Below are 103,032 nucleotides of genomic sequence, written 5' to 3'. Positions count from 1 at the left end.
TCAACAAAACACTTCCTCACTAACCACTAATATTGCCAGAAATGACACACAAGCCCAGGCAGGACTTTCTATTATCTCCCGTTAACCAGCAAATAGCTGCAATGGAGGGGTGGCCCGAGTAGTAGAGTTCCAGCATTTAATGTGAAGGCTCTGAGGAAACTAGGAAGAAGGATTATACTGTAACATAATAAAGGCTATGTATGAAAACCTACAGTCAACATTATTCTAAATAGGAAAAATGGAAACTCTTTTTCTAAAATTGGGAACAAGATTCTCACTCTCAGGCTGGGAAGGTGGCTCAGTGGTAGAGCACTTGCCTTGCATGCATGAGGCCCTGGGTTCAATTCCTCAGCACCACATAAGCAAAAAAGAAAAAAGCCGGAAGTGGTGCTGTGGCTCAAGTGGTAGAGCGCTAGCCTTGAGCTGAAGAGCTGAGGGATAGTGCCCAGGCCCAGAGTTCAGTCCCCACGACAGGACCCCCCCCCACACACACACAAAAAAAGATTCTCATTCTCTCTATTCTTCTTCAATTAGTACTAGAATTTCTAGCCAAAGCAAAAAGGCAAGAGAAAAAGAGAGACGTGATCCAAATAGAAAGGATAAGAGTAAAAATATCATTCCTCACAGGTGATAGGATGTTATACATAGGACTATAAAGATTCAACCTCCAAACTCTCAGAACTGATAAAGAGAAACACATTTGTAATGCACCAGGATATAAAATCATTCTCCCAATAACAAGTTGCTTTTCTGTGTACCCATAGTATGCAAATGCAGAGTGAAATTAGGAGAAAAATGTCATTTGCAGTTTAAAACCTAGCAATAAACCAATCAAGGAGGTAAAGACTTCTACAATGAAAGCTATAAAACCCTATAGAGAGAAATTGAAGACACCAGAAGATAGAATTCCCTCATTTCTGGTTTGGCAGAGTTATAATTGGGACAATGAGAACAAGGCTAAAAGTATTGCAGATTCAATGCAATACCCACCCAACTCCCAATGTCATTCTTCTGAGAAATAGAGAAACAACCTTCAATTTTAGAAGCTAAGGTGCATTACAGTAATGTAAGCTGGGCCCACCTGGCCTGTTTGGTTCTAGATGAAGGTCTGACACCCACCTTGATTTCGCATATCACTAGGGTCACAACAGTATCTGTTATCATTTTGTAATTATATACAAAATTATATATAAAATTTCCCACAACCTCTGAAACTCCTGGTTGAAAAATTTAGGCAGCTGAAGAGGTAACTCAGTGCTTGAGGTGTTTGCTTTTTTGTACAACTCTTGCACTGACTACATGAGCCACATCACCACATCTTCAGGCTGATTAGAGATGAGAGTCTCATGGATTTGTTCTGCTTGGTTCAGATAGGCTCTTGAGTTAGGATTGCAGTCTGAGCCACCAGCATGGGACTGTAGAGTGGTTTGACTCTGGATTTGACTTTTTCTTAGCCCTGCTGGAATTCCTGGAACTGTGAAGAAATATAAGTTCCCTCCTAGGTAAAAGGTGCTAGTAGCCAAAGCAATAGTTACTGGACTGAAACTATAGTTGTGAGCATATTTAAGAATCTATTCCCCTTACTGGACTTCAGCATGGTATTACTCAATCCCTATGAGAGTTAGATACATTTGCCAAAAATGCAGGCACTACTTCAAAACATTATACCCACGTGATGGTAGCCACACAGAAGGGCTGCATTTCTTCATTGAAAAAAAAAACATAATTACTTGATGCTGCTGGAAGGCATCTAAGAATTCTTTGTAATTACTGTTTTATTTTTTTTTACTAGTATCAGTATTTTGAAATCAAGACCTCAAATTTGCTATGCTTGATAAGCTAGTCATCTGCTTCAGATATGCTTTTTACCCTCCTGTATGCTGAAATTTTTTCTGTGGATGTGTGTCTCTCCTGGGGCTTAAACTTGGATCCTAGGTGCTGTCCCTTAGCTCTTTTTGCTCAAGGCTAGAGCTTTACCACTTGAACCATAGTATTAAACATTGCTATGAATGAGGAGCTGTTGTAAGTATGGAGCATATATTATTTACCTAAATATGAAATAAGTACTTCTATCATTTCAGTTTTACAGATGAGAAAACTGAGTTGCACAAAAGGTTGAGTGATTTTTCTTTTTTTTTTTGTGGGCTGTAGGGCTTGAACTCTGGGCCTGGGCGCTGTCCCTCAGCTCTTCAGCTCAAGTCGAGCGCTCTACCACTTGAGCTACAGCGCCACTTCCGGTTTTCCGGTTTTCTGGTGGTTTATTGGAAATAGGAGTCTCATGGTCTCTCCTGCCCGGGCTGGCTTTGATCCACGATCCTCAGATCTCAGCCTCCTGAGTAGCTAGGATTACAGGCGTGAGCCACCAGCACCCGGCTGGTTGAGTGATTTTTCTAATGCACAAAAAAGTGTTAAAGACAAGGTTTTTTTGTGGGTTTTGTTTTGTCAGTCGTGGGGCTTGAACTCTGGGCTTAGGTACTATTCCTTGGCTCTTCAGCTCAAGGCTAGCACTCTACCACTTGAGCTACAGTGCTACTTCTGGTTTTCTGGTGATTTATTGGAGATAAGAGTCTCATGGACTTTCCTGCCCAGGCTGGCTTTGAACCGTGATCCTCAGATCTCAGCCTCCTGAGTAGCTAGGATTACAGGTGTGAGCCACAGGCATCTTGGTGAGCTACTTTATTTTTAATGGAGCAGAAATTGGAAAGTTTTGGTAGATGTAGCTATTTCTTTTACAATACATGTCATTACAATATACTACATTGATTGTAACTTTATTTATTAAAGAACCAGAAGAGTAATCTGCTAGCTGTAAAAAGTAGACACTGAACATAAAATAATCTGTAACAATGGTACAATATTTGGATTCATTTTATTACAAAGAAACAAGCATATAAATGATTTGTCTAATTTATCATAATAGGCCACAAGTCAGTAGGAACTGAATTTTATGTAGTTTATATTCTAAGCATAATGTTCAGTGGATCCATATTCATAAATTAATAAATTTAGTTACTTAGCATTGTACATCTCCTTAGTAAAGCCATAGTTAGGAAGGAATAAAAGTCCATTACTTCTCTCCTGTGCCCAAGGAGATATCCATAGGTAAATACAACTGTTTCATTATAACATGAAAATAACAGCTCTGGGGACGTACAAAAGGCTTTCCAAATAAGTCAATATCTAATTTTGGGAATAAAGGGAAGCAGATATATAGGGTGTTGACTTATGCTATAACACAATCTCATGCTGTGGCATGTTTCTCATTGCTAGATTTTAAAATTAGAAATAAACAAGGCTTCATATTTGAAAGTGGAAAATTATCCAGAAGCCTTATACTAAAGACAACCTGTTTCTTCCCAATAACTTACCAGACACAAATGAATACCTTAATAACACTATATTCTTTAAATAACATCAGAAAAATGAGATAAAAAAATTAAAAACCAAAAGCAAGAACATGGTTTTTAACCATGTTCTGTTCTTGCTTTTTGTTTTAAAAGAGGACTACCTTCACTTTAAAGATAGATGGTATAGGGCTGGGAAGGTGGCTCAATGGTAGAGTGTTTGTTTTGCATTCATGAGGCCCTGGATTCAATTCCTCAGCACCACATAAACAGAAGAAGCCAGAAGTGGTCCTGTGGCTCGAGTGGTAGAGTGCTAGCCTTGAGCTGAAGAGCTGAGGGACAGCACCCAGGCCCAGAGTGCAGGCCCCACAACTGACAAAAAAAAAAAAAAAAGATAGATGGTATATAAAGTTGGAAATTATGCTGCTATAATTCATCATGTTTATATGTAAATTCTCTGGCAGATATAAATCCATCTTTGTCTTCATCTTCTTTATCAAAGATATCCTCCACCAAAACATCGTGATGACTTTCATTCACTACTGCACCATGCTTTTCAAACTCCTTCTTTAAGTAAACTTTAACCTACAATGTAATGGATCTCATTAATAACTGTGATTCATAAGTTACCCACACTGACAGTAATAGTTCATCATTCATTTTACTATATACAATAACTACCAACTCCTTAATGACCCTTTTTAATGAAAGTGAAATAATTACAAAGATCTTTATTCCACTAAAAACTGTTGCAATACTGCTATAGTGGAGACATAAAATATTGTTGAGAGACAAAACTTAAATCAAGTCTACAATCCTTACATCAAATATAATAAATCCACTTTATTCATGGTTTTGACCAAGAGTAGAAATCAACCTTTCATTTGAGACCACTGAAAATTTCTCTACTTGGAATCCCCAAAACAGGAGTGAGTATCTTTAATAGTAGTTTGGTACTCTACTACTAAAGCCATAGCTACATTTCCAGTTTTTGCTGATTAACTGGAGATAAACATCTTAAGGACTTTTCTTCCGGCTGACTTCTAACTGTGATCCTCAGATCTAAGTCTGCTGGTTATCTAGGATGACAGGTTTGAGCCACTGGTGCCTAACCCTACCTGTGGCTTTTAAATCACAATATAGGTTTCTTGAAACAATTATTTCTTACGAAAAAGACAACTTTCAAAGTATATGGGTTTTTTTGCAAAGAAATTTGTACAAAAATGAGTTTCTGAGCTGGGAAGGTGGTTCAGTGGTAGAGTGCTTGCCTTGCATGCATGAGGCCCTGGGTTCGATTCCTCAGCATCACATAAGCAGAAAAAGTCAGAAGTGGTACTGTGGCTCAAGTGGTAGAGCACTAGCCTAGAAGGAGCTGAGGGACAGTGCCCAGGCCCAGAGTTCAGACCCCCACAGCCAACCAAAAAAAAAAATTAGTTTTCTTACATAAAAATAAATTTTCTTTGAAAATATTTCTAAAAAAGTAAGCTATAAGCTACACAAAAAGAAGTATGAGAAAAAGAAAAACAGAAGCATAGGCAGAAGAGAATGTCACCTCCTGTTTAGAGAGTTTCCAGTCATCATTGAGCTCCATTTCTTGGAATGACTCATGGGATCGTGGTCCATTTCGAATTTCCAGGAGATCAATGTTGAATATCAGTGTACTCTCTGGGGGGATTTTGCCTATATTAAAGGAGAAGGAGAAATTATTATTTAAAAGATCCACAAGTTTTAAAACAGAAAAGTTATGCTATTAAACAAATATTTCTAAACTGAATTAAATGAAGACTGTCATATAGTAGAAATTAACTTATATTAAATTATATTTTACTCAGAAAAGTAGAATAAAGTAAAAGAAGGAATAATCCAAACTAGCAAAGCAAAAGAATTTTGCTTTACCTTAGCAATAACACACACATATTCATGTGCACATGTGTGTGTATGTACCTAAGAGTCTAGATGCTAAATTTCAAATATAATTGGGATATTACATATTGTACATTAAGGATAATATAAAGGACCTTGAGCAAATAAGAATTAATTACAAGTGATGTACTAACTTGGAATAGAAAGTCCTGGACTGAGATGTACAAAACACTATGTTGAAAATGAACTTTACAACTTTGGCAGGGGTAGGGGGGTAGTTGTGGAGGTAGGAGGGAAGGGATGGTAGGAGGTAAAAAAGGAGGAGGCAACAATGCTCAATTGGAAATGTACTCATTATCTTGCTCATGTAACTGTAACCCGTCTGTACAGCATTTTTACAATGAAAAACGTAAAAAGAAAAGAAAAGAAAAAAGTACACAATAAGAATACACAATAAGAATACACAATAAGAAAAAATAAGTACACAATATGATGCTGCAGCTCTACCACTGGGAGGCAGCATATAATTAAATGAGCTTTGGTATCATATTGTCTAAATAGAAGTTCACACCTGACAATATCTAAGTCTCAGTTTCCTCATCTTTAAATGTACATCTAATATCTTCTATATTAGGATTGGCAATGAAGGAAGAAAACCTATTCAAAAATAAGATACTTAGCATTATGTTTGATAAATAGTAATTTCTCAATGCATATTACTGAGATAAAAATTTCCTAAAGGCTTAAAAAGTAATGCAAGGAAGCTCAAAAATGTATTTTAAAATATCCCCTCTGGTATATGACATTATGCATATGTGGAAGACAATTCATGAGAGGGATCAAATAATTTTATAGATGCATAAAATATTTAATAAAAATAACAATGAAGTTGACACGGTATGTGTTGTTTACGTTTATTTATATGTTTATTAATTTTTGTTTGTCATTTTAGCATTTCAAGGCTTATTCACTGTTTTTTTAAAATTTATTCTTATTTTTTTTGAGTTCACAAACATTTGTAATCTGAGGAAGTTTCATTGAGATATTTTCATACATATACACAAGTGTAGTTTGAACAATTCACCCCTCTACCATTTCCCATTTCTCCTCTTTTTCAAACAACATTTGGTAGTCTTCATTATGCTGTATTCATCTATACTTAAGTACATATATACCTTATCCATAGATACATTCATATGCATATACATTTTCATTCCTTTTCACCTCTCAGTATCTGGGAGAGAAAAATTCATAAAGAACTTCTGAAATGGGAGATAACAAACCTTTAAAAGTTAAAGGAGCTTTGTTGAAGTCTCAGAGTAGTAAAATCAACAAGTATAAACAAAAATGAACATAAAAAATTAAACCCTTAGGAAATTATGGGCAATTTAAAAAAATGTTGTTTGCTTATAACTCTATTTAATATAAATGTCTGGGAAGACTTGTTAAGTATTTCCTAGATACCCTCCCATTCCCTATATCTCCATGAAAGATCATCGGTATGTTTCAAAGAGAACATTAATTCACACTGTGAGCCCAAGCTTACCAGTCCAGATGGAGACAGAGAGGGGACAGTCACTAGATCGACGGGAAAGCTGGTATCTTTCCAAGGAGGCATGCAAGCATGTACTAGAAGACTATGAAATTAGTGTTAAGTACATATTAGGAAAATTAGTTTCATGGCATTTGGTTCCTATATGTTATAAAGTTGAGTTAAATACAGAATAGAGAAAGAGTAACAGACTAATACTACGTGTCTAAATACTAATGTTGAGGTAATAGAGATATAAGAAAGTGGGAGAATTCTTTTAAGCCTTAGAGAAACATTTCCTAGAAACTAGATATGCTTCTATAAAGAAGATTATAATTGGGGCTGGAAAGTTGGCTCAGTGGTAGAGCGCTTGCCTTGCATGCATGAGGCCCTGGATTCCATTCCTTAGCACCACACAAGCAGAAAAAAGCCGGAAGTGGCGCTGTGGCTTAAGTGGTAGGGTGATAGCCTGAGCTGAAGAGCTGAGAGACAGCACCCAGGCTGAGTTCAGCCCCCACAACAGACAAAAATAAATAATAAATAAATAAATAAATAATTGAAAATTGAATTTGGATAGTAAATCCTAATCTATGCATAGGACTTATAAAGACAGCTCTAGTTTAAAATTTGTCCTGCTTCACACACAGTACCTAGCTTTCTTGTTAGGAAACAGGCTAGGATTTCTGACCCTTACTTTGTTGATGATTACATTTAGGCCTATACAATGTGACGTATATATGCAGAACACCTGAGAATGGTTCCCTGTCTGACACCCATGTCTACTTAACTTTTTTTCTTCATTACATAAGCAATACATGCTTGTTGTAGAGAATTTGGAAGATAAAACCAGAAATAGATTTTTAACATTTTTACTTATTTCTTTGCGATTCACTTCTATATATACATACATACATTTATCTATACTTGCTATCATAGTATATACATGATTGCTATATTTCCCACCTTTTATTTTATTTATATTTTTGTGCCAATATTGGGGCTTGAACTCAAGGCCTAGGTACTGCCCTTGAGCTTGCTTGCTTGCTCAAGGCTAATACTCTGGGCCTGGGCACTGTCCCTCAGCTCTTCAGCTCAAGGCTAGCACTCTACTATTTGAGCCATAGAGCCACTTCCGGCTTTATTCTTTTTGCTTATGGGGTGCTGAGGAATCAAACCCAGGGCCTCGAGCATGCAAGGCAAGCGCTCCACCACTGAGCCACCTTCCCAGCCCCATAATTTTACAAATCTTTAGAGGTATTATTTTTAATAACTGGAATATATTCCGCTAAACTCATTCTCTTATAGAGTGTTCCAGTTTCTTGCTTTTAGAAACAACATAGCAATAGTAATCTTTCTCATTATTTCCTTAGATTAGATTCCAGTAAGAATATCACAGGATTAATGCTTATATACATCTCAAGATCTTTTGTTACAGATTACCAAATAACACTCTGGCAAGTTTCAAGAGTTAGCATGTGAACCTCAGATGTGTGAAGAAGTTCCAGAGATGCCTAAGGATGATTATTACACCACAGCATGCCACTGGCTCAAATATAAAATACTACGTTTTGCATGGTATTGTATTACAGTTTTTAAAATGTAAGCACCACATTGAATGTTATGAATAGTATGCACAGTTCTAGACCTTATTTTATTGTTGGTTCAGTTGCTCATTTGGATATGAAAGCCTTAAGTGAAAATAATTATAATTCCTATAGGAATACTAGTCTTTGTTTATTTCTAGTTGGAAAAAGTACATAATAGTTACTTTACTTCTGTCTCCTAATCCAGAGAAGAAGCCAATGCTACAATCAAAATATAGTAGTGCTATTACCTTTTCCTTCTTTTCCATAGCCCAGGGCTGGAGGAATGATGAGCTTTCTCTTCTCTCCTACACACATTCCCTTTAAGCCTTGGTCCCAGCCTTTGAGTGCCTCCAGGATGCCCAGGGTAAACCAAATGGGCTGGCCATTGTTATGTTTGTGGCTATGATAGAAAGAAAAACCATTAGAAATTTATTGTGTTTGTTTTGGTGTGTGTGTGTGTGTGTCTGTGTATGTGCATGTGCACGCACACACATGTGCTGGTGTTTTAAGCCAAGGCCTCATGCATGCAAGGTTAGTCTTCTACTCATCAGCACCTTTAAATATTTACTTAGATTTTTTAATTGTGGAGGCATACTTTTTCCATTCATAAGTGGTGAAGTTTATTAGCCTGAAAATAATTAAACAGTGTCTTTCACATACACACCAAGTCAACTTCATAGCAATCCAACTCACTGTACATTTTTCTCAATGTAAATTTCATATATTTGACGCAGTATGAAAAGGACAGTGGAAATAATATAAATTAAAAACTGAACATATGTTGTATGTCAGCTATTATAATAAATTGGCCTCTTTAACACTAATGGTGATACTATAATTAGTAGTTATCCTGGAGGGACTGATTTCACAACCTAGTCCTATATAAATAGTCATTATACTATATATTGTTAGGAGATAGTAATAAGAAAAATGTCTCTAAATATTCTATATATGGAGGTACTGGGGTTCGATCTCAGGAATTTGAGCTTGCCAGACTGGCATTCTACCACTTGAGTCATGCCTCCAGACCTTTAACTATTTTTGACCCACAATTGGTTGAATCTAGGGATGTAGAACCTGCATCCAGAGAGTAATTGTACCATTATTACTACTTGAGATGACAAAATGGTCGTTAAATGTGCTAATACTTGACTTCAAATCTTTAATTAAGACCTTCAACTTTGAAGGCCATAATCACAAAGTTATGCTATCCTAAGAAGGCCGCAATGTTATAGATCAGGAAGAAAATAATGGGAAATAGCTGAATATGAGAATAAAGATGAAAAGCTAAGGAGAATTTACTGGCAACACATGAGGGTCTGTATGCACATGGGTAAGACTACATAGCATCTTATATCCTGTCTACAAACCTTTCTGATATACAGCCTGTGGATGGCTGTGTTGGCAGGAAAGGCTGCTTTTTACCCCTCAATCTCCACTTACATTCAGTCCCAATTCTCCTCCCAGGTAGAGAGGATTGGAGGACACCCTCAAAAGCTCTAGGGAGAAAGGAATCAGTCAAGATGTCCTGACACATGAACTGATGAGGCACCAGTCTAAGACAACCTGCCAAACTGCTAGGGGCATGGTCAGGGCAACAGCAGGGAGAGTAAGGGATGGTTGAGGGCTGAGTATGTCTTAGCCTCAGATAGTTTCCTTTTATTACAGGATATCTCATGAAATAGAATAAAAAGTCATTCTGCTAGGTTTATGGCTACCATGGCTACTGAATCTAGGTAAATGTCATTTTTCATTTCCCACTATGATCAAAGGAATAAACTGCAAATCTTAAAAAGTTGGTGAGACTAGAAAATAATATGAAGAAACAATCTATATCCTAGCAGTAATTGCTTTAATATATTTTTAATTATGGCTAAGCTATGAACCATGCAGACTATGGCTTCAGAAACAGAAACAGTCACAAAGCAAGAAAACCAGGATTGAAAGATGGATATGTCTTACAAGCCAGGCACCAGTGGCTCACACCTGTAATCCTAGCTACTCAGGAGGCTGAGATCTGAGGATTGCAGTTCAAAGCCAGCCCCGGCAGGAAACTCTGTGAGACTCTTATCTCCAATAAACCACTCAGAAAACCGGAAGTGGCTCAAGTGGTAGAGCGCTAGCCTGGAGCTGAAGAGCTGAGGGACAGCGTTCAGGCCCAGTTTCAAGCCCCATGACCAGCACATACACACACACACACGATACTAGGAAATTAACTCATTACCTAAATTATTTTTTAAAAGATATTTTATCAAAATATGGGATCTAGAGTGAATAACATAGCTTTACTATTTTAGTTCATGTTGCTCTTTCTGCCTTAAGAGTCCTCCTCCTTCCATTCTTTCCAAAACCTTCCAGCTATCTTTCAAGGTACATGTCAATTAAGGTCTCTTGAAAGTCTTTTCTCTTTCCATATTTCCTAGTGCATTTGAGGTTCCTCTATGCTTGGCTAGTGCCCTGAATACTTTGTACTTTCTAAATCTGAGTCATTACTTGTCCTCTCCCCTGTAAATGGTATACTACAAGAGAGCAAGAACTTGATTCCAGTGGTCTTCCCATTTCTTGGACTTGAATTGTAGCTATTTAGTATAAGTTTGATAGCTAGTTTAAATAATGGATGAAGATGAAAAAAGCCCAAGTTTCTTAATCTTACTAGGCCCCAACATATAAAGCCTAACATGAAGAGTTAGCTGAGTGCTTTGAGAATGGAATGAATAGAAGCAATACCTAATTGGAAATCATTACACTTGTCAACCTAGACCATGTTTATAAAACAGAAATAGTAGTATAAGCGCCTGCAAATCCTTCAAGTCAGACTTGTATAATCACATTCATCCCTATCTGACTTCTGAAAAGAAGCACATGACTATGAAAAACATGGCATTGTGCCTGTATCAAAACGAATCTGTCTGAATGAAAGTTTAATAGGTGAAAGACATAGTGTATATATGTATATATATATATATATAGTTATCAGGTAAATAAATGTGTATTTTGCTCTTAAAGTGGCTGTGGAAAGCTTTAAGTAATTAATTCCTACATCCAATTAAAAATGGGATCCAGTCGTTTTCCCTAAGGAATGATATTTGACACATGAAAATTATTTTTAGGCTTTTCTAATTACTGACAATTATGCACTTAGACTCTATTTCGGCATCGTTTCAAATATTCGAGTTCCGATTTTTATAATGAAAAATTAACAGTTTCTATCAAGACCACATCTTTTCAGTAAGTTTTTTCAAAGATCTAATGGCACAGAGTTGGGCTTTGACGATTTTATTTCCCTAAAGAAGAGAACCAGATTTTTTTTTTCCTAAGAGGTAAAACACTACCCTTCCTGACAGGAAGCCAGTATAGGTAAGGAGGGAGGGGTCTATTATTTTATCTGCAAGGCTTAATTACTTACGTAGAGTGAAAGAGAGAGCCATCCTGTTCTAAGTAGCCCTCATAGTGGACCAACATCAAATCCCCTCCTTTAGTCTTGCGATGGCAGATGAACGGTTTCTGAAGGACTTCGATTTTTACTTCTGGCTCCGGGATCAGAGCCCCACTCAGAGAGTTAACAAACAGCATCAAGATCGCGTTCCACAAGATAGCTCTCATGTTGCTGAGGCTGGAAAGAAGTTCCCACAAAAACAGGGAAAAGACTCCCGACTTCACAGAGTTAAAAATGTATATGAAGGCTTGGGGACTTTGGCCTCTGGCAAATTCAGGACACCTTCTAAGCCGACGTGGCACTTTCACTACCAACTCTCCCACCCTCCGGAGGACTCACTTTTAAAGAGTTAAACACCAGCCTAGACCTGATTGGCTCTTCTATCACAGCCTCACGAGAAAGCTGGCTTTCCATTGGCTGGAGGAATTGTCGATCAGATGCCGCTCAAGCCAATGCCTCTGCAGCAATGTAATTTACCAGGGTGCTTACCCTGCAGCCACCAAAGCAAGGTCCTAGATCCTGTAGGATCAAACAACTCCTCTTAGCTGGGAGTTAGGGAAAGGGGTTTTCCAGCAATAACCTGGAAACTCCTTGGGTGGATTTACCTCTTTAGCACTCTTGATCAGCTGGGTTGAAAGATTCTGGGGTAGGTGACAATGTTGGAGTTTCAGGAAAGGCTAATTCACTTTAGCTTTCGGAGAGGGTCCCCCACAAAATGCCAGGATCCAAGGCTCCTGTTACTATTTATTCAGAGTATTAATTTTAAGGACTTAGAAAGTGCTTTATAGCGTGCAAAGTGCATTCTCAGTGTATCAACCTCCCTGCGACCATTTAAGAAAGTATTTTTTTCTTCCCTATTTGAGAGAGAAGTAAATTGATGACTTGACCTCGGAGCATTTAAGCTGTCTTCAAAGCAGATCTGATTCATTCCACAACACTGGTAACGTTATATTTACGTTATTTTATCTTGTATATGACCTTAGAGGGTAAATAATGGAAGAGAATGCGTCGAAACCCTTTAAAAAGCAATGGTAGTAATAATCATGGTTGTCAATTATATGGCTTTAGCTTCCATCTTCCATTTCTATAAGTGATGCCTAATTACAAATGCAACAAATGTTCATTGCAGCCTGTGTAGAAGAAATTTGAAAGCACCAAGGTAGAATTTCCAGATAAAATACAGGACACAAATTTTAACAGCTGCGTTTCAGATATATAAAAAAAAAAACACGCCAACAATTGCAGGTAGTTTTGTTTACTAAATCTGGCACTCTCACATTAAGGAAAATGAAAGACTCACTTCAAAATATCATTTTGACATTTTAGTGCATTCTTCCTTGACGTTACTTAATTTGTAGCCTTACTCAACCTACTTAATCACAATCAGCATTTTTCTTGATCAAATACCTTCTGAACAGAGCATTTCCACACTTTATGCATAGGAATTCCCCTGTAGATCTTGTTAAAAATGCAGATTTTTTTCTAGGCTTGGTGCTAGATTCTGATTTCTAAGGAGCTCCTGGGTGATGTCAATGCCACTGCTTCCCAAACCACACGTGCAGTGGCGAGGTCTCCAAATTTGGATAACACGTGTTTACACAGTCTTACAACATTCCATGACGAATTCCCCATATCCCTGTCCAGAGGACGGGACCACTACGCCCTTGATATTTAGAATTGGACGATAGAGACAGGAATCCGAGTGGATAACCTGATAGGTCAAGTCGACCCTCAGTCAGGCCTGGGGAATCGGTACCCCACCTTTTTGCGCCTCCCAGGTACAGTCCAACTCCCATCTTGTCTTCATAGGCCTCCGGCTTCATGCGCCCTGGTCTCAGGACCACCCTCCTCTTTCCTCCTCCATCTGCTAACCTCAGACCAGCATCCCAGGACTCAATTTCCCTGCCAGCCTCTCTCCCAGCCGCAGGCTGCATCCTTAAAATTCCGGAGTGGATTGTTAAAGAGGATGCACTGGCGCGGTGCACTGAGCATGCGCGGGCGCGCTCCGGGCCTGGTGGGTCCCGGGCTCAGGTAGCGCGCTGTGGCTCCGCCCACAACCGCTGCCTCCGTCCCCGCACTTTGGAAGCCTGTGGCACCTCGGCGGGCCAGTCCGGCGCCTTGGCTTCCTCGTGGGCAGCGGGCACGGCCCAGCCGCGCTGGCTGACGGCCGGTCGCGGCCACAGCCGCCCAGGCCATCGCGGTGACCCCGCCCCCGGGCCAAGGATGTGAGGCGGGCCGGGCGTCCCCGCACCGGGCCCGGGCGCCGGACGTGGGCGTCTGGGCCTCGCCGGGCGATGATCCTGAAGTCGGAGCTGGTCGCCTCCCGGGCCCAGGGCCAGTGAGGAGGCCGGCGGGTGTGGGCGAGCGGCCCGCCGGGCGGGGAGCAGGCCCAGGGCCCGCGGGCGCCATGGAGGGGGTGCTGTACAAGTGGACCAACTACCTGAGCGGTGAGTGGCCGCGCCGGCGGGCGTGGAGGGGGACGCGGGGGGCCGGGCCTTTGTCTGAGCGGCCGGGGCGGCGTCTGGACGCGACCTCTGCGGACTGGAGCTGCGGTGAGCACCCAGCCCGCAGAGGCTGGCGCCCACTGCGATTCCCGCGGCCTTCTCTTGGGGCTGGGTAGAGAGCATCAAGGAAAGCTACCCAAGAGGGAGATGTGGCATGGCCTGGAAAACACGTTGCCCGGATGATGCCACCCGAGATACGGCTCTGTGGGGCCCGTGGGGGGGGGGCAGGCTGGCCAGGTCCTCGGCCGGGCCGGAGGGTTTCAACTGAACGCCCGCAGCCACCCGAAACTGCAGAGGTGAAAGGTCCTTTATACAGAGTTCCCTGCGTGTAACCAACACTATGGCAATCTGTGGGGGATCCAGATGTCAGAGTTCAACTGTTTGAAAAGCTCCAGAGTTACTGATTGGTCTTCCCTAGCAGTGTGTGTGTGTGTGTGTGTGTGTGTGTGTGTGTGTGTGTGTGTGTGTGTGTGTGTGTGTGTGTGTGTGTGTGTGTGTGTGTGTGTGTGTGTGTGTGTGGTGAACGGACAGAAAGGAGAGGAGTGTGTGTGTGTGTGTGTGTGTGTGTGTGTGGTGAAAGGACAGAAAGGAGAGGAGTCTGTGTGTGTGTGTGTGTGTGTGTGTGTGTGTGTGTGTGTGTGTGTGTGTGTGTGTGTGTGTGTGTGTGTGTGTGTGTGTGTGTGTGTGTAGAGTGAAAGGACAGAAAGGAGAGGAGATGAACAACCAGCAATTAGATTTGACTTAAGGACATAAGATGAACACGTCCGGGAGTTGACTGAGACTTTAGAAAGATCAAGCCTCTTGTAAATTGAGCAAAGCGCTGGTCAGCGCCTGACATTTCCCAAACACGCCCACCTTTGAGCTATTCACATCTAACCTATCCTAATTGTTGACATCTTGGAAGGTTCTTGAAGCAGAGGTTTCAAGAAATCACCAAAACAATTAACACAAGTCTTTAAAAAAAATCATTTTCTTTTCAGGCCGAGTAGAATGGTTACAGAAAACGCTCTCCTGCACCATATCCGATTTCTCCAAATATCTTGAGAAATAACGATATTTCAGCTGTGAAGATGATTCCCAATGACCTTTTTAAAAATCATTTGTACATATATTCAAATAAAACAAGCTTTATGCTGGAAACCATGCTAGGCACATTTTTTGTAACTTTTTTTTAAAATTATGGAAAATGGGCTAAACATTTACTTTATTTATGTATTTATTTGTCGGTCAGGGGGCTTGAACCCCAGGGCCTGGGTACTGTCCCAGAGCTCTTTTTGCTCAAGGCTAATGCTCTACCACTTTAAGCCACAATGCCACTTCCATTTTCTGGTGGTTAATTGGAGGTTAAGAGTCTTATAGAATTTCCTGCCCAAGCTGGTTTTGAACCTCCATCTTTAGATCTCAGCCTCTTGAGTAGCTAGAATTACAGGCATGAGCAACCAATGCCTATCTGACATTTACATTTTTAATGATAATGTATCCCTGTGCTTGTTGAAGTTTAGAAAAGAGATTGTCCCACCCTTTCTTAGGTATAATAATTGTGTAAGCATATTGTAGTTTAAAGTTAACCATATGGTTCTCTGGTGTGGTAAGAATCGGTGTGCCAAGCAGGATTCCTTGGCAAAATTAATTTGAGGAAGTGTCTGCTGACAGCCCAGACAGAATGCACCTGTTGGGTGTATCTAGAATATCTTCCTTTTGCCTAGAGTGATTAGCCCTGAGTTGTTTATTTTTCCTGTAATCATAGAAGACAGAAAGTGAGATTTTTTTTTTTCAGAACATTTGTCCTCTTTTTCAAGAATCTGCCATGATATCAATAATTAGAGTAGGTTAGAGGTGAATAGCTCAAAGGTGAGTCTGTTTGGGAAACGTCAGGTGCTAACAAGCACTTTGCTCATTTAGAAGAGGAGGCTTCATCAGGACACTATCTTTCTAGTCTCTGTAATAAACTCTCACATGTGTTCATCTTATGCCCTTAAATCAAATGTAGTTGCTGGTTATTCATCTCCTTTCCTTTATTTCCTTTCACTCTTACTAACCCCTTCCCCCCTCGCCTGCCCTCAACTTGTTTTTGTTTTTGTTTTTTCCTCCTTCTATATGGACAGTTAGGGCTATTAGTGTATATCTGTTTCCGGGTGAGACACATCTTTCTCTCTCTCTCCCTTTCTCCCACTTCCCACTCCTCCCACTTCCCACTTCTCTTTCTTCCCTTTCTCACTCTTTTCCTCCCCTCTTTTCTCTTCTCTTTCTCCTTCCCTTCTTCCTCTCTCTCTCCATTGTCTTGTGTATTCATCAATAAAGCAAAATTGCTTTAGAAGGCTGTTTTGGGATCTTTTTGATGTGATGCCCATACTGTCTGTTCTGTTGGAAAAGAACAGACAAAATGGGCATCACTGAGCCCAGTGCCAGTGGCTCACGCCTGTAATCCTAGCTACTCAGGAAGCTGAGATCTGAGGATTGGGGTTCAAAACCAGTCTGGGCAGGCAAGTCCATGAGACTCCAGTAAACTACCAGAAAACCAGAAGTGGCACTGTGGCTCAAGTGGTAGAGTACTAGCTTTGAGCTAAAGAGCTGAGGGACAGCGCCCAGGCCCAGAGGTCAAGTCCCATGACCCACCAAAAAAAAGAGGCATCACATGAGAACACTTTTTTCCTCCCAAGTAAGAAAAAGTTCACACTCTTGAGTGGTCTCAGAGCCTACAAGCCTCTTCCTTGTGGGCACCTGATCCTAGAAGCCCATCACAACACTGGCTACTTTTCTGGATATACTTAGAATTATGGTTCAGCACTTTCTCTTTCATCAAGAGATAAATCTACTTTGGAAAAGAATGGTAATTATCTGTGAGGATTACATGCATTCTTGTTTCTTCCACTTTGCTATTTGGCCTGCCGCAAATAGCATGTTTGTGTATGAAGCTGTGATAGCAACATTTCTACTTTTTTCTTCTGATACTTTAAAAATAGCTTGGTATGGTTTTGCACAGTTACTTTAAAACATATATAACCCCAATCCAAAGTCTTGTTTATTCTGAAATTTTCTCCAAGTTGAATTCATAACCTATGCAACTTTTTATGGAATATATATATATATATATATATATATATATATATATATGTCATGTGGACAGCTTGATTTGGAATACTTTGACAAATTTGAGTGGAGGAATTAAATCAGTTTATCACTGATCCTTTGAATTCTTGGAGGATATCAATGCCTCCCTCTCTCTCTTTCCTCATTCTTCCTTTTTTGTTCTCTTTTTCTTTCTTTTTGGTTCTGGGGATCAACTCAGGTCTTTGTGCAGCTGAGACCAAAGAGCTACATCTTTAACCTTTGATGTTGTTAATTGTATTTGACTTCTGCTATTTGGTAGGCTTTGTGGTGTTGAACAAGGTAGACAGCTCCTTCCCTCCTTGACCTGTAGTCTGTGGGTCAGAAAGATAAAGTGGTAAGACACACGTTCCAAGTGAGAGAGAAATAAAGAGATTAGATGGAGGGAGGAAGGAAGGAGAGAGGGAAGGGGGAAAAAGGGAAGGAGGGGGAAAAGAGGGAAGGAGGGAAGAAGAGAAAGATAGGGTGTGTTTAGGTTGTTGAAAAGGGCTGTTTTAAGTCAGCAGAACCTGAAGAACAAAGCAAGCTAACTAACTGGCTGGGTGGACCAAGACCACAGTGCCGCTGGAGGCTACTTTGGAGAGCTTTTCAGGAACTGGAAATGCTGGGGTGTGAAAGGCTGGAGACAGAGTTTGAAGGAAAGAAAGGTGGCCCACTTGGCTGGAGACATCTTGTATCATTCTTTCCACATTTATTACATTGTGCAAAATACTAGTGTTATTTTGTGAGTCTCTTTAGTTAAATTTATAGGTATTAGTTACTAGTTAGAAAAATCAGTCCCTGAGAATAATACAAAATTTGTATGAATGTGTTCTATTTTCACTCACTGACTAAACATAGTTATGTACCCATTGCTCCTTTAATAAACCTTGAAAGCAAAGGCAAAGAAAACCTAAGCCATTTCAAATACTCTGGGGTTTAGTGTTTAAATCTCTCTCAGATGGTAACACATTAAATTTATATGAAAAGAATTGATTAAACACGTGTAGTGAAATACACACTATACTATGGATTGGCACTGTTGCTTGTTATTTGAATCTTTTACATCTTAAAGGAGGGCTATATACTAATGCTCTAGCACACTGACCCAGGAACCAGAGAATTAAAGTTAATAATATCTCCATCATTTTGAACCTTAATGTTTTCCTCATTTATAAACAAAAGGGCTGGGCACTGGTGACACACACCTATAACCCTAGCTACTCAGGAGGCTGAGATCTGAGGATCCTGTAATCCTAGCTACTCAGGAAGCTGAGTTCTAAGGATTGAGGTTCAAAGCCAGCCCAAGCAGGAAAGTCTGTGAGACCTATCTCCAATTAACCACCAGAAAACCAGAAGTAGTGCTGTGGCTCAAAGCGGTGTGGCTAGAGCTCAATCCTTGAGTGAAAAAGCTCTGGGACAGCACTCAGGTCATGAGTTCAAGCCCTGTGACTGACCCCCTCCCCCCCCCCAAAAAAAAAAGATTTACCAGTTTATAAGAATAGAAAAATAAAATCTAGCACTTAAAATTTATCAGCTACTATTCTAAACATTTCACCTGTATTCATTTGCTCTTTGTAGCAATTTTAAAAAGCAATTGCCTTTATTACCTTCATTTTCCAGATAAAAACACTGGTATCAGAATGCTACTGTAGTCACACAATGAATGAATGACTCTGGAATCAGTGCTCCATTGCATAATGCTTTTAAAAGTCCTTCCTGCTTGTCATATAATTCTATCTAATTCATTATATACCTATGTCTGAAGTATGCTTGAGCTAGAATACAGTAGCTTGGGTAGGAGATGGGGAGGAGTTCAGAAATGAAGAAAGCTTTGCATGCACATATTGTATATATGTTTTATGACAAAAAGATTTTTAAGCTGTGCTTTCCACTGAAGTTTAAGGTCATTTTTGTGCCCATTCAGTGGAAGGAGAGCTGCTGCTGTGAGTTCCAAGGTAGTCTTCTTGGACCTGTCCATCAGGTTAGGATAATAACACATTGTAGTACTGTACTCCAAAAATAACAAAAGCCTGCTTCATGCTGTCACTATAATTTTGCTCCCCTCCAAAGGAAGGTAGCTCTTCCCTTATGTTTGTATGATGTAAAAAATACCAGGAGGATACCTAGAATATGTTGACCCAAAGTAGAATTCATGGTCTCACAGCCAAAGGTCAGCATTTTTGGGACGTTGGGATTTTAACATCTTTATTGAGATAATAATTTAGGTACCATAAAATGAATGTATTTACAATGTACAGGTCAGTGGGCTGTCGTATAAGTAAATGCACAATCAATTTTAGAAGCTTTTCTTTGACCTAAGAGGAAACCATAGTAGCAGTCACTCCTACACCTGCCCTTTGCAGTCAATAATCTGTATGCATAGATTTGCAGAGTATAGACATTTCATGTAAATAGGATCATAACATATATGTTCTTTTGTGTTTGGTTTGTTTTCCATATCTCTATTTCTATCTTCATATCTGTTTATAGCTGTCTTGACCCATATCAGTAATTCATTCATTTTTATTGTCAAATACTATTCTATTTGTATGGATATACCACATTTTGCTTAGACATTCTTTAGTTGATGGATTTTATCCCATTTGGGAGCTGTTCTGAATAATGTTTTGGTGAATGTGTTTTGGTGAATGTGTGCACTTTTTTTTGTGTGTGTAGAGGCATTTTCATTTCTCTTGGGGTTTCTGTCTAAGCGGAATGATGGGTCTTATGATAACTTTTTTTTTTTTTTGGTCGTGGGGCTTGAACTCTGGGCCTGGGCGCTGTCCTTTAGCTCTTCAGCTCAAGGCTAGCCCTCTACCACTTCCTAACTTTTTAATTTAACAATTTGAAGAACTGTGAATTGTTTTTCAAAGTAGCTATAGCATTTTATAGTCTCATTAGCAAGAAGGGTCAGTTTCTTCACATTCCTGCCCACATTTGTTACTGAATGTTTTTTGTTAGCTTATCCTTGTGGGTATAAAATGGCATTTTGTGGTTTTGATTAGCTTTCCCTGACTAATGATGTTACTGATCTTGTTGTGTACAGGTCATTGTTATGTTTCTTTTTAATTTTCTCTGGAGAAATGTCTTCTTACTTCCTTTGTCCACTTGCTACTTTAGTTATTTTTTCATTACAGAATTGCAAGCTTTCTTTATTGTGGATATAAGTTCTTTATTGGACATGTGACTCGCAAATATTTTTTTTTTTTTTTGTCGGTCGTGGGGCTTGAACTCTGGGCCTGGGCGCTGTCCCTCAGCTCTTCAGCTCAAGGTGAGCACTCTACCACTTGAGCTACAGCGCCACTTCCGGTTTTCTGGTGGTTTATTGGAGATAGGAGTCTCACGGTCTCTCCTGCCCGGGCTGGCTTTGAACCGCGATCCTCAGATCTCAGCCTCCTGAGTAGCTAGGAATACAGGCGTAAGCCATCAGCGCCCGGCTTTTAAACTTGAGCCACAGCACCACTTCCGGCTTTTTTTTTCTTTTTGCTTATGTGGTGCTGGGGAATTGAACCCAGGGCCTCATGCATGCAAGGCAAGCAGTCTACCACTGAGCCACTTTCCCAGCCCCTCGCAAATATTTTATCTGTTGTTTTCTTCATTTTCTTGATGAGTATCATAACATAAAACTTTTAAATTTTAGCGTAGTAAAGTTTTATCAGATTTTTTCTTTTATTGCTTATGCTTTTAGTTTTGTACTTTTAAGAAATCATTACCTACTCCAAGCTCATGAATATTTAGTTTTATTTTCTTTCTTTCATTGTTTTAGTTCTTACATTTAGGTCTCTGATTCATTTTGAATTAATTTTTGTATATGAAGTAAAATAGAGCTACAACTTCATTCTTGTTTAGCTGATGATTAACTTTTACTCACATAATTCAGTAACAGTGTTAGTTTTCTGATACTGTGAGGAAATTTTTTTATATAGTTAACTTATAAAGAGATTTCTTTTACTGTGGAAGGCTTTTGTCCGTGATTGTTTAGTCCTACTGCTTTGGGCTTGGAAGTACATGGCAAGTAAATCACTTACCTCATATAGCCAGGAAGAAAAATAGAGTAAGGAGGAGGTCTAGATTTTCACAGTCCCCTTCAAGGGCATTCTCTCAAAGGCCTTAAGATTTCCAAGTAGATCTGACTTCTTAAATGTTTCCACAATTTCCCAGTAATAGCATTCTGAGGACCAAATATTTAAGAGCTAGGCCTTTGGGGAAAAATTCAAAATTTAAATGATAACAGATTCACAAGCCAGTATGTGTGAATGATGAAGCACAAAAAAATTGAAGTTCGAAAGCCCTAAATTTGAATTTCTGTTCCACTACTTACTAGTGATGATCCCTTAAGGAAGTTAGTCTCCTTGAGTCTTAGCTTTTAAATGACAACAGGAATAATAGCCATGCTTAGGCTTCTTAAGAAGATGAAATAGAGACAGGCACCTATGGCTTGTGCCTGTAATCCTAGTTATTTAAGAGACTAAAATGAGAAGATTGAAGTTTGAAGCCAGCCCAAGCAGAAAAGTGTGTGACTCCATCTCCAAACTAACAAGCCAGACTAATCCCAGACTGACGGTGTGGCTCAGGTTCCAGCCATGAGCAGCAAGGTAAGCAAGAGCATTAAGATCAGAGTTCAAGCTATAGTATTGGCATACACATACATGTATTACACACATGCACACACATATGCACACACATACACATAAAAAAGATGAAATGAATAATATATTCAGTGTACCTGGTGCACAGTTGTGTAAGACTAATTGAGTAGCTGATTTGATAAACAATGCCTGCAAAATTTATCCAGTCTCTTTATATTCACCCTTTATGGGGAATTGTGGTTCCTTATAACTTCTAAGAATATATGTATTTTTCTTAAATATTCTCTTTGACAGTCAGGGGTATAAATGATAAAGGAAAACATCTAAATAAATCATCAAGATTTAGAATTGACTTTACTGTCCTATGACCCCTTTTGGATGAATAGTATTTATAGGTCACTAAACTACTGATTGAAAAAAAATTAATTTGTTAAGAGATGTTTTACAGTTGGCTCACTGGCATCCCATGAAAAAAAAGTTCCTGCTGATTCTCATGTGTTATATGATTGAAGATGTTGGATGTGATGTGTTAGAGTCTTGGATATGATTGAAATGGTCTGATGGAAGTGGTCTGTGAACTGAAAAAGGCTGGGGAATATTGGGGACTGCCCTTTTAATGTTTAATTCTTACCACTTCCTGTTAAAATTACTTTTGTTTAGATTAAGTAAAAGCCAGTTAAATTTCATTAAGCTTAGGATTTGAAACAGACAATAAATAGGCTGTGGAACTACTGTTGTACACAAAACAAATGAATGCTACAGTAGGGAGAGAGGATATCCCAAAACTACCATGATGCTTGGCATTTCTCTCCCTAGATTCAGGCTCATGTTGACTTGTAGAGTGGGTGGCAACACCAGAAGAGATGGAAAAGTCTACTATATTTAAGAGAGTACTTGCAATTACAGAGAAAGCTGACTTTTCTCAGTATTTTCTCATATCTAAGCAAGCAAAATACTTGCTGGACCACTTTCTGCATTTCCATCAGATAGAATTGTTGCTGTGTAGTCTAAGACAAGGATGGATTGTTCTTAATATATAAGAACTCTACAACTTTGGGGGGCGGGGCGGAGGGCAGGGATGGTAAGGGGAAACAGGAGGAGGCAACAATGCTTGATAAGAAATGTACTCATTTTCTTGCTCATGTAATTGTAACCCCTCTGTATGGTATTTCACAATAAAAAACTTATTAATATAACAAAATTAAAAAAAAGAATTAGAGACATGGGTTCACCAGTTTGCTTTTAACACTATCTAATGGTCCTTTTCATTTGTTTATTCAAGAAAAACTCTTTGAGTATTAACATCTCATATTAGTAGAGCCTAAGAAGTTTTAGGGGATACTGCTTTGCCTGTGTTGTGATTTATATGCTCACCACAAAAATGAATTTCCAGTTAAATTGGTGATTTTTGATATTTAAGATTCAAGTGTAACTTGACAAGACCTGGGCATACATTAAATATCCTGTCCCTAGAGGAAATTAGGTGCTAACCTTTCATTCTGGTGTTTTTACTGGGATTTTAGAGGCAAATTTGAGGTACCTTTAATGTGCTCGAATATTAGTCTTTGGTTATCTAGATTGACATTGCTTTTCTCCCTCTACTGGCCAATAATACTGAACTTGAATAGAGATCAGCCTGTTAACATTTGAGGGTATTTATTTATTTATTTATTTATTTTGTTGTTTTTGTCAGTCGTTTGGCTTGAACACTGGGTCTGTGTTATATCCCTCAGCTCTTCATCTCAAGGTGAGCGCTTCACCACTTGAGCATTAGCTCCACTTCTGGTTTTCTGAGTGGCTAATTGGAGATAAGTCTCATGGACTTTCCTGCTCAGACTGGCTTTGAACCATAATCCTCAGATCTCAGCCTCCTAAGCAGCTAGGATTACAGGCATGAGCCACCAGTGCCCAGCTCATTTGAGGGCATATGAGAGAGACATTGCCTCCATTTCTCAGATGAATAAGCTGTAAGTTCACATGATAAATAAGTACCTTGGAGTTACATAGCTTATGAGTCTTGAGACACGTCTGCATGATGCTGTCTTTTCCATGGCTTCACAATGTTAAAGCTGTGAGTAGAAATAGGGTGATTGAGAATGACACTCAGTGATCAACCTGGAGGGATGGGCAGAGGAATTAGACTAGGAATTAATGCCCAGAAGAATTAGAAAGCATGCTTGAGATGACACATCTAGACGTTATAAATTTGAACTTGGACCAAAGTGTCTTTATTAAGTGAAGTATTGTTGGGATATACAAGAAGTACTATCTGGAACAAATAAATATGTACTTTAGTTACCCAAAGTATACAATAGAGGAATTTACAACAGACTCTTAACAAAAGCTTTCTAAGGAGAGTGTTATGTAGTAATTACAGCTAGTTGCCTAGTTGCCTGAATTATCACTTTTTGTTTTCTTTTTGCCAATACCAGGTTTCAACTCACTTGTTTGCTGAACTGGTTAGTCACACCTCTAGCCTGACATTTTGCTAATTGTTTTGGAGATGGAGTCTTGAAGATTTTTTTTTTTTTTGCCTGGGCTAACCTTAAACTGTGCTCTTCTAGATTTCAGCTTCCTTGGTAGCTAGGATTGCAGACATTAACTTCTGGTGCATGGCTAAACTGCCACTTCTTAAGGACTGTGATCTTCTTCTCTCTGAATCTACAAGCCTAGCAAATTATAACAGATCAAAAATGCTCTGTGGAATTAATTACTGTAAATTATGAATCCTATAATTTAGCTAGTGCTAGATTACTATCTGTTTCCATCAGTAGTGTTTCTTCTCTTTTTCCCCCTCCCCCTTAGCTGCAGCAAAAATCTTATTGACTGACCTAGCAGAAAAATAAATATAAATCTGTCTTAGTTACTGTTCTCTCTGTAGCTCCACTATGGAAGCTGAAATATAGAATCGTATCTGAGAGGATCTTGGGTTAGAGCACCCAGGTGAACAGTGGAAACCACCAAAGTGATGGGGATTGGTGGATGAACTATGATGAGCTTATAGACTGAACAATAGGATGTATTCTAGCATGAGCATATGTTGTGGTTTGATATGAAATGTCCAAAAACTCATACATTTGAGTGTTTGTGACATACTTTGAAGACATTAGGAGGTAGGACCTAGTTGGAAGAAGTAGCTCACTGGAGGCATGTCTTTGATTGATATACCTGGCCCCTGGCCCCTTCTTCAATCTCTCTAATTCCTAGTTCTTATGGTGTGAGCTCCCCTCCTCACGATGATAGATTTATACTTCTGAAACTATGAGACCCCCCCCCACAAATAGTTCTTCCTCTTTTGTTATTCTCAGGTATTTTGGTCACATTGAGGAAAAAAGCTAACTAACACTAATTACTTATTTAAGAGGGTGATTATTGGACTAAGATGGAGTGACCCTTTATTACCTATCTTTCCCATGATTACAAAGAAAAGCTAAACAAAATACAGTGAAGTAATGAATTTCCCCCCAAATCTACACCGGATATTTACCAAGATAGGCCACACACATACTGGGCCATATTAATCTTATCAAAAGAATGATTTATGTCTTTACTATTTTCTTACTCTATTGTCTCTAGTACAAATAGTGTACCAACAACAAAAATCTGGAAATTTCTAAATATAAGGACATTTAACTGAACATTTCAAAGTAATACATAAGTCAAAGAAGTCTGGGAGAAAATTGGAACATACTTTGTACTTAAAAGGAAAACACTACAGTGGTTGTCCAGGGGTCAAGAGTGAGGAGAGCGGTAGATTATGAAGGAGTAACACAAGGGAATATTTTGGGGAAAATAGTGGCTGTTTTCCTATATATTGACTATTTTGGCCATATTGAAACTCAGAACGCTCTCTCGAAGATTGAATTTTATTTCATGGAAGTTTAAGTGGCTATTTCATGGAGTGTTGTACACCTGCATCCTCTATATTGATATGTTTGGATGAGTTGCTTGTTACAAGGCTGTTGGGGAAAAAGGAAGAGAAGCTGCTGTATTTTTTAGTTGTAAGTAGGTTTTACTCACAAAACAAGTGGTTTGAATCTGTAAAGAAAAACATTTCTGTTTAGACATTTTGATTTATTTTTATTTTATTTTATTTTACTTTATTTTCTTGGTCGGTTGTGGGGCCTGAACTCTGGGCCTGGGCACTGTCCCTCAGCTCTTCAGCTCAAGGCGAGTACTCTACCACTTGAGCCACAGCTCCACTTCCGGCTTTTTCTGCTTATGTGGTACTGAGGAATTGAACCCAGGGTCTCATGCATGCAAGGCAAGCACTCTACCACTGAGCCACCTTTCTAGCCCCAGACATTTTGATTTATGAAAGGAGATTGTAAGAGAATTTTAAAAAGCAATACATTTTTATACAGTATTAACATGAGTAATATCTATATGGATCCAAATATGTATTTTTGAAGAAAGCTATGCTCGTTGAAATACATATTATATATGTTTTATATATGTATATTGTATATATTGATAGGCACTTTAGTCAAAGATAAAAAAATTTAGTTGGATGTAGTTACAAGAACCTGTAGTTCCAGTTAGTCTAGAAGTTGAGGTAGATCATTTGAGCCAACAAATTGAAGGCCAATATTAGGGAGACCCTGTCTCACACACACACACACACACACACAAAAACAGAGAAGAAAACTCATGAAATTTGCAAATAGTTTCTTATTGATTATGTGTAGAAAAGCATTTAGATTATGTGAGGGAAAAAAATCTTGTAGCAGTTTTACAAGAATGATATTCAGATCTTTTAAAGTTTCAGTAATGATCTTTTCTCTAGGATATGTTTTCTTCATTAGTTAATTTTTTTTACAGTATTTCCTTTGGTGTTAATGTAAATGTTTTATTTTCTTAAATATTTTTTCAGATTGTTCATTGCCACTGTATAGAAAAACATTTGAATTCTCATTTTGCTGAATTCACTCTGTATTTTTTAATTACATGAGCATATCTGTGAATAAAGCTAAATTTGTTATTTCCCTTTGGATTTGAGTGTCTTCCATTTTACTTTCTTGCCCAACTGCCCTAGGAATCTTCACTATAATGTTGAATAGAAGTGGTAAGAGCAAATAACCTGTCTTCTCCAATGATGCACATATGTTGTGGGTTTTTGTAGAGATGCCTTTATCAGGATGAGGAAGTTCCCTTCTAGTTCTAGTTTGGCTTTATCAGAAAGAGGCATTGTCAAGTGCTTTTTATGTATTTAATGAGATGATTATATTTAGTGAGAACTCTGCCAGCCTTGAAATAAGAAAGGGACACTGGCTGTCTCATTTAGTTGAAAAGTCCATGAGGCATGCAGATCTGATTGAGAGGCTCAGTACTATCATCTAGATTTGCTTTCTTCTTCCTTTGCCCCTCAAATCCTCTTAACTCTTCCTTCCCCTTATGTGACTTAGCATGCTTATGTCTTTGTTTTAGCAAAATGGCTGCCAGAAGCTCCAGAAAAATATCTTTAGACCAAAATAAAACAAGAAGCAGACTTTATGTTTGCCCCCATCTCAGCAAAAATACTAGCTTTATCTCTGGTTGAGACACTTGTCCTTTCTGGAACTATCATTGAGAACAGGGTTATACGAATCACCAGTGAGGCCTAAATTACATAGTTGTATGGAAAAAGGGGTTTTCTGAGTGGAAATATATAATACTAAATTGCCCAAACCAGTTATTGAGTGTATTTCTGTGGTGAAATAGTTCTAGATTATATAAAGTATATGAAACTGGCATTTACATGTTCTTGTTTCCCTCTTCCTCTCTCCATCTTCTGGCAGTGGTAGATGATGAGAACTAAAATTATTTTTTGCTCATTGACATTTCCTGTATAATCTGTATTTCCAGCCAAAGAAGGAGTTTGATACCACATTCCATCTTAGTAGAGGATAGCACAAAGGAGTTGTGAGCTGATTAGGGGGAAGATTAGTCTAATAGAAATCCGAGAGAACAAGGACTGGTACAGACCCACAGTTTTCATCTGTACTTTTGATACTTTGAATATTTTGTTATTTCCAAGGTCACTCCAGGGTAATTTACAAGAAGAAATTCATTAATGGCCTACAATCCCCTACAATTCATTCCTGGGCTCTATCCCAGTTTCTCAGAGGGATATCATAAAAAAGCTATGTGTTCTAGTACTAATCTAGATTGTCACTGCATTTCAGTCTTATCTAAGGGGAATGAGAATTGGCTGGTCTCTGGTCTCTAGCATGCCTTTTGAAAAATCCAGGAACTTTATGTTTGCAAAAAACAAGTTTTGTTATTAGCATATGCCAGCTACTAAATTAAGGACCTCATGATCATATTTTCATAAACACAAATAAAATGAGAAGAAGAAAAAAAGTAAAACAGGATAAAATAGTGACATATTAAACTTCCTCTTGTGTAACTACAACTTCTGTATAAATACAGAGCCCTTTTTAAAGAAAGTATTTTTTTTAGTTACCATTACCTTTACCTATTTATTTATTATTTTTTATTGTGAGGGGTTACAATTACATGAGCAAAGTAATGAGTACATTCCTTATCAAGCATTGTTGCTCCTACCTAGCAATTTTTAAATTTTCTTACAGATATATTTTGTGGAGGAGGGAAGCTGTTTAACATTGTTCAACTTCCTAAGATAAAACTAGTACAATTTTTCACTTTTAAGACTGATTTCAACTCCAAAATGCTAATCATGTTTCATGTCATTGTTTAATTGGCAGTTTTTTTCTTATGTTACATAAAATAGTGGTTTATCTTGAAATGGATTATCACATGGTTTATAGATCTATAAAAGATCTGGTTCCCTGGAAAGAGTCTTCAATATAAAATGTAACAAAAGGTGTATGAACTATAGTTTCTGAAAAGATTATCTCAGTGACAAAGGGTTGTATGTTAGGATATTTTAGTTTAGGTATTAGAGAATGGATACTGTTTTTTCCAGATTTACTCAAGGGAGTGAGAGACATGATACTTGTGAGGCCTTGAGTATTTCTGTCCTAGAAAAACCATCTATGATAAAGTGAATGAGGAATGAAACCCTTGCTTACCCTTGACTTTAGATTTAGTGCTGACAGTTCAGCCTTTTGATTACTAATGGAGTTTCCCTGTGTCATATCATAGACTAGAGGTGCCCTAGGGGTACATCAATGTCTCTATATAGTATAATAAATTCATATCACTTAGATAACAGTGTCTTGCCCATGTGATTTGTATGAAGCAGTCCCCAACAGTCCACTGGATGTCTGTACCTACACTGTTTCTCCCACTGCCTCAGCTGCAGTAGAGCCCTGAAGGATGGGGGTGTTTCAGACAGAGGACAGACTATGTCTGATTGAGGAAACCTGAACAGTTTATGTAGAAAAAAATCAGGGATGACAAATAATGAGGAAGACCCAGCTCAAAATATACCAATTAAGTGGTCTGAGAGGGCTAGATGAGAGAGGACTAGATGTCTATTTTTACTGAATGTGGTTTATCTCCTGAAAATCTCCAATATTGAAGTGACTGAAGCTAAACCTTCAAGATGACTATTTATATAATTCAATAAGGTTAGCTTCTCCTAAAAGCTGTGTGATTTTAGGTAGGCTTAATAGCACACTCCTTTACTTATATTTAGTGCTCACAAAGATTATGTGTGACCTTTGTCAAAAAGTCACTATCTTTGTTGTGCAGTTTCCAAATTTCTGGCAATTTTTCTTAATCAGAAGAAAGAAAGATAAGTGTAATAAAATATTTAGTAATATTACTCATTTCAGTAACATTAGTAATTATCTTAGAGCAAAAAAATATTAGTGTAAAAAGAAAATGAAAATCATCTGTAAGTCCTATTACTTGGGAAAATCATCACTTTGTTGCTGATTCTTATCAGACCTCTTATCTAAGAATGTGATTAAAAATGCTTTTTATTTTTCATTTTATTAAAATGGGGTCAAACATAGAAGTCTCTTCTAACCTACTTCATTCTCTTAGGAATTCCTTTTCTCCTTGAAGCTAGACCCCGGTGCCTGTGTTAGGTCCTATTTCTGAGTCATGATAGATTACTCAGATAGATTACTATAATGCTCTGCTTTTGTTTTCAGGTTGGCAGCCTCGATGGTTCCTTCTCTGTGGGGGAATATTGTCCTATTATGATTCTCCTGAAGATGCTTGGAAAGGTTGCAAGGGGAGCATCCAGATGGCTGTCTGTGAAATTCAAGGTGAGAAACAAGTGACTTGTAAGTTTTTTTTTTTTTTCCTTTTTCTGGAAAAGTAAAAAAGCCCCTTGGTGACTTTCTTTGCTCTCTCTCATAGTACAGATCAAGCTACATTGTGTCAAGTCATTGCAGGAAAGATTTGTAAATCAAACCTAAGTCTAAGTCAATTTTTATAAGGAGATTGGTTAAAGAATGATCAAAGTAAATTAGAGCAATTTGCTTAATCATTCAGCTAGTAGCTAGTACTTATTCCTTAATCATCTACTTACCTGGGCCAGTAACTACTATATTTATATGTGTGTGTATATATATATATATATATATATATATATATATATATATAGTTTGTTTTTAATAGAGTATCAAACTCACTCTCTCTGTCTCTACTGCCTACTCCCAAGTACCTCTCAAAGTAAAACAAAAATATAAGCCTACACTTGAATTTGCTATCTTGAGACATGATTAGAATATGTGCCTTAGATAGCAGATTAGATGGGAATGCGGGGTGGGGGGAAGGAAATGTGAAGAAAAATGTGTTTTGCTTATTTCTTCTCCCAAAAGGATCTGGGGATTTTTGCACTTACGGTCTGAGTTGTCAAGGATAGTAAAAGTACGGAAAAAAGTATTGAGGAAAAGTATTGTGGTCTTGATTGCCAAATAATCCAAAATGTGGTTAAAAATGTGCTTTTTATCTATTGACAAATCCAACTATAATATTAAAAAATCATTACTTGCTGGCTTGTATATTAGACCATATCTAGATAATATATAAACAGGTTTTATTTGCTTAATAGTTTTGGAGGTTGAAAGTCTAAATAGCTTGGTGCTAGGTCTGGTGAGGGTATCTAGGTGAAATACATCATGGTAAATGACATCACAGTGGAAGCTTGTGCAAGAGGAATAGATCACATGGTAAGACAGGAAAGTAGAGAGACTGGGGAAAAAAACCCTGTCTTCTTCCTTTATAATAGCCCCCAAAGTACTAACCAGAGGCCTATAAGAACTTAATTCTCCAAAAGTAGTGTCTCTGAGTACCTCCTCACTAAACTACCACCACTTATTACCACATTAGGAACCTTGTTCCAACACATGAGCTCCTGGGAGGGTCCTACATTCTCTTTGGACCAGAGCACATACAAACCATAGCAGAACGCACTGAGGTCGTTTTGCCTCAAAGCAGCAATACTTAAATTGGGTGATTGTTTTCTGGTAATGCTTTGACTCTTTTTTTTTAATCAGCAGAGCTGTGTAGATTAAATAGAACTTTCTGTGAACTAGAAGAGTTAGTGAGCCTTTACCTGTGTGGGAAGAAGGCTTCAGTAATTCCAAAGTTGGGTGGGTAGAAGCTACCCAAGCACAGTTCTTCTAGGTCACACTCTCCTCTGCTTGCTTCTAGTTTATTCTATAGATAACGCCTGCACTGCTTGCTCCTAGTTCATTCTGTAGATAATACTCGCATGGACCTGATAATCCCTGGGGAACAGTATTTCTACCTGAAGGCCAGAAGTGTGGCTGAGAGACAGCGGTGGCTGGTGGCCCTGGGGTCAGCCAAGGCTTGCCTGACAGACAGTAGGACCCAGAAGGAGAAAGGCAAGTATGGATTGTCCTCTGATGTGAGAACCTTGGGAATCACCCACTGGTTCCCTTATTTGTTATCATGTCTCTGACTACCTAGCCAGCACTTTGTATCATATAAATGCTATGAATCTCAGTAGGTGCATTTCATAGTACTTAGAGTGCAAGCTTTGGAACCAAACACACCACCTGGGTTCAAATAATGGCTCTGTAGTTTATTGGCTATATAATTTTCCCATAGATCATTTAATTTTTCTGAGCCTTAGTTACCTCATCTTTGAAAAACAGATAATAGTACCTACCTTGGGAGGATTCCTATGAGTATTAATGATGATATGAAATGATGTAGTACCCAATCAGGAAAGAGTGGCTGAGTTAGAGAAACTTTGGGTAAGGATTTTTTTCTGTAGTAAAATACCCTGTTCTTCCTACCTTTCCCTGAGGTTGGCTAGATACGTAATTACCAGATTGCGGCTGCTTATGCTCACTAACTTGACATTAGATCTTTTGAAAACCATGGCATGACTTTTTCTTTTTCTTTGGACTGGAGCAAGAGTGCCCAAGGTTCACTGCCTGACTCTTCCTTGCTGCCATTTGTGCCCTGCAGATGTGTGTACAGTGGAAAGGATTGGTTGGAATGGAATGAGGTGGGAAAAACATATTCTAGGGAGTGTTTCTCATAAAGATTGTAGCACGTTTTTAACTCTTCAAGTAGACCTAGTACAATGGCTCATCATTGGTTGTTTTGTTGCTACATCAGGTATATATTTTTGAAGCTATTGCTTCAAAAATTATGAGTTATGAGCAGGTGGTAATGTGCAGCTTTTCATGGGAAAGGACACAGAAGTGGTAATAATTGTAGTAGAGCCTCAGCACCAGGGTGTCTCTGGTGGCTGTGCTGATAATGGCTGGGTGCCTGCCATTAGTCCAGACAGACAGCATGCTGAAGCTGTTTTCAGCCAAAATGACAAGCTATGTCCTTGGTGCTGATAGGACATAAGAGAATACTGTTTCCCAGGTATGAACAGAGTGGTGCAATCACAAGTTCATCACTCTGGCCCTGTCTTACATAGGAAAAACTCTGTGTCAGAGCCCTTGACTCTGCTTCCAATTCTGACTGGATGGTTCAGATGCAGTGTTGTCTCCTGTACTGGTCATGTCTTGATAAATAATGCATATTACGTCACCCATCATTGCACTGATCCTTTTTCTATTCTTCTTGCTCCTATATCTTTATTGATCACATCTGTAACCCATACTACAAAACTTTGATTTTTTTACATAAACTATATATTCCACTTTTTTCTTTGGGGTCAGAGTCAGGTCTTGGGGCCTGAACTCTGGGCCTGGGCACTGTCCCTCAGCTCTTCAGCTCAAGGCTAGCGCTCTACCACTTGAGCCACAGCGCCACTTCTGGCTTTTTTCTTTTTGCTTATGTGGTGCTGAGGAATTGAACCCAGGGCCTCATGCATGCAAGGCAAGCACTCTACCACTGAGCCACCTTCCCAGCCCCTATATTCCACTTTTATATAATATACTAACTAGGAAATTGGTTATTCATTCCAGTACTCTATTGCCATTGTTTCGTTTAGAATTTGCTGAAAACACTGAAAACTTGAAAACCAAAATGTCGGAACTAAGACTCTACTGTGACCTCCTTGTTCAGCAAGTAGATAAAACAAAAGAAGTCACTACAACTGGTATTTCTAACTCTGAGGTAAAGTATTATTTTAGTGTTATTATTGGTATTATACAGGAAAAATAGCATAAAATTGCTTACTATCACAGAATCTCTATCTTGGAATTTACTAAGTTTAGAAGAAAATGTAGAAAAGTGTGCTTTGCAACATGTGAAATATAGAATTTTCCTTCCTGAAACAGTTTCAGGATTAATTGATTGAACTGATCTTTTAGCTTCAGAACTGACATACAAACTATGTTTCTTCCCAGTTCATACTATACTTTGAAAATAGTCTTACCTGTCCTACCCAACCATTTCTTAAGATGTGGTTAGTAAGAGGTCAGCCCAGTGCCTGGCAAGGTTAATTACTACTTTTGATGAGATTGATAGGACTTCATCACCGTAAGTTTGGTGCTTTGGAATGGCCTATTGCTTTCAGTTTTATTTTTCTCCGTTTTCAGCAAGGATTGCATTTTTTAAACTTTCACTTGTTTTGGATTTTGAGACAGGCTTTCACTATGTCGCCTAGGCTGCCTCAGTCTTCCTGACTACTGAAACTATAAGTGTTTGCCACCATGCACAGTTGAGGATTGCTGTTCTCAATGTTTATTACTAGATTATGATACATTCCCCCTAGAGAACACTAACTGTTCTCCATCAGTCTGTGTATTGAATAGCTCACACTAACTTGAGAGTGCCTCTGCCATGCTTTCAAGAAGTTATAATCAACAACTTATGTCTGTGACATGAGGAACATGCAGGTTTTCCTTTAATTCTCACGGTGTAGAACACATACCATACTTATTTTAAGGTCTTTCTAATGAAAGTGGTTTAACTCCTTTTCAGTCACTTGCATTTAGGCTTTCTTACTCATCAGCTGCCTTGTGTTAGCTCCACCCTGCTGGTAGAAGAGGAGCGAAGAGGAACACCAAAAACAACAATCCTGTTCATGCAGAGTTTATACTTGAGAGCAGTGATTGTTCATCCAGAGTAACTGGATTCCCCAAGAGACATTTGGTAGTATCTGGAGGCATTTTTTTGGTTGTCCTGATATAGGGAGTGTCACTGGTATCTAGTGGGTTAAAGGCAAGAATGCTTCTCTATTATCTTACAATGGATAGGAAAACTGTACTCTTGTACATCTTCCCTCCCCGCGGTCCCCCTCCCTGCGTCCCCCCCATACCCCCCCTCCCCCAGCAAAAAAAATTAACTCAGGCCAATGGTTGAAATGTCTGTGATACGATGTAGAAAAGCTTTAATCTTGAGATTAGGGAAAATGCAAATAAAGCAATCTTACAAGTGCTATAGGAGCTTAATGAAAGTATGGTCCATCTCAGAGTCACTTGGAGCTTTATTGGCAATTTATAGACTTAAAGCCAGGAGTTTGGGCCTCATGCCTATAATCCTAGCTACTCACGAGGCTGAGATCTGAAGATCTTTATTCAGAGTAAATCTGGCACACAAATTGGAGAGATTCTTATCTCAAGTTAACCAGCAAAAAGCTAGAACTAGAGGTATACTCAAGTGGTTGAGTATCTATCAGCTGTGAGAAAAAAAAAAGCCAAGTGAGAGCACAAGGCCCCAGAACAAATTCAGATTTGAGAAAAATGTAGAGACCAGTAAGATGTTTGTTTTCCTCACTCTTTAATTAAATGTGTAGCTTTAGTTACTTGAGCAATTTGCTAATACCAGCATACACAAGAAAAATGCTCACTGTCAGCTACTGGTAGCTCATGCCTGTAATCTTAGCTACTTAGGAAGCTGAAAGCTAAAAATCACTGTTCACAGCCAGACACATCCATGAGACTCTTATCTCTAGTTAGCCAGCAAAAAACTGGAAATGGAGGCACGGCTCAAATGGTAGAGTTCTAGCCTTAAGCAAAAAAGCCAAGTAAGAGCTTGAGGCCCTGAGTCCAAGTTCTAATATTGGTACACACACACACACACACACACACACACACACACACACACACACACACACACACACACACACACACACACACACACACACACACACACACACACACACACACACACACACACACACACACACACACACACACACACACACACACACACACACACACACACGAAAGCAAATGATGCATGATTTCTGGAAGTTTTATGCAAGTCTACCTTAGAATCTCACCAAGTACTATAACATTGTTGAGCTGAGAAAAGATCCTTTTCCCTGCCATTAGTGGTAGGTATGTATAAAGGATCTGACTCGGGGCAAGACTTATAGATGGTAAATAGATAATTTTACTTTTTTTCCCCAGTAATATCTTTAGGTATGGTCTTGTAGACAAAAATTCATTTTTATTGTCTTTAAGTAGTTGTATAAACTAATCAGTTTATAAGTACAATGCATCTTGATTGATACCACCCCTCCCATCATTCTGATGTATGTATTTACCTAGCAAAAAGGAGAGAACATTATTATTGTTAAAAAAAATCTCTAAGGACATAACACAGTTGGGCTTTTTCTTTTTCTTTCTTTCTCTTTCTTTTTTTTTTTTTTTTTTTTGGCAAGACAAAAGAATCTTCACTGGTTGTTTTCTAGGAAGGAATTGATGTGGGAACTCTACTCAAATCAACTTGCAATACTTTTCTAAAGACCTTGGAAGAATGCATGCAGATTGCAAATGCAGCTTTTACCTCGGAGCTGCTGTACCGGACCCCTCCAGCATCACCACAGCTGGCTGTGGTCAAATCCAGCAAGGTAAGAGGCTAGCACAGTTTAGCTGCAAAAGTGTTTTATGAAAAGTTGAAAAGCTTGAAGATGTATTGTTGTTGCCTAATACTTTTTGAAAGGACTAACTCCTGTGCTAGCCCCACTCTTTATCAAAGTTATCTGAAGGAAAGGATTTCTCTGTAGTGTTACACTCTCATATTTATCATAATAGTGTACCATAATTTGCTGTTTACTAACAGTTAACACTTAATTTAAATTTCAAAGAAAGTCAACCATCAGGAATTTGGCTATGATAATTAAGTCTTTGAAAAAAGGCCACCTTCTCTCTCCCTCTCTCTCTCTCTCTCTATACACACACACACACACACACACACACACACACACACACACACACACACATATGCAATTTGTGTATGCTTATTTGATTTAGTCAGAGGGGAAGTTGGAATCAATGATTGTATTTGACAAGGTGTAAAATTGTTTCTGTTCAGTAGAGCAGTGTATGTTATGGCTGTTTACCAGTTTCTTATGTGATAAGTTTCTAAATAATGCTCTATTGTAACTTAATGTGTATAATTTATTTTCTTTGCTTCTTTTAAAGATTAAACATCCTGTTGTTCCAGTTCATACTTCATTGGAAAGGTACAGTCACATCTTTTTCCTTTCTATAAATTAGAAAAAAAGGTATGTTTATTCCTTGTTTAAAAAAGGAATAATATATATAATCAAGTAGTGGCTTGGCCCATGATTTAAGATAATACCAGAAGGAAACCATTTTGGTTGAGCTTGAAGCAAAACATTCCTTGGATTCAACAGTAATGGGAAAATGCAGACATTTGCCTTGAGGTATGGATCTCACCCATTATGTCCAATAACTTAATCTCTTTAGTGTTACTGAAGTGTTATAGAAGAGTTGAATATTGAGAGTGCTTTTATCCAGGAAAGAGAATATAACTACTCTTTTGTTTAAAGATAAAAATTTCAGGAAGCTTTATAAGCTGAAAAAAATAATATAAAATATAAATTACCTCCATTTCTTGTAAGTGCTTTTTCAATTAAAAAAATCATACACACTGGTCTGGGGTGTAGCTTAGTTGTAGAGCACTTGCTTAGCATTTATAAGGTTTCCTGTGCAGTCCCCAATGCTGGAAAAAAGAAAAAGTGCCAATTTACATAGTCATCAGGGTCTTTTTACCTTATGTTGTGTGTGATGTCCATGTAGTACAGATCTTTATTATTCTGTATTAATTTAATAGTTCATTCTTTTGAATACTATTGTTTCTTCTTTATTATTCCCAATTTGGTTTCTAGTCTTTTTTTATAAATGCTTTTTTTTTTAAGTTATTGCCTCCAGATATACCAGCATTTTTAATTGCTTGGCTAAATACTTTTTTTCAGAAAGTAACAAATGCTTTTCCTTGTGTCACCCTTTATTTTTATTAGAAGAAAATATTTTTGTTCTATTCTAGGTAGGTAGAACCACCTATAATACGAGTTATGATTGCCCCATTAACAAATAGAATAAGCTATTTCACCTGAATGTTAAATAGTTTTTTTCCTGATATCTGGTCATTCAGAATGTGTTGTAGTTACAGGACTACTCTGCTGACCACAGCATTTGGCTTCTGGGGAGTTAATTGCTAAGCATACAGGTATAAGTGCTAGTGTTCAGATAAAGCCTCCCAGGAAGAAGTTAAGACAAACAATTAAGTGTTAAATGTGGCACCTGGAAAAAGCTAATTGAAAACCAAAAAGCTGTCAATTACTATTTCCTGGTGCTGGCAGGGAACCGAGAGATGGGTAGTCAAAGAAGAGTATAGGAACAGCCATTAGTGGCTCTTTTATTTTAGAAATGCACAAGTGTCCTGTTTACTCAGTAGGCAAACACCTACTTGCCCTGGTCTGTAAGAGACTGAGAGGTTTTGCATGGGATTAACAATTCTGTTTTGTAATCAATGTTAAAAGGATTTGATGACTATAAGCCCTTTCCCTGTCAATCAGAATAACATCGAAGATCCATCACTGCCCTTACTGATTTTTTTTTCTTTAAAAAAATTTTAGGCAAATGGAGTTGAACAGTTGTGGAAATGGATCTTTAAATATGGAGATAAATGGTGATGAAGAAACCCTAACGAAAAATGAAAGTCCCTTGTATTTGAAATCTGCAGAGATAGACAGCAGCCTATCAAGCAGAGAAAATACAGAGGATAATTTAACAGGTAAAAAGATGTAAAGTCTAAAGCAAACCACTGAACAATAGAAAACTCAGGCATTTGATTCATTCTCATTCTAGAACACTTGATAGACAGTAGCCTGAGATGCATATTAAGAGTCTCCTAAGGAGGCTAAAGACTGGGTAAGACAGATTGGTGGAGTCACATTATTCTGTCATCCTATCTGATGAGGTGAGAAGGGAATGAATGTTCTTGGCTGTGACGTTTATGGTCTTCAGTAAACAGATTTAGAGGAGTGTACATACTTGACAGACTTTTTGCTGGATCTCAAAATCCTTTTAACTTAGCAGTGTAAAGCTGGTGACTCAAGCCTGTAATCCTGTCAGTTCTGGAGGATCTGAGGATTGGCAGTTCAAAGCCAGCCCAGGCTGCAAAGCCTAGGAGATTCTTATCTCCAATTAACTGGTAGAAAAACAGAAGTGGCACTGTGGCTCAAAGTGGTAGTACACTACCCTTGAGCAAAAGAGCTTAGGGACAGTGCCCAGGACCAGAGTTCAAGCCTTGCAATTGACAAAACAAAACAAAACACAATCTGTAGTTTGACTTGTAAATTTGTTCCATTGACACTAACCATAAAAACCCTTTCTTCAAGTGACTCAAAAGTAATTGTATTGGATAGAGTTTTAGTTGTTATTAATGATTACTAAAATTAAAATTGTTTTCATCTGTCCTGAAATAAGAAACTCAATTTTTCCTGGTTAGTCAGGTAAGAAATATAGTTTTAACCTTTTGAAAATCTTAGCCATTAACTTAAGAAAAGTAACACACATTAAAGTCTCGAGTAAATACAAGAGAATTTCTTTCAAAACACTGTCCTATATTTGACTCAATAGCAATATTGAGTAAATATATTCGATCTCTAGGAGTATTTCTTCAGGGAATAATCAGATTGTAGACAAAGATCTATGGACAGGTATGTTCCTTATAGGGCACTGTAATAAATTTTCATTACTTTTGGTAGTTACATTTTATAAGGTCACTCAAAATACTGAATTAGCAAATACTGCTATTGATCAATATGAAATCCAGAATTTTTATGCTGCAAACATTTGGCTGTAATAATTTTTTTTAAAGTAAGGAGTGGCAATACTAGGATTTGAATTCAGGGCCTTACTCTTTCTAGGCAAGTGCTCTACCACTTAAGCCATGTCCCATCCCTTTTTACTTTAGGTTACTTTTCTTTCTTTTCTTTTATTTGGTTGGCCGTGGGGTTTGAACTCTGGGCCTGGGCTCTGTCCCTCAGCTCTTCAGCTCAAGGCAAGCGCTCTATCACTTGAGCCACAATGCCACTTCCTGTTTTCTGAGTGATTTATTGGAGATAAGAGTCTCACAGACTTTTCCTGCCTGGGCTGGCTTTGAACGGGCGATCCTCATATCTCAGCCTCCTGAGTAGCTAGGATTACAGGCCTGAGCCACCGGTGCCTGGCTTTTAGGTTACTTTTATTATTATTATTTTATTAAGCAGTTGTACAAAGGAGTTTCAATTCAGAAGGCAGGTTATGAATACAGTGCATCTTGATCAGTGTCATCCCTTTCATTGTTCTTCCTTAACTTTAGACCGTTTTTCAGATAGGATGTCATGTTTTTTGTTTGGGCTGGTTTTGCACTATGATCTTACTGATTACTACTTCTTAAATATCTGGGATCACAGATGTAAGCCAACATGATCAGCATTGGTCATATTTTTATCAAATAATCAATACATAATCTTGTTTTATGTTTTATTTTTCATTAATACATTAGGTTGTATAGAATGTTTGTACTTAATAGAATATAATGTTTATATGTATGTGTATATATAGATATAGATTTATATACAGCTGAGGCATTAACACTGACCATGTAGCCAACAGTACTATATAATTCATGCCTCAATGAAACTAATCTAAAACACGTATTTTGTCTATGAGTCACATTACAGCCTTCTTGTCCTTATGTGCATTGAACAACACAACACTTAGGACCCTTTTAAATAACAAAATCAACACTAAATGGGCAGAAAATGTGGCCCTAAGTAAGGACATTTGTTTATGATATGAGTCCTAAAATAAGAAGGCAGAGCATCAGTTTGTTCCCCCTCAGCTAAGAATGTGTGCATCAGGAGACAAGATTTTCAGCACTCTGTACATGTCCACAAACACCTGGAAAAAATGCAAGCATTGACTTTGGGATTAAGAATAAATGTCAAGTTGTCATGTCGAAAACAAACTTTACAACTTTGTTGGGGGTCGGGGGGAGGCTGGGAAGGATGTGAAGGGTAAACAAAGGAGGAGGCTGAAATGCTTGATAAGAAATGTACTCATTATCTTGCCCATGTAATTGTAACCCCTCTGTACAGTATGTTCATAATAAAAAAATTAAAAAAATAAATGTTAGCAAGTAGGCAAACTCACAAATATGGAACATGTTCATAGTGAGGATTGACTAAAATAGTAGCATTTTGGAAGGTACCTAAATGTGTTCCATATTGGTATGATGTATTATTACAATCATTGAAATCATATGTTGAAGAATAGTGAATGCAATGAATGATAATGAAATAATGGTGCTGTACAGTGAAAGTGCAGATACAAATATATGAATTAAGCCCATTTTGTGTGTGTGTATATATATGTGTGTGTGTGTGTGTGTGTGTGTGTGTGTGTGTGTGTTTGTAGATATATATGTATGTGCCCTCTAGTTAATAGAATTTTACGTGTGTGTTCTGTAGGAATTTTCACCAATGACATTGTATTAATTTTTATAATAAATGTATAATAGATTTGTCATTAGTATTTTCTACTTTGCAGTACAAGGTAACATAATGAAGAGCAATGAAGAGGAAAACCTGTGCAATCATGACAGTGACTTGGCACAGACTGGATCAGACTCAAGTTTTTTGCCAGAATCCCTCTGGGAAGATGGCAAAGAAGTTATCCCAACTTTCTTTAGTACCATGAACACAAGGTATGCCAGACCCACTAAATCACTAACAATTCCATAAATGTTTTCCTTCTGAAAAATTAGTCATAATAATCCTTTCAGATGATAGTATATTCTAAGAGAATGGAGAATGATATATTCTTGATATACGTGGTAAATAGCAATGCTGCTACTGAATAGTGGATGAAAAGGAATTGAATTATTCAGGTTTATTCTGTGAACAAACGAGCTTATTCTGGTATATTGTTTTTTGGAAAAGCATGTTAATAGACTTTTCTAGCACTGAAACCATCTCTAGGGCACATCTGAGTAATCAGGTTAAGTGGTTTTTCCCTATAGAACAATAGCTGTTTTGATGACTATCTCTGAACTGCACAATTTGTTCTGTTTTCAATCTTACCTCTTCCATATCACCCAATTACTTAGCTTTAGTGACATTGAACTTCTGGAAGATAGTGGCATTCCTACAGAAGCATTCTTGGCATCATGTTATGCTGTGGTTCCAGTATTAGGTAAGATTGCCACAGTTGCCTTGCATTTATTTTAGAAGTAAAACAATCTTATAAAATATAAAATAACACTATAAAAAATTGGGCTGGGAAGGTGGCTCAGTGGTAGAGCACTTGCCTTGCATGCATGAGGCCATGGGTTTGATTCCTCAGCACCACATAAGCAGAAAAAAAAAAGCCGGAAGTGGTGCTGTGCTCAAGTGGTAGAGCACTCGCCTTGAGTTGAAGAGCTGAGGGACAGTGCCTAGGCCCAGAGTTCAGGCCCACAACTGGACCCCCCAAAAAATTGACATAAGTCCTCTTTTTTAACATTTTTAATTATTATTATCTTTAAGTAGTTGTATAAAGAAGTTCCCATTCTACAAAACAGTACATGAATGCAAGGTGTCTGACAACATTGTCATCCATCGTTCCTAACCCATCCCTTCTCTCACTTTTCTTTCCTTTTTTTTTTTTTAAATTGAGGTTAGGTGATTACATAACTTTCACCTATTTCACAGTATTGTGGAATAGTGATACTTAGTTAAAGTCACAAACACATTTTAACCTTTACAAGACAAATTGAAAATGACCCTTCTTAAATAGCTAAAAACCAAAAGAAAAAACATAATGGAATTCTAAAAAATACTTGGTTGACATAAAAGAAAGCAAGTCAAAACACATTTATCTTTTTAAAAAGCCAAAATAGGATAACTAATATGTTAAAAAAAAAAAAGGGTGAGATCCAGCCTAGGTTCAGAGCCAGCCTAGGTAAGAAAGTCCTTGAGACTCTTATCTTCAATAACCCATCAGAAAACTGGAAGTGTACTGTGGCTCAAACAGTAGAGCGCTCGCCTTGACGTGAGGAGTGCACGGACAGGGCCCAAGCCCAGAGTTCAAGCCCCACAACCAACCAAAAAAAAAAGAAAAGAAAGAAAGGTCTATTCATTGATTAAAAGTCACAAAAAAGAACAAAGAACCAATAGGAAACTAAATAACAAGATGGTGTAAATAAATAGCGAGTCCCAGCTATGGAGTTCACTGTTTTAATAAATGATAGAAATGATAGCTTGATTTCAATACCTATAGAAAAATCATTTTATAAAACTATTCATGACTATAAAAAACAATTGTGAGCATGAAGTAATCAATCTTTGTATATACTGTGGATAAGTAATTGGCAAATAGAATAAGGTACTTTAAAAAGCAGCACCAAAAGCCAGGTGCCAGTGGCTCATACCTATAATCCTAGCTACTCAGGAGACTGAGATCTGAGGATCACCGTTCAAAGCTAGCCCAGGCAGGAATGTGTGTGTGACTCTTATCTCCGGCTAACCACCAGAAAACTGGAAGTGGCGCTGTGGCTCAAGTGGTAGAATGCTAGCCTTGAGCTGAAGAGCTCAGGGACAATGCCCAGCCCCTGAGTTCAAGCCTCATGACCAACAACAACAAAAAGCAACAAAAATCTGGGCACCAGTGGCTTGCACCTGTAATCCTAGGTACTCAGGAGGCTGAGATCTGAGGATTACAGTCAAAGCCAGCCCGGGCAGGGAAGTCTGTGAGACTCTTATCTCCAGTTAACCACCAGAAAACTGTAAGTGGCACTGTGGCTTAGGGACAGCACCCACTCCCAGAGTCTAAGCCCCATGGTCACCATCACCAACAACAACAAATAGCCCCAAAAGCCTTAAAATTTTAAAAATGAGGGAAGGAGAACAAGTTTGACAAGAAATGTAGTTACTACCTTACTTATGTAACTGTAACCCCTCTGTACATCATCTTGATAATAAGAAAAAGACTAAAAAAAGTCTTAAAATTTTAAATCTTATTTCTAACAAGACAAAACTATAAAAAACATTGTTTAGAGAAAATTTGACAACAAGTGATTTTGTGTGTAAGTATCATACTATGGACTATTGAACAAGAAATCAGTTTCCTCAAATTGGTCTCCAGTAGAATGTATTATTAATAAAAACACATAATTTTAAAAAGGGGTGTGTGTGTGTGTGTGTGTGTGTGTGTGTGTGTGTGTGTGTGTGTGTGTGTGTGTGTGTGTGTGTGTGTGTGTGTGTGTGTGTGTGTGTGTGTGTGTGTGTGTGTGTGTGTGTACAGGGGCTTGCACTCAGAGTCTTTTGCTCTTGCAGTGTTTTTTTTTTGTTCAGAACTCATGCAGTACCAGTTGAACTGCACCTCTGGTCTATCGTTTTGCTGATTCATTTGAATGGAGCCTAACAAACTTTTCTGCCAGCACTGGCTTTGAAACAATATCTTCTAGGTCTTAATTTCCTGAGTGACTAGGATTTCATCCTATGTGTCTGGTAGCAACCAAGTCTTTCTAATAGAAGTTAAAAAGCTTAAATTTATCCAGATAAACAAAGGGCCTAAGAATTGCATAATGATTTTTAAGAGTCTAAAAAGAGACTCATTTTTATAAACCAGATGTAGTATATAATAGGAAAAGGTGTTGTGTCAAGCTTTTGAAGCATATGTTTAGAAAGTAATTTACAAGAAAAAATTAAAGTTGTTGTGGAAAAAAGGTAACTTATTACAGCAAAAACCTGTTTCATTATATGTATATATAGTCTACATACCAGACAGTGCCTCAAGCCAGCAATCCTAGTAATCCAGGTTACTAAGCTCTAAGGGTCACAGTTTAAAGCCAGTGGGGCAAGACAAATCTGAGAGTCTCTCCTCTCTCCTCTCCAATTAACAGAAAAAAATGAGAACTAGAAGTATGGCTTAAGTGATATAGCATTAGCCTTGAGTTACAAAAACAAAGGAGTACAAGGCCCTGAGTTTAAGCCCCAGTACAGGCACCCAAACCAAGCCAATTTCCACTTGCATCTAATTGCTTTTTCAAAATGTTTTCGATCCTTTTAGACAAACTTGGCCCTACAGTGTTTGCTCCTGTAAAAATGGATCTTGTTGGAAATATTAAGGTGAGTATACTGGCTTGTCTTAATCAACTTTTAAATAAAAGAAAACGTTTCAGTACTTTTTGTTTGATAGGTAAAAAGTAAAACTGGCATTATAAAAATGTTTTAGAGACCCCTCCTCAACATGCACCTGTCATCTTATATGTAGTAAGAAGTGTAAAATAGGAGACTTTTGGTCCAGACGTGGCCAAAAAAACCCCAAAACACCAAGATCCTGTTTCTAAATAGCTAGTGCATTAAAGGGCCTGAAGGTATGGCTCAGCAGTCAAATGCTTGCCTAGCCTGAGAGACAGAGAGAGAGAGATAGAGAGAGAGACAGAGAGAGAGAGAAAGAGGAGAGAAGAGAGAAAGAGGGAAGAAGGGAGGAAAAGAGGGAGAGAGAGAGAGCAAGCTAGTACCTTTCTCATGTTCTAATTGATCATTGTAGAAGTAATGAAATCTTTTTACTTTATGATAGAGGCAAACAAGCTTGGGAATGGAGGTGAAAAGTACATTTAAAAATGAAACCAGACCAACTATTTAAAGAAAACAAAATACATTTAAAGAATGACAACAGGATTTCCTTTTGGTGTATCATTTAGAGACTCATGCATGTATTAGCACTGATTCTGTACTAGTTAGTTTTAGACAATGACCAGTTACAGTTTTCCAAAAAGTATGTTGATATAAATAGCTTAGTTATCAATGGTTTGGAACTCAAAAGACCCAACTTCCATGTGCAGCTGTGAGGCTATCAGCAACTCATCAAATTTCTCGGATTCCCTTCCCAGTAAAATGAGAGTACTGCATATATTATTTCCAACTTTTAAAGTTTATATTTCTTTTAAAAAGGTAGATTGAATGTTGCCTTCTTGAGAATACATTGAATCTCTGTCATCTTTATCTTGATTTCAATACCTATAGAAAAATCATTTTATCAAAGTATGTATGTCTATAAAGAACAACTCAGCATGAAGAAATCAATCTTTGTATATACTGTGAATAAGTAATTGGCAAATAGAATAAGGTACTTAAAAATATCACCAAAGCTTTAAGAATTTTAAGCTTATTTCTAATAAGACAAAACTATACAAAACATTGTTTAGAGAATAGGACAAGTGATGATTTTGTGTGTGTGTATCATACTATGGACTATTGTACAAAAATAAGTTTCCCCAAATTGGTCTCCAATAAAATGTATTATTAATAAAAACACAAAAGGCATGTGTGTGTGTATATGTGTGTGTGTGTGTGTGTGTGTTTGCTTGTGTATACATGATGAGATTGCAGTGTAAGGGATTTCTGTAGCCATAGCTCTTCTGACTCTGTATTTTGAGGGAATTGTTGTATGGAATTCCATTCAAACAAATAATGGTTAAGTTTTATCTCAAGATGAGTGGTATCTTCCAGACAGCTATAAGAACTGCTCCAAGGCAAAAATACTAAAGAACAATACTTTAAAAACCTAGAACTAGGCTGGGCATGGTAGCATATACCTATAATTTCAGCTATGTGGAAGACAGAGATTGGAGGATCAACAAGGCAAGTCTAGGCAAAAAAATTTGGGACACTTTAAAAGACTAGCCATGTGGGATGATGCAGGCCTTTAATCCCAGCAATATTAGGAAGCAGAAGTAGCCTCCTATCGCTTCTAGACATTGTGAGGCTAGTATATGCAAAAGTGTGAGACTCCATCTAAACAATAAATTGAAACAAACAAACAAAAAATGATGGGGTAGACTCAACTAGTAGCAAGGGGAAGGCCCTGAGTTTAAACCACAGTACTTCCCAAAACAAAGCCTTGTGACTGTTGACTTTGAGTAAGCCTCAGAATTCTCAAACAAAATATTCAAATAGTCTTACAGGCTTGCTCAGATTTATGTCTCAATACTATATTCAGGTCCTTGGTAACTTTTACATTTTTGAACTTAGATTGTTTTCTATTTTTCCTCCAGAAGGTAAATCAGAAGTATATAACGAACAAGGAAGAGTTTACTACCCTCCAGAAGATAGTGCTGCATGAGGTAGAAGCTGATGTAGCTCAGGTTAGGAACTCCGCTACTGAAGCCCTCTTGTGGCTGAAGAGGTGAGGCAGTTGGGTGGGGCTGCAATTAAAATCAGTGCAGTGGAAATGTTACCAGCAAAAACATTGTCCTACAAAGTTTCTGAACCAATCGTCTAACCAAATTGTGTAGTGTTTTCTAAAACAAAAGAGCAAGATCTTTTTTCATCCCTCTTGTTGGTGATAAATATTGATAGTGCTCCTATTGTGTGTGTGTACACACATACATATATACATGCATATATGTTAATCTTTATATAATAGGAATCATAAATGACAAGAGTATTATCTATATATAAAATATATTTTTATATATTATATAGGATATGTGCCAATTTTATATGTGCACATATGTTTATAAATGGATATATTTATATATACATACATATGTATATGTGCATACATATATATTGTAGATATTTATTATAATATATTTTGTTTATATACATATATGTATATATAATAAATATATATATTTATACATGTATGGGTAAACATACATGTATGTATGTTTACATATATAATGGGAATCATAAATGACAAACTTTTTTTTTCTTAAATTAGTGATTCTTCAACTTTAGTGGCTCCTAGTAGGCTTATTAAAAACACTGGACATGGAATCATGGTTTCTAGTCCTAGGTACAAAGTGGGCCCCAGAATTTTATTTCTAATAAATACCCAAGCAATGCTGAAGTCACTAGTTTAGAACCAAATTTTGAAAACTATTGCTTTGGATATGTCATGTGGGATGAGGGAAAGGTTCAGAGCATCCTAAGTGAAATGACAGAGAAGAAACTTCAAAAAGATCACCTCATGGTCTTGACTGTTTACTGCTATACCCACCCAAGACATTACTGAAACAGAATATAGTGCCTGTCAATTCTAGTGCCTCATATAAGTGAACTTTTAAAATATTTTTTCCTTGTTTTTGTTTTAGAGGTCTCAAATTTTTAAAAGGATTTTTGACTGAAGTAAAAAATGGGGAAAAGGATATACAGACAGCCCTGAGTAAGTGTCTTTTACATTTTGATATATTGATCAAATCAGATTTGATCTTCGGCTAGAGTGATGATCTGTAAGAGGAGAAGAATTATGGGGGATATTTCTGCTTCTCAGGATTTGATTTTGTTTCTTTTCTTATCTCATTATTACTCATTGTTTCTTTTATGAAAGCTTTGTTTTAAAAGGACCCATGCTACAGTGACTGGGTAATCTTGGTCTCACTTATTAAAATTAGTATATCTTGAAGTACTGAATTAACAGAAAGCCATACCTTAATCTTAACAAAAGACCTAATATTTATTAAGACTAGTTTCCTTTAACCTAATCTTCATATTCAGAAGTCTTCAGAAATCAGTATTCAAAGGAAAGCTAATTTTGGAAATCATAGACGGAAGGTGGAGGTGGACATCTTGGTGATGAGTTCTGGAGTGAGCTTATGGGTTGATTATCATACTCCTCAGATGTTGTAGGTATCTATCTTGAATTGGGACAGGTATGACTGAAGAGAGCCTTGATCAGAGGAGACCATCCTATATTTTTATTGTGAATACCTGCAGTATTGTAGGCTTTTAATATACACTGGGCAGGTGGGTTGAATAGATGAATGTTTCTGTCAGATCACTTCTGGAAAAAATACATTAAGACTTGGAAGCACTCTCCTAGTGCCTCTAAAGATGTGGCTGAAGTCTCACTCTTGCCCTGTGGAAATCCTCCTGGCATGAGTCTTGAGGGCTGTGTGTTTGAAGGGGAAGTGTGAAATTCCCTATCATTTTGAAGTCCTCCAATGTTGTATTAGAGAGGTCCACACAGTTATTTGTTGATTAGCAATTATTATAAATAGTGAAACGAATTATTTAAATACTTCTGGTAGAAGGGAGAACCAGTGTATTCTTTGGATTTTTCTCCCCATTTTTGCAAATATGTTTTACCTTTTTCTGTTAGTCTTAGGAGATTCTTATCTCTAAGATTTCCCAGGTCCACCTGTCTAGAAATTGCTAGATATTACTGGTTTTTTGTTAAGAATTCAGACAACTTAATCCTTATATCAGTTCTTACATAATAAAAAAACTGAGATTAGGAAAGATTAAAATACTTGCTTTAGAGGATTGGAAATTGGGTCACTTCAGGACCCTTCTCTTAAAGGTCCTCATTTTTCCCACAAATGGTCTTTTTTCACCATCCCTAGACCATAGTATTGATCCTTAAATTTCCAGGATAGTCTCCCATATGTGTCTTGATTTTAAGTTCTAAATGTATTACATTTATTGTTTCTACACAGTCTTATCTGTGGAATTTTATGGCGTGCAGAGTAGGATCATAAACTCTGGAGTAGCTCCCTGGGTTCCACCACCATTACTGTTGTGCTGTAAGGCTAATTACTTCATTTTTCTGTGCCTCAGTTTCCTTATTTTTTTTTTCAGTTTCCTTATTTGTAAAATGAGAACAGTGATACTATTTTCCTAAGAAGTTTGTTGTAAAAATTAAGTAGGTTCTTAAAGGGGGAAAAATTAGAAAAGTATTAGGAAAATAAAAATATTTAAAGAGATTAGGTTCTATCATTACTACTTTTTCTAACTTTTTTTTTTTTTTTTTTTTGGTCGGTCATGGAGCTTGAAGTCACGGTCTAGGCACTGTCCCTGAGCTCTTGATTGTACTTTACCACTTTGAGTCACAGCTTTACTGGTTTTTGCATGGTTGATTAAAAAATTAGGGTCTCACTAGGACTTTCCTGTCGGGTCTGGCTTTCTTCAGATCTCAGCCTCCTAGGTAACTAGGATTACAGGTATGACCCACCAGTGCCCCCTGTCCTTAACACTTTCTAAAACAGGGCTTTATTATCATAAATTGGTTGCACAAGGGGAGTTTCATTGTAACATTTCCATACATTAATACAATATAGTTTATCAACCACACCCACTCTTACTCTCTGCTCTTCCCTTCTTCCTTCTGGTTTCATTATTTTATTTTCATATATGATATAAAGTATTTTGACTATGTTCACCCTCATTCTTCCTCTCCATTTATACTCGTTCCTCTCGCTGATAACCTGCTCCCAACAGAGCCTATGTAACTTTACTCTGCTTCCATTCACTTCTTTAGTGCATATTAATTTTTTTGGGGGGTCCAGTCGTGGGGCCTGAACTCTGGGCCTGGGCGCTGTCCCTCAGCTCTTCAGCTCAAGGCTAGCTCTCTACCACTTGAGCCACAGCGCCACTTCCGGCTTTTTTCTTTTTGCTTATGTGGTGCTGACGAATTGAACCCAGGGCCTCAGGCATGCAAGGCAAGCGCTCTACCACTGAGCCACCTTCCCAGCCCGAGTGCATATTAATTTTATACCAAGGGATTTCACAAGGTATTTCACGTGTGCTTTTATTATATTTTAACCAGAAAAATCTTTCTCTGTTGCTCTTTTTTACTTCCTCTCCCAGCCCCTATTCTTTTTTTTACTTTTTTTTTTCCCCCATCATGAAGCTTGAACTCAGGGCCTGGGTACTGTCCCTGAGCTTGTTTGCTCAAGGCTAGATCTCTACTGCTTTGAGCCACAGCACCACTTCCTATTCTCTGGTGGTTAATTGGAAATAAGAGTCTCATGGACTTTCCTGCCTGGGCTGGCTTCAAACCACAATCCTCAGATCTTAGTCTTCTTAGTACCTAGGATTACAGATGTGAGCCACCAGTACCTGGCCTTAGCCTTATTTGTTTAACAGCTTTCAGTGAGATTTCTTATGCCTACTTTTTGGAAGACACTGATCTTTTTTTTCTTTTTTTTGGGGGGGGGTCCAGTCGTGGGGCCTGAACTCTGGGCCTGGGCGCTGTCCCTCAGCTCTTGAGCTCAAGGCTAGCACTCTACCACTTGAGCCACAGCGCCACTTCCGGATTTTTTCTTTTTGCTTATGTGGTGCTGAGGAATCGAACCCAGGGCCTCAGGCATGCAAGGCAAGTGCTACTACCACTGAGCCACCTTCCTAGCCCCAGACACTGATCTTTCAATATAATTCCCTGTTCATCATTCTCTTCCTCTCCCTCAGCTATGCGGCCCCCCCCCCCCCCGGAAGTCCCCCAGTCACAGTCAAGTTCTCTCTATATGAACGTACATATGTATATATAACTATATACTTGTATGTATATGTATATGCATGTATTTGAAGTCTAGGTTCTACAAATGAGTGAAAAGATGCTATATTTAGCCTTTTGAGTGGCTTTATCTACTTAACTATGAATAATATAGTTTCACTTTATGTCTGAGTAGTATTCCATGTTATATATGTACTATGTTGGGTTTTTATTTTTTTATTCATTCATTAGTTGTTGAGAACCTTGGCTGATGCTACTGTTTGGCTATTGTGAACAAAGCTGCAATATCTGTCATGTATATTGATTTAGAATCTACTGGGTATTGCTGAAGAGTTGTATAGAAGGTCATAAGTGTTTAATTTTAGTCTTTTGAGAAACCTGCAAACTGGTATCCATAATGGTTGCACTAGTTTACATTGCCAGAAAGTGGGGGTGGAGTAAGGGGAAGGATCTTTGACAGCTTGTGTTGATGTTTGTTTTCTTGATGATTGCCATTCAGACTAAGGTGAGTTGGAATGTTGATGTGTTTTTCATTTGTATTTCCCTCATAACTGAGCATGTTAACATTTTTTTTAATCTAATTTTACTATCGAGGTGATGTACAGAGAGGTTATAGTTACATATGTAAAGTAATGAGTACCTTTATTTTATTTTATTGTTAAGATGCTGTACACGGGTTACAGTTACATGAGTAAGGCAATGAGTACATTACTTGTCGATCATTGTTACCCCTTCCGTTCTTTGTTGTTTCCCTTCACTCCCCTGCTTCCTACACTCCTCCATACCTCCTCACCCCCCTGCAACATTGTAAAGTCCATGTCCTGTGGGTATCCTTGTTGTAATAGGTCATCCTGTGTCCTTGTGTCCTTGTTTCAGCATTTTGTTATTCCCTTTCCCCTCCCCAGATTAGACAACGTATATACAAGATGCAGGGTGCCAAAATCAAGTAGAGTGACAACAGGGGCTATGACACAGAGGAAAGAACATACAAAGGAAAAAAAAATAAAAATCAGATGGTACACTTAAAACAATAACAATAAAGACAGACCTCTTGTGTCCATATCTTGGGGTTCATTTCACTTAGCATCCTCTTATATGGTCATTTGAGCTTTTCAGCTCATCTGATAAGATTATCCTATATGTATACTAATTATTGCAAATAAGGGAAATCATGGGACCTAAATTTCTTTGGGTCTGGGTAACTTCACTTAATATGATTTTTTCCAAGGCTTTACATTTCCTAACAAATGGGGCAATGTCATTCTTTCTAATGGAGACATAGAATTCCTTTGTATATTTATACCACATTTTCTTGATCATCTCATCTACTGAGGGGCATCTGGGTTGGTTCCATATTTTAGCTATGGTAAATAATGCTGCAATAAACATCGCTGTGCTGGTAACTTTAATATGACCTTGTTTGTGTTCATTTAGGTAAATGCCCAGAAGTGGGATTGTTGGGTCATAGGGGAGCTCTATGTGTAGTCTTTTGAGGAACCTCTGTACTACTTTCCAGAGTGGCTGAACAAGTTTACACTCCCACCAACAATGTAGGACTCCCTTTTGGCTACATCCCCTCTGGCATCTGTCATTATTAGATTTTTTTTTTAAATAGCCATTCTAACTGGGGTGAGGTGGAATCTCACCCCAGTTAAAAAAAATTAAAAAAAATTTTTTTAATTTTTTTTTTTGGGTCCAGTCATGGGGCCTGAACTCTGGGCCTGGGCGCTGTCCCTCAGCTCTTCAGCTCAAGGCTAGCGCTCTACCACTTGAGCCACAGTGCCACTTCCGGCTTTTTTCTTATATGGTGCTGAGGAATCGAACCCAGGGCCTCGAGCATGCAAGGCAAGTGCTCTACCACTGAGCCACCTTCCCAGCCCCTAATTTTTTAATTTTTTTTTGTACTTTTTTATTGTAAAAATACTGTACAGAAGGGTTACAGTTACATGAGCAAGATAATGAGTACATTTCTTATCAAGCATTGTTGCCTCCTCTTGTTTCCCCTTACCATCCCTTCCCTCTCACCTCCATAACTATCCCCCCCCTGCACCCCTCCTCCCCACAACATAGTGTCTTGTACATCTCATTGTTACAATGGGTCAACTTGTATCCCTATTTAAACATTTTCTTTTTCCCTTCCCCTCCCCAAATTAGAGAAGTATATATACAAGATGCAGGGCACTGGAATAAAATACAGTGAAAATAGGGTTATACTGTGGTGGAGGAACATGCAAAGAAACAAACAAACAAAAAAAAACCACACAGTACATTATAAATATGTTAGAAACAATAGCAAGAAAGAAAAAAAATTGTGTCCCTATCTTGAAGTTCATTCGCTCAACATCATCTTATATGGTCACATGTACATAGCTTTTGACTTTTTCTGCTTATCCTAGACATGTACTAGTTATTGCAAATAAGGGAAACCATGGGACCTATGTTTCTTTGGGCCTGGCTTACTTCAGTTAATAGAATTTTTTTCCAAGTCTTTCCATTTCCTAACAAATGGGGCGATGTCATTCTTTCTGATGGAGGCATAGAATTCCATTGTCTATATATACCACATTTTCTTGCTCCATTCATCTATTGAGGGGCATCTGGGTTGGTTCCATATGTTAGCTATGGTAAATAATGCTGTGATAAACACAGTTGTGCTGGTAGCCTTAGTATGGCCTTATTTGTGATCGTTTGGGTAAATGTCCAAAAGTGGGATTGCTGGGTCAATCACTAGCCATACAACAGACAAGGGTCTCATATCCAAAATATACTTGGAACTGAAAAAATTAAATCCCCCAACAACAAATCTCCAAAGAAACAATTGCCCAATAAATAAGTGGGCTAAATACTTAAAAAGAAACTTCTCTGAAGAGGAAAGAAGGATGGCCAATAGACACATGAAGAAATGCTCAACCTTTCTAGCCATAAAAGAAATGCAAATCAAAACAACATTGAGATACCACCTCACCCCAGTTAGAATGACTATAATCAAGTACTCTAATAACATCAGATGATGGAGGGGATGTGGCCAGAAGAGAACCTTACTGCATTGTTGGTGGGAGTATAAACTTGTTCAACCACTTTGGAAAGCAGTATGGAGGTTCCTCAAAAGACTCCACATAGAGCTCCCCTATGATTTGCATTTCTTTTATGCCCAGAGAAGTTGAGCATTTCTTCCTTCTTGTTTCCTCTTCAGAGAAGTTTCTCTTTAAGTCTTTAGCCCACTTATTAGTGGGGTGGTTGTTTCTTTGAGGACTTGTTTTTGGGTGACTTAATTTTTTGAGTTCTAGGTGTATTTTAGATTTGAAGCCCTTGTCTGTGGTATAGCTAGTGAAGATCTTCTCCCAGTCTTTCTATTGACCTTACCATCTTTGTCCTTTGCCATGCAGAAGCTCTGCAACTTCATGCAATCCCATTTGTCCAACCTTTCTTTGATTTGCTGTGTTTCTGTATCTTTATTAAGAAAATTTCAGCCTGTGCCAAGACTAGAGTTTCTCCTGTTCCTTCCTGTAATATTTTCAGGGTGTCTGCTTTTACTTTGAGGTCTTTGATGCGTTTGGAGTTGATTCTGGTGCAGGGTGATATATAAGGATCTAATTTTAGTTTTCTACAGGTATTTAGCCAATTTTTCTAGCACCATTACTGAAGAGACTATCTTTATCCCATTGTATTTTTTTGGCTCCCATATCGAAGATTATGTGGCTATAGGTCTGTGGCTTCACTTCTGGGTCTTTGATTCTATTTCATTGATCTTCAGGTCTATTCTTGTGCCAGACCATGCTGTTTTGATTACTGTGGCTTTGTAGTATAGTTTGAAGTCTTGTATTGTTATTTCTACAGCACTGTTCTTTCTGCTAAGGATTATTTTTGCTATTCGGGGTCTTTTTTGTTCCATGTGAATATTTGGATTGCTTCTTCAATTTCCTTGAAGAATATGGTTGGGATATTGATGAGTATTGCATTGAATTTGTAGATAAGCTGGCAGAATTGCCATTTTCATGATGTTAATCCTCCCTATCCAGGAGTATGGAAGGTTTTTCCACTTCCTTAGTTCTGCTTTAATTTCCTTTTTCAGGGTTTTAAGGTTTTCATTACAGAGGTCCTTCACTTCTTTAGTTAAGTTTATTCCTAGATATTTTATTTTTTGTGGGGCTATTACAAAAGGAGTTGCTTTCCTGATTTCAGCTGCGCTCTTCTCGTTATTGGCATACAGGAAAGCCACTGATTTTTGAGGATTTATTTTATAACCTACTACTTCACAAATTTTCAAATCAGCTGGAGTAGCTTGGGAGCAGATTCCATGGGGTTCTTTAAATAGAAGATCATGTCATCTGCAAAGAGGGAGAGTTTTACTTCATCTTTCCCTATTTGGATCCCCTTTATGTTTGCATCTTGTTGCTGTAGCTAGGCATTCTAATACTAGATTGAAGAGAAGTGGAAAGAGTGGGCATCTTTGTCTTGTTCCCGAGTTTAGAGGAAATGACTTAAGCTTTTTGCCATTAAGTATAATACTGGCTGTAGGTTTGCCATACACGGCCTTTATTATATTGAGAAATGTTCCCTGGATTTCTACCTTCTCCAGAGCTTTCATCATAAAGTGGTGTTGGATGTTGTGAAATGCTTTTTCAGCATCTATTGAGATAGATAATCCTGTGGTTCTTATCCTTGCCCTTGTTGATGTGATGTATTACATTAATTGATTTGTGTATATTGAGCATCCCTGGAATGAATCCTGTTTGATCATGATGTATGATTTTTTTGGTGAGTGTTGAAGTCCATTGGCCAAAATTTTGTTGAGAAGTTTTGCGTCTGTGTTCATCAAAGAAATGGGTCAATAGTTCTCTTTCTTTAATGAGTCCCTGCCTGGTTTTGGATGAGGGTTATGATGGCTTCATAGAAGGAGCTTGATAGTGAACTTTCAATTTCAATTTCACTGAAGAGTTGGAGGAGTATTGGTGTGAGGTCTGCTTTGACGGCCTTGTAGAATTCAGCAGTGAACCCATCTGCTCATAGGCTTTTCTTGGATGGAAGGTTTCATTTCATTGATGTTTCTTTTCGACACTTGATATGGGTCTGTTAAGTTGGTTTGACTCATCTTGGTTTAGTTTGGTCAAATCAATATTTGCTAGAAAATCTTCCATTTCATCCAGGTTCTCAAATTTACTAGCATAAAGGTTTAAGAAATATTCCCTTATAATGCTCTGTATCTTGGTGGTTTCTGTAGTGATGTTTCCATTCTCAACTCTGTGTTTGTTTATTTGGGTGTGTTCTCTTCTTTTTCTGCTAAGATTTCCTAAGGGTCTGTCAATTTTGTTAATTTTTTTGAAGAACCAACTCTTTGTTTTGTTGATTCTTTCTGATTTAATTTTAATTATTTGTTTCCATCTACTGGATTGACATTTGGCTTGTTGCTCTTTTTCAAGGAGCTTCAGGTACATCTTTAAATTGTTAGTTTGAGATTTCTCCAATTTATTGATGTAAGAACTCAGAGCTATGAATTTTCTTCTGAGTACTGCCTTTACCATGCAGCTGGTAATTTGTATGTTCATTTTTGTTACATATAATGAACATTTGAATTTCCTTTCTAATTTCTTCCATGACCCACTGGTGGTTCAACAGTGTGTTGTTCCGCCTCCATGTGTTATACAGTATTTTTTGGTGGCATTTGGTGTTGAGTTCTAATTTTATTGCCGTGTGGTCTGAGAGAATGCAGGGCATAATTTCAGTGTTTCTGAATTTGGACAGATTTGCTTTGTGACCTACAATGTGGTCTGTTTTGGAGAATGTTCCATGTGCTGCTGAGATGAATGTGTAATCTATTGTTGATGGGTGAAATATTCTATAGAGTTCTGCTAAGTCTAGTTGGTCTATGCAGTTGTTTAGTTCTGCTGTTTCTCTGTTGAGTTTTTGCAGTTGATCTATCCAGCAGGGAAAGTGGTATGTTAAAGTCACCAACAATCAATGTCTTTGGATCTATGTGTGATTTTAGGGAAAGTAGTATTTCTTGGATAAATTTGGGTGCTCCGGTATTTGGTGAATAGATATTTAGAATTGTTGCATCATCCTGTAAGAGAGATCCTTTTATTATTTTGTAGTGTCCGTCTTCCTCTCTTCTGGTGAGGACATTTCTTACCAACTTGTTATCCCCTCCCTCTTTTTTCTCCCACTTTCCCTTTTCCCCACCCTCCAAACATGTTAACATTTCTTTATGAGCCAATGAGCCATTTGTATTTCTTCTTTTGAGAAGAACTGTTTGTTTAATATGTTTCCCATTTATTAGTTGGATTATTTGCTGTTTAACTTTTTGAGTTCTTTTTATTTCTGGATACTAATCCTTCATCTGTTGAATAGTTGGTGAAATTTCTTTTTTCATTCTGTGGATTTCCTTTTTTTAAAAAAAAAACAACCCAAATGTTATTTATTTAATATACATTACAAGGACTTAAATCTTAATTTAAAAAACAGAAAACATAACAAAAACAACACCACAGCTCAAGATAACAGAGTCCTGTACAGAAGTCAAGGAAAAGGACAGGTAGACTAAGGAATAAACAGACAACACAGGAGAAGCTGGACAGCTCAGGTCAAGGCTCTTGGCTGGAGACTTGTTTTGAGTAGGTTTCTTGAGGGAACTTCTTAAAAGCTGTGGGGTTTTTTCAGAGCTCGGCAGCATGTGTGTTCAAAGGGCTTTCGATGTTGGGCTCTCCTAGTAGGCTCTGGATAGACAGCAGGATGGTCCTGACGTCATACAGGGCCGACCACTTGCGTTTGAGGCTGTCCAGGCAGATGTTTCCCTGGGTGTCCACGCTGGGATGGTAGCAAGGCGGGAGGAATTTCACCGTGGGTGCGTTGTACGGGTAGCCACTCGGGAACTCCAGGGAGAGCTTATACCTCAGGTCTTCATAGACTGTGCCAGCTGCTCCATGGATAGTCCCTACCCATTTGAAAAGGTTGTCTGATTCAGGGAAGGCAGAAATTCCTTTGTCACCAGACATCATGAGGGTCATCAGCTCCTGCTGGAGCCGCTTGCCCACTGGGCCCCGGGCGGCGGCCCCGCTCGGCTCGGCTCCTTTGCGGGAGGTGGCCAGGCTGGCGGCGGCTGGGTTGCGGGTTTGGGAGGCCATGGGGCGGCGCTGGCAAGGAGACAGAAAGTCCACACCGGGGAACTGCGGGGCTGCGGGCCGCCCGCCCGCGTTTTCTGGATTTCCTTTTGGTTTAGGAAATTTTTTATTCTGTGCAGAGGTTTTTAATTTGATGCATTCCCATTTGTACATTCTTATTCTAATGTTCTGTGCAATTGGAATCATATTCAGAAAATAATTGCCTGTGCCTATGTCCTCAAGAATAATTTTCCTTATGTTTTTTGTTTGTTTGGTGTTTGTGGTGCTTGAACTCAGGGCCTGGGCATTGTCCTTGAGCTTAGGGTTAGTGCTGTACCTCTTTGATCCATTTGGAGCTGTAGTTTGTATAGGGATAGAAGTAAAAATCTAATTTCAATCTTCTGCATGTAGATAACTTGTTTCTTAGCACCATTTGTTTAAGTGATTATCATTTTATCAGCATATGTTTTTGGTTCCTTTGTCACAAATTAGATGACAGTAACTGTGTGGTTTTATTTGTGACACTTCTCTTCCATTGGTCCTCATGTTTGTTTTTGTGCCAGCACCATGTTGTTTTTGTTACTGTAGATCTGTAATATAATTTGTAGTCCAATATTGTGATGAACCGCTCTTCTTGCTCGGATTCCTTTTGCTTTGTGGGTTTATTATACTTCCATATGAATTTTTTTTTTTTTATTTTTAGTGCCAGTCCTGGGGCTTGAACTCAGGGCCTGAATGCTGTCCATGAGCTTCTTTTACTCGAGGATAGTGCTCTATCAGTTGAACTACAGCATCATTTCTGGCTTTTTCTGAGTAGTTTATTAGAAATAAGAGTCTTTCTTATCCAAGCTATCTTAGAACCACAATCTTCAGATCTCAGTCTCCTGAGTAGTTAGGATTGCAGGCGTGAGCCACCAGCACCCAGCCACGTATGAATTTTTAGATTGATTTCTAAAAAAAAAAAAAAAAATTGTGAAGAATGACATTGAGATTTTGCTGGATAATTACATTGAATCTATAGACTGCTTTTAGTAATATGGCCACTTTCATGATACTAATTCTGCCAGTAAATAAGCATAGGGGGTCCTTCCATTTTATCATGTCTTCAGTTTCTTTAATATTTAATAGTTTTCATTATCAAAGTCTTTACTACCAGCTATTTTTTTTAGAGCCATTAGTGAATAGAATTTTTTTCCTGGTTTCATTCTCTTCTTGTTCATTTTTGGTATATAGAAAATATACTGATTATTTGTTTATTTTTTTATTGCCAGTCTGAACTCAAGGCTTAGACACTGTCCCTTAGTTTTTTCTACTCAAGGCTAGAGCTCTACCATTTGATTCATAGCTCTCATCTGGCTTTTTGGTACTTATTTGGAGATAAAAGTCTTCTGGACATCCCTACACAGGCTAACTTTGAACCACAATCCTCAGATCTCAGCCAACTGAGTAGCTAGGATTATAGATGTGAGTCACTAGTACCTAGGAATATATTTATTTTTAAGTGTTGATTTTGTATCCTGTTACATTGATGAACTAGGAGGGTTCTTTTTCCCATGAAATCTTTAGAGTCTAAAAATTATGACATCAGCAACTAGGGATGTTATTTTTTCCCTATTTAGAATCTGTTTTTTCTTTGCCTTGCATTATCACTCTGGCTAAGAATTCCAGTACAATATTAAATAGGCATGGTGAAAATGGACACTTCTTTATTTTTATTTTTATTTTTGGTGATAGTCCTGGGGCCTAAGCACTGTACCTTGAGCTTTTTTTTTTGCTTAAGGATAGTTCCAAAGCAGTTGAGCCACAGCTCCTCTTCCAGCATTTTTTGGAAGTTAATTGGAAATAAGATGAAATTTCCTTCCTGGGTTTCAAACCTCCATCCTGAGCCTCCTGAATAGGATTAAAGAAGTGAGCCACCATAGCGCTGTAGCTCCAGTGGTAGAGCACTAGCCTTGAGCTGAAGAGCTGAGGGACAGCACCCAGGCCCAGAGTTCAAGGCCCACAACCAAAAAAAAAAAGAAAAAGAAAAAAAGAAGTGAGCCACCAGCCCCAGGCAAAAGTAGATATTTTATATTCTCAGTTTCCCATTTACTACACTATTGACTATAGACTTCCCTCTATTATTTTAAGGTGTATTTCTTCTCTTCCTCCTTCAGGGTTAAAAAGCCTTTTGGTCACTGACTTGCCACTGCTCCTGGCATTAAGCTGCCAGTGTCATTTTCCATAGTTGAAACTTCCACAAAGGGCTTTGTTAGACACTCTTCTTCAAACACCTCATATACCACCTTACTTATACTCATGTTCTACGGCAAGGATCCTTTGATTCCTTGAGTCATGATTGTTCCTTATTCCCAGGTCTCCAGAGTAACTCTCAGTCTCCAACAACAGGCTCCCTCTTAAGTGAAGCAACAAGAATGTCTTCTTCACTGAAGTTAGCCTTTCACATCAAATTAGTTACTGCCTCACAAATTTTTATACTGGGATTAAGGCTTAGGAGATAGAGAGTTTTCCCAAGGCTAGAGTTGGCAGTCTGTTGCCAGAGCTATTTTACTTTGTAATGGAGTCTTTATCTTTCCATTACTCTCCAGGGGACCCAGGTATGAACTTGAAACTTGTTGCTACTTTTTTTTTTTTGTCTATTGGGTTTATTTCCCTGTGGTTTTCTGCCTCTTTACCACCTCCTTTATGGCTTCTGGTTCTTTCTCTCTTCAGAATCTAGTCTCTTCTGTGTTACTTGAATCTTCTCATTCACAGTGAAAGTGTGGTAGGTGCTTCTAATCTGCTTCCATCAGTTCATTCTTTCATTGTCATTCTCATGGTTGTCATCATCAATATCACAATCACTACCACACATGAAGTTGATAAACTGCCAAAAATGGATCCTATTTGTTCTAAATCAGTGCTTTCAACAGAACGTTTTGGGGTTGAAGTGATGCTCTTGCATTTGTGAGCTTGTATGTGAGAGCAGAGGAAGGCACTGAGCCCATGCTCGATCTGGGGTGAAACAGAACCCACTATTCACAGCACACTTCCTAATTAAAGGACACTTTCTAATTAAAGAAGGGCTTTGACTCTAGAGAGTAATTAAGGATGAAGCTTTTCAGACTTGCTCCCACCCAAGCTCTGAACTTTTTTTTCCACCCTCTACCTGGTACTTTTTATTAATTTAGAGGCAAGACCCAGTTGTTGACTTTGTGAAGAGAAGACTGTGGGCACCTGCTGCTTTGTGACTGAAATAGTTATAACCAATCTTGGCTCTTTTTCTTTCACACTCTCTTCAGCATTATTTCCAAAAGAAAGAAAAAGAGCTGTGAATTTGACATTTCCCATCTTTATGTTCAGATTCATTTTAAAGATTTTTGTTTGTTTATAATAATCCTTAATTTCTGCTGCTGCTAGGTGTGAGCGTAAAGGTGCTTTAACCAACCTATCCTCCTTCCGCATCAGACACAGATGCAGCAAGTAGACATGATTTTATAAGAATACGACAGCTATCCAGATGTCAGCAGTTCCTCAGTGCATATTTCTTTATATGGTAATAGTTTGTTTTTTATTTTTTCATTTTAAAATCAGTCTTTATAAGTGGAACTGATGTTTTGTCTGTAATGAGAGAGTGAGAGTGTAGGAAAACGAAGGGTTTATAAAATGTATTGTGTATAGACACGTTAGCTTGCTTTTTTTTTTTTTTTTTTGGGTCCAGTCGTGGGGCCTGAACTCTGGGCCTGGGCGCTGTCCCTCAGCTCTTCAGCTCAAGGCTAGCACTCTACCACTTGAGCCACAGCGCCACTTCTGGCTTTTTTCTTTTTGCTTATGTGGTGCTAGGGAATCGAACCCAGGGCCTCAGGCATGCAAGGCAAGCGCTCTACCACTGAGCCACCTTCCCAGCCCGTTAGCTTGCTTTTTTAAATTCTCTCTCTCTCTCTCTCTCTCTCTCTTTTTTTTTTTTTTTTTTTGCTGGTTATGAGGCCTGAACTTTGGGCCTGGGCACTGTCCCTGAGCTCTTCAGCTCAAGGCTAGCGCTCTACCACTTGAGCCACAACACCACTTCTGGTTTTTTCTGTGTATGTGGTGCTTGAGGAATCGAACCCAGGGCCTCATGCATGCAAGCAAAGCACTCTACCACTAAGCCACCTTCCCAGTCCTGCTTTTTTAAATTCTAAAAGTGAATTTGATTTACTGTGATAATAGCTACTGTTGAGGAGTACACAATGTAGTGATTACACTAAGTTCCTTTTTTTCCTTCTTTTTGGTAGTGTTAAGCATCAGTGAATCCTGTACATACTAGGAAAGTGCTCTGCCATTGAGCTACATCCCCAACTCTATATTAAGTTCATCGACTCTTGTAAATATGTACCCCTTTGTCATGAATAAATCTTTCCTAGGGTGTAAGCATCTAGAGTATTGATTTTTAAACATGGATCGAGGACAGTAGCATATTCATTGCCTGTAATCATACTAGAAATTCAGATCATCAGACTCTGCCAAGACCTGCTAAATCAGAACCTGCAGGATGAGGCCTCACAATCTGTATATTAACAAGTCATGCAATGTAATTCTAATCTGTGGTGAAGTTTGTGACCTGTTCATCTCAGTCCAGTCCACTGAAACTCATTACTACTTGGCTATAGTTTGATTATTTGGAGCTTTATTACTTCCTCAGAGGAATTGTTAATAAGCAGGACTGAAAGTGTTAGTATTAGTAATTCTATCAATTTTGCCTCCTTTTAATCATAGTTAAATTGCTTTTCAATAAAATGCTGCTTAAAAGAAGGTTTTGAGGTAAATGCTCATGAAACTGTCTAATCTTAGTGTCCTTGGATATAGAAGATGAAATATGAGAGTTGTAAATGGCATAGTGAAAGTCTTGATATGTACTGCCTTCCTGAAAATGAATTTATAATGCACTGCTACAGTACTATGACTTTAAACTTTTCCCAGCAACTTGATGGAGGCCTTAGGCTTTACATTACCCTCCTTCACTCTTGAGCAATCACTTGGATTCCTCAAAATGATGAGCAAGTAAAACATTTTGGGTGGTCTCATGCCAACAATGGCTTTGTACCTTTAGCATCTTGGTAATATTCACTAGAAAGTGTTTTTTTTTTTTTTTTTCAAGATTCAGAGTCTTTTTTTATTCTTCAACGTCAAAACTTTAGTGGATACTTGAGTGACTCTATTTTCCATTTCATTTTTAATAAAAAGTTTCTTTTAATTGATACTATATTGTGTGGCTATATATTTCCCTCCTTTGTCCTTATTAGGGAAAATAGGTAACATGATTTGGGTTTTGTGCTAGAAATTGGTTAATTAAATTATGTCAAGCAGTACTGGCCAGAAGCACTTGTGAAGCCAGTTAGTAAGCAGATTAGATCTATTAGATATCAGCCAATTGGGGTTCTATATCTGTTCTTTTTTTGTGTGTGTGAAAATACTGTACGGAGGGGTTACAATTACATGGGCAAGATAATGAGTACATTTCTTATCAAGCATTGTAGGCTCCTCCTTTGTTTCCCCTTCCCATCCCTTCCCATCCTCTCCCCGCGCCCCCCCCCCCCGCCCCAGTCCTCCCCACTACCCACAAGAAGGTTTTTTAAGGAAGGAGTTGGACCCACAGACAGTTAGACTTAAACCTTGTTAGGATGTTGCATCAGAACGATGCCAACATCAAAACAAGTTTTAGGAAGCAGTCTTGTAAATGGAAGGAAGAAAAATTGCTCTGGCATTTCATGCACCATTGTATTAAATGCTATGTGCTCTGCACTGTCCATTCAGCAGAATACCATACTGACACAACTGGAACCTCAGAAGATACTGTAAATGTCAAGTACAAATTAATCCAACCAAGATCTCTGGCACAAAATAAGAAAATATTGTAATAAAGGTTATTCAATGATGTATTTAATGTGAAAGGTTTTACAGAGGAGGAGAGATAAGCAAGAGAAAGACAGAATTTATGAACAGATACTAAACATCAAATCATGACTCAGTTACTGCAAATTACTATTGAACATGAGCCAGTTCATGCCTTCTCCAAAACCACTTACATCCTAGGCCCACACTGACTTACCACACAAGCATTAGGATTTTTGTTTGCTTGTTTTCTGTTTCTGTTCTTTTCGCTACTACTGGAGCTTGAAATCAGGACCTGAGCACTGTCCATTTGCTTTTTCTGCTCAAGGCTGGGGCTGTACCACTTGAGTCACAGCTCCACTGGTGGTTAATTGGAGATAAGAGTTTCCCAGACTTTCCTGCCTGGGTTGGTGCAGGATCAAATCTCAGATCTCAGCCTCCTGAATAGCTAGGATTATAGGCATGAGCCATTGGTGCCTGGCACAAGCATTATTAGTTTTGACAATGTCTGGAGTTAAAAAAGGGCATCTCTAGGCACTTGTTTTGTGGCTGTCCATTGGTTATTGGGATGATGTTTCTCCATGGAATTTATTTTGCCTGAAGCTGAGTCACTATAAAAAATTCATAGGATTCTTTCTTAGTAGCTTTTTAATGTCTTAAAATGGGTTAGTATGGTTAAATACTCATCTATCACTTCTTAATCCTGTTTTCCAGAAATCATCATCCTGAATTTGATGTTTATCACTATCCAATGCATGTTTTGATGATTTTACTATATTTTTGTGTCCAAAAACCACTATCTAGTATTGGATTGTATCTTTTAGGTTCATATACATGACATCATATTATACAAATTCTTCTTTCACTCACTGTTTTTTAAATTTTCGAAGTATTTACTCTGCATGCTCGCAGTCCTAACCTATTCATTTCCCCTAATATTTAGACTTCTATTGTGTCAGTAGACTGTAATTCTTAACATGTACTATAGACATTTAGGTTGATTCAGATTTTTGCTATTACAAACAATTCTTTAATGTACATGTTTGTTTGTTTGTTTATTTATTTAGCCTGTCCCAGGGATTGAACTCAGGACCTGGGCACTGGCCCTGAGCATCTTTGTACTCAAGGCTAACACTTTACCACTTGAGCCACAGCACCACATCTAGCTTTTTCTTAGTAGTTTAAGATAAGTGTCTCATGGAATTTCCTGCCCGGCTGGCTTCAAACCATGATCCTCAGATTTTAGCCTCCTAAGTAGGATTTCAGGCATGAGCTACTGGTGCCTAGCTTGTACATGTTATTTTTGCAAGTGATCTTTGTCATATAGAAAATGTAAGTGTCTGAATAGCATACCAGGCAGGAGGAAAGGAGGATGTTCAGTGGTATGGAGTTCATTGGACTTTACTAGATAAAAAAACTTTCCCAGAACAATGAGGCCAAGCTCTGGATTGTATTAGTAGTGCCTGAATGGCTCCTTAAAGTACATATTGCTCCAAAGATCTGTAGTGGAATACAAGACTACATTTGAACAAGTCCCTAGGGTGCCAAAGCTGCTGGTTTGAAGACCCATACTCTGTGAGCTGCTGCTGTCATGTATAATGGTTGTTAGAATGGCTAAACCACATGATTGGATATTGAAAAATTGGTTTCCATGCCTGTAATCAACAACAGAGTAGAATACCTCACATTCTTGCTAATGCTTGTCATTGGCAGACTTTTAAATTTGTGCCTGGTAGTTGTAAAATGATAGAGTATTGCCAGTTTGTATTCTTATTTTACTAGTTACATTGAGCAGCCTTTCTTATCTTTACTGAGGAGAATTTTCTCCCCAGTGAATTTAGATATTTTCACCATTTTTTGCTTAGGTTTGCTTTTCTTTATTGTATCATGGAAGTCCTTTATAATTTCTGGATATTAATCTTTTTCAGTAATGACTTGTAAATATTTCCTTTAGTATATGACTTGCCTTTTCTCTTCATTTATGATGTGTTTTGGTACCCAAAGACATTCTCGATGCTTTATTCTCAAAGTTTTGTATGCTTGCTTTTTCACGTATATATGTCTTTAATCTTGGTGGAATTAGTTTGGGGAATGGCATTTACTTTTATTATTGAAGAATCCAGTTGTCCTGGCAGTATTTATTAGATCATTCATTGTATCCACCAAGAGCAACAGAACATTTATCTTACTAAATTTTTCAGTCAGTTTCTGAATTACTGGTAAAAAAAAAAAAAAAAATCAGATTTGAGCCAGGCACCTAGCTACTGAGGAGGCTGAGATGTGAGGATTTTGGTTCAAAGCCAGCCCAAGCAGGAAAGTCTGTGAGATTCTTATCTCTAATAAACCACCAGAAAACTGGAATGCTCAAGTGATAGAGCATTAGCCTTGAGCTGAAGAGCTGAGTGACAACGCCCAGGCCCACAATTCAAGCCCACAGCCTACCACAATTCAAGCCATGGCCTACCAAAAAAAAAAAATAGAAGAAGAAGAAGAAGAAGAAAAGAAAGAAATCAGATCTGTTGTTTTCATGCCCAGAATAGGTTTCTAGGGATAATTTTTCATTTTCATTATTTTCTTTCACATATAATAACCTTTTTCTTTTGGCAGATGGTTTAATGTGACACAAATAGCCTAAGTTCTAACTTGTTTTGCTTTATGATATTAGAACAAGTCATTACTTTTTTGTGGCTTCCCTTTTTCTATAATTTTTTTTGTTGGTCTACTTGGGATAGTTTTGTTTTAGTTTGGTTTTCTTTGTTGAGAAGGGGGCTGGGTGTGGTGGGTGTAAGTGTTTTGAGAAAGAGTCTGGGAAGGGTGGTCTCATTGTGTTGTCCTGCTGGTCCTGAACTCTTAGGGACAAGTGATCCTCTTGCCTCAGGCTGCTAAGCTGGGAGTATAGACATGTACCACCATTCCTAACTTTTCCATAACATTTTTGAAGGTTTCTAGCTTAGATACAAAGAGTCAGTGGCCATTTAGGGCAAACATTAGGCATCCTAGAATAGAATGTTAGAATTAGAATTTTAGAGGTCATTTTACAAAGGGGCAAATAGATAAAGAGACCAGGGTCAGGGTCATACCATATTTCAAAAAACTTTATTTTTTAAATACTATATTTCTAGTAGTATTTAGCTACAATTTTTCAATGTCCATTCTTTCTTTGTTTCTTCAGGTGTCTGAACTCTCCTCACTATAAATAAGTTGTTGTTCCATAAGTGATTTAAGATAAGCATTAGAAGCATCTACTTGTGCGCTTTTATCTTTGTAAAGACTGTAAGGACAATACATGTTACAATTACATTCTTTTTAGCAGTTTTTAATTATTAATAGGACTGTGCTACCATATACATTAAAAAGTACGTACTTCAAATGTGCATCATTTTCAGATCAATCGTTACTCATGGAATCTTTTTCTTTTCAAGATAATGCATATGGTAAAACCTTGCGGCAACACCATGGCTGGGTAGTTCGAGGGGTTTTTGCGGTAAGTCATCTCTCTACCTAATGTTTAGATGGTCTGAAACAAGTTGTTATGTTTTGTGTCTCTTATTTTTCTATTTCCTTGAGGGTAGAAAATGCTTATTTTATACTTATAGGTCTTTGGAGTATCAGCAATAGTTGTCTACAATTAGCAGACTTTTTTTTTTTTTTTTTTTTTTTTTTTTTGCCAGTCCTGGGGCTTGAACTCAGGGCCCGGGCACTGTCCCTGAGCCTCATTTGCTCAAGGCTACCACTCTACCATGTGAGCCACAGCGCCATTTCTAGCTTTTTCTGTTTATGTGGTACTGAGGAATCAAACCCAGGGCCTCATGCATGCTAGGCAAGCACTTTACTACTAGATCACATTTCCTAGCCTCAGCAAAGACTACTTTTAAGGAAGATGAATGAAAGAATATGCATTCATCTACCCAATTTGAATGACCTTGACTCTGAAGTGGATCCTTTCTGATAAGGTAGTTTAAAAAAAGTTATCAATGCACAAAGGAAAGCAGGAAGCAGTGATCCTAAATACTTAACCCTAAGAGGGAATGATCCTTTTAAGTGATGGATTGAAGCTAATAGCTCCCTCTGCTGCCCATTTTATCCAATTATGTTACTTGGCACATCTTTGTTGACTTGAATTTTATCTGAGTTAACTGTATTAGGTATGCCAGTAGTAGTTAGAGCTGGGAATATTTTCATTGAGAAGTTGCTTTTATTTGTGTATTTTGGCTCTATCCACCACCTCTTCAAATGGTTTATTCCCAAAGTGAGCTATGATAAAGCCCATCAGAATTACTAAGTTCTTAGGTAAAGGGTGTGGGCAATGCTCATTGGTCTCCCCAAGAAAATCCTGATTGTTTAGATGTTACTAACATCTGAGTTCCCTTGATCAAATGTCACCCCTTAATGGCTAAATGAAAAAAAATGGAGTTGCTCTGTTAAAGACATTTTCTTTTTCAGTATAAAGGCAAGTTTAACCCTGAAATAGCTGTTATCCAATAAGAAAACAACTATAGTACAAAATTTACTGTTGTGTAATCGCTAAAAAGACTCCCCCTGCCTCCTGGGGTAGTACTGGGGTTTAAATTCGGGGTCTTGTGCTTGCTAAGCAGACACTCTACTACAGTGCCACAATTCAGTCCTATTTGTGCTAGTTAATTTGAGATGGGGTCTCACATTTTCACAGCTTGGTCCCCAGTCCCGTTTTATACTTCCCACCATAGCTGAGATGACTAGTGCACACTACTGCATGCAGTTTCTTCCATTGTGATGGAGTCTCAAGAACTTTGTTGCTCTGGCTAGCCCCAATGGTAACCCTAACTCCCTAGTAGGGATGATCCCATCCCAAGTAGGGACAATTATAAGGATGAGCCAATTCATCTGTTTCTAAAAGATGTTTCAACTTAAAATGTTTTTCTCTAATATGAATTCATTGCAAAAAAATTTTTAATAGAAAGATTAAAAGGTGGAAAAATACAAAGGGAAAATTAAGACATTAAATTTTCCATTTTATGTTCTTTTTAGCTTTTCTTTTTTAGCCTTAAATTCTTTATAGTATTGATCTATACAATTTATTATTTGTAATGAATAGATAAAATAGCTGTTTTATATATTATCTATTTAGTCACTTCAATAAATATGTATTTCCACTTATGTTTATATTTATATATCTATATCTATATAATATATGGGTGTAATTGTTTCTATTTTATGTTCTTACCTGTACATTCATCTAATTTTCTTCAACAGCTAACTTGTATAACTATGAATTCTTTCTTCACAATTAAGTCTATCATGACTTTGGTGGTTCTTATTTTTATGGCGTTAAGGATTGATCCCAGGGCCTTGAATGTGCTAGACAAGAATCTGCCACTCAGTTTTACCTTTAGCCTCTATCATGACCATTTTCAAATGTTCTTGTCCTCCAGTTCTGGGAGATGTGCTCACATCATCTTGTTGGATATCTGCCTTCTCTTTATTTTTCTGTTCTCTCCCACTATTGTCTAAGTATTTATTATGTGCCAGGTCATGGCCTAACCATTTTCTACATATTTCATTAATTCTTCAAATTGGGAAAGTTATGTCAGCCTGCTTCTACAGATAAAGAAAAGGAGATTCTAGGAGAGTAAGCACTTTTAAAATTTCTTCAAATTGGGAAAGTTATGTCAGCCTGCTTCTACAGATAAAGAAAAGGAGATTCTAGGAGAGTAAGCACTTTTAAAATTTTTTTTCAGACTAATAGCTTGAAAGATCTTTTACATCCAAGCCTGTGCTTAACCATAACATTATTGTACCACCAGTTTTTCTGTCTGCCCCCCCCCCTCTGGTATTACTGAGGTGTCAACTCAGTGGTTTGTGACTTGTTGGTAAAGTGCTCTACCACTTAAGCCAGCCCCAGCTGGACCAGTCATTCTCTTTTTGCAATCATGGGGAGGAGAGATTCTCAAAGACTTTCTAAATATAAGGAAATTTCAGGAGACCAGTTGGAATAAAATTTGTTCAAGAATCACTATATAAGCAAACAGAAAATATCAGTTCCCTTTCTTTTTAAATAATATCCTGGGATATAAAGGAACCATTATACATGCAGAGGGAAAAAGATAGTGCCCTGGATGGTAGATAATAGGAATCACAAACAGATGGCAATATATGTACAGGTTTATACTGAGCATTCAAGCAGTCTGGATCAAATTTTGGATGAGAAGAAAACTTTTCATAAACTGGCATTATTCATCATTAATTTGACCCAAGTACATGCTTGCTTTTAGACTTGTAATGATTTGATTCTTGGAACATAATTTTAGAGAGTCTAAGAATTAGAAAGATTCGTATTTCTTCTCAGTTCTCTCTCTCTCTCTCTCTCTCTCTCTCTCTCTCTGTCTCTCCCCCCCCCTTTCCCCCCTCCATCTCCCTTTATATAATTGTACACACTCATTTATGTAAAGGGCATTGGAATAAGTGTAAAAGAGACAGTTATGGGCTGGGAAGTTGGCTCAGTGGTAGAGTGCTTGCCTTGCATGCCTGAGGCCCTGGGTTCAATTCCTCAGCACCACATAAGCAAAAAGAAAAAAGCCGAAAGTGGCGCTTTGGCTCAAGTGGTAGAGCGCTAGCCTTGAGCTGAAGAGCTGAGGGACAGCGCCCAGGCTCAGAGTTCAGGCCCCACGACCGGACCCCAAAAAATTAAAAAAAAAAAAAAGAGAGACAGTTATTATGCAGGTACTCATGGGTGATTCTTTTGCAGTTAGCTCTGAGGGCAGCTCCATCCTACGAAGATTTTGTGGCTGCACTCACCATTAAAGAAGGTGACCACCAGAAGGAAGCATTCAGTATTGGGATGCAGAGGGACCTCAGCCTTTACCTTCCTGCCATGGAAAAGCAGCTGGCCATTCTGGACACCTTGTACGAGGTTCATGGGCTGGAGTCTGATGAGGTGGTGTGACAGCTGCAGGACAGCGTCTTCTAACTTCAGGGAATAAAGTTTGTTAAAATGTCGTGTTGCCCTAGTTAATTTCCAACAGCAGCTTTACCCTCTCCAAACCCTTCTCTTGGGGGATAGGAGACGAGCAGGCAAAATCTAGTGCTCTTACATATAATTTTCAAAACTACATTTGCGTTTTGTGTGTTTAAAAATCAAGGTGCTATATATTTCAGTTCAACAGGCCTACTGGAAACCAAATCATAGCTGTTACAGATTTGAAAAGCAAGTAATAAGAACAGATTTGACAAATGAATTTGTTAATATTATGTTTTTGTATTGCTTTGTTTTAATTCTCAGTTTTGATAGACCACCCAAACCCAAGCCAAAAGCAAGTAAATTCAGGATGGACTATTAATTCATAATAATGTTTAAATCACCTTAGATTAGATTGAATACTTGCAAGAAGTACAAACCCCTTGGTTGAAGCAAATTGCAATGTGAAAATTTGCTATTCCTAGACTTTCTTCCATGTGGCCTCTTTTCTTTGGCTCTGTTGTTGAGAAGAGCTGTGTTAGTGATGGACATTGGAGTGATCATGCAATTGTGGTGACATAGATAAGGACTGTGACTCAATGCTATGAGTGGTATGCCCTCACCCCATCCTCCTCTTTTCCCTGTCCTCCCCTCCCCTCCGCTCTTTGTCCTTCCTATTTTGCAAATAGGAGGCTATTATTTAAGTAAAAATAGTTAATAGAGAGAAATGGAATAGTTTGACTCAGCTGCGCGTGTGCGCGCGTGCGTGTGTGTGTGTGTGTGTGTGCACGCGCGCACGCGCGTGTGCACGCTGGTCCTGGGGCTTGGGGCTTAACCTCAGGGCCTGGGCTTTGTCCCTAAGCTTTTGTGTTCAAAGCTAGAGCTCTACCACTTGGAGCCACTTCTAGGTTTTTGGTAGTTAATTGATGATAAGAGTTTCATGGACTTTCCCGCCTCGGCTGCTTTTGAATCACAATCCTCAGATCTCAGCCTCCTAAGTAGCTAGGATTACAGTCGTGAGCCACCAGTGACTGGCTTAGCTGCATTCTTAATTGAAACACCATCACCACTCAGCCAGTAGGCCTTGGCGTAGCATTCAGGGGCCAGGGCTCTCAACTGGTCTCCATGTCTCCTCAGTCTGGTCTCCATGACCAGGAGTGCAAGACATGCTAAATCCAGCTGTTTTTAATTTCTAAATGCTTTGGTATGGTGTCAGAGTTTATAGATGCAGCTTAACTATTCTTCAAACAACTGTGCGTGGGCTTTCTTCTACACAGTGTGATGCTTTCATCTCCCAGGCTAAGCTGCCCAGAATATGCATAGGAGAAAAGCCATGAGTGCCTTTCCTACTAGAGGCTACTTCTGGAAGCAGGGAGGGTTGTTCAAGCAAATGATAGTTCCCTATAGTTTCATATGGCCGAAGATGATATCCTTTGAAGAACACAGATGTGTGAAGTTGCTCTAGATGATGCTCTTCCTGAATTTTAGGGCAGGAAAATCCTCTCCTTAGCAGAGAATGTCACGTTAGGAGGGGTACTGATTTTGTCTCTTGTCATTTGTCTTTAAACAAATTGGCATTTATTTAGCCCAGCTTAATGAAACAAGTAGAATGGGGACACATATGTAGTCCCAAGCTACTCAGGAGACAGAGGCAGCAATAATGTTTGAACTGAGCAGTTCCAGGCTGAGAGGCATAAGTAACCTGTCACAAAAAAAAAAAACAAACAGGTTTTTTTGAACTAAATTTTAAAAAATGGAATTGGCATTTTACCCATGTAAGAACTAAAAGCAACATTATATATTTTAAGAGTAGAGGGGAAAATGGTGCTAAAATGATACTGATTATATTGTATTTTAGCATTTGGTCTTGGCAGCTGCTAAGGTATATGGTATTATCTTCCTCTAGCTCCCATGAGAATATCCTATGGATCATCTCATCTCTGTCTGGTATGAATATGGGGACAGTATTGTACCCTTAACATAGTCTCTTTAGTGAGGGTGGGGTAGACACCGTATGATTAATAGGAGATGCTACCAGAAGTGGCTTGTGTTGTGAAGGATGGTCATTCTGGCAACTGCTGGTACTCCCTGTCACCGTAGACAAACTTCGATGGTCTTTTGGAGATGTGGGTGCTCTGGAAAATACCTTGTGTTTGCTGCTGAGACTAGGAATGCACACAAAAGGAAAGATGCTCTGCATGGTCATGTCACATTTTTAGTTGTTACCTGGCTGGTTATGACTGGAGTTTTGGAGAAAGAGGCATTCAATAGTATGTAAGATCACTGGGAAACAAAATCATGCAGAACAGCCTGGATAATTTGAATAAGTCCCATTTTCTCATCATCTTTTCCCAGTATTGCGAAAAACATAATACTATCTGAAAGATATTTTCCTCACTAGAGCATATTGTTTGCCTAAGATATATAAACTTAAATAAAAATAACTTAAAACTGGACCTAATACATAAATACTCTATTATAATAAGTTGCTTAAACCTTGGCCCAGTCATAGCTTCCACTTTGATCTATATTTTACTTAAACTTGTAATTGGTACTGACCTGCTGTTACTTTTTGTGTGTGTGTGCCAGTCCTGGTGCTTGAACTCAGTGCCTGTGCCATGTCCCTGAGTTTCTTTTGCTCGAGGCCAGTGCTCTACCACTTGAGTCACAGCTCCACTTCCAGCTTTTTTTTTTTTTTTTGATTAATTGGAGATAAGAGACTCACAGAATTTCCTGCCAGGGATGGATTTGAACCACAATCCTCAGATCTCAGCCTCCTGAGCAAGTAGGATTATAGACATAAGTCACCAACACCCAGCTTGCAGTTACTGTTCAAGACAGTAAAAATGAGAAAAGACTTAAGAATTCCTCCCAGAGCCCTCCAAGGGTTCTGAGATTCCTAAACTTTCTTTACTCAACAAAGAGATGACAGATGTTTGTTCATGGAATAATCACCTTGTTCTCCTTACTTAAAACTATTTTAGAGTTCCTTTTTTTTTTTAGCACAACTTTTAGGGAAAACCCGAAGAGATTATTCATGTTCTCCTAGATGCTAAGAGAAATGAGTGAGTAACATTGGCTGACCTCTTATGAATCACTTCTCATGCAGGAGTCCATCAAGTTGTACGCACAGATCTGTGTCTGTGTTTGGTGAACTGAATAAAGAAAGGCCTTTCAATGATATCAAGTCTTGTCTTTTGAAAGCAAATCCAGTTTATTGTAGCTAACTAACCCTGGTTTAAAAAAAATACATTAAATTGGAGGTCATTCCGATGGAAACCAATTTGTGTTTTTAGGGAGAAGGAGGTGACTCTCTCTTCTTCGCAAATCCCTGTAGGGTGCTCTAGGAGTGTTGAGCACATAGGCTCCAAGGAGTTAACCTAGAAGTCTAGTATTTCTTAGAAAGCATGAGTATTGGCTTAAGACACTTAAATACTATCTCTTCATAATGGAGGAACAGGGCTGGGATGTATCTCAGTGGCAAAGCACTTGCCTACCAAGTACAGGGTCCTGAGTTTGATCCCAGTACCAAAAAAATAGAGAGAGAGAAAGAAAAGAAAAGAAAAGAAAGAAAAAGAAAGAAATAAAGAAAAGAAAGAAAGAGAAAGGAAAGAAAGAAGAAAGAGAAAGAAAGAAAGAAAAGGAAAAGAAAGAAAAAAAAGATACGTTGGAAACAAAAAGCAAAAACATAATGGGGGGACATCTGAACACTAGTTTTAGTATGTGGCTTTTCTCTTTGCCACTGAAAATTGCAGTACTCCTATCAGTATACAACATCGGTCCTCCTTTATTTTGTTTTTGTTTTCTTTTTCCCAAAAAACAAAACTTGATGCTTTTCCTCATTGGCTGGCACTCTACTAACTGAGCCATGGCTTCAACCCCATATCCTCCTTTCCTGAAGAGTAACTTCTACCTAATTAAAACATCAGGCCCCAACATACCCAGACCTCAAGAGCTTGGTGCAGAACTGATGGTTTCATTTGTCACCACAGACAAGTGAATACCACAATGAATGGCACTTGGAGAAATGACCTAGGATTAGGTATCTGCCACTGGGAAAGTTTATGCTCTTCTTTTGATTATTATTTCCAAGACATATCCAGAAAGTTAATATTTTCAATGTCATACCTTTAAAATAGTATTTTAAATTAAGACATTATGTGGTAAGGACCAGTGAATAAACTATGCTTTATTAAATTTGAAGTGAGGGAAGTGACCTGAGGTAAATTTTTATAAAGGAAACAATTCTGATCATGAAAAATTATATATATATATATATGAAGGAATATCTGACTAAGCTACAGAGAAAGTTAGAGGGTCATGAGCAATAGAGAACGTAGGTTATCTTGGAAACAGTCTAGTAGAAAACTAGTTTTTATATATTCCTACTAAATTACCATGCCCTTCAGGAATTTGGTTACATAACAGTGCATTTCTGAATCATTAAGTAAACTAGTTACTTCTGACTTCAGTCATAGGTTTTACACTAGTTTATCTCTCCCACCTCTTTAAGACTACCAACTTTTTTTAAAATAGGTATACAGCTTATACATAAAAATATTTTTAAGCCATTGTTCTATTTAGTAAGTTTATATTTGGTCTTGAAGGGCCTGATTTGAGGTACTTTGTGATACCATTCAGTATGCACATATCTGTGCGTACAGCTCATCTCTATCTCTGTGAACTATCTATCGAGTGCTTTATTTAGAGGTACCTTCTACTTCAGAATGACCTTTTGTACCTGCAGTTGCTTACTCAGGGGTTTCATGGGAATGACATAAAGTATTCGCTAGATGTCTGATGGTCTTTCAACACTAATTATCTACTACAAGGTTATTAGGGGTCCTTTTAACAACTCCATAGCTTACTGTCCGCTGGACCTTTCCTGTAATTGTTCCTAGTCCCATTCTGTCTAGACAGTCAGTCATGTGGACCATTTGCATGATTTCTTGTTGCACTGCTGCATTTGGGCGCTCCAGGGCATGATTATTTAAGGGTCATTGACGGTGCCTCTCTGGTACAGTTAAGGCATGCATTGATCTCTCTCCTCCACTTTTTAGATAGCCTTTGATTAAAAGGAAAAGAAATAAAAAATACCACTACTCTGCAATGCAAACTTTTTCAAAATTCTCGTGACTTTTGAATCTATGAATCACTTCATTTTTAGAGTGAAAAATATTTTGAGCTAAGCTGTATGGGAACAATATCCTGCTTTTGTTAAATGTCTCATCTTTTTAAATGATCAGTGTTCTCTCCCTGCACCTTCCACACGAACAATACTGGGGTGGTTGGTCCCCTTACACCACGTGGGTCTCATCGATTTACTCCTTTGTGGGTGTCTTTCCACAGGTGCACACGGAGGCAGTGATGGTAAGAAATGATCAGAAGATGGAGGAGGCAATTTCATGCTTAATGTAGGGTTCCCATGTGTCGTGAGAATTTCACTAGAATGTCATTAAACAGCCCAACTACCTCATGTGAACTGGCTGTAGACAATCTATGTTTGATGGGAAATATGTTCAGATAAATTTATTCTGACTAGTAGAGTGAACAAATGATGTCTTTATAAAGAAGAAACATGTTAGGCCAGATGCCAAAGGCTAAAATGTACATACATTCCTTGGTTTAGTTTTGAAAGTCCTGTTAACTACACACCTAATAAATAGTCTTATGAGTATTTGTAGTTTTGCACTTGGTCTGTCACATGCAGTCAGATATCGCCTGTTTTTGTCCCTCAGCATTTTGAATGGGTATCATAATGCCAATAGAAAGCAAGTTAAACTATGAAAATGACAAATGGTTTGTTAGCTTCCTAGTCTTTGTTGACTTTTACTTAAAATATAATGTAATAGAACTTTTTAGGACCCATCAATGAATGAGAATGTTTAGGTTTATATTGCTTCTCTGTTCATTATAATTCTGTATCTCATGGGGAGTGGAACAGGGGAGGGTTCTACTTTTTTTTTTGAAAAATGTTTGACAACATCTGCCAGATTTTATATTTGTTAGTTATAATAAACTTATTTTTAAACTATCTTATCAAGTGCTTTCAAAGAGTTTTTTTAAATAAACAATCAAATACACCAAGAAGAATATGGAATATTCATACTGAATGAGAAATGCAGCTAGGCTATAAATATAGTAAGTCCAGGTCCCAAATCTTCATAAATCTATTTAAAACTTCACCAAAAGCTAATTTTCAAGCTTCACATAACCTCCTTAATAACATTTCTCTGGATGTTTTAAACATTCTAGAAAGACTGGCCCTTTCCAGAAGCATTGCTGTTGTTTGGTATGGTTTTATTCTGTTTTCAGAGAAACCGTAAATGCAGAAAGATAAATTTCAAGTATAATGATTGAATGACTGTCTGCTTAATTAGGCTTCCATTCAGTAGCATACATAGAATCTTTCTCTAATTGATTCTCAGAATTTTCTCACTTTTACCTTTGTCTAACCATTTCTTTAAACACAAGTGGGCTGATTAGAACTAGGAATGGGAGTGATTAAAGAAGGAGAAACCAAAGTGGTAAGTGCTTATAGAAAGGGGTCATGAAAGTGTGGCTTGGGTGACTATGTTTGCCATGTACAGAAAGAAAGATGGCAGAAAGAGAAAGGATGGGCAGGTGCATTGAGATGAACTGTGGGGTCGCTAGAGATGCCGGCTTCCCTTTTCACTGTTTACTTATGTGAAGGCTTTATTTTTCTGTCCTGGAATTACTTTTTTTTCCTATTCTCAGGAAACTACCTTTACAATCTACTGCCTTGACATTTTTATTTATACAAATTTTATGGACCTTTGATCCTTGAAATAATGACTGACAAGCTCGTATCATTTCAGACAGAATATGAGTAAATCACTATCATCCTCCTCAAAATGTAAAATGGCAGTGCTGTATCTGAAACCAGTCTGAATGGGCTTTGCTTACCTTAGGTTATGGGTGGTACTCACACCCCCAACCTCCAAGACCTTTTCATAATGGCTTTTCTCCTAAATCAAACAGTACTGTCAGATCAGTTTGTATAAGAATCAGGCCTGACTATTCCTGTTGCTCAGCACCTGCTCTGGTCCACTAAAGAACTAGGCAAAGACAAACTTTGCAGAAGATAGAGTGCTGATTTCAGAAAGCGAACATGTTTGATGTTTGGTTTCGACTTGAATGGGTAGGAGAGTAGGGCTGTCTTGTTATGAAGGACCAACTGAGGAAAGTGTCTTATAGGCTGCATGCATGCTGTTATTCCAGAATCTGGACACTAGTACATCTTTTTGTTCTGTTTGTATTTTATGATAACTTGGACCGACTGGAAGATTTGTGCTACATGTCAGCCACAGAGAAACCAAAAGAGATACTGGAACATGTTAGGGTTATTACCTGAACTCATTCTTACATTCCCATGAGCAAACTGGAAGAGATGGTATTTCTGTGTGCACACATCACATATAGGTACCTGCATAAACTGGTATACATCCATCACCTGTCATCCTCATAGAGATGGTGGGTTTGGAGCAGCATGGTTCTCTTGTGTTTCTAAAGATAATGCAAATTATAAGTTGGGGATAAAGTGTGACTCCAAAGTATCAAATTTATCCAGTCCCTATAGCCAAGTTGTGACCACAATGATGAGCTGCTGCTTAGATGCTATGTTGTAATTATTGCTATAGCTGCCTCTCTCCATTAAGAATTTCACCTTTAAGTGTGTAGCCAGCACCAGACAGTGCCTACCCTGTTCAGAGAGTAGGATTCCCAAAGTCTTGAGGAGTTCATTGTTAGCTCAAGTGACATTTCTCTAATTCAGATGTGTAAGTTATGTTATTGAGCTCTATAAAAATACCTGTGAAGCAAAAATCATACACATCTCTTCCTCCCCCTCCCATTTCTTTAGCTGTTCAAGAAATACTAGGCACTCAAAATGTATTTTGTGTTTTCTATAGCTTTTTTTCCTTTGTTGATGCATGTATAAGATGTGTGTGTGTGTGTGTGTGTGTGTGTGTGTGTGTGTGTGTGTGTGTGTAAAATATACAGGTGCCAGTAGCTCACACCTGTAATCCTAGCTACTCAGGAGGCTGAGATCTGAGGATCGTGGTATATGAATGGTCCAAATATGGACGATTAGAATGCTAAATGCAGTTCTTTCCTCTATTTGTACATTTAGAATCACTGTAAGAACTTTCAAAAAAGCAAATGGGGCTCAGAGTACAGCCCAAGGGTAGACTACATGCCGACCATGTATGAGAGGATCTAGGTTCAATCCCCAGCGCCTCCAAAAGTTAGTAAAGAAAAAAAGGGGCAAGGTGGCAGGAAAGAAGGAAGGAAAGGAAGGATGGAAAAAAGGAAGGAAAGGAAAGAAGCAAGGAAGGAAACCCCTGCTATCTGGTACCTCCCAGGCTATTTATATCAACCTCAGGAATCTGGCTTGTCCTTCCTTAACCTTGTTAAAATCTCTCCAGTACAGCCTACAGTGAGATCCCAGAACAGCTCCTTTAGTCCTTTAATATTTTAGGATAAATAATGCTAAATCACAGTACTCAAACCCCAATAGCAAGGGAACCTTTATTCTGCCAAGGGCCATTTGGATATTTTTAACACCATTCACAAACCACACAAAATTAGTGCAGGCAGGCTGCCACCAGCCTATGTTTCTGTCCCATCATGTGCTTTGGCACAAATGATTTTTCAGGTCCATCCTGAAAGCCAGATATTTCACACTCCTTGCAACTCCTAACAAAAGAACATCCAAAATTAATAAGAAATTTAAAGTAAAAAACCAGTTTCTAGAGAAATAACCAGAAATCAAACAATAGAAACAACCCAACATTCAATTTGGAAGAAAAATCTAATTCAAGAGACAAAAGTTGCTGCAAGGTATACTATCCTCTCAAATAACTTAGGAAGATAATGAATGCATAAAACACATTCTGAGGGGCTGGGAAGGTGGCTCAGTGGTAGAGCACTTACCTTGCATGTATGAGTTCCTGGGTTCGATTCCTCAGCACCACATAAGCAAAAAGAAAAAAAGCCAGAAGTGGCGCTTCGGCTCAAGTGGTAGAGCACTAGCCTTGAGCTGAAGAGCTGAGGGACAGCGCCCAGGGCCAGAGTTCAGGCCCCACGACTGGATCCAAAAAAAACAAAAACAAACAAACAAAAAACACATTCTGTCATGAGCTGATGAAACAACAGAGATCAAGGGAGATTGTAGAGATATAAATGAAAATAGTGAACTGGAAATAATAAGAACCACATGTAAATAGGAGAAAGCTTAGAGTAACTGCAGTGAGTGAACATTTTTTAAGAGACATACTCAAGTAATTATTGAGAGAAGACCGTGATATTGTAACATAAGAGTAGGAGGTGAGGGCTGGGAAGGTGGCTCAGTGGTAGAGTGCTTGCCTTGCATGCCTGAGGCCCTGGGTTTGGCACATAAACAAAAAGAAAAAAGCCGGAAGTGGTACTGTGGCTCAAGTGGTAGAGTGCTAGCCTTGAGCTGAAGAGCTGAGGGACAGCGCCCAGGCCCAGAGTTCAGGCCCCACGACCGGACCCCCCCCCCAAAAAAAAGAGTAGTAGGTGATATAAAAAAAAACAAACAAACAATAGGGCTGGGAAGGTGGCTCAGTGGTAGAGTGCTTGCCTTGCATGCATGAGGCCCTGGGTTCGATTCCTCAGCACCACATAAGCAAAAAGAAAAAAGCCGGAAGTGGCGCTGTGGCTCAAGTGGTAGAGCGCTAGCCTTGAGCTGAAGAGCTTAGGGACAGCGCCCAGGCCCAGAGTTCAGGCCCCACGACCGGAACCAAAACAAAAAACAATAACATATTGGACGACATAATACAGAAAAAATGTTCCTAAAATGAAGAAATGACTCTTCAAATGAGAAGATAAGTTTTAGGAAATTCAACAGAAAACCCTTGATATCCGAACACTTATTAGTAACTAAACAAGGAGTTCTTCACCACTGAAACATAAAAAGCAAGTCACCAAGAAATCTTAGATTTCCTTACTGTAAGATTCAATGACAGCTGGGTGCCAGTGGCTCATGCCTGTAATCCTAGGTACTCAGGAGGCTGAGATCTGGTTCGTGGTTCAAAGCCAGCCCAAGCAGGAAAGTAAGCACCAGAAAACTGGAAGTGGCACTGTGGCTCAAGTGGTAGAGCGCTAGCCTTGAGCTGAAGAGCTGAGCGACAGTGCCCAGGCCCAGAGTTCAAGCCCCATGACCGACCTCCCCCCAACAACAACAACAACAAAAAAACAATTCAATGACAGAAGTCAATGGAGGAGTATTTTCAAAGTTCTGATTACAACCAAGTCATTAAGCACAATGCTCTTCTTAAATATGCATATGTAAGTATGCATAGAATACAATACATGTGAGCTCTTAAAGAAACCATTTGATAGGAGATATGAATCAATTCATTAACAGAGAAGCTTATAGTAAAGGAACTATTGGTGAGTTTTGACTTTATGGAAATAAAGAGCCATGACCAAGACTTTGTAACGTTACAGATAGAGATTGCAAATATTGCAAACCTTAACAACGTGAGCAATACATTGGTAATAAAGGAAGATAGGAATGCACAAGTCTCTTATTTGCCTAACAGGTTTTATTTAAAAAAAAAACAGAATATAGTAAACGAAATCAACTTTTAAAGAAATATATGTTAAAACAAAAGGATCAAATTCAGCAATTACTTCAGTTCACTTTAATTGTTTTCCTTTAAAGCAAAATTGATAGGATTTTATTTATTTAAAAGTAAATATGAACCAGGCACAGTGGCTCATGCTTGTAATCCTAACTACCTGGAAGGCTGAGATCAGAACTGTGTTTTGAGGCCAGATCATGTAAAAAAAAAAAAAAATTGCAAGACCTTTTCTGAACCAATAGCTGCATGCAAGGACACATGTTCATCAGCCTAGCTACAATAGCAGCTGAAATGGGAGGATCACAGTTAAGGACTGTCAGGGCAAACACAACTACAACAACAACAAAAAAAACTTGCAAGATTCTATGTGAATGGAAGAAAGTAGGTATGGTGTCATGTGCCTGTCTCTCAACTACAACAGGAAGCTTAAGATAGGGTCATGGCCCAGGTGTAGGTACAGCTGGGCAAAAAACAAGGCTTTATCTCAAACATTGCAAAATAAGGACTAGAGGTGTGGCTCAGTGGCTGATCACCTGCCTAGTAAGTGTGAGGCATTGAGTTTAAACCTTAGAACCACAATTTTTTTTTATGCTTATTTAAAAAAATGCTGTACAGAGGGGTTACAGTTACATGAGCAAGGTAATGAGTACATTTCCTATTGAGCATTGTTGCCTCCTCCTTTGTTTTCCTCTTACCATCCCTTCCCTCCCACCTCCACAACTACATCCCCCACCCCACCCCCACTGAAGTTGTAAAGCTCATTTTCAACATAGTGTTTTGTGTGTCTCATTGTTACAATGAGTCAACCTGTATCCTTATTTAAGCATTTTGTTTTTTCCCTCACAATTTTTTTTTATAGTGTTACTAGGCTAGGTGCCTGTGGCTCACACTTATTATCCTAGCTACTCAGGCAGCTGAGATCTGAGGATTGTGGTTCAAAGCCAGCCTGGGCAGGAATGTGTAAGATTTTTATCTCCAATTAACCACCAGAAAAGCCAGAAATGGAGCTATGGCTCAAGTGGTAGAGTACTAGCCTTGAGCATAAAAGCTCAGGGACAGTAGCCAGACCCTGAGTTCAAGCCCCAGGATTGGCACCAAATAATGTGATTAGAAAAACTATATAAAAAATTAAAAATAAGTTTATAACAATTACTTATATCTTTGTAGATCTGTATAAATGGGAATGATATTCATCAAAAGTGAATGATATTTATTGATCTAGTGATGATACAGCTTTCTTGCTCAAAGCTGGTACTCTAGTACTTGAACCACCCTTCGAATCTGACATTTTGCTGGTTAATTGGGAATGGAGTCTCAAAGATTATTCTGTGGGCTGAGTTTGAGTTTCAGTCCTCAGATCTGACTCCTGAGTAGCTAGGATTATAGGTATAAGCTACTGTTCCTTGACAATGATGATTATTGTTTAAGTGAATTTTAATTTTTATAGGAATGTTTTGCTCTTATTTTTACTTTGTGTGTCTCTTGTTTTTTATTTGATAATCATGCTGTCTTTTTATTTTGAAGTGGAGGAGAGGAATGTGCTTAGCAACCTGGGGCCATGGTCTATTCCTAGCACCAAAAAAAAAAAAAAAAAAAGGAAAAAAGAAGGTAGGAAGACTCAAAGTCCAAATACAAGGTTATCAAGCTTTTTTAACCTGGGCCTCCTGCTGGTAGTCTGCTCTTCTATTGTCACTTGCTTTATGTTATGGCTTAGACATTAAAATGTCCTCTAGAGGCCTTGTGCTAAAGGCTTGGTCACCAGCCTGTGGCACTGTGGTGGAAGATGGGGTTTAGTTGCAGGACTTTAGATCATTAGGGAAGTGTCCTTCAAGGGTACATTGGGTTCCATTCCTTTTCTCCCTACTTCCTGGCCACCATTAGTAAGCAGCTTTGCTCCATCCAAAGATTGTCTGCCTCACTCTGGCCCAAAGAGATATCACCAAGTTAGCATGGACTGACACCTCTGAAAATGTGAGCCAAAATAAGTACTTCGTTTCAGTTATCTTACAGTAGAAAGTTGACTAACACACTTTAAAGCTCTACTTACTTTAAGTTTTTACTATTATTTCACCAGATGTCTTTTTCTCCCCTATTGATAAAAGCTTGTAAGATGCCATTTGCATTCATTTGCCCCATAGAGATATTTCTCATCTAAACATTCCATGTTTTGTAGCTTATGCATATTACATCCTTTTGAGGCTTGAGGGGAAAACTGAACATTCATATGATACCTAGGGATTTATTCAGTTCATTTGAAACAAATGAGAAATGTAAGAAAGCCATCAAGAGTGGCTCCTCTCCGCCATCCTCTTTCAAAAAGCTAGAAATATACCACAAGTTGGGGGATTTTTGCATATGAATTGGCTGCAGTCCATCAGAACAGATGAAAGGTTTCCCCCCACCTCTTTGGGCTGCTGTGAATTTGGAATGAAATGTCAGCTCTTTCCCTGCTCAAGTGAAACTGCCAGGCAATGGCATCAGCATCAGCTGATACTCATCAAACCTGACCAGCCATTGATAGTAGATGACAAAATTGAGTAGTAAACTTAAGTATTTTTTAAGGACCATCCAGTATTATGTTTAGGCAAACCTATAAAACCTATTTTCCTGTAACATATGAAATTAACTCACTTGTCTCCCTACCACGCAAACTTATAAAATCTGAGATTCTCAGCTTTGTGAAGTCTCAAATCTTTATCTTGATTAGTATGGAAAGATGGTCACAGAACTGTGAAGCTAGCAAATTTCTTCCTCTACAAAGAAATTTACAATGCAATCATAGTATGTTACGGGATCAAATGCACAACATTCTGTACATAGCACAATGCCCAGCACAGAGCAAGTATTCCAAAAATAGCAGTAGACATGGTAGAAGGTGCATATGAGTCCCAGCTACTTGGAAGTTTGAGGCAGGATGACTGCTTTAGGCTAGGGACTTAAAATTAGTTCTTAATATAGTGAGAACCTATCTCACACAATATAACCAAGCAATATACAAACACACACACACACACACACACACACACACACACACACACGGAAACCCTCTGGAAATGATGTGATAATAATAGTATTATTATTATGTGCAAAGAAAGTATGAGATTAGACTCTTATAAGGGTGGACCAGACACTTTTTCCATAGGACCTCATTCTTCGTGTTCCAGAGTAGAGGTAATGCAGGTTTGTGCCTTCATCTCCTTGAATTGCAACCCTTATTTCTGCCTCTCCAGTAACTAAAATTATGGGGATTCAGCTCCTACCCCTGGCTATTGTTGGGAAACTATTGCTATTTCAGCAAAATGAGGAAAATAGAGTATATATAGGTACAGAAGAAAGAACCTAATATAGTAGATTTTGGCCCTTACCAGTAAACACTCCTCATAATCTAGACAGCCTGATACTTTTACCATAGATTAATTTTGCCTATTGGGATTACATATATCAATGAGATAAAAAGTACATATACTATGTGTCAGGCTTTTGTTGCTCATGTAGTTGTTTCTAAGGTTCATTCACAATGTTGAGAACTTCACTTTGTTCCTTGTTGAGTTGTATGCCATTTTTTTTACTATACCAATATTTATGTATTCATTTAAGAAAATGAATAGATAAATCACAACCTAGGGGAAGATGGCTCATTTGTGGGTAATATGAGAAAAGCCATTTTTTTTGGGGGGGGGTCTGGTCATGGGGCCTGGACTCTGGGCCTGGGCACTGTCCCTCAGCTCTTCAGCTCAAGGCTAGCGCTCTACCACTTGAGCCACAGCGCCACTTCTGGCTTTTTTTCTTTTTGCTTATGTGGTGCTGAGGCATCGAACCCAGGGCCTCAGGCATGCAAGGCAAGCCCTCTACCATTGAGCCACCTTCCCAGCCCCCGAGAAAAGCCTTTATCTTGCAGAAATACCTTGGAATATTATTGCTAGTTAGTAAGAGAGGAACATGTTTAAGTGAAAATATCAAACTAAAGTGGCTTTATTCTATTTTATACTGTAGTTAACAATATATGAGAATTTTAGTTGCTAACTTTGGCGTGTGGTGTGTGTGTGTGTGTGTGTGTGTGTGTGTGTGTGTGTGTGTGTGTGTGTGTGTCTGTGTGTGTGTGTGTGTGTGTGTGTGTGTGCCTGTGCCTGTGCCTGTGCCTGTGCCTGTGCCTGTGCCTGTCCTGAGACTTGAACTCAGGGCCTGGTTGCTGTCCCAACTATTTTTTTTTTTTTTATTATCAAGGCTAGTGGTCTACCATTTGAGCCATAGCTCCACTTTCAGCTTTTTGGTGGTTGATGGGATATAAGAATCTCACCGACTTTCCTGCCCCAACTGGCTTTGATACATGATCATCAGATCTCAGCCTCCTGACTAGCTAGGATTACAGGTGTGAGCCACCATATTTATAGGTGTACAGTTGTACCTCATTTAGTTTACATTTGCACTTCAAGTCATAGTCAGGTTTTGGTTACTAATAATAATGCTCCTACAGTTATTTGTATATCCATTTTTGTGACAAAAACTGTTGGGTATATACCTTCAAAAGAGGTGTTTAGTCATTTGGTAACTGTATTTAATGTTCTAAAGAACTGCAAACCATTTCTGGAGGAATTACACCATTTTACAATCTGCTAGCAATATACAAGGGTTCAATTTCTCCTTCATTGATATTTATTGTCTGTGTTTTGCTTTGTTTTCTTTTTAAATATAATCATTCTAGTCACCAAGTGGGTGTGAAGTAGATTGCGGTTTGATTTACATTTATATAGAGTACTTATTAGCTCTTTATATAATCTTCCTTAGAAAAATGTCCCTTCAAATCCTCCACCCAACTTCTAATGGGCCTGTTTTCTTAAGGATATAAATGCAAGTCTCCTTTTAGATATATAACTTACAAATATGTCCTCATAGACTGTGGTTTGTCTCTTCACATTTTTTGAAGTAGAGTTGAAGCACAAAAGTTTTCAATTTTGATGAGTTCCATTTAATCATTTTTTTAACTTTTCGTGCTTTTGTATTTTGTATCTAAGGAGTCATCAGAGTCATTATCCCATCCAAGATTAGGAAGTCACACTCTTAGGGTTTTATATTTTTATATATATGATCCATTTTGAGTTATGTTTTCATATGATGTAAAGTTTTACATGTAGATATGTAGTTCCATTGATAGGAAAACTGCTCTTTTCCCTATTGAATTTCTTAGCCTATTTTTTCAAAATTGAACTGACCACTAATGAAAGCTCATTAGTGCCACACTATCTCAATTTCTGTAAATTTGTAGTGTTTTAAAATAAAAAAATATTAAGTCCTCCAACTCTGTTCTTCTAGATTATTTTTTCTATCCTATGACATCTCATTAATTAGTTTAAAAACTTTAGACTTGTGATTTTTAACCTATTGTTCCTCAGTTTTTTATTTCATTAATTTGTTTTTTATTTTTCCTAGTTTCTAGATTTTGGGGTTTATATGTTTTAAACAACAAAGAAGATATGAATGGTATTAATTTTCAGGCTTTCTTCTCTAAGATATGCTATCAATAACTCAAGCTTTGCTTTAAAACCATTTAGGTTTTACTACATGGTTGTCACTGACATTAGTTCTAAGCAATACTTCTTTTCCTTCAAGCTTCCTTGTTTTGGTGATGTTGAAATTTGAAAGCAATTATAAGTCAAACACTAGTACCACACACCAGGCCCTCATGCTTTCATTTTTAAATAGGGTCTTGCACTTTCTCTGGGCAGGCTTTGGACCACAATCTTCCTACCTATTTAAATTATTTTAAACATGATTATTTTACATTTCTTTCATTCTATGGTGTAAAATTCTGGGGACTCTTCTGGTGCCATTTTTTGTGTTGTGCTGTCTCTTTTGGAGGATTTTGTTTTCTCTATTTCATCTTCTTATTTTTATTTATTTTTTACTTATAAGCTTGTCTTTGGACAGGCTTGTTTGTATTCTTCTGTGAGTTTTTTTTTCTGTGAGATCACCATACCTGGACTAATATTTGACCATTTGTTGTTTTGGAAGACATTTATTATGGTTCTTAGAAGATGTGCTCATTTGAATCTTAACATTTGTGGGAGAAACCAATCTGAATTATTTGGTTTTTATATGACATTTTCCTCACTAAGAGGCATATACATTTTTCTCTCTCTGCCAGTTATGATTGTCCTAATCTACTTTTCTAGTGTTGATACAGCCCTATAGAAACTGATACAGTTTTTTTAATAACTCAAGTTTTAGTAGCTTCTTACAATTTAACTATGTGCTTCTTTTTTGGTTATTAACACACCTGGGTGATTCCTTTCTCTCTTGCCAGTTCATCTATGCATTTATAAGTATTTTTTGGTACATTTTGTCAAGCATTTTTAGGCAATGTTTCAGGAGAGCTGTCAGAGTATCTTTTTCTTCTTCTTTTATGAGAATTAGAGGTTCCCTCTCACCTTTAAAAATCAAATTAATTATTTTCTTTTCATATGAGAAATGAAAAATTGGGAACATGTATAAAAGTAGTGGGAAGAGATAAAAATTGCCCCTGTTACTACTACTGAAATGATCACTGACTATCTATGCTTCTTTCTTTTTGTATTTTGTATGTATATCTGTATTTATCTCTCCATATATACACATGTACAGTATCGATACATATTGAATAACTGAATTCGTATTTGTACATCTGTTTACATGTGTCACTTTCATCTAATTTTTAACTCCACAAGGATTCTCTTCAAAAAGATGAAAGCTTGAAGTTTAGATTGTCAACATATTAGAAAAAACTTTGCTGTGTTTTCTTGTATCATTAAAATCCATTAGAAAGCAACCAAGGAAAAACTTCCATCTTAAGCAACTTTAGGATAAATAGGAGGCAGCTTCATTTATAAATTTGGCCAATCCAAATATTTATTATTTTGCATCCTGCAGGCTAGAAATAAAAAGAAAAATACCTACACAAGGAGCCCTAGAATCAAGTAGTTGTATAAGAGTATTTTATTTTGACACATCCATATACGCATGCATACAATATACTTTCGTCAGACTCACTCTCTCAGTTATTTTCCATCCTCCTCTGATCTCCTCCCCAAAGAGCCCTAAAATCTTAATGAACTTTGTACCACTGTTATATAAATCATACATAAAGAAGATAATACATTATCTCACAGAAATCATTCTTCTTGATTTTTTCTGCATGAGTTGATTATATTTTGGGTCTCTGATTTACTGCAACTCTCAAGTACGCCGCGATTCCCCCATTCCAGCTTTCTTGGTGGAAATCATTTATTCAGTGAGGCATGGGAAGCCTGAAATTCCTCCAACACAGTTGCTGTATATGTCCTGAGAGAACAGAATGTAAGAGCAGGTCTGTCCACAAGCCAGAGTATAACAATGACCTGAAATCAAGGTTGGGAATGAAAAGTATGCTAGATGGAATGCCTTTCCTCTTCCCTCTTTTTAATTTGGCTTAAAGAGAATGGGCATTGCGTTTCACTTCATCCTGAAAAATGTAGCTCTAACTTTGGCACAACACTTCTGTCTGTCTCTAACATACACACCCCCTTTGATGTAATAATTTAGGGAAGAAAGGTTTTTTTAGTGTTCAAAACTATATTTTTTCTGATTTACTTTATTGTTTTAGAGGTGATATTCAGGGTGGGGGGGTTGCCTTACATATGTAGGGTAGTAAGTACATTTCCTTTCCCATAGTGTCATCTCTTCCCTCATTCTCTCCCATTACCTCCCTCCTTTCTCCACCCACCAGCTGCATAGTTCACTTTCATCAATGTCCAGTGCAGCCAGTGCACTCCACTGCTGAACTTTCCACGCTTTTTCCTCTGATTCCTTGGCCTCCCCCACCTTCCCACAGATGTGCTTGAGTACACAGTATATAAGGTAAAGAGTACGGAGTCATCAGAAAAAGAAAAAACAAATTAAGAAAAAAGTCTTTTGTTTCCATATCTTTGGGGTTCATTTCAGTATGTATATTATTTTATATACATATGAAGAGGCGCTTGGATATCGCATCTATGTGATCTCTCTTAAGAATATCCTCTTTTGGTCTCACTGTTTGTGAGTATCTAGAATTTTGTGCAATTAGACTGAATATTTGGGAAGAAACAATCCTGGAAATTATGAGAGGCAGACAGGGTTGCGGGATAGAAAACATTTTTGGAGGACTAGAGTTCCTGGTTTACAGCAATAGAAAACAAAGACCCTCAAATTCATGAAATGACTAGCGTTCGCCCTTTCTAGAAGTTGGTTACATGGCTTCCTGAGCTGTCAGGACAATGCAGTATCTCAGACAAATAGATCTAAATTCCAGTTTTGATTTTTTTAAAAAAACTTTGTATTTTACTATGCAAGTTAGATTATTGAGACACTAATCAGTTTCCAAGTTAAATTTTTAAATGTGTATCAGAAACAATTCTCTTAAGCTTCAAAACTTTTTTTTTGGGGGGGGCGGTCTGGTCGTGGGCCTGAACTCTGGGCCTGGGCGCTGTCCCTAAGCTCTTCAGCTCAAGACTAGCGCTCTACCACTTGAGCCACAGCACCACTTCCGGCTTTTTTCCTTTTTGCTTATGTGGTGCTGGGGAATCGAACCCAGGGCCTCATGCATGCAAGGCAAGCACTCTAGTACTGAGCCACCTTCCCAGCCCAGCTTCAAAACTTTTGATTTATGGCATACAGAATTTATCAGAGAGAGGGGGAATTTTTATTTTTCAAGGTTGTACTCTCAAAATATTACAGCATAAATTTTGTATAGCTAACATAAAATTTACATACTCTCAAAAGATCAGAGCATAAATTGTATGCAGCTAATATGATATAAGAAGGCGATTGGAAGAAGGTTTCTTCTGATAGCTTAGATAGATTAAAGGTTGACCAGCACTCTTAATTTGAAAAATGATCATAAAAAAAGTTTGTTTAGGGCTGGGAAGGTGGCTCAGTGGTAGAACGCTTGCCTTGCATGCTTGAGTCTGGGGTTCGATTCCTTAGCACCACATAAGCAGAAAAAAAAAGCCAGAAGTGGCGCTGTGGCTCAAGTGGTAGAGCCCTAGCCTTGAGCTGAAGAGCTGAGGGACAGCGCCCAGGCCCAGAGTTCAAGCCCCATGACTGGATTCCCCCCACCCAAAAAAAAAAGTTTGTTTAGCTGGGCACCAGTGGCTCACGCCTGCAACCCTAGCTACTCAAGAGGCTAAGCTCTGAGGATCGAGGTTCAAAGCCAGCCCAGGCAGGAAAGTCCGTGAGATTCTTCTTCTTTTCTTTTTCTGGGGGGGGGGAGTGGGGGGTCTGGTCGTGGGGCCTGAACTCTGGGCCCGGGCGCTGTCCCTCAGCTCTTCAGCTCAAGGCTAGCACTCTACCACTTGAGCCACAGCGCCACTTCTGGCTTTTTTCTTATGTGGTGCTGAGGAATCGAACCCAGGGCCTCGAGCATGCAAGGCAAGTGCTCTACCACTGAGCCACCTTCCCAGCCCAAGTCCGTGAGATTCTTATCTCCAATTAACCACCAGAAAAACAGAAGTGGTGGTGTGGCTCAAGCGGTAGAGCGCTAGCCTTGAGCTGAAGAGCTCAGGGACAGTGCCCAGGCCAAGAGTTCAAGCCCGACAACCAATTTAAAAAAAAGTTTTGATACTGGTGAGTTCCTACAAGAGCTAAAGAGATCTCTGAGAGTGGCCAAAGACTTCAAGGAGACTGTCACTTATAGTAAGATGGTATTCCAGTATGCAGTGACATATCTGTGTTACACTTCTCATTCCAAGAGAATGAGTCTGAACTAAGTGCCTCTCTATGCCAGGATACCCAAAAAGTTTTTGTGTTTTTTTTTGGGTCCGGTCGTGGTGCCTGAACTCTGGGCCTGGGTGCTGTCCCTCAGCTCTTCAGCTCAAGGCTAGGACTCTACCACTTGAGCCACAGCGCCACTTCTGGCTTTTTTCTTTTTGCTTATGTGGTGCTGAGGAATCAAACCCAGGGCCTCAGGCATGCAAAGCAAGTGCTCTACCACTGAGCCACCTTCCCAGCCCCCCAAAAAGTTTTGAGATGACATTCTAGACAGTTGAAAGTATATAGGAATGCACTAAATTAAGGGAAACCTCGAATGCCTGAGAAAATGTGACAGTGATTGTATTTATCTGAAGCTTATTTGGCTGTTTTTCTGCCACAAAGGAGATAGCGGCCTCAAAAGGAATATTACATTGTGTTACTGGAAAACAGCATTCAATTACCTGTGGAAATCTTGTCTACCATCTAGAAGCCACCTGAGGTCCTTTATCATAACCATGCAATGGGAGTTTCATAGGATCAAAAGGGAAAATTAGGGGCTAGCTCAGGGAGTGCTAGCACCAGAAATAGAAAGACACTCAGAAATAAAAAGACACCCCAATCTGCTGTCATTGCTTCATTTGGCTTTCTCTCTGTGATCCCTTCTCTTTCTGAGAACATACTTCACTTCTCTCACCGAATGCCAATATGTCATCGTATTTTAGTTTATATGACACTGTGCTAACCACATACAGATTTTGACCTTTTTTTTAAACTGGTCTAGGAGCTTGAACTTGGGGCATGGGTACTGTCCTGAGCTTTTATGGAATTTCTGGTGATTAATTAGAGATAAGAGTCGCATGGGCTTTCCTGCTCCAGCTGACTTTGAACTGTGATCCTCAGATCTAAGCTTCCTAAGTAGTTAGGATTAGTCAGTAGTGTGAGCTACTGGCAACCAACAGATTTTAATCATTTATCTCTTAGTGTCATTTCCACTTTCTTGGACAAGAATCAGCTTGGCCCACTTTTGTCCCATTTCTGCTACTGGAAAATGATACTAATTGATGACTTGAGGACCTTTGATAGAACCTATGAGTGTCCATCACTTGGATTCAAGGTACAGCTAGAAAGTAGATACCCCAAAAAGGTTTGACTTCTCAATCACTGTTGAGCTGATGCCCAACTTTTCCCACTTGCAAAGTAGGAGAAAAAGCACTTGTAATATCCCTACTTTTAAGTGAAATCAAAGAGAATTGTCATGTGTCGACTTTTCTCCATGTATCAGACAGTGTAGCAAGTTGATCTGGTTATTTTAGGACACCCTGAAAACAATCCTAAGAGATGGTTATTTTATCATTTCTATCTTTGTAGATGAGGAAATCGACGTTCACAGAGGTGAGAAGGCTGATTGCTAGCAAAATAGCAGAACTCAGATCTGAACCCAGACAGAATCCAGGCTGCAGCCCAGAAGAGAGTTCTGATTGAGATTAAGATGTCCTTGAGCAATACATTATATCCTCAGTTATTAATAAATTCCCTGGGACAGGGTTTCTCATGGTGTAAATGTTCATGGAAAGAGTTACTGATAAGAGCACCTCTACTTTTTATCGCAGCAGAATTCTTCTCATGTGAGCAGGGTTGTATTCATATGAATATACCAAAAACCTCTGAGAAGCAGACATCCATTTCCCTTAAGAGGTAACTGCCCAAAACAGACACTTTACTTAAAAATGAAATGGGAAATGAAACTGGCAGCTGATCCTTGTTGTAAGTCTAATTGGCCTTCAGACACCATTTTGTGCAAAAGATTGGGAGAACTTCAAAAGCTTCCATTCTGCCTAATGCTGAGGTGGGAATTTGCCAGTTTAGCAGCCTATGGTCATAGTCTCTCACTAACTGTATTTATATGCTCAATCTTCTGACATCTGGAGATAAATAGAACTCTTTTTGTCACTGAATTGATTGATATACAAATCTCAGGCTGTCTTTATAGAGAGGGATTTGTTAACAGTAATGATTAATCACCTACTGTATTCTCAGCACTGAAAATATTAAACCTCTCAGCTACAATCCACGCTCTCAGAAGTCTTTTCTATGTCATTAACAACAACAACAACAAACAGAAATGAAGCCTGTACACAGTGGCTCACACCTATAATTCCAACTACTCAGGTGATAGAAATCAAAAGAATTATGATTTGAGGCTTGTTTGGGCAAAAAATTAAAAGAGATCGTATCTTGACATATAACTTGAACATGGTGGTACATGCCTCTAGACCAAAATATGTAGGAGATATAGATAGAAATTTCCAAGTCCAAGGCCTAATCCAGGCAAAAGGCATGAGACTCTATCAGAGAAAGAACTCAAGGAAAAAAGTAAGAGAATGTGGCTCAAGTGGAAAAGTGCCTGCTAATAATAAAGCCCTGAGCTCAAATCCCAGTACTGCTTCTTTTCCTAAAATCTAAGAGCCTAGTCAAATTAAAATCATAGTACTGAGTGTGGAGACACTGCCAGTTAATCTCAGTACCCAGGGGCTGAGGCCAAGAGAATCACAAATCAGGGTTTGTGGGGATGACATAGTGCTCGATCCTCCTGACCTACATTGATAGACTCTGAGTAAAAATATAATAAAATGAGCCAGTTGCCAGTGGTTTATGCTTGTCATACTAAGATCTGGAGGATTGATGTTCTAAGCCAACCCAGACAGAAAAATCCAAAATAACCAGCAAAATGTCAGGCTGGAGGCAAGTGGTGACGCATCAGCCAAGGAAGAAAACTGGGGAAATGTGAGACCATGAGTTCAAACCTTAGTCCTGGCAAAACAAACAAAATGGTCCAGGCACCAATGGGCTCCTTCCTGTAATCCTAGCTACTAGAGAGGCTGAGGGTAGAAGGACGATAGTTCAAGACAAGCCTAAGCAGAAAAGTTTGTGAAATCCTGTCTCAAAAATAACCATTCAGGGGCTGGGAAGGGGGCTCAGTGGTAGAGTGCTTGCCTTGCATGCATGAGGCCCTGGGTTCGATTCCTCAGCACCACATAAGCAGAATAAAATGGAAGTGGCACTGTGGCTCAAGTGGTAGAGTGCTTGCCTTGAGCTGAAGAGCTGAGGGACAGCGCCCAGGCCCAGAGTTCAGGCCCCATGACCGACCAAAAAAAACCCCCAAACAAACAAAACCATAAAAAACAGGGCTGAGCTGGGCACCAATGGCTCACACCTGTAGTCCTAGCTACTAAGAAGGCTACTCAGGCTAAGATCTGGATATCATGGTTCGAAGTCAACCCAGGCAAGGAAAGGCCAAAAGTGGTGCTGTAGCTCAAGTGGTAGAGCACTAGCCTTGAACACAAAGAAGCTCAAGGACAGCATCCTGAATTCAAACCCTAGGACCAGCAAAAATAACCCACAGGACTGGAGACATGGCTTAAGTGGAAAAGCATCAGCGTTCAAACCCCATTACCACAAAAACTTAAAAAAAAAAAAACAACAACAACCCAACCTCAGTGAAATACTTCTTCATAATCACTAGGATGCCTATGATTAGAAAACAAACAGACAATAACAAGTATTGACCAAGATGTGCAAGAATAGGAACCTTTTATGTATGTGTGTGTGTGTGTGTGTGTGTGTGCGCGCGCGCGCGCACACACACACACACACACACACACACACGTGTGCCACTTATGGAATTAGAACTCAGGACCTTGAGCATTTTTTGCTCAAGGCTAGTGCTCTACCGCTTGAGTCACAGCTCTACTTCCAGCTTTTTGGTAGTTAATTGGAAGAGTCTTGTGGACTTTCCTATCCAGGATGGCTTTGAACCACTATCTTCAGAACTCCGACTCCTGAGTAGCTAGGATTACAGGTGTGAGTCACCAGCACCCAGCAAACTGGAGCTTTTGTATGTTGCTAGTGAGATTGTAAAATGATGTTATGGAAAACAGTCTAGCAATACGTTTAAAAAGGTCTTCAATAAGTTAAAACTAGATATATGACCAAGTAATTCTATGGGTATATGTACAAAATAATTAAAAACAAATATTTAAATAATAGCTTATACATAAATGATCACAGCGATATTACAATAGATAGGAGGTGGAAACAACTTATGTGTTCTCAAGTAATGAATGGATAAACAATATTTATAAAAAAAACAAATGGGTATCCATTATTTGTTTTGGCATATTTGTACAATAAACTATTATTCAGCTGAATGAAGGAAGTACTCAGACATGCCACAGAGGACACATATTATTGGCTTCTATTTACACAAAATACAATAGATAAACTCACAGAAACAAAAGCAGATTCCTAGGAACTTGGAGAGCTGAGAGAATGGGATGATGGATGAATGAAAATGTGGTTTTTATTTGAGGTTTTGAAATATTTCAGAACTAGATAGTGGTGATTGTTAAACAAAATGGGTGTACTAACGGTCATAATTGGTAAACTTTTTCTGCTCCATCAATCAGTTAATAAAATACTTAAGAATATATCCGCAAAAATCTCCAGCGGGTTTTTTCCCCCTAAGAATATAAAAGGAAACATGAGCTTAACAATATGTTTCAACGTTTCACTGAATTCTTTAAACTTCTTAGCAGAAAAGCTACACGCTCAAGTTTCCATCCCTTAAATACCTCTAGCCCCTAATTCCTGGGAAGTTTTGTGATTCTACCGTTACATCTCAAAGAATGATTTTTTTCCCTTAGTCTGATCATCTCAGAACGTATACTTTCCGGCTTTCTCCTTAGAAAAACCAACTGTAGTACATTTTAGAAGCAATCCAGTTTACCTGTGGGAAAATGAAACAGAAAGGTCCAGGGGCAGAGTTAAAGAAACACACTTTGATTAGAATGCAAAGGTAGAATGGGCAAGGTTCCACCGTGGGGGGGGGGGGGGGGGCGGGGCAGGGGAATGCACAGATTTTCTTCTTTGTCAGTTTTGCTCTTTGAGCCATACATGTCTCCTTCTACACAAGGCTGGTCAGAAAGTGTTCACTCAGTGGATGACAGAAAAATGCTGGTCAGAAACTGATGCAGAGAGGGACACTGAGTGCCCTATGGGATGAAGAATTTACAGCTTTTCAAGTATGGTAAACTCTTTGGTGGATTCCCATGGTATAACTCCTTTGAACAGTTTAACTATCAATTTAACAAAGTGAATACCAGAAAGCAGAAACAAGTTTTTTTCTGAGAAGAAGAGCTTAAGGAGGGTGTGGCTAGATGGAGAGAGGAATGGTCAGTGAAAAAAGTATAATATTTCATACACATGTATGAAAGTGGGTGGGGTCAGGGAGATTAGAGGAGAATGAGAGAAGGGTTGATACTGAACAAGGGACCTTGTACTCATAAATTGACATGTTGAATTGAAATTCTTTGGACATCTATGCAAAGATAATAAAAATGAAATTTAATAAGCAACAAAAACAAATTTACAGTTTATTGATATTCCTTCCTTTACATGGAAAATGAGTTGACTGCATTCATTTTTTACTTTTAACCTTTGCCTCTCTGCCTGGAGACATTTTAAAGAGGTCAATATTTAAATTTCTAAGCAAATAAATGAGCAGGGTCAAAGACCCCAAACTAACTAATAGACATTTCCAGAGAAAACACTGGCCATGTTGATGTCAATATACATTTCCAGAGAAAACGCTGGCCATGTTGATGTCAATATACATTTCCAGAGAAAACGCTGGCCATGTTGATGTCAATCTAACCTGCAGTTACAAACAGGATGCTCACATTTTCCCTACCTAGGCCAGAGCTAGTTGAAGCCATGTTCAGGAGTTTCATTCATCTTTCCTGTGACAATTGCTACAAGGAACTACTGAGGAAAGTAAGCCAGGTGGCCTTAGAGACCTATAGGGGAAAGCAATGTGCATGTGAGACAGAGACAGAGAGTCCTTTTCAACTTACTGAAGGTATAAAAGCAATTCACATTCAGTAGAAACACATACAGCTCAGGTTAGAATTATCCATACGTGATCCTCTCTCTGTAGTAAGCTATATTGTTCTGTTGGGAAGGTGGATTCAGTTCATTTTGACCTAAGCACTCTCAACTTATGGTATGTCCATTGGGAGGTAAACCCATCATAATTTGAGAAGCACCTAAATGTATAAAGAACTCTAAAAACCATGAAAATATGAGTGTATAATTTTTGATTGTGCCTTGGTGTCTAGCTGATGGCTTTTCTTTTCAAAGGTAAAATGAGAACACATTTTCTAAAGAGCTGTAATAAGAATTGGTCTACCTGGCTATTTCAGTTGGGTTCAGAAAATATATGCCGTCACATCTCTACATGGATATCTCTTTGTCCTCACTGCCAAGTTTATATAAATCGTGCATAACCTTAAAACCGTTCCCACTGGTTTTCCCTCATGATGTTTCTTAAATAAGATTCTATGATTCTGATTCATCATTCTATGCACTGGAAATCCATTCTTTTCCAACGTACTTTAAAAAAATACCATGGTTGTCTATATAAAAATCTTAAAATTACAGAGTTCCTCACTCACAGTAATATCCTGCATTGTGGGTATAGAAAGATGGTTCAGCACATGGAATAGATGCTGTTTGGAAGAGTTACCTTCCCAGCTCTACTCCTTCTCATTGGGAATACCTCCATCTCCATCAGATAGCCAGGTTTGTGGTCAGTAAGTCTTCCTCCTTGTGAATGGACACCTGGTTTAGGAGCCAATGAGATTGGAATTGGGGTGCCGAGATAGATGGCAGTCTGCTGTGAGTTGTACACATCACACTTCGATGTGAGAAAGTTGCCACCATGGGAAACCATTCTTTTTGTTGGTGGTGGTGGTTGTGGTGGTTGTGGGGCTTGAACTATGGACCTGGGTGCTGCCCCTGAATTCTTCAGCTCAAGGCTAGTGCTCTACCACATAAGCCCCAGCCTCACTTCCAGTTTCCTGGTGGTTTATTGAAGATAAAAGTCTCACAGACTTTCCTTGCATGGGCTGGCTCTGAACTGTGATCCTCAGATCTCAGTGTCCTGAGTAGCTGGGATTACAGGTGTGAGCCACTGGTGCCCAGCTGGGAAACCATCTTTACCACATATCTAGAAAAGCCAAAAAAAGGGGACACTTAAAGAGATGAAGAGAAGTGTTGTACAAAGTTAAGAGGCAGATGAAAAATTAACCTGGGAAGAGAGGGAGATGAACAGTCTGATGCAGAGAAATGTGCAATGGGGCAATAATAGCTTCAGGTAGTTTTTCAACTTCTGGTTCTCAGCCCTTGTGAGTCCCTTTCTTGTCCTTGGATTCTGTGAGGTACTCCAGATTTATACAAAGTTCTCATGATCTTTTTTTTACTCCCATATGCTTGTTTGAATGAGTTTCTATCATTTGACAGCCATAAGACTCTTTCCCTCTCCCTCTTCCTCTCCCACTCCCTCCCCCCTCCCGTGTATATGTGTGTGTGTGTGTGTGTGTGTGTGTGTGTGTGTGTGTGTGTGTGTGTGTGTGTGTGTGTGTGTGTGTGTGTGTATGCCAGTCCTGGAGTTTGAATCAGGTCTTGGCTTTTAATGCTTCAGGCTAGTGCTCTTCCACTTGAGCCAAACCTCCACTGGTTAATTGGATATAAGAATCTCACATAACTATTCTGCCCCAGGTGGCCTTGAACTATGATCCTCAGGTTTTAGTGTCCTAAGTTACTAGGATTACAGCTGTCAGCCACCAATACCCAGTTCAGAAGATTTTTTTCTTTCTTTCTTTCTTTTTTTTGTGTGTGCCTTTCCTGGGGCTAGAACTCTGGGGCTGAGTGTTGTCCTTGAGCTTTTCTGCTGAAGGCTAGTGCTCTGCCACTTGAGCCACATCTCCACTTCCAGCATTTTTGGTAGTTAACTGGACTTTCCCACCGACTTTCCTGTCCAGGATGACTTTGTATTGAGATCTGAATCTTCAGATCTTCAGATCTCGGCCTCTTAATTAGCTAGGATTACAGGCGTGAGCCACCAGAGCCCAGCCAAAAGACTTTGGAATAAGAGAACTAGAATCTATATTTTGTTTGGTTTTGAGCTGGGAAAAGAAGAATGAACCTTGATTCTCTGTGACTTAATGAAATCTAGATATAGCCAGTTAGCTCAGGAATCATCTAATCCAAGTCTTATGTTTTAATAGTATAAACAGTGGTGCCCAAGGAAATAATGGCTTACAAAAGTTCACATGGAGATGATAGAACCAGAGCTAGGCCATGGGTATTTTGAACTCCAATTTGGTGTTCTTTCCACTGTAAGGCTGCCTTTGCATGAAAGTATTTAACATGGTACATAAGGCAAATGTCTGTTTTCTATTCAGATGCCATAGTTATTATAGCTATCCACTGGTTCAAACACACAGGAATGGGTAAGGGATTCAGGCTGAATATTTATTGTGCCATAGGCACAGTTGTTTGGATATTTGGAAACAGATATTGAGCTGGATTATATATACCAACCAATTAATATAGATATTAAAACACTGATTTTTTAACCAATCATAATTTATAAATTTTGGTTATTGGTTTATATATTACAGATAAGCTACATCGTTGGGTCATTATAAATAGATGTTAGTAATTTTGGTTAAAAAGTTCATTAACACGAATCATTAAAGCTAGCCTAAGAGTAATAGTAACGAAGAGAAATTGTGCAAATTTCTAAGAAGAAAGAAATTTTGTCTCAATACAATAATCTTTGTACTTTTTGTTGCTAGTTTCTCACTCTTTGGGCTTATTGAGGATCTCAAAGAACTTTTTTTTTAGGGGGGGTCCGGTCATGGGGCTTGAACTCTGGGCCTGGGCGCTGTCCCTCAGCTCTTCAGCTCAAGGCTAGCGCTCTACACTTGAGCCACAGTGCCACTTCCAGCTTTTTTCTTTTTTCTTTTTTTGCTTATGTGGTGCTGAGGGCCTCATGCATGCAAGGCAAGCGCTCTACCACTGAGCCACCTTCTCAGCTCCTCAAAGATTTTAACTATCAAGAGTTATTGTATTAAAACTAGAAACAACATTTTACACCAGAACTGGGGCCTGAACGTAGGACCTCATGCTCTCGCTTGGTTTTTTCACTCAGGGCTGGCTCTCTACCATGTAAGACATGCCTCTACTTCTGATTTTTATGCTGGTTAATTGGAAATAGGTGTCTCTCAGGCTTTATTTGCCTGGGCTATCTTCAAACCATGATTCTCAACTCTCAACCGCTTGAGTAGTTAGGATTGTAGGTATTAAAAAATTAGTTTTGGCCTTTTACACTGCCTTGAAGTTGGTCCTAAAAGAAATCAACTTATGGTGGAATATAAAATTGGGATAAAATTTGGAAAGTGAATTTTATTTGCCTTAGTTTCAAATGCTTGAGTCTGCTATAATTCTGTCTAGTCATTAGGCTGACCAGAAAGAACAGGATTTGAAGCTAGACTGGGCAGAAAAATTCTCAAGGCTCTATATCCTATTAACAAGCAAAAAGCTAGCTCAGAGGCATGAAGCTCAAGTGGTAGAGCATCAGCCTGAGCAAGAAAACTCAGAGAAAACTAAGTCCCTGAATTCAAGTCTGAGTTCCAGCACACACACACACACACACACACACACACACACACACACACACACACACACACACACACACACACACACATTTGAACCTGAAAAATGTCTCTAATTGTTATATGCTATAACTGGTTATCCTTTACTGACTGTGTAATCTGCCTGAGTAGCAAACATTCTTGGTCTTACTGAGCTTTATATTATCATTATTATATTCCATTTTTATTTAAAGAAGGAAAACTAAAAACAAAATTCTTTAGGGGCTGGGAAGGTGGCTCAGTGGTAGAGTGCTTGCCTTGCATGCATGAGGGCATGGGTTTGATTCCTCAGCACCACTAAGTGGAAAAAGCCAGAAGTGGCGCTGTGGCACAAGTTGTAGCGTACTATCCTTGAGCTGAAGAGCTGAGGGCCAGCGCCCAGGCCCAGAGTTCAGGCCCCACAACTGACCAAAAAAAAAAATCTTTAGCTGTAAAAGAGCAGTTTGTTTTAAATTGTTATTATTTATTCATTTATTTATTTTGTGCTAGCACTATACCATTATACCTCTCAAGCCATAGCTCCATTTCTGGCTTTTTGGTGATTAATTGGAGATGGAGTTTCACAAACTTTGCTGCTGGGGATGGCTTCAAACTGCAATCTTCAGATTTCAGCCTCCTGAATAGCTAGGATTACTAGTGTGAGCAACTGATGTTGGGTTTCTATGTTTATTTTAAAAGACTTAATTGTTAGTTGAAGTAGGTAGGGTTGTTTCTAAAGTAGCCAGAATCCCATTTTAATCAAGTACCAAGTATCATCTGGGACTTTCTGCCTGGGCTGGCTTTGAACCATGATCCTCAGAGCTCAGCCTCCTGAGTAGCTAGGATTACAGGTGTGAGCCACCAGCAACCAGCTTTAAACATTTTTTAATCGTCCTAAAATTTAGGGAGGGGGAGTAAAATTAGAATTGTTTGGCTATTTTATGGTCACATTTTTGTTAGTTTTTATAAAGTTAAGTTATATGGAACATAGGCTTTATCATTCTAACCGTTTTTTGTAACTGTATTGGGGCTTAAAGTCAAGCGCCTGGGCACTGTCTTTTAGCTTTTTTGCCCAAGAATTACAGGTGTGAAACACTGGTGCCCAGCTATTATCCACTTTTAAGTGTACAGAAAAATCATGGTTTCTTGTGTAAAACTATATTTGGTATTTTCTGTGGACTTATAAAAAAATTACTGAGACTGTTCTTTTGCCATTTAAAAGGATTGATGCTGATTTTCTTTGCTGTGACTGTCTTGCAGAAACTTCAGGGGGAAAAATCAAATTAGAAGAGATACTCAGCATTCCCTAGGTTAAATATATGTAGATAAAATAGTATTGATATAAATATTTCATAAGTGGTATATTTTATAGAATCCCCTGGAGATTCATCAATGCTTTGTTTATATTTTTAATACTCTAGAAAATTGCTGATCAAATCCTTTGAAACAGATTTGTTGTATTTTCATATATATATGTATATATATATATGTGTGTGTATTATATCAGAATCCTGGCAACACTTTGTCTGATGATACTTGACCCCAAGAGTATTGTATTTTCAGTTCTAATTTTAAATACAATTTAAATTGTTCCTTTGGCCTGATTATAGTTTTATGTCTTCAAGTTGAATCTAGTGGTTTGCAAATGGGGGTGGGTGCACATCAGAACTTACCTATGACTATGCTTTGACAACGAAGTGTCACTCAAATGGCTCAGTTATTGACGGCTTGGCTCTCGGCTGGTCAGTTCCCTCATTGAGAAGTGATTGGATTGTAAGAGCTCTTACCTAATCAATGGATTAGTCCAATAATGCATTAGTAACTTGGTAGCATCATTGATATTGGTGAAAACTAGGAAGTGACTTTGTGTGGAAGAAGTAGAAGGAGGGAATGACTTTGAAGGTGCATCTGCCCCTCCTCCCTCCCTCTCCCCCCTGCTCCCGCTTCTTGACTAATGAAATAAGGATTCTGGTTATACCTTCTCTGCCATAATGCCTTTCTCAGACCAAAGCAATCTCATCTCTAAACATAAGCCAAAATGAATCATCTTCTTTCCTTTTAAGTCATTCTAATATTTGGTCGCAGTGGCAAAAAAACTAAGACAAATTTATAAAAATAAAGATGCTTAATTAAGCCCTGTTTTTGAGTCTCTGCTTGTTCTTCATACATTGTATTTCATGATCATTGTGTCAAACCTTTATATTCTTTTCTCATAGAAAAATTATGTTTGTATTTTTGTAAATCACATTTCTCCAAATGCAAGTTTAATCATTATAGTGACAAGTTTTCTATACATTTTTTTCTTTTTTGAAATGGCTTTATTCCTGGTTGGCATGCCACATAAGCAACCAAATATCTTTGGCAGTTGTATTATAATTGTGCACTCACTCCCGACCTTTCACATTTGAGGTGATAAGTTACAAATTAACTATAGTTAGTTGTCTCTTTCGTTATGCATTAATTCTGATCTGAAG

The 103,032-nt window shown here is 38.4% G+C and overlaps 2 protein-coding genes and 1 pseudogene across 5 annotated transcripts; 1 reads left to right on the top strand and 2 right to left on the bottom strand.

Annotated features, from left to right (window-relative positions):
- Nucleotides 1–2,840: 2,840 nt before the first annotated feature.
- Nucleotides 2,841–13,633, bottom strand: Fkbp14 (FKBP prolyl isomerase 14). 3 transcript variants are annotated; one of them, XM_069996018.1, is made up of 4 exons: nt 11,731–13,460; nt 8,573–8,724; nt 4,897–5,024; nt 2,841–3,716 (listed from the first exon to the last, which is right to left on the bottom strand). In XM_069996018.1, exons 1-4 carry the CDS (start codon nt 11,925–11,927, stop codon nt 3,600–3,602), a joined length of 594 nt encoding a protein of 197 aa, XP_069852119.1. In that variant the 5' UTR covers nt 11,928–13,460; the 3' UTR covers nt 2,841–3,599. The 3 variants fall into 3 exon arrangements, with proteins under 3 accessions (XP_069852119.1, XP_069852120.1, XP_069852118.1); XM_069996019.1 differs by lacking the exon at nt 11,731–13,460 and adding an exon at nt 13,522–13,633 and having other exon boundaries at nt 3,628–3,929; XM_069996017.1 differs by having other exon boundaries at nt 3,628–3,929; nt 11,731–13,455.
- A 295-nt stretch (nt 13,634–13,928) lies between these two features.
- Nucleotides 13,929–76,681, top strand: Plekha8 (pleckstrin homology domain containing A8). 2 transcript variants are annotated; one of them, XM_069996015.1, is made up of 15 exons: nt 13,929–14,207; nt 30,010–30,126; nt 31,558–31,713; nt 33,291–33,415; nt 35,943–36,101; nt 36,676–36,716; nt 38,136–38,293; nt 41,098–41,254; nt 41,657–41,742; nt 44,599–44,657; nt 46,589–46,719; nt 47,633–47,703; nt 67,142–67,203; nt 70,444–70,632; nt 76,003–76,681. In XM_069996015.1, exons 1-15 carry the CDS (start codon nt 14,168–14,170, stop codon nt 76,069–76,071), a joined length of 1,620 nt encoding a protein of 539 aa, XP_069852116.1. In that variant the 5' UTR covers nt 13,929–14,167; the 3' UTR covers nt 76,072–76,681. The 2 variants fall into 2 exon arrangements, with proteins under 2 accessions (XP_069852116.1, XP_069852115.1); XM_069996014.1 differs by lacking the exons at nt 13,929–14,207; nt 30,010–30,126 and adding an exon at nt 31,080–31,332 and having other exon boundaries at nt 76,003–76,677.
- LOC138809463 (ubiquitin-conjugating enzyme E2 C pseudogene) lies at nt 57,278–57,893 on the bottom strand (annotated as a pseudogene).
- Nucleotides 76,682–103,032: the final 26,351 nt, after the last annotated feature.

Source organism: Dipodomys merriami, unplaced genomic scaffold, assembly GCF_024711535.1.
Source record: "Dipodomys merriami isolate MVZ:Mamm:240054 unplaced genomic scaffold, mDipMer1.0.p SCAF_5, whole genome shotgun sequence".
In the NCBI taxonomy this organism is placed as follows: domain Eukaryota; kingdom Metazoa; phylum Chordata; class Mammalia; order Rodentia; family Heteromyidae; genus Dipodomys; species Dipodomys merriami.
This window is presented reverse-complemented; position numbering and strand designations above follow the sequence as displayed.

Excerpts from the sequence above, each read along its gene's own strand:
- Fkbp14 (XM_069996017.1), bottom strand. The coding sequence starts at position 11,927 with ATGAGAGCTATCTTGTGGAACGCGATCTTGATGCTGTTTGTTAACTCT. Across the intron at positions 8,725-11,730 it reads GGCTCTCTCTTTCACTCTAC|CCACAAACATAACAATGGCC; the intron begins GTAAGTAATTAA and ends TTTCTATCATAG. Across the intron at positions 5,025-8,572 it reads CTATGGAAAAGAAGGAAAAG|GCAAAATCCCCCCAGAGAGT; the intron begins GTAATAGCACTA and ends CCTTTAATATAG.
- Plekha8 (XM_069996015.1), top strand. The coding sequence starts at position 14,168 with ATGGAGGGGGTGCTGTACAAGTGGACCAACTACCTGAGCG. Across the intron at positions 31,714-33,290 it reads TAGGACCCAGAAGGAGAAAG|AATTTGCTGAAAACACTGAA; the intron begins GCAAGTATGGAT and ends TGTTTCGTTTAG. Across the intron at positions 33,416-35,942 it reads CTGGTATTTCTAACTCTGAG|GAAGGAATTGATGTGGGAAC; the intron begins GTAAAGTATTAT and ends GTTGTTTTCTAG.